The 126,443-nt window shown below is 35.4% G+C and overlaps 14 protein-coding genes and 2 long non-coding RNA genes across 24 annotated transcripts; 5 read left to right on the top strand and 11 right to left on the bottom strand.

The window, feature by feature from the left end:
• Positions 1-1,886: 1,886 nt before the first annotated feature.
• Positions 1,887-11,669, bottom strand: LOC124443506 (fibroblast growth factor receptor 4-like). The gene is made up of 17 exons (XM_046993959.1): positions 11,648-11,669; positions 11,275-11,352; positions 8,612-8,896; positions 7,830-7,859; positions 7,126-7,389; positions 6,283-6,479; positions 5,897-6,035; positions 5,512-5,792; positions 5,109-5,271; positions 4,921-5,031; positions 4,406-4,590; positions 4,115-4,237; positions 3,876-3,946; positions 3,563-3,603; positions 3,181-3,277; positions 2,943-3,048; positions 1,887-2,596 (listed from the first exon to the last, which is right to left on the bottom strand). The coding sequence occupies exons 1-17, from the start codon at positions 11,667-11,669 to the stop codon at positions 2,255-2,257; spliced, it is 2,535 nt and encodes an 844-aa protein (XP_046849915.1). The 3' UTR covers positions 1,887-2,254.
• A 2,000-nt stretch (positions 11,670-13,669) lies between these two features.
• LOC124444513 lies at positions 13,670-15,500 on the bottom strand. Its single transcript, XM_046995139.1, has 3 exons — positions 14,976-15,500; positions 14,059-14,170; positions 13,670-13,834 (listed from the first exon to the last, which is right to left on the bottom strand). The coding sequence occupies exons 1-2, from the start codon at positions 15,450-15,452 to the stop codon at positions 14,072-14,074; spliced, it is 576 nt and encodes a 191-aa protein (XP_046851095.1). The 5' UTR covers positions 15,453-15,500; the 3' UTR covers positions 13,670-13,834; positions 14,059-14,071.
• Positions 15,501-19,027: 3,527 nt separating this feature from the next.
• Positions 19,028-21,039, bottom strand: LOC124444516 (BTB/POZ domain-containing protein KCTD18-like). Of its 2 annotated transcripts, XM_046995140.1 has the most exons (3): positions 20,497-21,037; positions 19,848-19,876; positions 19,028-19,254 (listed from the first exon to the last, which is right to left on the bottom strand). In XM_046995140.1, the coding sequence occupies exons 1-3, from the start codon at positions 21,030-21,032 to the stop codon at positions 19,244-19,246; spliced, it is 576 nt and encodes a 191-aa protein (XP_046851096.1). In that variant the 5' UTR covers positions 21,033-21,037; the 3' UTR covers positions 19,028-19,243. The 2 variants fall into 2 exon arrangements, with proteins under 2 accessions (XP_046851096.1, XP_046851097.1); XM_046995141.1 differs by lacking the exons at positions 19,028-19,254; positions 19,848-19,876 and adding an exon at positions 19,957-20,362 and having other exon boundaries at positions 20,497-21,039.
• A 2,800-nt stretch (positions 21,040-23,839) lies between these two features.
• Positions 23,840-34,602, top strand: LOC124444212 (nematocyst expressed protein 6-like). Of its 4 annotated transcripts, none has more exons than XM_046994798.1 (10): positions 23,840-23,973; positions 26,258-26,372; positions 27,564-28,723; positions 28,860-28,936; positions 29,153-29,323; positions 29,456-29,644; positions 29,985-30,102; positions 30,490-30,674; positions 30,751-30,969; positions 33,777-34,602. In XM_046994798.1, exons 4-10 carry the CDS (start codon positions 28,879-28,881, stop codon positions 33,800-33,802), a joined length of 966 nt encoding a protein of 321 aa, XP_046850754.1. In that variant the 5' UTR covers positions 23,840-23,973; positions 26,258-26,372; positions 27,564-28,723; positions 28,860-28,878; the 3' UTR covers positions 33,803-34,602. The 4 variants fall into 4 exon arrangements, with proteins under 4 accessions (XP_046850754.1, XP_046850753.1, XP_046850756.1 ...); XM_046994797.1 differs by lacking the exon at positions 23,840-23,973 and adding an exon at positions 26,012-26,127; XM_046994800.1 differs by lacking the exon at positions 23,840-23,973 and adding an exon at positions 26,047-26,070.
• A 5,207-nt stretch (positions 34,603-39,809) lies between these two features.
• Positions 39,810-59,341, bottom strand: LOC124443505 (phosphatidylinositide phosphatase SAC2-like). Its single transcript, XM_046993958.1, has 31 exons — positions 59,040-59,341; positions 58,799-58,879; positions 58,176-58,312; positions 57,957-58,085; positions 57,661-57,723; positions 57,194-57,319; positions 56,873-56,935; positions 56,286-56,445; positions 56,109-56,176; positions 55,283-55,394; positions 54,778-54,788; positions 54,529-54,567; positions 54,230-54,315; positions 53,659-53,736; positions 53,346-53,466; positions 53,000-53,128; positions 52,652-52,722; positions 51,897-51,940; positions 51,441-51,639; positions 49,845-49,919; positions 49,410-49,483; positions 49,211-49,336; positions 48,972-49,059; positions 45,207-48,437; positions 44,880-44,979; positions 44,098-44,164; positions 43,823-43,994; positions 42,302-42,381; positions 41,781-41,842; positions 41,615-41,700; positions 39,810-40,632 (listed from the first exon to the last, which is right to left on the bottom strand). The coding sequence occupies exons 1-24, from the start codon at positions 59,134-59,136 to the stop codon at positions 47,108-47,110; spliced, it is 3,507 nt and encodes a 1,168-aa protein (XP_046849914.1). The 5' UTR covers positions 59,137-59,341; the 3' UTR covers positions 39,810-40,632; positions 41,615-41,700; positions 41,781-41,842; positions 42,302-42,381; positions 43,823-43,994; positions 44,098-44,164; positions 44,880-44,979; positions 45,207-47,107.
• On the top strand, positions 44,942-46,996 carry LOC124444919 (beta-2 adrenergic receptor-like). The gene has a single exon (XM_046995610.1). It carries the CDS (start codon positions 44,942-44,944, stop codon positions 46,148-46,150), a length of 1,209 nt encoding a protein of 402 aa, XP_046851566.1. The 3' UTR covers positions 46,151-46,996.
• Positions 59,342-60,715: 1,374 nt separating the features above from the next.
• On the bottom strand, positions 60,716-63,380 carry LOC124444673 (serine/threonine-protein phosphatase CPPED1-like). 2 transcript variants are annotated; one of them, XM_046995298.1, is made up of 3 exons: positions 62,894-63,380; positions 61,871-62,308; positions 60,716-61,329 (listed from the first exon to the last, which is right to left on the bottom strand). In XM_046995298.1, the coding sequence occupies exons 1-3, from the start codon at positions 63,339-63,341 to the stop codon at positions 61,304-61,306; spliced, it is 912 nt and encodes a 303-aa protein (XP_046851254.1). In that variant the 5' UTR covers positions 63,342-63,380; the 3' UTR covers positions 60,716-61,303. The 2 variants fall into 2 exon arrangements, with proteins under 2 accessions (XP_046851254.1, XP_046851255.1); XM_046995299.1 differs by having other exon boundaries at positions 60,716-62,308.
• A 1,736-nt stretch (positions 63,381-65,116) lies between these two features.
• On the bottom strand, positions 65,117-66,772 carry LOC124443606 (serine/threonine-protein phosphatase CPPED1-like). Its single transcript, XM_046994085.1, is given in 3 exon segments — positions 65,117-65,862; positions 65,864-66,017; positions 66,183-66,772. Coding segments are annotated over 3 exon segments (882 nt in total). The 5' UTR covers positions 66,631-66,772; the 3' UTR covers positions 65,117-65,582.
• A 655-nt stretch (positions 66,773-67,427) lies between these two features.
• Positions 67,428-74,372, bottom strand: LOC124443602 (transforming acidic coiled-coil-containing protein 3-like). 2 transcript variants are annotated; one of them, XM_046994079.1, is made up of 23 exons: positions 74,310-74,372; positions 74,059-74,218; positions 73,234-73,395; positions 73,029-73,069; positions 72,784-72,923; positions 72,337-72,405; positions 72,148-72,234; positions 71,927-71,983; positions 71,772-71,828; positions 71,589-71,651; positions 71,371-71,432; positions 70,814-70,895; positions 70,669-70,729; positions 70,405-70,573; positions 69,848-69,958; positions 68,914-68,982; positions 68,748-68,836; positions 68,572-68,615; positions 68,367-68,434; positions 68,205-68,297; positions 68,011-68,117; positions 67,802-67,922; positions 67,428-67,632 (listed from the first exon to the last, which is right to left on the bottom strand). In XM_046994079.1, exons 2-23 carry the CDS (start codon positions 74,215-74,217, stop codon positions 67,570-67,572), a joined length of 1,974 nt encoding a protein of 657 aa, XP_046850035.1. In that variant the 5' UTR covers position 74,218; positions 74,310-74,372; the 3' UTR covers positions 67,428-67,569. The 2 variants fall into 2 exon arrangements, with proteins under 2 accessions (XP_046850035.1, XP_046850036.1); XM_046994080.1 differs by lacking the exon at positions 74,310-74,372 and having other exon boundaries at positions 74,059-74,227.
• LOC124443604 (xaa-Pro aminopeptidase 1-like) lies at positions 74,301-82,633 on the top strand. 2 transcript variants are annotated; one of them, XM_046994082.1, is made up of 24 exons: positions 74,301-74,931; positions 75,134-75,197; positions 75,311-75,415; positions 75,494-75,534; positions 75,617-75,668; positions 75,779-75,801; positions 75,910-76,036; positions 76,271-76,366; positions 76,452-76,533; positions 77,154-77,313; positions 77,771-77,815; positions 78,364-78,450; positions 78,673-78,723; positions 78,799-78,857; positions 78,940-79,017; positions 79,473-79,544; positions 80,456-80,516; positions 80,683-80,752; positions 80,869-80,973; positions 81,039-81,104; positions 81,233-81,309; positions 81,420-81,467; positions 81,549-81,599; positions 81,957-82,633. In XM_046994082.1, the coding sequence occupies exons 1-24, from the start codon at positions 74,812-74,814 to the stop codon at positions 82,074-82,076; spliced, it is 1,860 nt and encodes a 619-aa protein (XP_046850038.1). In that variant the 5' UTR covers positions 74,301-74,811; the 3' UTR covers positions 82,077-82,633. The 2 variants fall into 2 exon arrangements, with proteins under 2 accessions (XP_046850038.1, XP_046850039.1); XM_046994083.1 differs by lacking the exon at positions 81,549-81,599.
• On the bottom strand, positions 81,802-88,381 carry LOC124443605 (protrudin-like). Its single transcript, XM_046994084.1, has 14 exons — positions 87,938-88,381; positions 87,259-87,326; positions 86,635-86,765; positions 86,471-86,529; positions 86,249-86,308; positions 85,659-85,694; positions 85,279-85,391; positions 85,046-85,155; positions 84,840-84,926; positions 84,578-84,599; positions 84,344-84,400; positions 84,215-84,264; positions 83,591-83,672; positions 81,802-82,799 (listed from the first exon to the last, which is right to left on the bottom strand). The coding sequence occupies exons 1-14, from the start codon at positions 88,063-88,065 to the stop codon at positions 82,717-82,719; spliced, it is 1,086 nt and encodes a 361-aa protein (XP_046850040.1). The 5' UTR covers positions 88,066-88,381; the 3' UTR covers positions 81,802-82,716.
• A 148-nt stretch (positions 88,382-88,529) lies between these two features.
• Positions 88,530-95,364, bottom strand: LOC124443601 (tudor domain-containing 6-like). Its single transcript, XM_046994078.1, has 9 exons — positions 95,031-95,364; positions 94,752-94,889; positions 94,564-94,654; positions 94,199-94,290; positions 93,810-94,031; positions 93,466-93,680; positions 92,989-93,386; positions 90,705-92,916; positions 88,530-90,572 (listed from the first exon to the last, which is right to left on the bottom strand). Exons 1-9 carry the CDS (start codon positions 95,231-95,233, stop codon positions 88,801-88,803), a joined length of 5,343 nt encoding a protein of 1,780 aa, XP_046850034.1. The 5' UTR covers positions 95,234-95,364; the 3' UTR covers positions 88,530-88,800.
• Positions 95,365-95,619: 255 nt separating this feature from the next.
• On the top strand, positions 95,620-97,777 carry LOC124443679. 2 transcript variants are annotated; one of them, XM_046994165.1, is made up of 2 exons: positions 95,620-96,052; positions 96,458-97,777. In XM_046994165.1, exons 1-2 carry the CDS (start codon positions 95,779-95,781, stop codon positions 97,636-97,638), a joined length of 1,455 nt encoding a protein of 484 aa, XP_046850121.1. In that variant the 5' UTR covers positions 95,620-95,778; the 3' UTR covers positions 97,639-97,777. The 2 variants fall into 2 exon arrangements, with proteins under 2 accessions (XP_046850121.1, XP_046850120.1); XM_046994164.1 differs by having other exon boundaries at positions 95,623-96,061.
• LOC124443678 (pre-mRNA-splicing factor SLU7-like) lies at positions 97,625-104,721 on the bottom strand. The gene is made up of 20 exons (XM_046994163.1): positions 104,600-104,721; positions 104,019-104,081; positions 103,482-103,569; positions 103,333-103,410; positions 102,743-102,843; positions 102,570-102,633; positions 102,095-102,163; positions 101,914-101,999; positions 101,264-101,309; positions 101,093-101,187; positions 100,777-100,847; positions 100,558-100,697; positions 100,315-100,371; positions 100,165-100,207; positions 100,011-100,072; positions 99,399-99,506; positions 99,139-99,195; positions 98,888-98,977; positions 98,670-98,740; positions 97,625-98,217 (listed from the first exon to the last, which is right to left on the bottom strand). Exons 1-20 carry the CDS (start codon positions 104,686-104,688, stop codon positions 98,109-98,111), a joined length of 1,587 nt encoding a protein of 528 aa, XP_046850119.1. The 5' UTR covers positions 104,689-104,721; the 3' UTR covers positions 97,625-98,108.
• Positions 104,722-109,447: 4,726 nt separating this feature from the next.
• LOC124443681 lies at positions 109,448-112,670 on the top strand. Its single transcript, XR_006947716.1, has 3 exons — positions 109,448-109,498; positions 109,599-109,691; positions 112,025-112,670. It is a non-coding gene; the product is annotated as an uncharacterized LOC124443681 (long non-coding RNA).
• A 3,875-nt stretch (positions 112,671-116,545) lies between these two features.
• LOC124443680 lies at positions 116,546-118,278 on the bottom strand. The gene is made up of 5 exons (XR_006947715.1): positions 118,216-118,278; positions 117,737-117,799; positions 117,263-117,301; positions 117,104-117,176; positions 116,546-116,760 (listed from the first exon to the last, which is right to left on the bottom strand). It is a non-coding gene; the product is annotated as an uncharacterized LOC124443680 (long non-coding RNA).
• Between the last annotated feature and the right edge of the window lie 8,165 nt (positions 118,279-126,443).

The following is a 126,443-nucleotide window of genomic DNA, read 5'->3' as shown; positions in this document are numbered from 1 at the left end:
TCGGTTATGTCGTCTTGATCGTTGGGTATTCTAAAGAAATCTACAAGCACGAGCGATACAGGAATGACACTTTTAAAAACGGAAAGCTTATCATATTTATCAGTTTGTTTTGTCAAGTGATTTTCGAGGAGACAATTCAATCAGTTGTGATTTTCTATTATATTATTCGATGTTCCGTCGTTTTCAGTTTCTGGAAAACAAGCTTGTTATTATGTACTCTAGTTAGTTTGGTCATAGCTGGCTCTACGTTCATGAAATCAGCGTACATGTGGTTCAAGAAAGAGGAGAGTTTACCAAGAAAATACCCATCATGCCTTGCACCTTGTTATAGCTTGTATGCATCACATGTCAGCTGCATGGTCTTGTGCATCTTTAGTGGCCTTTTGGCTTTTGGGCTTTTTATTTTGAACGCTATATCCGTTGCTGATGTTATCAAGTATTCTGAAGTGGATGTACCGCATCTTCTTGCAAATAACCAATATGGCAACCATACACCATTGTTTGTGATATCAATAAGAAAACTGGTTGTTTCGCCTGATGAAGATATCATTCAAAGGTTGCCGTGCACTCGGTCGAAAGCAAAACCTAGTCATTTTCTTGATGACAAGAATTCCTTGAATTGCACCACTGCAATTTTGAGTCTTTCTTTTGCAAAACCAATAAAGAAAGTCAGCTACCAACTGTCCTATTGTTTCCAAAATGACAGCAATTGCATGTCGGTAAAGGCAACAAATATTTCTTTGCACTACAGTCATGATCTTTGCTCCTTGGATCTGCCTATCTTTAAGTACATTGGTGACCCTAAACATTCCGTTCAAACAACACTAACTGGTAAACCATCACAAAAACCAACCAACAGCAGTGAAACTTGATAAGGCCCGGTTCAAACGCTGAATTTACATGTGCCGAATGCATTATAAACAAAAGATAATGAGATGAAATTCCTCATTACCTTTTGTTTTAAATGCATTCGGCTCATGTATACTTCGACGTTTAAACTTGGCCTAACTCTATATTTTCATCATAGAATTAATGTAATTGCTATCAACATCCATTGCATTTCAATATGTGAAATGGCTTCGTTAAAACTTCGAAAACTATCGTAAGAATATTCACATTGTGTTTGATTCTGTATTTATAACATATTTAAAGGAATCCTTTCATTTAACAATTAAAGTATGAAAAAATTCTCTCGGTCATTTAATTATTTGGTCATAAACCCTTGGTACTTTGACATTCTATAGTTCGTGCGTATAATTACACCTCACAAGACATTTTTTGTTTCGCAACGGTTATCATTATTCAAGTTTTATGCACGATTATTAACTTTCAGTGTTGTGCTAAATTTTTTTTTACTTTCTACGTCATCTGTTCAACGTTGGTGGTCTTAAAACATAGGTCGACGCGATTTTTTAAGACACAAGAAAGTGGAACTTTGGCACATGTTGTCTGAGCCATTTTCGTTTAGCGAAGTATGGTCAAAGAAAGTTATTCATACCAAAGTACGGTCAAAGAAAGTTATTCATACCAAAGTATGGTCAAAGAAAATTATTCACACCAAAGTATGGTCAAAGAAAGTTATTCATACCAAAGTATGGTCAAAGAAAATTATTCATACCAAAGTATGGTCAAAGAAAATTATTCATACCAAAGTATGGTCAAAGAAAGTTATTCACACCAAAGTATGGTCAAAGAAAGTTATTCATACCAAAGTATGGTCAAAGAAAGTTATTCATACCAAAGTATGGTCAAAGAAAATTATTCATACCAAAGTATGGTCAAAGAAAATTATTTATACCAAAGTATGGCAAAGAAAATTATTCTTACCAAACAGCCTTGAGCAGGTCGTCAATATCTTACACTCAGTGCATTTTAATTAATGCATCTTTTAGTGACCAACTACATAACATTTATTAGATAAAAAAAACCCCAGCAATTTGTCTGGATAAATGCTATTGGTAATTCGCTATTACTTTTATTGACGAAATACGAGATCTCCATTTTTTACTTTGTTCTCTCCTACCCATCCCTCCTCAGGTGTTCGAATATTTTAAAAAGCAGTAAATTCATACTGTCAACTGTATAAGTTACTATCTATGTACATTCTGATCGCCACATACGATTTAACGCCTTTCTGTAAATCTGTATACTTCCCCCCAGACGATTTTATGGAACAAAACATTGTTTATCTGAAGGATGCTGAAGGTACAAATCATCTCGAACTATATCCACCTGTTGACACTCCTCCCAAAATTTATACATCGCTTTCCATTGATTTTAATGCACGTGGATTTGATGACGGTTCAAAGTCCGTTTTTAGTAGCTCAGACTGTTCTCCGTCGACAACTGAAATACCATCTGAAAGAAGTTCGGATTCGATAAGTCCACTATCACTGCTTGTACGTTTCAGCGCTCTTTCATTATCACAGTCTTTCTCTAACAGTTCTTCCTCTTCGTCGATATCATTTTCTTCGCTTGTGAATACGTTATTACCGATGGCCGTGGGGACTGAACTCAAGCCATGGTTAGGTTCGGATTCAGATAAAGTCCTTGGAGTCATTGGGCTATGCATTGGTAGTTCAACATCAACGTACTCCTGAAAAATGATAATTATTACATTGAAAATGATTAAGTTCTACAGATTTTGTCAGGTAATGTTAAGATCCTGTAAGGCAAAGATTCCGTACGTATGGTTAAAATCCCGTGAAGTTATGGGATCCAGTGAGGTAAAGATCTTGTATATTAAACATCCTTAAAGGCGAAGTGTGTGAAGAAAAAGTCCTGCTAGACCAAAATGCCATGATACAAAGATCTTGCAACGCAAAGGCCAATGCCACGTAAATTCACTCATTTATTTTTACACTTGATAGTGAATCACAAATTCAATCCATTTAAAGGGTGCCTTGTATAATTGAAATTGCATAAGAAAATGAAGCACATACATCGGTTGTCATGTTGACCAATTCGTCGTTCAACTCTTTCACAATGTCTGAAAAATGAGGTCGTGATGCTGGTTCTTCTTGCCAACATCGTAGAAGGAGGTCATACCTATATGAGAGTTAGTCAATGAAGCCTAGTCAAATATTTAATGAATATTTTGGTGCTCTGTCCAGAAGATGATACTGAATTCACATAAACATTCAAAGAACAACGTTTGAACTGACCGCATATTTTACTTACAGTTCAGGTGGACAATTGGGTGGTCTTTCCATGCGATACCCGGATTTCAGAAGTTCGAAAAGTTTCTCCAACGGTACACTGGGGTATGGCGTTCCACCTGGGAATCCAAGGCAATTTAAAAAATCATGTTCATACACGAATTTCAAAAGCTTCGGATGCGCTCGACTTTAATAAAAATGAAATGGGATGAAGCCAAAAGAACTAAGTCCTTGAGAATTATTAGAGAGATTTAGCAAACACGACGTATCGTCTAAGACGCCGTGAAAATGGCGTAAATATGGCGTGGACCCAACTATCTATGGGAATATCACGCCATTTTTACGCCATTTTCACGACGTCTTAGACGATACGTCGTGTTTGCTAAATCTCACTATTTACTCACCGAACGTAAATATTTCCCAAGCCAGAACACCAAAGGCCCATCTATATCAAGTGAAATATTCATGTTTTATTTCGAGAGTAATGTTTACAATCGACTTGTTGATTCACTTAATCTCAATTAGATTTTTTGGTCAGTCTGTATCGAAGAAGAACAGACTGACCAAAAAATCTAACCAAATCGTTGTTTGCAGGAACGACAGCGAATGAAACTATTTGTTCAGCAGGAATGAATGAAAAAGTATAATCCTTATCGTACAAAGTGACATCGTGCTTATAAATGAATTGTCTTTAAAGTTCGTCTTTGAAACACTTACACGTCACTTTGTATAGTATAAACACGGTCAAACAACGCTTCCAATGCCATCCATTTTACTGGCAAGCGACCCTGTAACGATATTAAATAAGAAAATATTTCGTAATTATTCTTCATCATCTACATGGTGAAGTTCTAGAAGATCTAAATCTTTGAAGAGATTCGACAAGATGCGAAATAGTTAGGGTTATGTTAACTTATAGTTTTACAGACAACGTGTGAAAAGCGCGAAAAACTTACATCTGTTGTCTTTCTGTAATAGTCTATTTTATGGATGTCTCTTGCCAAACCAAAGTCTGCAATCTTCATCACTTTTTCATCCCAAACTAGTACATTTCGCGCGGCCAGATCACGATGAATGCACTGTTGAAGAGAGTAATTAGTTATCTTAACTGCGATGCATTCATTTGAATTGACTTTCAACTCAAGTTACATAAAGTAAGCTTAAATTCAAATGAGTTTGGGAGCACTGTTTGGTAGAGCTGCGCTTTAACTTCGCACCCAGGCTCTTTCTATTCGTCGTGGGCATACCTTCATCGAAGCTAAGTATTCCATACCCCTGGCCACTTGATAACTGAACGATATAAAATCTCTCAGTGACAGTATTTCGTCTATCAGTGGGCCAGCGACAACGCCTGGTCGTTGGGGTCGGCGATCACGTAAATACTCACGGAGATTTCCATGCGGTGCATACTCCACCACAACCAATGGTGGCCCTTGGTAAAGGAAGGGAAAATTCAGACATGTACGTTTGGTAATTGTAATACTTCTGAGCATGATTTTTAAGTGAAGATTTTTCAACTGAGGTAAAAGATTAGTGAGGTCGAAGTTTGATTAGGAAGTAAATGCCATGCCTTTCAAGCGCGATTTGATTTCGTTTCACGAGGACAACTCAATTGAGTAAGTATGAAAGCGCAGTTTTAAAAGTTGAGATTATTTCCACTCTGTTGAGCTTGTGGAGATAATTAATAAACTGCAAGGGTTACATTGTTAAAGTACGTAGCAAATGAAAGGTTAAAGGGGATGGTTATTTGATATATTTGTACCATTCTGAGTGCAGCATCCAATGAGATTGATGATATTTTTATGTCGGCCAATCTTCTTCATCACCTCTAACTCGGAAACTAAATCAGCAAACTCAACATCCGTTGCATCATCTGTAGGCAAGATCAAAGAAATTTATCGTGATGAGAGCTACGAACTTGTTCTGGCTGACTTACGAGATGCATCATACCTTTTAAAGTCTTTACTGCCACCGTCAGACGCATAGAACCCAGGCGAGGTACGTATGCCTCAGCTTTAAGTACCCGGCCAAAAGCTCCTTCCCCTATTGTTCCGAGGAGTCGAACATTTTCACGATTGATATCCCAGTCGTCGTCATATGGAATTTCGCTTGTCTGGAAAAAGAAAATGGAAGATGGTTTTAAGAAAATGGAAGATGTTTCGAAAGAAATGGAAGATGTTTCCTATGAAGAGGAAGCAGCAAAAAAATGCCATTTTTAGCGTGAAAGGTTTTGTAGATATCAAATTGCTTGAACATTATCTCGTTTTCATGCAAGTCAATAAATAACTGATGAGTCATGTCACGTGAACGTGGCAGTAACACGTGACATGGAATAATCGATGTTGATTATTACCTGTGACATATTTGAATGCAAGCGAAGACGTGTCTTACTCGGCCCAGCTTGATAACTTTGTATTGTGTTGGGGATGACCTCTTCAAGCGGATACCAATTGTTGTCAAAGCTCAACTTGCTCGTGCGTTTATGTCTGTAGCACATGGCTATCACGATCACCAGAAAAAGGATTGTTGCTCCTACGCTAATGCCGATGATCATGAGAATTTTAGTTGTCTTTGTTCGACGGGTAGTACTCGATGGAGTCACTTTCGGGTTGTGTGGAGCAGGTCTTTCTGGGACTGATAAAATGTGACGTTTTTCTTTAAATATAGTGTGATTTTCGTGCACGAGCCCTTACAACACCATTCCCCTTATCTTCAACGATAAGTTTGAAAATTTTTACCTTCGGAAATCACAAACAACCAAAAATTCTCTTTTTTTGTTCCTATTTCGTTCCTTGCTGCGCACGCGTATTTCTGTGCATCGGAAAGAGAAACATTCTCAAAGGTCCATTTTACAGTATGCCATGTTAGAGTAGTTTCCTAAAAGAGAGATTACTTTATGAATTTCTTAATTTTTGTAACACTTTGCGATTTGTAACATTTTGAAACTAATACGACGACTTATGAACTTAACGATCACTCAAGGATAACCAAAAATGACACTACAACTGCTTTTGCGGGCTTTGTCAAGGTAGTTCAGCAATCAGTTCATTTATATAAACAGCATTGTTCTTATGTTTCTCCATAGTGGAATTACTTTCGTTCGCCCTTCATGTATTTTTCATACCCTCGTTTTGCCACTGTCTATCATTGTCACTCTTCCTCCAATTTTTACAACTTCTTCAGTCCCGTTTGGCAGTACGCGAAGAAGTTGGAATTCTGGTTTATCACGATTTACGGCTTTGCATTCAACAGCAATCGTGTCTCCAAGTACAACCGTGTGGTTTTTAATGTCTTGCATAACCGGTGAAGAACGGGTTTTCTCTGAAACAACACACAAGAATGCTCAAAAATTGATTTGTACTCGATAAACGGAACGTCTTCCCGTGTTTTTAGCAATGCGTTTTGTTAGGATAGTTCAATACTCTAGTGGAAATTGTGTCCATTAACGTTTATTGTAACTCAGTTCAATACTCTAGTGGAAATTGTGTCCATTAACGTTTATTGTAACTCAGTTCAATACTCTAGTGGAAATTGTGTCCATTAACGTTTATTGTAACTCAGTTCAATACTCTAGTGGAAAATGTGTCCATTAACGTTTATTGTAACTCAGTTCAATACTCTAGTGGAAATTGTGTCCATTAACGTTTATTGTAACTCAGTTCAATACTCTAGTGGAAAATGTGTCCATTAACGTTTATTGTAACTCTTTCTTATTTTGAACTAATACATGGATGACTGTTACGTAAGCTGACGTTCCATTTAAATGATTTGCTTATGGCATTTTAACGTAGCTTCAACTTCCTTTTGAAAAGCGCCCATTCTTATGCTGGCTAAATGTTCTTATTTTTTTCACAGTTCTAGAATTTTATATAACAATCCATATCTGCATGCTATGTAATTTATTTCATAACTTAGTCATGCGTTTGATATTCATGACTTGTTTCTACTGTTTGCCGATTTTACTTACTTTCAATGGTGACTGTAAAAATTCGTTGAATTGCACCTTTCCCGTTTGACACTATACACTTGTACTTGGCGTTTGTTTTGGAATCAGGAGATTTAACTCTGAGTGTCGATCCGTCATTATTGCTGTTCTTCAACTGTTCACTTCCTTTGTACCAAATTATAGTTGGCTTTGGATAACCACCTGCCGTGCAGTCAAGTACAGGCGCTCTCTTGTCTTTTCTTTTGTAAGTTATGACCAAAGATACGTTTTTCGTGAAATATGGCTCTGGTGGTTGGAAACGTGCGTACTTAAAATAATTGCATCATTAACATAAAACCAACCAACTGTATACACAAGTTGTTTCTTATTGATGTTTGTTTTAAATTAATTGCATCATTAACATAAAACCAACCAACTGTATACACAAGTTGTTTCTAATTGATGTTTGTTTTAAATTAATTGCATCATTAACATAAAACCAACCAACTGTATACACAAGTTGTTTCTAATTGATGTTTGTTTTAAATTAATTGTATCATTAACATAAAATCAACTGGACGCAAATTGTTTTTGATTGCTTGTAATAAATGTTAAAGTTTTTCACCACGACAAAATCCTTATTTTTTAACTTACAAGCCACGTTCGCCAAGGTTCAATAATATGTCAAATAAATGGCGACATGTGCATATAGAAATTTGGTAATTTAGTATGGAAAATAGGCTTACTTTTATAAACACGAGAGTCGTTGACATGATCTATATAAATAAAAAATTGTATGGTTAGCTCATATAAGAGTGCGCACATAGCTTGCCACATAAGGCCCACCTTGCAGGATAATTGGAGGGGGATAATTTTCAAATATTCCTGTTTTGCTGTATTAAGTTTCTCTGAAATCAATTGTTTTCTGCTGTTTTTAAATATACATACATGAATAGTACCTCTCCCCTCCCCCCCTCAATAATATCGGGGTTGCTACGACACTGTTGCCACGTGCATAAGGCTGATAACATCATCTGTTTATGTATTTCAGGCGATGACCACATCAGAATTCCACACAACAACAGTTTACCAACATCTTTGTTTATGGATTTAAAATAAACGACAAAATTTTTTACGATAAACATGTTGCGACTTACATTAAGTCATCTTCAGTACGAGAGTGAGTTAAGTATTTACAATGCTTAATTTATAATAGATTCAGCATTGCAAATACTTAACTGAATTTATAATAGTTTCAGCATTGTAAATACTTAACTAAATTTATAATAGATTCAGTATTGTAAACACTTAACTAAATTTATAATAGATTCAGTATTGTAAACACTTAACTAAATTTATAATAGATTCAGTATTGTAAACACTTAACTCATTCTCATACCACGAAGATGACTTAATGTAAGTCGAAACCTGTGTATCGTAAAAAATTTTGTCGTTTATTTTAAATATCTGGTGCTTCTAAGATCATGCAGAAATACCTTTGTTTACATTCAAATGGTGAAAAAGATACCTGAGTAAACTGTTAGGTTTATGATTTTTTCCACGTGACCGTCGTCATTTGTCGCTTCACAACGATATTGTCCTTGATCCTGGAATCGGACGTTTTTGATTTTCAGATATTTAAATGGCTTAATTCTATATTTGCGTCCACTTTTGATTGGTACGTCATTTTTGAACCACTTGTAGTCCGCTGACGTCGCCTCAATTGAGCATCGCAGGCGTTCTTCTTTACTTCCGTTCTTTACTTTTTTGTTTTCTGGACTTCCGTTACCTGCTGTGAACTTCGGAGCTTCGGCTACAAGAAAATGAGATGATTAGCTCATGTCGTCGCCCTGTAAACTCTTTTTTTTTATTTTGGTTATTATATACATGTGATTTGGGAGATGTACCTAGCTATGAAATCTGAAAGATACAATTATGTGATTTGGAACATACAATTATGTGATTTGGAACATATAATCATGTAATTTGGACGGTATGATGAGACATCTGGAAGATGTAACAAGATGAAACCAGAGAAGGGATTCGGTTTTCGTTTCCCAAAAAGACAGCATTTCCTGAAGTGATATCTGGCAAAGTGTTGTTGTTGTAGCTATAGCTTTGAGATTGGAATTTGGCTTGAAAAGGCTTTGCTTTTTAAATATAAAAAACCTCTAAACATAAAAACATTCGCTTTTTCACCTTAATTCACACCTCACACCATGGCTCATGATGGTCATTTCGTCAATGTCAAAAGTCCGTTGATCAAATGTGAATTTCGACAATCCTCTTTTTGTCAAAAGTTCAATTTCTTAAGAAGTTTTTGTTTACCAAATCTTATTGCCATCTTGCAAGTGATGTGTATCATATGAAAGCTCTTGAAGTATCAGACGGTCATGTCATTAGAAATTCCTGCAATTTCAGCTATGCAAAGTCCACTTTTATAAATTGAAGATTTTAACCTGGTTCTGTTGATGACGATTGAAGTCAATCGAAAAGCATAAAATTTATTAAAGAAATTAAATTATTTGCTGGTTGAGATTTCATACGTGAGATGAGACAGCCGATGTACCACAAGTTTCGTATCAGGACCTGATATAAGGTTTTAAGAGCTGTCTGATAACAATAATTCTAATCCTTCCTCACACAGCTTCGCATGCATATTTTCGTCTCGACATTAAGGGATTAGCATTGGAATCAAATGACGACCATATTGTTTTGAAATTAAAAAAAAATTTCGCGTTTTTATCAACGTTTCTCTTAGCCATTAAGTCGAGATAAAGTTCTTAGAACAAACATTCATTCATTTTAGCATTGTTATCTCACAGATTTGTAGCCATAATATAGATTTTTGCTCCATAATAGTTAACAATAGTTTTTTTACTCAACCGGTGTTTTGCTGACTATATCCAGGTTATAACCTGCAATACATAGATAAACGAAGTGATTACCGAGAATTGTGCATGGGAATGTCTGTTGCCTATAATGTTGATGTTTTTATGTTTCGTATGACGTCTACGTTTTGTATCATGCTGATAAATTGATCGTGTAGCGAACAAAGCCAGATGGATGCAATAACTGCAATATTTATAGTGCTGTTTTTCTTTTGAAATTGTGATTTGTTGCCAAAAACTCTTTTAATCGTTGGAAAGAACAAAAATGCTTGAATCATAAAAATTAGTCAACTGCATTGTGGGTAAATATGCATTCACTTATATGATAATTGTATATAATCAACTGCATTGTGGGTGAATATAGATTCATTGACTATCGACAAATCACCTTATATATGAGATTTTATGTCTGTTAACATCACGTGAACACAAGTATGTGTCCTAAGACAATCAACATGCTTTTCCCATACAATTTGACTTTTGCGTCGTTTGCTATGTAAAATTTCAAACATCGTCATTTACTGCTTGTTATGACAACGGATATTTTGCTTCTTAAAAGTCTTTAGGCAATACTTTTCTTTACGTCGTTTTCCTTTCATCACTACGTCTGCATAAATGCAGGATTATCTTCAAATAATTGTAGAAAGCAGTGTAATTGGATTTTGATCCAAACTGAATTTTTCATAAAAGGATGTTCGAAAAATGTATTTAGGACAAATGTAAATAGGAAATGAGCAAACTTTTTCATCTGCAACAGCAATGCAACAACGACACTATAATGCATTGGGTTTGCCATTGGCAGTTGGGTATTGTAACATTGACTTTATAATGCAGGAGTACTACTCTTCCTGCTCAATCAACATGCCGTTATGTAAATTTTAAAGTACATCTTTCAATCGAGCTTGTTGTTTCATAGCCATAAATAGAACTTGTTTCTACATCTTTTATAAAACCCAAATACGTAGAATTACAATACAGATGGAGGGCCTTGCTGGGAATAATATTTCGTTTGAGGAGGTACTTAGTATCACATAATTATATAATTATAATTTACTTTCAAAAAACTTGTTGAATGTAACTGCAATTAGCAAAATAAAAGTTTTCCTATTCTGCTAATTCTTCAAACCCAATAGTGTTTTCTTCAATTGTTTAAAAGAAATGTGCTCACAATTAGTTTATAGTATTGTTCATTCTTCTTTGGTAGATACAAAGTTCCCGGCCCGGCAGGGTTTTGTCTCGAAACCGCTATAGTATCTTATTTATGTTGATATTTTCAAACGAGCATAAAAATTTAACCAACCTGAACAAGCACACCATAATGCAACGAGAGTGAGTAGCGTACAGGTATGGCGTTCGACTTTTAAAACGGAAACCGCATCTTAGCAAGTTGATTGACTCAATTCAAAGATAATTGAAACGATATACGTAATATACGGCGTGTTCATATGTCCACAGGCGTTTTTGATCATCTGTTGGCGTCTTCCAGCACTATATTAAAATGAATAACATATGTTCAGAGATACATTTTACAACCTTGTTATATGTTTCATCAATAACACGACATTTGAGGTATTAATTACGGCCACGGCGATAAATGCATAACTTCTCGCAAGTGTCTCTTTGAAATTGTATCCATATTGTTATTTTTGAAACACTTAAAACGAAGCGTTTACCCATACGTAGGTATTGTTCCATATTTCTCATGCAACATCTGTCCGCATGGTTCGTTCTTTTAACTTGTTCACAGTAAAACTGACGAGTGAACATTAATAAGTCATTTTCCGAAGTAAACACAAGTTTAGCAGGCGGTCTCTATTCTTTTACGCGCGATATTGACGACATGTTACCAGGCATTCCTTAAGACAAGTAGCCACTGAAAATGGTCATGTGTGCGTCTTGTATACAAGTACATAGATATATAACTAATACTTACAGTTACCCTTCCTTGCGGTGGTTATCGATAGAGGCCGAACTTTATCATGTCAAATTATCACCATGCTTTGATATTGTCATAATTTTCGTCGCTATTTTATCGTTTTTGTTCATTTAAGTTCAAGGTTATATGATACGCTGAATAATACCAATCAAGGATTAATTGCTTAGTCGTCTTATTTTTAGTGGCTGCGTAGACAAAAGACTTTTTTGTGATTTCCTGTGTCTTTGTTTCAGCCAATCGTTGCTTGACGGACACACGCTGTGTCGATCTTTCGAAAAAAAATTCTTTTATCTTTCGAATTATTGCTGCAGAGGCATTTTTGTCGAAAGCTCATGAATTTACGGTTGTGTTTGGTGGCGTTGGGTGGCGCAGAGTGGTTCGAGTCATTGCACTGAATAAACAAATGGATAATGAAAGGGTACCTTAGTGTAAACATGCTTCTACTTTTAAATTTGCCTTCTCAGTAGACACGCGTATCTCAAGACCTATATTTTACATTTTACTTTACTCTCGTAATGATCTCTTTTTTGACTGTGCGTGGAAACTGGAGCTGGTTAAAAATTTACTTGTAAATACTGCCATTTTCTTTGTAAAAAGTTACATTACTAAAAGGAAACATATAGTCCGAAGAAAAATTTTCATCTTGAACTCAATAATAGCGAGAATACAGACAAGACAATTTCTTGCAATCTTACTGCAAATTACGATATAGATCGATCCTGTGCAGCTGTGCTACAAGAAAATCTTCTACTCTTAAAATTATTGAAGCCTTAAACATCATCAAACTGTACTTAAAAAGCAAGGTCACCTCAATAATAGCGAGAATACAGACAAGACAATTTCTTGCAATCTTACTGCAAATTGCGATATAGATCGATCCTGTGCAGCTGTGCTACAAGAAAATATTCTACTCTTAAAATTATCGAAGCCTTAAACATCATCAAACTGTATTTAAAAAGCAAGTTCACCTCGTCAATACTATTTTTGTAGCAAACATATTTTATATTCAACTAAAGTTTTTGTCATTCTTTATCCTAATTTTTATGCCAATAATTCGTCCGAGTTTTTTCATGCGACGTTAAATGGTTGTATAACTCCAGGTGCGAATTTCGAACTCATTTACTCCTAAGTAATCGAGTAAGATGTTGTAATGATTGTTTTTCTCAGAGAGAGGATTTTGTTTCAGCTGTTCTAACGCTCTAGATGAGTGTATTTTCCTTGCTCAAAGATAATTCAAAATCATTTTGAAACATTCTGGATAACTCCCCCCTCTCCTCTCCCTCCAGGAGTACTGCTCTTAGCTTGCCTATTGCATGTTTCTTTTCTCAATGAAGAAGTCTTCTATTTGCCATAAGTTTGCTAGCATTCTAACTGTCGTTTAGTGCCCCCCTAGTGTTTCTTTTTCTTCCCTCTCTCACATTTCACTACTTTTGTAATTCGAATCAGGTGTTCATCGACGTGTTGAAACTTAACTGCAGTGTTTAGTTAAAAAAAAAGTAAAAGCTCTGAAATTTTGTTGAAGGTGTTCTGGGTTGGAAAAAAATGGTATCATATTGCCGAATTCTCTAATCCTCTTGGTTTATTTGACGTAGGGCTTAGTAATGTAAGTCAGTTCATTTCTTGATTAAATTTGTGAAAGTGTGAACGTTACAAGCCTGTACAATTAGACATCCGATCTAGACGGCAAAGGAGGTTAAGACTTACTTTGTCAATTACCTATAAACTTGAACTCGAATATGACTTTGAAAAGTTATAAACGTTTTTGTAGCCGCCAAATTTTATTGCAAAGAGATAAAAGAATACTAATGATTTTCTACTTTTTTCATTACAGTTAACGCAAACAGTACTTAAATCAAAATTAACGTCATTTAATTAAAACTTTCGTCTTTTTTCTTCGTGAAACTTGACCCCTTCATTCAGGGGCGGATACAGGATTTCATCGAGGGAGAGGGAAAGGTGCATTATATGGAAATGTGCAATAAAATTTAGTTTTCATGAACCCTCTTCTTGTATGGTTGTAGAGTTGTGCAAATTTCGTGAATGAAGTGACCAACATACAACGTGTTCCTTTCTCAATTTTTAGTGTTTTATTTTCGATATCGCTCTTTTCAGAATTCAAATGAGGGACATAAGAAATTTTTAGGTGGCACGTTCACCCCAGCTACCCTCCATAAGGAGGCTTCCGGCGACTTCTACGAGGACGTGTGTTGAACTCGTCTCCAAACCCCCTTTCAATACCGTCCCACTCAATTATCTTCTCCTATAGAGGGAGTAGAAGAAAGATGGTTAGTTTAGGCCGTTTTTTGGTCTGTGTGTGATATTTTAGCATGCAGAATACTTAAATCTTTCAAGGAGAAATTGGCAATTTGGATATGGTCTGATTCAAATCTACTTGTATGTCTAGGCATATTGTGGATGTTTTCGCCGTACTGGCGTTCAAGAAATCTGTTAAAAGTTTTTATCAAGCACTCGATTTATATAAATAGTAAATATATTTTTTGATTCATTTGCAATGTTTGTCACTTACGCGATCTCGGGTGACTTTCACGTGTGTAGGTCTTACAGGTCTTACACTTTGACAAGGTAGACAACTCTCAACACAAAATTACCGAACGTCAACTCAAACATTTTCACAAAACTGTAAATATCTCATAAATAAATAGAAAAACACAAAAAACAAAACATCTAATTAACAACGAATAATTTTACTATACCTTTGAAGGTTTTTAACATTAAAATGTATTTCTATGCACATGAAAAAAGCGAATGTTTTTAGGGTTTGTGGCAAATATTTTTTAAAACCTACGCTGGGGGACACTCATCTAAATATTCGTCATATTTTTCAATGCTCAAAAGCATCTCAGATTGGCTGAATTTATGTGAAAACAATTGAAAAAACTATAGTGACGCGCATTTTTATATTGTCCTTGATGATACTGGTCAACGCCAGTATCATTAAGATTGTTGTGCATTAATTACGAGTTACGTTGAATAGCAACATGACTTTGAATAAATTTTAAATCTATATTAAGCTGTTAATAATGGCTATAATCATTGTAGCATACCTTCTTTCCGATCGTTTTAGTAAATTCGTTTTCTAATCCTAAATAATTAATTAAGATCCAGTAATCATTATTTTTCTCTTGAGGAGGACTGGGTATTATCGCTTGGCGTTCACATGATTGCATTTTCTTCGCACGAAGATAATTTAAAATAAACTTGAAGCATTCAGGATCGTAATCCAAAAATACGTTTCCATCTTTATCTTTGGTCAAACGATCTTCCCATCTGCCGCTGAACATTGATGCAAGTAGAGAATTGTCAATTTGACACAATGTTGATCTCAGACACGTCATTGATTCGCCTCCGACATTCAAGGAAATAACATCGTCACTTTTGCTGTCGATTTGCATCATCTTGGTTTTCTCGTCTGTCAAACGTTTTTCTCGAGACTCCAGATCTTGACGTTGAGATTCTATACGTTGAAATTCATTTCGCAAGGCTGAGTTGAAATCTGTGAATCGTTGTTCAACATTTGCCATTTTGACAAATCGCACCTTCTGAATCAATGATATGTATATTACACTGGATAACGCATCCATGTATAAAATATAGTAAGATAATTGAAGCCGGAAGTTGGCTTATCTGATTATGACCTTCGTGGGGGCTATCGGTCCCACTTTACTATACTTTTGTATTACAAAAGCACAGTTTTTGCATTTTTATTCGTTCTACAAACTTTTGATTCAAGCAAAGTTTGTCTTTTTGGCTTTATAATGGCAGAAAATTGAGATGGTACAAGGTCGACCTGCATTGTTTTTAAACAAACTGGAGTTTATATGATGCTGCTGCTTCTTAAAAAATGTAGAAATATTACAGAATCCTACTACTGCTACCAAAATTTCATCTGCAATGACGTTTATGGAAGATTGCTACAAATTTACTTATTTAACAACACTTTGTTATTCACATCGCTAATATCATAATAATTTCAAATTATGTCTTTATTATATCAGTGAAGAAACAAAACAAATCGACATAGAAATATAATCAGAAAGACATTTTTATGAGCGATTGTAAGTTAAAAACGGTATCATCAAACTCTACGAGATGTACATCATTAAAATATGCGAATTAAAGTACCTCTGTTGTCATTAAGCGAAGCAAAGTTTTCAACCAGTTCCTATGTGAACAACTTTAATATCGACGGATATGTTAAAGATATGAATACCTTTGTTCTTACTTTGTTGTAAAATTGTAATTTAAGTATTCATCTTTTAAAAATGCCTCGCACGGCTGAAATTGTCCTCGTCACCTTCAACTTTCAAATTTCAATACAACTTGCCATCTTATTTTTCAGTCGTTACAAAGTCAAAAAAACAGATCTTCAGGGTTAAAACTCTCTACCGGTTTTCCTCTACATGTCATGAAAATTTTGCCTTAATCAGAAGTTTGTAAAAGGAATAAAAACGCGAAAACTGTGATTTTGTAATACAAAAGTATAGTTAAGTGGGACCGATACCCCCCATGAAGCCTGTAGCAATTGATCGATCTTCCGGCTTCAATTTTCGCAAGAGATGCGTTATCCAGTCTAATATACATATCAGTGGTCTTTTCTCTTATAACCATTTTAAACATTTCAAACATTTCAAACGTCACATGATTTGCATTTAGCTGCTTTAGTTTAGTAAAGGCAGATTGTACACTGTTGTTCAGAGAAGGATTGTTGGTATTGACGAACGTTTCGAAAACTTTAGCGTCACGATTGTCGAAACGTCAGTTATCATCAACAACAACATTCCTTCTCAGAACTCCACAAACCTGGACGATCTACGTCTACAAACATGTAACGATATTTCCAGATTCAAACCATTCACTTACATGTCTTCAGTTTGTTGCCTTTGTGGAAAATGTTTTAACCAATGAAATAAATCAAAAACTTATTGCATGAAAAAAACCATGACCAGCCGACCATTTGAAGAAATATAGTATAAAGCAAATTCCGAAAAAACAAGACTTCTTGAGATTACAAAATATGCATCAAAACAAGACGAGAAGTGAACTGTAAAGTTTCGACTTTATATCAAAGGCATCCTTAGAATAAATGACTTGTTTTTTCGGAATTTGCTTTATACTTTATTGCATGTATCCCGTCACTTTCCTTATGTAAAATGTTCCTAGCTTTGATGCATTTTACTGCGTGTCAGTTATTTAACAGCAAACTGATCACTGTATCTTAGAGTCTTCAATTTTTAAAATTGACATTTTTATACTGTTGTTTGTATATAGTTACCAAATGCTTACAAGAGCGTTTTCTCACGTCAATCATTGAGTGAGACTGATTTCTGTAGGGCAAACAAATAATTTACTTCTTGATTTTCTATTGCGTGTTCCGGCCGATCGTTGCTTGAAGGATACATCCAGTGTCATGTTTGAATAAATTTTATTTTATTATTCAAATCGTTAACGTACAGAAATTTTTGTTTCAAGCTCACATGATGTCAACTTTGCTTGGGGCTAAGTAGTTGAGTTCATCACTTTACTATGCTTTTATGTTGATCACGTGGTCTTGCATAGAATTACCACCTCCTTTTTCTGCTTTTTTTTTCTGAATTCCGTTATTAAAATGAACGCCGCAGTATTGCTTACGTTTGAATACTCGTTGTACAAAAGAATGAGCACTACAGTTTTGTATGAGATCATCAGTTAATGTTGAACATAACAATCTTCTCCTTGGCCTTTTTCCAAATAAAAAATCCAAGCAGCAAGTGATGGAGACATTTCTACCATAATTACGCAATGTGATCCTTGCAATATACTTTTCAATTCAAAAATTGTCTTAAAAAGAGCAAAAAATACCGTGGTGAATGGTCAAATACTAACGAAATAGTTCTTAAAAGAACTGTTTAAGCCAGAACACTAAACCAACAATTCTAAGAAAGAACACAAAACAAATTCTAAAAACAGCTCTTAGCAGTCATTAGCAATCCTCTAATGACTAAACAATCATTAGTAGTCCTCTTGCAAGCAGAGAACCATCTAATTTACACTTTGTTGATTTTAGAGAGGTAGTTATTTTGCCTTTAATATTCAACAAAATTGCTAATTTTTATCATCTTAATTTTCTCTTCCATCAAACCTTTCTTTCAAGACTTGATGAGAATATTAACGACGCACTTTAAGCTGAAGGTGTTCTTATAAAATTCATTAGCCAAATTTCATGAAACTCTGTACGCTTAAACAACATTTGCCATATTTGAACTCTATGCGTATTTCAATTACTTTTTAGCTTTGTCATTTTAGTGAGCAAGCTATTTCAAAAGTGCTTAGTCGGTAACACGATTCTCGTCATAAAAAGGGTCACTATTTGCATCAATTTACTGTCAGATGAACCATTAGAAGTCCAACCACCTATTCCCACCAAAGGTTTTTGCACACCCAGCGCGCACTGGGGAATTAAGCGATGTTTTCCCTACTGTTCAGATTTCTTTGACACATTCTGTATAGGTAGAAGTTTTAGCTTGTTATAAAATTTATGCATTGTGTTTCCATAAGTAATTATTTGTAACCAAGTTGAAATGTCCCACGATCGTTACTATGGAAATTTGAAGTATATAAATGGATACATCAATAATTGGACTTCATTCCATTATCACTTAGTGTACGAAAAGTTATTCAGTGTCTAAGAAGAAACAAGTTCTACTGAATTATGAGTCGAACACCAAAAATAAATATCGAATGTCGTGGAATGGTGTGGGCATTTTTGCAAGAACGGTACTCTCAAAGCAAAATTGTTTACGAAGTAGGTTAGAAAGTGCTAAGAATGAGCTGTGGGATAATGTTCACAATGCTTGAAGGAAATTCTCACCTGATGAACTTAAAACCATCATAGACAGCTAGCATGGTTAGAGTAAGACCTACCAAACACCAACCATTAAAACTCGTATCTTTTTCGTTTAGTTAATCGTTTTTATAAATTGATTTTACACAATCTTAGCTATAATTTCCTCTAATGATAATTTTTGAGCATTTCTTTCTTACTGCCTGTGGAGCACGCTTCCTTGTATGGTTTTAGAGTTTTCGAATTTCGTGAATGAAGTGACTAGCATACCACATGTTCCTTTCTCAATTTTAAATGTTTTATTTTCGATATTGCTCTTTTCAGAATTCAAATGAGGATATAAGAAATTTTTAGGTGGCACGTTCACCCCAGCTACCAACCCCCCCCCTCCTCCCCCCACAACGACGCCCCCAGTGATTTTTTCCACGATAGTTTCATTCAGTCTGATAATGTGTGTTGAAATCGTCTTCAAACTCGTCTTCAATACTGTCTTTACCAAGCGTCTACAAGAAAGATGGTTAATTTAGGCTTTGCTCTGTGTGTGATATTTTAGTATGCAGAAAACTTAAATGGCAATTTGGATATGGTCTGATTCAAATGTAGTTGTATGTCTAGGCATATTGTGGATGTTTTCGTAGTACTGGCGTTCAATTAATCTTAAATCCATAATGAGCATAAGCGTCCAAGAAATCTGTTAAAAGTTTTTTTCGTGCAATCGATTTATGTAAATAGTAAATATATTCCTTAATTCATTTGCAATGTTTGTCACTTACGCGATCTCGCGTGACTTCCACGTATGTAGGTCTTATAGGTCTTATACTTTGACAAGGTAGACAACTCTCAACACAAAATTACCGAACGTCAACTCAAACATTTTCACAAAACTGTAAATATCTCATAAATAAATAGAAAAACACAAAAATATAAATATAAATATTTTTTTAAAACCTATGCTGGGGACACTCATCTAAATATTCGTCATATTTTTGCAATGCTCGAAAGCATCGCAGATTGACTGAATTTATGTGAAAACAATTGAAAAAATAATAATAACTATAATAATATTGATTATAGTGTATAGCATATAGTAGCATACCTTGATGTCTTACGCCTGGTTTTCTCAACCTAAATAATTGATTAAGATCCAAAAATCATTATGGGTAAGTGTAAATATATTTCCTTGGTTTGAGTGCACGATATAATAATTTATCATATTGATCACAAAAGTTTTATTATGAGTATGAATAATATGAAAATTGTATCAAATGTTGTTTAATCGAATTTAAAGATATAACATTAATTTTTATCCTAATATTTGTTACCAAGCACAAACAAGACTGAAAACAATTGAAAGTCTAGGGACGGTGCTAGAACGGTAATTGGATGGTTGTGTTTATTCATATATTCAGTTGTGTCCGACCAATTTCTTTATATATTTAAATGGTTTAAAAAAAACTCAGTAGGGCGTTACTGAACATATGAATATTACAACTCCCCCTTCAAATAACGTTCTGACGCATGTACTGAGCAAGTTCTGCCTTTTGCGTCTACTATTCTTCTTGTTCCAACAATTCTCATCTTTTTTTTTTCTTCAACTCTCTTTTGCATGCCCTTATTAGAAGAATACGTAAAATATTAAGATTGTTGTGCATTAATTACGAGTTACGTTGAAAAGCAACATCACTTTGAATAAGTTTTAAATCTATATTGAGCTGTTAATAATGGCTATAATCATTGTAGCATACCTTCTTTCTGATCGTTTCAGAAATTCGTTTTCTAATCCTAAATAATTAATTAAGATCCAGTAATCATTATTTTTCTCTTGAGGAGGACTGGGTATTATCGCTTGGCGTTCAGGTGATTGCATTTTCTTCGCACGAAGATAATTTAAAATAAACTTGAAACATTCAGGATCGTAATCCAAAAATACGTTTCCATCTTTATCTTTGGTCAAACGATCTTCCCATCTGCCGCTGAACATTGATGCAAGTAGAGAACCGTCAATTTGACACAATGTTGATCTCAGACACGTCATTGATTCGCCTCCGATATTCAAGGAAATAACATCGTCGCTTTTGTTGTCGATTTGCATCATCTTGGTTTTCTCGTCTGTCAAACGTTTTTCTCGAGACTCCAGATCTTGACGTTGAGATTCTATACGTTGAAATTCATTTTGTAAAGCTGAGTTGAAATCTGTGAATCGTTGTTCAAAGTTTGCCATTTTGACAAATCGCAGCTTCTGAATCACTGATTTGTATATTACACTGGATAACGCATCCATGTATAAAATATATTAAGATAATTGAAGCCGGAAGTTGGCTCATCTGATTATGACCTTCGTGGGGGGTAACGGTCACACTTTACTATACTTTTGTATTACAAAATCAAAGTTTTTGCGTTTTTATTCGTTCTACAAACTTTTGATTCGAGCAAAGTTTGTCTTTTTGGCTTTCTAATGGCAGAAAATTGAGATGGTACAAGGTCGACCTGCATTGTTTTGAAACAAACTGGAGATTATATGATGCTGCTGCTTCTTAAAAAATGTAGAAATATTACAGAATCCCACTACTGCTACCGAAATTTCATCTGCAATGACGTTTATGGAAGATTGCCACAAATTTACTTATTTAACAACCCTTTTTTATTCACATCGCTAATATCATAATTTTAAATTACGTCTTTATTATATCAGTGAAGAAACAAAACAAATTTATATAGAAAAATAATCAGAAAGACATTTTGATGAGCAATAGTAAGTTGAAAACGGTATCATCAAACTCTACGAGATGTACATCATTAAAATATGCGAATTAAAGTACCTCTTGTTATTAAGCGAAGCAAGGTTTTCAACCAGTTCCAATGTGAACAACTTCAATATCAATGAATGTGTTGAAGATATGAATACCTTTGTTCTTACTTTGTTGAAAATTTGTAATTTAAGTATTCATCTTTTAAAAATGCCTCTCACGGCTGAAATTGTCCTCGTCACCTTCAACTTTCAAATTTCAATACAACTTGCCATCTTATTTTTCAGTCGTTGCAAAGCCAAAAAAACAGAGCTTCAAGGTTAAAACTCTCTACCGGTTTTCCTCTACATGTCATAAATTTTTGCCTTAGTTAGAAGTTTGTAAAAGGAATAAAAACGCGAAAACTGTGATTTTGTAATACAAAAGTATAGTAAAGTGGGACCGATACCACCAATGAAGCCAGTAGCAAATGATCGATCTTCCGGCTTCAATTTTCGCAAGAGATGCGTTATCCAGTCTAATATACATATCAGTGCTCATAACGAAACGAAACAAAAACTTATGACGTTACTGTAACTCAATCCCATGAATGGCTGTGACTTATTAACCCACAAGAACCTTTTATCAAGGTTCCTGGCCAGTATTGAAGAAGTACAGCAGATCGCATACTCTCACCCCTTACTTATGGGCGGAATGCGTTCCATTGCGTTTTGTTATTCTCATCTTATGGTTTAAACATGTCTTATGGCTAGACATAATGTCTTACGGCTCATTCAGTTGCCGAAACGTTATTCAAAACGAATACCAATAGTCCTTCTCGGCATACTTCAGGGCTTAAACCATTCATTTTACAAGTCATCGATTTGTTGCCTTTTGAAAAATCTTTGAACCAGTGAAATAATTCAAAACGTTTTATGTTGCATGCAGTTACATGAAGTTCTGCCACTTAATACCTTTCCTCATCTAAATGTTCCTAGCTTTGATGATTTTTACTGCGTTTAAGACATTTTCACTGTATCTTAGAGTCTTTCACTTTTAAAGCTGGCATTTTTGGGTCGTCTTTGTTTATGGTTACCAACAGTGCGACCATATATTAATAATTTCCGTTGATCCGTGCGGAATGCTTCTCCCTGTTTTACATTTTGCAATTAATTAAAACAGATATTGCTGTCCAAGCTTACGAGATCGAATCTGGTAATAAAAATTACCAAGTCTGGTCACACTGGTTACCAAATACTTGCAACAGCGATAACCTCTTGGTTATCGAGTGAGGCCGAACTCTGGCTATATGGGAAAACTAGTATTTATTTTGAGATTTTCTATTATCTGTTACAGCTAATCTTTGCTTCAAGAGCACACACACCATTTCGATGTTTGAAGAAAATTTTATATAATCAATCCAATCATGAACGTACAGAAATTTTTGTTTGAAGATCACAATGATGTCGACTGTGCTTGAATTCTTTACTTTACTATGTTTTTATGTTGATCACGTGGTCTTGCAGTCAGTTTACCTCCTCCTTTTTCTGCTTTTCCTCTGAATTACGTTATTAGAAAAAACACCGCAGAAATTGTGAGATTAATGTTTACATTCAAATACTTGCTGCACAAAAGTATGAGCATTACAGTTTTGTATATCATCATCTGTTGATGTTGAACATGACAATCTTCTTCTTGACCTCTTTTGAAATAAAGAATCCAAACAACAAGAGATGTAGATTGTTGTACCATAATAAAGAATTGTGATCGATGCATTATACTTTTCACTTGGTTTTAAATATATATGATGCTGTTAATAAGAATAGTAATTGTATTCATTCATGCTTTGAGAAAATTAATTTTTTATTTCTAAGTAATCGATTAGGATCCAGTTATCTTTAATTCGACTCATGTGGAGGTGCTATCGCTTAGGGTGCAGTTTTACTCCTCTCGCACAATTCAAAATAAACTTGAAGCAATTTGGATCAAAAATCAAAAAATACGTTTCCATCTTTCAACAATCTTTTCACCTTTCGTAGAACAATGATGCCTGCAGAAAACCGTCAATAAAATTGGCACAATGTTGATCTCTAACACGTCGTTAATTTGCTTCCGTAAGTCGAACATTCAAGGAAGTGACCTCTTCTAACCTGTACCGCCTTCCTTTCATCTTTTGCCAAATTACTTTTTCTAAGCTTCAGATCTTGGCGTGAGTATTCAAAAACGTGCGTCGATTTATAATTTGTGACTTCATTTTGAACGTTTGCCATCACGATGAGTCACAGCATCGAAATAACGAAGCAAAAATCAAACTAATGTCGTCACTATTTTCTTTTTCATAATAAAACAAAAGCATGTGAGCCTCACGTGACATAGTGTACATCTACATTTATGCAATAACCCACGAATGGCTTTAGATTTTATATTGAACGTCCTGCTATGCTAAATTAAAGAGAGCTTTATGCAGTTCATCCTTGGTAGTTAAGTTGGTTAGAGGTGAGGAAAGTTTAAATGTTGTATCACTGTTGTTTCTGTGTTAAACGTCATTCCACAAAATGATAAATAGAGGTTTAATAAACACAACAACGCTTCGATTCTTTGGGTGCATGGGTCCGAAAGAAAAAGGCGCGCAGCACAGGATCTTTCATTACTAAGAACTCGAGATGCTTGTTTTTTACTTTATTTTGTTTTAGCGTTCTGTTTGTTTAAATTTGCACAATGTAAAGATATTGAATTAATTATGTCACCATGCATGTCACAAAAACTGCTTACTTATAAATTTCTTCATCTAAATGTAATGGTTTTAATGCGATGGCCTAGAATATTCATTCTGTGAATTTTGATATCATTCCACAATTTCAATGAGTTTTCATAAAGCGCAGGATTTTACACACTAAGCTGTTTAAGCTCGTTTAATGAGATGATCAATTCCTTGATTATTTTCATCTGATTGTTCAACTTGTTGGTTTTGATTTTTTATTATATTGAATTTGACGCTCTATAAGTGAAATGCCAAATTCCATGCAGGCTCATTTCTGCGTAAATGAATTGGATACAAAGTTAGCTGTGGTAAAGTCCTCAAATGAAATCATGCTGTTCCACATGCTGTCATTTTCATTGGTGGATAACCATGAGTGTTTATGGATACCTAGTGAAGTCCCTTCTTGATGTATTTCTTATTTAAAAAGTCGTGATCCAATAAAGATTTCTTTTGAATGTAAGAAATGTAAAAAGATTCTGGCTTAATGCTCTCTACTCAGTGATGTTTGTGATGCACGAAATGTCACGCAATGATTTGATAAAAAAAGTTCTTAAAGTACCGACGGTTAAAATTTCACACGAATTCGACATTCCAAGGCCTGAGAACGTGATCCCCCGTGATGACGTCCACCTCCGCATTTTAAGATGATTAGATAAGAACATAATCTTAACTTCTCTCCGTTGCTACGGCTGGAGAAGTAATAACAGCTGATTCATCCTTTAATCGACACTTGATTTCGCTCTTATCTGACGTGAAACGATGCAAATGTGATCACGCGTAACGCGCATGCCTATTGAAACGATAAGACGATGAGATGTCTACTTCGGCGTTTAAAACTTTCATCATTTATTTGTGAAAGAAAACTGATACGATTTGCCTTTAGGTGAAAAGATGTTTTCGCTCATCGGTTCTTTTGAGTAATTGAGTTTACTCTTCTTCCTTATTGAAGAAGGTTTAGGAGCTTGAGTGTTTTCTCTGCAAACCCCAGCCGGATAGTTGCTCTCCATGCATCCGGCTGGGGTTTGTTGACCGCTTCTAATTCTTGGGGGCCATATTTTCGCTATTTATTGCTGTAGTTGTATGCATAAACAGTGGCATGTGTGTAATTGAAGCTTGATGTTTTCGCATACGGTGTCGTGAATAGAGGAGATATCAGTGAGACGTTATCGGAGGTGAGTTGACTGAGCATGCTCAGTGTGGCCAATTAAGTGTAAATTTATCAATTCTGCCATACTGAGTTAATGACAGCTCAATGAGATCGGCGATGAAAGAGAAAGAAACGCGTAACAACTGTTCCAAAAATGATTTCACTCGCCGTACGTGTTGTTCATTTTTTTTATTCGATTCTTTAAAAAAAACATTGAAACTTTATCAAAAATTCAATATTCGACGAAATTTACATTTTTTGAAACTTCGTTGACCTTTTGCTATTCCGTTTTGTTCGACTCCACTTCAAGATTTCGTAATTTCAACTGTCTTGTGAGATTGGTAAAGTTTTTGAATCGGCTACAAGAACTCAAAATTCTAAGAATTTATTTCAAACAACGATAAACGTTTTTGCCGGCATGACTGTCGCGTTAATGAATATTCTATCATCCACCTAGGAAAATTTTACTGAAGCGTTTTTTACCACACCCCAAATTTTCCTTAAACGCAGTTCAACATTCAAATCAAATGTTTAACAGCGTCGGTAGCCTATTTTGTACATAAGCACAACAGGGGCAATATTTCATTGTTTTATCAGAGAAAGTATTCAGTTACACCGAAAAGCTGCACGTCGTTTGTGTTATAAATGGGCTCTCCTGTATCATATACTTACCGACGTTAGATTGGTATGTCTTATTTGCGCATTGTCTGTGTCCTTGTCTGGGTCTATGACAGATAGCTAAGTATGTTTTAATTAACCTGTGTATGATTACTCTTTCTTTGGATTTGTAGTTGGTTTGTATTGCTAATTCGATGTGGTATTAATTTTGCTAAGCTACTCTGTTTTGAACTTTGTTTTTTTTTTGTCATTAGATTCAAGAAGTAACACATTGGCTTTGGTATTAGTGACTCCGTTGAAATTAATTGTCGTCTGCGCCTCTTCTTGTGAAAGAATTGAACCCCGTGCCATCAAAGTGAAACGCTAGCGGTAAGTAACATGCTAATTTTTGCCTTGGGGTAGGAAAGCGTTTTGCTTAGTTATTAAAATGTATGACATAAGCGTTCTTGTGTCACGAGTTTATCTCCTAGGTGGAAGCAAGCAGACTCCTATGTATATTAGCCAATTTATCATTTTCTACGCTTGATTCTGTCAATCCGTACGAGGCTACGTGTTAAACTTTTGAATTCTTTCCCTCAAAGTTTTGTTGCCTTTTTATTTCGCCAGCAGAAATGATTCTTGATCATCGCCTACTCATTTGCTGCCTGTTTGCAAATGGTGTCATTTAAATGTTTAAACCGACGGGATTTGGCATGTGGCGTAAAATTCTTGCAACTTAACATTCCTGTGAATTTTTCTAGAATGTTTTCACAAGTACTTTGAAACTTAATGTTAAATCAGCTCTTATGCTCAGTGGAGTTGGTCTGCATTATATTTTACTGTCTTTAAACGAAACCAACTGCAGAATTCAACTTCTTGTCGCTTATTTTCCCGTATCTGATTAGATACCTAACCTTGCTCATACTACTAAATGAAGATGAGTGATTGCTTGAAATGTGTTTGAGTATTTTGTTTGATAAATATTCTGCCTGCACACTGTACTTCGTGTTTTACCTCGCACATTGTGAGGAAGCATTTGAACTTTTTACGTCGTCTTTAATGTTATCTTGGCACTCTTTATTTCCGTGAAAGCGAGTATCTTCTCGCTCCAAAATTCCTCGCTTCAAGATCATTTGAATTACATGCGTGCATTTGAACAGGTCATCAATCGTAGGAAAACGCTGAATATTACAACTGAAAGCTTGGCAGGGGGGAGTTGTGAGTTTTCTCTTACAGAAATCATACTGTGAACAAATTTAGTGATGTGAACGGAAAGGCTGTGAAACTTTGCTATCACAGCATGCCCATGGAATTGACAGCAAAATGTAAACATTACTATTTATTTTGAGACCAAAACTCGCATACCAGGGCATACCAGGTCCTCGCCCGTCGTATGCAAAGGATTTCCTGCTGCGTTCCATCTATAGATAATGTTTAAATTTATACAGGCTCCGTTTTTAGTCGACATTACTTGCGCACAAACACATTAAGTTAGTGGGTTAAAGATAGATTTCGTACATTTATGATTGCGTCTATGAAATTAACGAAGTACGGGTGAAAATGTCCGTGTTTCTTTTTAAGGTGAAAATCATGTCCAGCTTTGTCGTATTCCTCCTTTTCATATGTGTTGTGGTTTTCACCACGTCTGGGACAGTTTTGAGTGCAGTATCGTCTTCCGATAGCCGCTGTAAATTGGTGAAGGTATTGCAGACGATCGATGAAAGAAAAACAGATCCTTCTTGCAAGCCTAAAAAAGTGTTGACTTCAGTATGCAAAGGTCTTTGTCCTTCAAACAGTATACCTTACTCCGGTGGTGGATTCAACGAAGAATGTTTGTGTTGTTCTGAAAAAAGTTTCGTTGACGAAAAAGTAACGTTCGATGGCTGTCAACACTACATCGTACGAAAAGAGATTAAATCCTGTGGTTGTTCAAAATGCTTGCGAAAGAAGACTTACAGCGGATAATTCTGAAGATGCCTAGAAATGATGGTAGCGTCTTCTGGCTTGTTGTGTGTGAGATGGCTACGGCAGAATGACTAAAACTTTTTGCTATTTGTCGCTATGATGAATTTGTAGATATCAATAGCCGTAATATAAGACATGGTCTTTTTTATGTAGTCCTTGCATAGTTATGTTCCTAGATTTAGTTAGTCCTTCCCGAAGCATATATGTAGTTTTTGTTTAGCCATTATCTTGGTGTTGTCTACTTTATGACTGTACATTTTTAACGATAGAACCTCTACTAGCTTTCTGCGAATGAATTGTAGTCGGGACATAGGTTTGACTGAAAGCTCGATCGCGCATCATATTTAAATTAAGCTTTCATACGCCTTGTGCAGTCAAACGTGAAGAAACTACATTGTCCTTTTAATAAAACTCTTCAGATGTTTTCATGTAGGAAACGAGTCTAAAATGATCACAGAATTACCATAGTTTCAAATCGAATTTTTATTCGACATTTATCAAAATACTGCTGTGTAAAAATCGCATTATACCTGGTCGTAGTTTCGTTTCATGATCATTGTCCACACTGCCGTATTACAGGTGTTATATTCCACACCTGCCAAAGTAGCAATAAAAGCAACTTGTAGTTTGGCTACTGATATCGAAAGGTTATTATGCTCTTATGAAGATGAATAGCTCTTGTTTCACAACTCGAAGAAGAGATTTGCTGTACAAAAATTAATTTGTTTTTGGTTAAGTTGCAGTTGTACTTTGTTATTGCAGCTCGACAGTTTATAGTAAGTAAATGCATGAGAAAAGAAATTATCGGTTGTATTTCTTTGTGGAAGAATTTGTGTTATACGTTGCTGTTGTCATTACACTCTTACAAGTCTGTTTATCTCGTTGTATAAATTGATTTTTTTATTGTTTCAGTTCTAACTGAGAGGAAAGAATGGCAATGAAATCCATGTATCTGTTTGTATTTCAACTCTTTCTTTGCTCAACACAAGGTAGACATGTTGTTTATTTAATGGATGAGGAGTTTGCACTTTGATCTGAAAAAATGGCGTATTATTTTTAATCATAGAACATCAAGTTATCTTTTTAAGACAAATGAAGTCTTTTGATTCTATAGCCATTTTATATATGTGTGCTGTTTTATTGCAGTTATAAGATTTAAAGTTTCTACAACATAGCTAGTATGCTTTTGATTTATTCCATTAAAGGTTGGAGAGTTGTGAATAAGTTATTATTGCGCGATTATGAAAATAACCATCTTCCAACGCCATTAAACATAAGCAGTAAAGCAAGCGAGGAAAATGGTGCTGTCGACACTTTTGATCATTATTTACCAATGTTGGATGAAACTGCGAAACTTAGGGAAACCGTCGCTAAAGGTATATTTTGATGCATTCATTTGTGCTTTTGAGTTTCTAGAAATCAGTTTCAAGTAAAAAAATCAGTTGACATGAATGATTCAATCCACATGATTCAAACTATAACGATATTTGTCTCGTTTTCATGTATAGCTGAAGAAAATTTGAAAGCGCATTATTTCGAAGGCGATATTATACTCACTCCTCGTCAGCAGAAAGTTTTACACAATGCCTTCAAATATGCTCACAAACGAAGTGATGCTGAAAACAGAGCATTGATAAAAGACGTGTCGAGATTGTGGCCAGACGGAAAGGTTCCATACGCTTATGCATCCGACATAGGTAACCATAGATACTAGTATGTTATCGCAGCTGTTCTTAGTGACGTAGCTAGCCCCCACTTTCTAGAAGTTCTTTATCATTTCCTAAACATTACCATCATTCATTTTTTTAGAAATCTTTTCTTTTGCTTAGAAACTATGAAAGTTTGCATAGAAGCATAAGCGTGCTATCTATGCCACTGGTTATTCCTGCATGTTCCTTTTATCCCAATTGATCCTGCCTGATCCATACATCTTTGTTCCCATGATTTTTATTTCATTAGAAACATTACAGTTTATACCCTCGTGGTTGTTACTTTACTAGACCAACTCATTTTCATTTCATTTTAAATGTATTTCAGATAGCGAAGGTAAAAGTATTACGAAAGATGCAATGGAGCATTGGATGCAGCACACTTGCGTTAAATTTATTCCACAAACGAACGAAACGGACTTTGTTGAATTCCAATTTGCAGATGCGTAAGTTTTTTGACGTCATGAATTTATGTTTTATCTACTTAGAAACACGAAATGATTTCGTGGGAATTGTGACCTCATAAATATGTAATGGTCAATATACTTATTGGTTGTATGTAGACGTGTACATTTAGCATCTAGTCTTCGCATATCCAAGGCCCAATTTGCTATAGCAGAAATATGCATTAAAAACAGAACTTAGTTTAACACTGAAAGAAAATCAATTTACTGGAGTCAAATTGTATCTTAACAAGCAAGGATCTTTGTTTGTGATACCAAAACGTCCCCTTAAAGTTAAACTTTATACTATCTCCTCAGATGCGCATACGGCGTAGAATGTCAACTTTAGCGCATCATGTGAAAGGTACCAACTTTATACTGTCTCCTCAGGTGTGCATCACGTGTTGGACGTCTTGGAATGGGTAGACAAGAAATTTTGATTGGTTCTGTTGAGGCAAAATGTAAAGTTGGCAACCTTATTCATGAGATAGGCCACACACTTGGTTTTTTTCATGAGCACTCCAGACCGGATAGAGATCAGTTTGTCAAGGTAAACCTTGATCTTGTAATGCAAGGTGAGTACAAGTCTGTATCTTATTCTTATTTTAGCGACCAAATGTAGATTTAAGTTCAACTTTTATCGATTTTCAGGTTTCGAAATCAACTTCAAGAAGCTTCCTGGTGATTGGATTGACTCGCGTGACGTAGCTTACGATTACGATTCTATAATGCACTACCCACGCACCATATTTGGTAAGATGCCCTGGGACCAAACAGTTGTTCCTTTGGACGCACGTGCTCAGATTGGTCAGCGCATAAAGTTGAGTGATTCAGATATTTTGCAAGCCAAGAAGTTATATAATTGTCCTGGTAAGCATTATGCATGTGACATTTCAGGTACAGCGCCAAAGGGGGGTGGGGGCGATTCTGGTTTGGGGACTTGAACCTCCTCATTTTTTCTCCAAGATAAAGTTTTGCTAATATTTATAAATTTTAGTATGAAGTTTACTAAGTTATTATGAAGTTTACTAAGTTATTATGAAGTTTACTAAGTTATTATGAAGTTAACTAAGTTATTATGAAGTTTACTAAGTTATTGTGAAGATTACTAAGTTATTATGAAGTTTACTAAGTTATTATGAAGTTTACTAAGTTATTATGAAGTTTACTAAGTTATTACGAAGGTTAGAAGTTAACTGTTATTATGAAGTTTACTAAGTTAAGTTAACCGTTATTATGAAGTTTACTTATGAAGTTTACTGTTATTAAGTTAACTAATTATGAAGTTTACTGTTATTATGAAGTTTACTAAGTTATTGTGAAGATTACTAAGTTATTATGAAGTTTACTAAGTTATTATGAAGTTTACTAAGTTATTGTGAAGTTTACTAAGTTATTACGAATTTTTCTAAGTTATTATGAAGTTAACTAAGTTATTATGAAGTTTACTAAGTTATGAAGTTAACTAAGTTATTATGAAGTTTACTAAGTTATTATGAAGTTTACTAAGTTATTATGAAGTTTACTAAGTTATTACGAATTTTTCTAAGTTATGAAGTTAACTAAGTTATTATGAAGTTTACTAAGTTATGAAGTTAACTAAGTTATTATGAAGTTTACTAAGTTATTATGAAGTTTACTAAGTTATTATGAAGTTAACTAAGTTATTATGAAGTTTACTAAGTTATTATGAAGTTTATTAAGTTATTTTGAAGTTTACTAAATTATTTTGAAGTTTACTGTTATTATGAAGTTTACTGTTATTGAAGTTAACTGTTATTATGAAGTTTACTAAGTTATGAATTTATTATGAAGTTTACTATTATGAAGTTAACTAATTATGAAGTTTACTGTTATTGTGAAGATTTACTAAGTTATTATGAAGTTTATTGTTATTTTGAGTTTACTATTATTTTAGTTTACTGTTATTATGAAGTTTACTAAGTTATTATGAAGTTAACTAAGTTATTATGAAGTTTACTAAGTTATGAAGTTAACTAAGTTATGAAGTTTACTGTTATTATGAAGTTAACTGTTATGAAGTTTACTGTTATTGAAGATTACTGTTATTATGAAGTTTATTAAGTTATTTTGAAGTTTACTAAATTATTTTGAAGTTTACTAAGTTATTATGAAGTTTACTAAGTTATTATGAAGTTAACTGTTATTAGTTTACTGTTATTATGAAGTTTACTGGTTATTAAAAGTTTATTTAGTTATTAAGAAGTTAACTAAGTTATTATGAAGTTTACTAAGTTATTATGAAGTTAACTAAGTTATTATGAAGTTTACTAAGTTATTATGAAGTTTACTAAGTTATTATGAAGTTTACTAAGTTATGAAGTTTACTAACTTATTATGAAGTTTACTGTTATTATGAAGTTAACTTGTTATTATGAAGTTAACTGTTATTAAGTTTACTAAGTTTTATGAAGTTAACTATTATGAAGTTTACTGTTATTGTGAAGATTACTGTTATTATGAAGTTTATTGGTTATTTTGGTTTGTTATTATGTTAACTTGTTATTATGAAGTTTACTGTTTTATTGTTAACTGTTATTATGAAGTTTACTGTTATTATGAAGTTAACTGTTATTATGAAGTTTACTGTTATTGTGAAGATTACTGTTATTATGAAGTTTATTAAGTTATTTTTTACTGTTATTATGAAGTTTACTAAGTTATTAGTTTACTGTTATTATGAAGTTTACTGTTATGAAGTTAACTGTTATTATGAAGTTAACTGTTATTATGAAGTTTACAAAGTTAGTTAACTGTTATTTACTGCTATTATGGTTAATTAAGTTATTATGAAGTTTACTTATTATGAAGTTTACTATTATGAGTTTACTGTTATGAAGATTACTATTATTGTGAAGTTAACTAAGTTATTATGAAGTTTACTATATTAATATGAAGTTTACTAAGTTATTATGAAGTTTACTAAGTTATTATGAAGTTTACTAAGTTATTATGAATTTTTCTAAGTTATTATGAAGTTAACTAAGTTATTATGAAGTTTACTAAGTTATGAAGTTAACTAAGTTATTATGAAGTTTACTAAGTTTTATGAAGTTAACTAAGTTATTATGAAGTTTACTAAATTATTGTGAAGATTACTAAGTTATTATGAAGTTTATTAAGTTATTTTGAAGTTTACTAAATTATTTTGAAGTTTACTAAGTTATTATGAAGTTTACTAAGTTATTATGAAGTTTACTAAGTTATGAAGATTACTAAGTTATTGTGAAGTTAACTAAGTTATTATGAAGTTTACTATATTAATATGAAGTTTACTAAGTTATTATGAAGTTTACTAAGTTATTATGAAGTTCACTAAGTTATTATGAATTTTTCTAAGTTATTGTGAAGTTTACTAAGTTAATATGAAGTTTACTAAGTTATTTTGAAGTTTACTAAGTTATTATGAAGTTTACTGTTATTATGAAGTTTACTATTATTATGAAGTTTACTAAGTTATATGAAGTTTACTAAGTTATTATGAAGTTTACTAAATTCTTGTGAAGTTTACTAAGTTATTATGAAGTTTACTAAGTTATGAAGTTTACTAAGTTATGAAGTTAGAAAAGAAAGTGTGAAATCTTTCCAATAGTTCATACTGTGTCAGTAAGATTATTTTATAAGATTATAATGTTTCGAAATTTTTTTCATGGCAGGGTATGAACAAAATATCCAAACATGAACACAAGATTATTGTAAAGTGGTAGAAATGGTCTCCATAACCATATACATGGCCGTGTATCTGAGGTCTTTTGTATCGTACGTTGGTTATGTACTCATAATTACCCCAATCGAGAATCTCACCGCATTCCTTAATGTGAGTTGAACGTATGAGTTGAATGTACAAGTTATGCTGAACATACTTAACTTGTTATCGACTATTAAGCCTTCATAGTTAAACGTAAGTTGAGCTTTATTTAGACATTTCTGAAAATTTTAATTTTATATATAGTGTGAAATTCTTCATTGACTGAGAGAAAAGTCAACGCCTGTAACTACTTATACAAATATTTCTCATTTAACACTTGAACTAGTTTGACTAAGTCTTCATTTAACAATTTTAAAGTGAATAGAAAGTTAACGGTCTTATTGATATCGTAGCTAAATTTTATTCACGATTTTCAGATTTACAGTAAATTAATACAACATTTATTACAACTACTTAATAACGGCCGTAATATGCCTTAAAAAGAATTCTCATTTTTTACCAACCAAATTTGTCTAGCTAATGTCGAATAAACATTTGTCGTCAATAAGTTTTCAGCATTTTGGGATGTTTTGGTGTTCGACGAAAGGTAACACTTATTCAGATATCTTTTGCATTATTCATATATTCTGCAGTCTACCGTAGAATGTTGGGATTTCCTGCAAGCACTATTTCTTAAAGTTCTCTTCCATCTTGAATTACAAACTCGTGTGAGTTACAAGCCAAAAAACTATTTCTACATGAAGTTCTTTGTTAATAAAAAGATTAAAGATCAACTGTTTTGTCAGTGCCTTGTCGTTTTTCCTCAATGGCGATATTTCGAGGGTCGTTTTGTGGAGAGAAGAGATGTAATATATTTTCAAAATGGGACTCTGTGATATATTTTAAATGAGCCAATGAACAAATAGAAAATTTAAAGTTGAGCATAATAATTTAACATACATATAACAACCGTTCAAATTTTCACATTTTTTCACAAAAAGACTATAATTCACGCATTTTCACAAATTTTCACATTTTTTCACAAAAAGACTATAATTCACGCATTTTCACAAATTTTCACATTTTTTCACAAAAAGACTATAATTCACGCATTTTCACAAATTTTCACATTTTTTCACAAAAAGACTATAATTCATTCATTTTCACAAATTTTCACATTTTTCACCAAAGACTATATTCACGCATTATAAATTTTCACATTTTTCACACCAAGACTATAATCCACTGAATTCAAAGCATGAATTGTAGTGTTTTTGTGAAAAAATGTGAAAATTTGTGAAAATAGATGAATAGAAAGAGAAAAAGATGTAATCGATTACATAAAAGAGAAAAAGCTGTCATTGCATAAAATACGATATCATAAAAGACGTTATTTCATAGGTTTCTTTGTCCTTGCTATTAAACTCTTGTCTGTGTGCAACCAAAACCAACGGTGAAAAAAATATGGTTGGTGCGTTATGATGATAAAAAATAGTTCAGTTAGTTCAAAAAAAAAATCAAACGATCTCAACGCCATTGTATCTGAAAAAATGACCTAAGATATGCTTGTCACTGCCCTGATTTACCACATGGCATCGCGTGAATTGACTACCTTCGATTACTTCGAATACTTTCGACTATGAACTAACTAATTTTTCAATTGTCGTGTTCAACAAAATGAGAACTTTGTCCTATGAAAAGGTAGACACAAAGGTAGACAAGAAGATAGACACAAATGTAGACTAAAACTGCATAGGCTATATTGATTACATTGACTATATTTTAAATGATGACGTTCAAGACATGGCAAGATTGTAAATAGACAAAAAGACTTGAATTAGTAAGTAGATACCGTTCTGTAGGAGCCATATGCTTTTGTACAAACCATTACAATACTATCATGCATGATGGTAAAAAATATTTTATTTAAGTTTAAACAAACAAGTTAGAAACTCCCAGCGCCATTAAAATGACTAGGAACATGCGCGTTGTTTTTCTGATTTACCACATGGCAATGTCTGACATTGTGCATACTTCAATGGTCTTCCTCCTTTCAGTTATATGATTTATTCTCCTGCAATGTTAGAGTTGAACAACTAAAATGGGTAGTAAGTCCCTTTCTTCATCTTTGCAATGATGGTGACGAAGAACAAAATAAACACAGTATTACATGTTAGCCTTAAGAGAAATGAAGGCAATGTTGTTTAGTCAGAAACACTTGACATGTTTTAATCGGAGTTTCAATTCACCCGTCTGGCTGAGTGGTAAAGATGTCGGTGCAGTGCTCTCACCTTCTCGGGTTCAAGACCATCTAAGGTTCAAGACCTTCTCCTTTTCTTTCGCTTCACATTGAAAAAATTTAACAAATACTCCAAAAAACATAAAGCTTTCGATGATGAGCGGTTAGCTCAACTGGCCGATGTTGGGCGTTTAGTTCGACATCAATGACCTCCGGTGCACAAGATCCTTGGTTCGCCCTCTGCCAACACACTTGGCAGGTGTACGCGGCGGATGTGGAAGACAGAAAGTCGAACTGAGGAACGAGTGCCTGGAAGTAAGAAAGGGATGATTAGGGCGTTCTGTTTGCTCTTGGGTTTCCTGACTTTTCAAAATTTAAAAAAAATAACTCCCTGATCACAGGGAGTCATAAAAAAATTTGAGCAAAAGACTTAGTTTTTTTAAGAGTGGTTTTTTGCATGGGATCCTATCTTTTTTTTTTCTTCGCTCTCCTTCTCATCGGAGAGCGTTTTTTTCTGAATTTATACTAAGTGTCGCATTCCATTCTCTAAAAACTCAGTAATAGAAATGCCCTTTTTTGTACTGTTAACCAGCATTATTTCCTCATTTCATAGCTCAATCTAGATTTAACTATACCTTATTACAGACAGGGTTTGAACCTCCACTTTGCAACCTCGAAAGGTTGTGTCTTGTAGTTGACCAGAGAGTTCGTTGGAGACTAATGCTCAATTTAATGTGCCATTCCTGCTTTGTAATAATTAATGCAAAAAAAATGACCTTTAAAGGTCTCAAATCAAAATAATAGCAGAACACTTCCAGAGTAAGATAAAGCAACAAACCAAAAATCATATTCGAAGTCGAGTGTTGATATAAAGAGTAAAAGAGTAGTACAAATATATACATTTATATTAATCTTAGTTTGGTAATACATCAGCAAAACATCTGTAGTTACTTATGTCTTCTTTTGAAAAAGATAGAGACTAAAGTCTTTCAAAAGCAGCACGTTTTTTTACGGCTAAGCAATGCAGGATTTCTTTTAGTGACTGCTGTCGATATTAGCTTTATTAATCGAATGGCACTTGTCGTAGTTAAATATGAGGATGACATATTTCTGGCTTGACGTTGGTGGAGGCTTTTAAGCAGCCGATAACTTGTCTTCTTTTAGCTTTTATATAATATACATTGAAAATGAATTTTCCTATCGTTCCAATTTTGGGGTGTATTCTTTAGATGTCGATTTCACGAGTCATATCCTACATTTCAATGGTTCATGACACTTATAACATATCACCGCATATTTGACAACGCAGCCATATTATCTCTAAACATTGTGTCGAGGAAATCGGATTCTGTAAGAAACCAATCTGCATAGTCTTCATAGCGTTCTTGTTTTTAGCGTTACGCTATCACTCAATTCCATAGCTTTTATACAAACTGTAGGCTTATCAAATGCTTAGATTTCGTCCGGTATATCCATTGACATTTGGTTTGTCTGGTAGACGTTGTTAACTCGTAGTAATTCCTTTTTGATAGTTAATAATTTACGTTCAACCCACGTGGAGAATCCCTTCCAGGACGGAATAATTCTCTCCCAACATAAACGTTAACGTTGTCTTGCCCTGTTATCCTTGCTATTGCACTTGTTCCTGCTGTTTCTGTTCAAATTCAGTCTCGGCAGATTTATAAGTGGATTTATGTTCTTACATGCAATATTATGCATGCATAAACGAAAACAGATTAATCCTACAGTACAAAAATTTATGTCTTTATTACAATGATTATTCTTGCACCTGACTGGTTTTTCATTCATTGCTATTGTTTTTGGGAAGTTTGATTGTTGATCTTAACGGCTGAAAGTGTCAAGCTCCACGACATGCATAATTAACCTAATATTTACATCATCTCATCGAGAAATGCTTCAAAACTATCCACAGATTTAAAAATCGATTCTTTTCTATACCGTTAATGACTTTACCACAATTTTCTAAATTATTTGGGTTCTCATGAGTTGCGGACGTCATAGAAATGCCTTCCTCCAGCGAATGGACATGGTCGTTTCCTGATAGTTTAAACAAATGCAGAATTCCATCAACTGACAGATTCGAAGAGCTCGAAGTTTTGCTGTATGAGAGCGTTCTTTTTGGTGGGCCGTGTTGCATCCATTACTTTAGTTTTGTAAAAGACATAAGATTACCTGTCAGGAACAAATTTTGCCTTGGATTGAAAAAGTTACATAAATATCAAAATATACAGATTTTAAAAACTTTACGACGTGCAGGAGTATTACAGTTTCTTGTGTGTACAACATACATCAAAACAAATTTTCTCATAACTTACCAGAATAGGTAGACAACATAAAAGTAGACTTAAAGGAAGACACAAAGGTAGACATAAAGGTAGACACAAACCGCATTGGCTATATTGATTACATTGACTATATTTGAAATGATGACACTCAAGACAAGGCAAGATTTTGAAATGACAAAAAGACTTGAATAGACAACTCCTATGAATTAGTAAGTAGATACCGTTCTGTAGGAGCCATATGCTTTGTACAAACCATTACAATACTATCATGCATGATGGTAAAAAATATGCTATTTAACTTTGAACAGACAAGTTAGAAACTCCCAGCGCCATTAAATTGACTACGAACATGCGCGTTGTTTTTCTGATTCACCACAAGGCAATGTCTGACATTGTGCATACTTCATTCGTCTTCCTCCTTTCTGTTATATCATTTATTACCCAACAATGTTAAAGTTGGACAGCTATAATGCGTAGTAAGTCCCTTTCTTCATCTTTGCAATGATGGTGACGAAGAACAAGATAAACACAGTATTAAATGTGAGCCTCAAGAGAAAAGAAGGCAATGTTGTTTAGTCAGAAACACTTGACATGTTTTAAACGGTTTTCCAATTCACCCGGCTGGCCGAGTGGTAAAGATGTCGGTGCAGTGCTCTCACCTTCTCCGGTTCAAGACCATCTAAGGTTCAAGACCTTCTCCTTTTCTTTCGCTTCACATTGAAAAAATTTAACAAATACTCCAAAAAACATAAAGCTTTCGATGATGAGCGGTTAGCTCAACTGGCCGATGTTGGGCGTTTAGTTCGACATCAATGACCTCCGGTGCACAAGATCCTTGGTTCGCCCCTCTGCCAACACACTTGGCAGGTGTACGCGGCGGATGTGGAAGACAGAAAGTAGAACTGAGGAACGAGTGCCTGGAAGTAAGAAAGGGATGATTAGGGCGTTCTGTTTGCTCTTGGGTTTCCTAACTTTTCAAAATTAAAAAAAAAAACTCCCTGATCACAGGGAGTCATAAAAAAATTTGAGCAAAAGACTTAGTTTTTTTAAGAGTGGTTTTTTGCATGGGATCCTATCTTTTTTTTTCTTCGCTCTCCTTCTCATCGGAGAGCGTTTTTTTCTGAATTTATACTAAGTGTCGCATTCCATTCTCTAAAAACTCAGTAATAGAAATGCCCTTTTTGCACTGTTAACCAGCATTATTTCCTCATTTCTTAGCTCAACCTAGATTTAACTATACCTTATTACAGACAGGGTTTGAACCTCCACTTTGCAACCTCGAAAGGTTGTGTCTTGTAGTAGACCAGAGAGTTCGTTGGAGACTAATGCTCAATTTAATGTGCCATTCCTGCTTTGTAATAATTAATGCAAAAAAAAAATGAACTTTAAAGGTCTCGAATCAAAATCATAGCAGATCACTTCCAGCAAAAGATAAAGCAACAAATCAAAAATCATATTCGTTGTCGAGTGTTGATAAAGAGTGAAAAAGTAGTACAAATATATACATTTATATTAATCTTAGTTTGGTAATACATTAGCAATACATTTATAGTTACTTATGTCGGCTTTTGAAAAAGATGGAGACAAGTAAGTCTTTCAAAAGCAGCACGTTTTCTTACGGCTAAGCAAGCAGCACGTTTTCTTACGGCTAAGCTTTATTAATCCAATAGCACTTGTCGTAGTTAAATATGAGGAAGACATATTTCTGGCTTGACGTTGGTGGAGGCTTTAAAGCAGCCGATAACTTGTCTTCTTTTAACTTTTATATAACATACATTGAAAATGAATTTTCCTATCGTTCCAATTTTGGGGTGTATTCTTTAGATGTCGATTTCACGAGTCATATCCTACATTTCAATGGATCATGACACTTATAACATATCACCGCATATTTGACAACGCAGCCATATTATCTCTAAACATTGTGTCGAGGAAATCGGATTCTGTAAAAAACAATCTGCATAGTCTTCATAGCGTTCTTGTTTTTAGCGTTACGCTATCACTCAATTCCATAGCTTTTATACAAACTGTAGGCTTATCAAATGCTTAGATTTCGTCTGATATATCCATTGACATTTGGTTTGTCTGGTAGACGTTGTTAACTCGTGGTAATTCCGCTTTGATAGTTAATAATTTATGTTCAATCCACGTTAAGAACCCCTTCCAGTGACAGAATAATTCTCTCTCAACATGGTCTCTCTCAACATAAACGTTAACGTGGTCTCTCCCTTGTATCCTTGCCATTGCACTTGTTCCTGCTGTTTCTGTTCCGATTTAGTCTAGGCAGATTTATAAGTGGAATTTATGTTCTTACATGCATTATTATGCATGCATTAACGAAAACAGATTAATCCTACAGTACAAAGTTTTCTGTCTTTATAACAATGATTATTCTTGCATCTTACGGGTTTTTCATTCATTGCTATTGTTGTTGTGAAGGTTTGAATTGTTTATCTGATTTATGTAATTAATTTTTGCTTCGTATCATTGATTTTCACTCATATATACTTACATGTAGCACAGGGTTATAAAAACACATCAAATAATATAATCGACCAATTGTTATAATTTCAATGCTTGATCACGATTAATCCTACGCGTGTACATTATTCCAAATATTTTGCTGTGAGAAATAATATCAAATTCTTAGGAACAGAAAAAATTTTTGTACTGGAAACAAAGATATGTAATATATGCTTGCATGTATAGCTGAAAGAAAACGATGAAGCATTGACGTTATAACAATAAGTGCATTTCTAAAGTTCGCCTTTTGCACACGCCCGGTATATTGTTCTTTCTGTTTACACATGTAATGTTGGCTGGGTTTAAATGATTTGCTCTTAACTAATCTAAACGTGACCAATCACAGAGTAACTAATGTAGACGTAACCAATCACAAAGTAACTAATGTAACGTGACCAATCACAGAGAATCTCGCATATGAGACATTTTCTATACCTTGGTACTAATGACGATTTCTTGTTGCTCATTACTGAGGTGAAAGATTGAACAGTTTATAAATACAACTGTCATTGTTTCGTCCCATTGATTTTCACTTCACGAAATATATGATAAGTGTTCTTTTGAAAGCACTTACAACTATCTTTCATCAATGAATCTTTACGGGAAAGCGAAGAGTTGACGAAATACATGATAAGTGTTCTTTTGAAAGCACTTACAACTATCTTTCATCAATGAATCTTTACGGGAAAGCGAAGAGTTGACGAAATATATGACAAGTGTTCTTTTGAAAGCACTTACAATTATCTTTCATCAATGAATCTTTACGGTAAAGCGAAAAGTTGGCATTGAATGTTATGCGGATAATAGAACATAGGGACGGATATCTTGTAAAAACAAAAATTAAAACGTTAGTCTTGAGAAAACAGTTAATCTATTATTCTTGATAGCTATTCTGTTGGTGTACCTTTTCTTTGGTGACTTTTCATTTCTCAAAACTTTCTTTTCTTCTTTTTCCCAGTGATAACCCTAAAAACACCAGTTTATTTGATTGAAGCAGTCAATATTTACGTACATCACGCTCCAAACTCTCTTCAGTAATTTCAGATTTGAAAAACTCCTATTCTCGGTTTCAACGTGTGACTATCAGCGCTTTCTTTGCATCTGCCATAACCGCTATTATCCATATATGTTCCTTGTGGTACGCGATCTGGTCTATCCCTTACAAATCTTCAAACTCATGCTATCCATTAACTATCTTTTAATTCTTTTCTCTCGTTATTTGAGATTGTTAGTTTAACTTTTTACCTCCTTCCATCTTTAAATCTGTTCTCCTAATAACGAACTAAAGGAGTGAGGTGTTAGCTAATAATGAACGCAAAATTATTCTTGCTTTAATCTGTCTTTCTCTTCTGACGACATTCCCATCTTTCCTATCTCCTCCAACTTTTCATCCCTTATTATCCCTGATTGTATCACATGTTTTACCTGTTTCATCATCGCGGGTAGTCCTCTCTCGTTTCTTGTCGAGATTTGTTGAATTTTCGCCGTATTTAACAAAACCCATTCTGAAAGAGAATGACGCGTATTTCAGGCTGGCATTAAAACTAGTCAAGCGAAGAAAATATTTGACGATTTTGCTGATTGGGAATATATATTATGAAAGGCCTGTAGAAAACTTTTAAAAGAACTACTAAACGCAATGTTATTTAAGACAATCTTAAATTTCAAGAAGTGGAGTATTTAAAATTTTAAATTATTATTATATAAATACTCATGACGATCATTTAAACTGGAAAATATAATTCAATATCAGCGATAGATACACAAATAGAGCACATCAAAACGTTTGTCGTCAATATGTATGATATTTTATAACAGAGCTGTTTGGTCCCTGCACTTTCTTGTAGCCAGATATAGTTTGAAAAGTCGACAAATTTCATACAAAAAACCCCCGTAAAGTCATTGCCTGAGCCTGCTTTACCTATAGCGCAATGATATAACATACATAGCTATGAACTATAGGGGGATCTCTAACAAAGGAAACGGAGATTGACAGAGCTTCAGATATTAGTAATTGACCAGAGAGAATCATGAAACATAACATACAACTGAATGTGAATTTTTTCACTAGAAATATTCGTTAAAGAGATCTTTTTATTAACTCGATGCGCAGTAAAGGCATTTGAAATAAACGACAATATTTCTCATAGTTTAAATGATTGCAATTAAAATTTACGTAATAACAATTAAAGCCATGAAAAGTGTCGTCGTTTATTTGAAATGTCAATACGAATCATCTGCAATAAAGGATCAATATAATTCTTAAAAGAAAGTATCAAGAAAGATCCAAATGAGGGCAAAAAGCACAAAAAAGGACCACATCGTTTCATCAACCCTCAACAAACTAAATATAAATATATAGGTCTTTATAATTTTGGAAATTATGATAATGTATTCCATGAGTCGCGTTCGTGTCACCAAAAAAAAGTGACAGGAAGTGTATATACAATGTGTCAATAACTACCTATCGAAATGAGCCGCATCGCCTTACCTAATGAATTGCATTGCGAGGTAAAACTACATAATATTTATGGCAATTTATAACACCTGTTTGTAAAGATTCATACTGGAAGAGGTGAGAAAATACATGTACTATGTTTTGCTATGGAAAATGCGACCGTCCGTGTTGTATATCTTTATTTGTGCAATAATACGTGATGTCGTGTCTGCGGCATAAATAGATATAATCCATATTAAATTTAGTCCACACTAAGACATGTACAATTGTCATGTCGATGTACAGTTCGGTAAACATTTTGATGTTATTTAGATTAAGATAGGTTCTTACGCCTGTATAGGGTCCACGTTTTATTTGGTAAATTTTATCCGGCCTTCTCTTAAAATTGACGATTAAATTATTTTCATTCGATTATCTATTACAAATGTAGCAAAATGTTCACTTCCTGTTTTCATATGATGATCAAGATGTGATCTAAATTAACTCACCGCACATTGTAGGCTATTATGACTTGTCACATTTGGCAGAAACTCTTTCTTCAGTTAATGATGGCGATTCAGACATTCGTGCCGTCAACGTCACTCGCACAACATATTGAATAATTTGATTCCGCTTGGAAAGGCTTCTTTTTGTAAACAACAGCCTTACAGCCATGTTTTGCTAGTTAGGGAAATGTTCCAGATAAAATAGTGTATAATAGGCGGAGTAATTCCTGTATAAGTGATACAAGCTGCTATTAATACAAAAAGATTATTATCAATACCAATCTATGAAAGAATCGCTGAACAGGTTGCTCGGTTCCAATGCTCGCTTTTAGCAATTCTTTAATTCTGAAATTTAATAAATTTTTATATTAAGGCATTTTATATATATTATTACGTTCTCTCATCGGGAAGTCCATTTCTTCATAAAGCTAGCATGCGTAAGCGTATTATTGTAGCCTTATCAAGCTGTGGATTTTACGTGGGCATATTTTGTGGGAGATATATGTTCAATCGTGCATCAAAATAAAGAAAATGTTTACTTTCTGATGGCAATTAACGAGTTCCAGAAATGTGTCTGAAAATGCCATCGTAAACTGTGAGGGATAGCTTACGCCAACAGCAACAAATATTGTGCATCAGGCAACCTCAAACATAGGAAAGATGGACTTGCATCTCACGTAACCTCACAAGAATATATGATTTTAGGGAATTTAACGCTTTACAAAAATCAAACGATTTGACCAAATTCAAAATTTTTTTCTCAAAGAGGCTTAAGTCATAGACAGATTTGATGTTGCTAAAAAATTTTTTTGTGGAAGGGGCACTTTACACCTTTTTGACAAGCAGGATTATTTTGGTGTAAATTCGTGTAATCGGATCAAATGCTTATTCAAGAATAGCATCGAAATGTTCCAGCGTTATATTGATGATTTTCTCTACGTGAATTTGCCAATGTGAAGATATATATTTTTTAGAATTACATGAACCAAATTACAGACATTACTTATTGTATGTTTTTTTCTTTCTGTGCTGAATAAGAAGATGTTAAAATAGTACAAACCTTCAATCGAAGGACACTTCCTAGAATCCCGTAGCGGCAGTCGATGGTAACCTTCCTTAACCATGAATTTCGAAGTCAACATCTCGGGATGTCTTGTCCCCTTTCGAAATTGCACCAAAAACAAAACGAGCACAATAAATTTCACACATTGGGGAGAAATCTGTCAGAAATATTTCTACGAATGTAATAATAATTCTGACAGAGAGAATTCAACTTTAATAAATATCACACATTGGGTAGAAATCTGTGAGAAATATTTCAACGAATGTAATAATGATTCTGACAGAGAAAATACAACTTTATCGGCGACGATAAACAGAAACTTACCTGCGTACGTTCTGGTTATCATAATACTCATCGCTTTCTCTAGTCTTTTGACCAATGGTTTCGTGTGTCTCGTCTACACGTTCTCGCTAGAAATACGGACTGCCAAGCACTATTTCATCGTCAATCTTGGAGTAGCAGATATTTTCATCGCTTTAGTAGGAATACCTTTTTATCTTACGGAGTACATGGATTGGGATGATAGAACTTTATGTCAGATTGGCGCCATGATTGACGTCATGTGCTCTACCAATTCCATCATGAGTTTCGTTTTGATAAGCGTAGAGCGATACACGGCGGTAAAATGGCCGCTAAGATACCAAACCATAGTAACCAGGAACCGTTGCTTGGCCGGGTTGATCTCAGTGTGGATTTACTCGCTTCTCGTAATGCTGGCGTCCCGGATACCAATTGGTAAATTCCACATGAATCACTGTAGCTTCTTCACAAAGGAATATCTCATCGCCACCAGCTTTACAAGTTTTCTCTTTCCACTTTTCGTAATGGTTCTCGTTTATGGCTGGATCTTCAAGGTCGCAAAGAGACATTCTCGGAAAATTAATTACACTCTCAAAAGTAAATTGGATCGAGTAAGACGCGAGTACAAGGCGGCAAAAACTTTTTCGATCATCATCGGCGCTTTTCTCATCTGCTATCTTCCGCTTTTCGTCTACATATGGTTGTTTCACGTGAGAAATGAAAAGGTTCCGTTCATCGAGTTGTTTTATATCGTCAATATACTGCGTTATCTCAATGGATTTATCAATCCATTGATATATGTTGGAATAAACAAAGAATTTCGACGAAGTGCGTTTAAAATACTCAACAAAATTGTACCACATCGGAAACCTAAGAAAAAGGAAACAGCGAACGATATTTCACAGACGTTGGAAGATGTAGCGGGCAGTAGATCGGGTACTGATTTCTTGGAAATGAAAAATATGTAGAGATTACAGTCATGGAAACAATCATTTAGATGGTACCAGATATCCATGTGAGCCACGCCGTTCGCTTCGTGGAATTCTCTTCGTCTATTTCATCTTCATAAAAATCTTTAAATCTGACGTGATCTTGGAAAATTGACGAGTTTTTCAATGTAGGATCCATGCAGCGTTGGTCAAAACAAATACTATTAGCTCGATTTTAAATTCGAAGTACCTTCAGAACAACACTATTGGTTACCCATGCCTTGAAAAAGGTTTTTATCAATGGATTTGCTTGCATCTGAAGTGTATGGAAATGTACTAGGCTTTACCGTCAAATATCAGCAATCATAGCAATGAAAACTAGACTTCTGAAAAAAATCAGTTTTTGCGGAAATGTACTAAGTTTTACCGTCAAGTATCAGCAATCATAGCAATGAAAACTAGACTTCTGAAAAAAATCAGTTTTTGCGGAAATGTACTAGGTTTTACCGTCAAGTATCAGCAATCATAGCAATGAAAACTAGACTTCTGAAAAAAATCAGTTTTTGCGGCTAACTGTTGCGTGAAAAGCAATGCTTCTGTGTGCAGCGGTGTAACAGTAATTTGTCCAATTTTTTTAAATACACAAAAGATTTAGATTTAGCTGTAAAATTAAATAATTGTTCGTTTTCTTTGTTCGTACATAACTACATATTAACAGCAGTTGAAATCTGTCCGTTCAAACTTTTCAAGCCGACCGTTGAACCGTTAATGAATGATGAAGTAATTATTCAAATAATTCCTAATTATATGTACAGCAGTAAATTTCTCGTGAAATATTTAAGGTTAAAAATGACTGTGTTAAATAAAAAATCATACTATAATCAATTCACTTGTGCATGTTTTATAAAAAGAGCCCGCGTTAGCTTTAGTGACGTTTGTGTTTATAAACACGTGATTTTCGATGATGTCATGTACAGTAAAGGTTTAACGACATCATCATATTTGAATAATTCTTGTTCGACATCCACTGCCTTCAATAACTTTCCTCCAATCTCTTTTCTGATCTGCTCGCTGGGCGCGGTTGGATAGTCCGGCGAATTTATTTTTCAATTCCGGAATGAGCGCCCTACGTTTTTCCTGGGCTGTTGCTAAAGTGTTGCGCTTTCCATCGGATTGCGTCGGTTCCGAAGTGCTTGCGGAACCTTCCGACTGCAATCTTATCTCGGGAGTGTTGACTTTCTCTTCATTCTTTCGGAATTTCATCGAAACAGTTGCAAGTCGATTTCTTATGTTCCTTTTAATGTCTGACCCCAAACCGGAAGCGATCTGCGTCTCCTCTGTCTCAATACTTTGAGCAACAGAACTATCTGCGCTATTGTCAATTTTATCGTCTGAACTTTGATTTTCAGATTGATCAGAACTAACAGTTTCATTGACGTGATTAATATCGCTCACGAGTTGACTTTTCTCGTTAGAAACATTTAACCCTAGTGAGACAGTATTTTCCACGTTCGGTGCTTTCGTTATTTTTCCAGAAATTTCGCGCTCAATGCTCTCTTCGCCAGAGCAAGCATTGTTCGAAATCGCTGAATTATCAGATTTTCCGAAATGATTTTCTTTTTCTAAATTCTCATTGTAATTATTCGGTGATACTGAGAGATCGTTCAAGACGTCCTCTTTCTTAGATAACTCAATCTGGGATACCTCAATCTGAGGTGAATCCATTTGAGATAAATCCGATGATTCGTTCATCGAAGAAGTAAAACTACTATGAAGATTACCTTTATCATCCTGCTTGGTATCCAGATTACCTTTATCATCCTGCTTAGAGTCCAGATTACCTTTATCATCCTGCTTGGTTTCCAGATTACCTTCATCATCTTGCTTTGTATCCAGATTACCTTTATCATCTTGCTTTGTATCCAGATTACCTTTATCATCCTGCTTCGTATCCAGATTACCTTTATCATCTTGCTTTGTATCCAGATTACCTTTATCATCCTGCTTAGAGTCCAGATTACCTTTATCATCCTGCTTGGTATCCAGATTACATTTATCATCTTGCTTTGTGTCCAGATTACCTTTATCATCCTGCTTTGTATCCAGACAATCTTTATCATCTTGCTCTACGTCTTTCTGTTCGGTACATCCAGAAGAGACTTCTTTAGAAGATGGAATATCCCCAAGATTTGCAGGGGCGGATGCCGAGTGGTGGATTTGGGGAGGTTTAATTGCAGAAGATTTTTTTCTGCGAAATGGACTACCAGGCACACATGGTCGAGATTTGTACGATAGTTGAATAACTTCATGAGGTTTGCTTTTCTTTCTGCGAGATACGTTTAAATCAATTCAAATGAACAAAAACCTTTGAAAAATTTCAAAGTACACTTGCAATAACGAGTATAGAATCTACTATAGCATTTTTCACCACACACAAAACAAGTACAATAGATTCTGTATTCGCAAGTTCTTGTGACAAATTTTCTAAAGACCGACAGAAAATACCTGTCTTTAAAGTGCGGATTGCTCGAAGGCCGAATAGCGCTATCCACTGGATAGCGATATTTTTCTCAAAGTTTAAAAAATCTCTTATAAGAGAAAAATATACGATTTGAAACGTGCAATCACTGAAATAAAATATTGTTTGGAAGATTAAAAAATTTCTTTGTCGTAAGAAAAATAAAAACACCTTTTTTACAAGTTTGAAAATTTTTGCTATCCAATGGATAACGCTATCCAGGCTTCGTGCAACCGACCTCTGGAGATTTCTAGCAAAATATCACACTAAAGCATCTCACATTTAGTTACAAGTTGTAGTAGCCGCGACAGGTAGCCATGGATTGATAAAATTTAAACTCACTTGTTTATCTTGCACTCTGTAATCTTAAACTTGACATTTGAAGCCTCTGCCGCTATTTTAAATTCGTCTATAATTTCATTTAGGACATCTAAACGAGCAAAAAGACTAATATTAACTCACGAAAATGACCGTTCACATGGAAATATCAGAATAATATGATTCTCCCGAAATATTTGTAAAGATTACATGTTGAATCGAGTCGTAGCTATTTGCGTAATAGAAAACTGTGAAAAACATACCTTTATCTTCGTCGATTGTTCGATTCTTTAAGAGTTTAAAAGTGTGGAAATATCCACTGTCGTTTTTGTTGCGATAATAAAGTCTTATGGCGGAATGAACTGAAGATTTATTGATCATATCGGGACCTGAATGAATGAAAAATAACGGCGATTTTCGATTGACATCGTGGAATAACGTCAAAAAAATTAATGATCGTACCTAGCTCAATTTTTTCCAAATTTTCCAAAAGTTGAAACTCATATTGATTAACACATTCTTCTTCTTCGTTGTAACTATTAAAATATTTTCAAAATGAAAACCACGGCAAACATTAGACTTGCCGTCTAATGTTTGTTTTTTTTTGATATGAACTGTACAAACTCAGAAGACCTCGTATCGCTTAAAAGTATCGCTCGCTGCATGCGATATGCTTGCCAAATCATAACAATTCTAATAACAAGCTGTTGATATAGCAAATGCAAAACATCTGTTGAAACTGTCCGGCATTCTATGTCTAACTTAGCTCTACAAAGTGATCTAGGAGCTTTGAAACTTTACAAGAAAATATGTTGGCTATATGCGTCAAGTTTTACACTAGATGGGAAAACAAGGTTTAAAATAACGATACACAAACTACACACACATAAAGAATACCTGGCTATATAGAATCCTCTTTTAGAAAGCAATAAAACTTTTTCTTGTTCATAATCATAACCATCTCCGTCCAATCTATGCGTAAAATAAAGAGTAGAATGCCATGCAGCAAAACTTCTAGTTAGTCGAAACTTCTAGTAAACACTACTTTATACGTACATGCTATTTGTATATCAAAAAACCCAGTCTAGAATGCTATGCAGTTAGTCGAAACTTCTAGTAAACACTACTTTATACGTAAATGCTATTTGTATATCAAAAAACCCAGTCTAGAATGCTATGCAGTTAGTCGAAACTTCTAGTAAACACTACTTTATACGTACATGCTATTTGTATATCAAAAAACCCAGTCTAGAATGCCACGCAGTTAGTCAAAACTTCTAGTAAACACTACTTTATACGTACATGCTATTTGTATATCAAAAAACCCAGTCTAGAATGCTATGCAGTTAGTCGAAACTTCTAGTAAACACTACTTTATACGTACATGCTATTTGTATATCAAAAAACCCAGTCTAGAATGCTATGCAGTTAGTCGAAACTTCTAGTAAACACTACTTTATACGTACATGCTATTTGTATATCAAAAAACCCAGTCTAGAATGCCATGCAGTTAGTCGAAACTTCTAGTAAACACTACTTTATACGTACATGCTATTTGTATATCAAAACCCAGTCTAGAATGCCACGCAGTTAGTCAAAACTTCTAGTAAACACTACTTTATACGTACATGCTATTTGTATATCAAAAAACCCAGTCTAGAATGCTATGCAGTTAGTCGAAACTTCTAGTAAACACTACTTTATACGTACATGCTATTTGTATATCAAAAAACCCAGTCTAGAATGCTATGCAGTCAGTCAAAACTTCTAGTAAACACTACTTTATACGTACATGCTATTTGTATATCAAAAAACCCAGTCTAGAATGCCATGCAGTCAGTCAAAACTTCTAGTAAACACTACTTTATACGTACATGCTATTTGTATATCAAAAAACCCAGTCTAGAATGCTATGCAGTTAGTCGAAACTTCTAGTAAACACTACTTTATACGTACATGCTATTTGTATATCAAAAAACCCAGTCTAGAATGCTATGCAGTCAGTCAAAACTTCTAGTAAACACTACTTTATACGTACATGCTATTTGTATAGCAAAAAACCCAGTCTAGAATGCCATGCAGTTAGTCGAAACTTCTAGTAAACACTACTTTATACGTACATGCTATTTGTATATCAAAAAACCCAGTCTAGAATGCCATGCAGTCAGTCAAAACTTCTAGTAAACACTACTTTATACGTACATGCTATTTGTATATCAAAAAACCCAGTCTAGAATGCCATGCAGTTAGTCGAAACTTCTAGTAAACACTACTTTATACGTACATGCTATTTGTATATCAAAAAACCCAGTCTAGCTACAATGATGGACTGAAGTTAAGATTCTCGCAGACTGTGCTAAGATTCTGTTTCGATCAAGTTTTAAATCTCTCACTTTGCAGTAAAATTTACGCACAACCTTTACCACGAGTGAAATCAAAATAAGTTTGAAAGAAAAATACAATATGTTTTAAGGAATGGTGGGTAATGCTTACTCGACAACGGGCTCAATCAACGCCCATCCGCCGATATAGGAATCACCTTCGTGAAGTAATAAAAGACGACACTGATTAACCAATTGGGCAATCCATTCTTCGCGCTGTAGCGTCCATTCTTCGCCAGTGTCTTCTGGCTGCTTCATTGCAGATATTAACAGAGAAATATCTTCAGAAGGTGGAATACCAAGCATGATGTCTTTAAAATGCACAAATACAAAAAATAAGATACACAAGGCTTTCTCTTCAAGAGTAATTTCGAAGCTATATAAGTTTAACTGGGACCAAGTTAGGCTAGGTAATCGGATGTGTGTTCCGTTATTAATGTTCAGTCTTCATTCGTCGGACAAGAAATAGTATAATATTAAACATTAGAAATCTACCTCTTCAAGGCGAAGTTCACGTACGAAGTTCGCGCATGAAAAAAATCAGAAAAAAACGCAGCAAAATTCTTACCTATGACTGTTTGTCTGTATGCTGCCGTAAAGCGGTTCAAATAACTGTAAACGAAAAACGAAATGTTAAGAAGAAAAAGTTTGCGCATAAAAATTTAATATCATCACGAACGGACGAACAGACAGAATGAATTCCAATACAAAAGAAGCAGATGTTTTCAGATTCATGGAATTGTGATGAGTCTGAGCGGAATTCGCCATACGTCTAAACGTTGGATAATTTTCATTGTAACTAAAAACTTAGACAAAACGAAATTGCAATTTTATAAATATTTTTTCGTTTCTTTGGTAGTCGCGAAAAGTCTGGCGATGAAATTTCCACTCCAATAGAAAATACATGCGACGTATCTTTCAACTGTTATATTTGAATAGGATAATGTTATCGCATTAAACCAATTCATCAAATCACTTCATAAAAATAATACCTGAAGCCAGTTAGATATGCAGTATAAAGCCAGCCGCACACTGGTGAACTTGCCGCGCACTTGTTATTCGTGACAAGTGTGATCGAAAAAATTTCCTAGTGCGCGCGTAAGTTTTAAACAACATTTGTCATTCGTGACAGATGAATCAAATATGAGTCGAACGCGTCTGATTCATCTGTCACGAATGACAAATGTTGTTCAAAACTTCCGCGCGCACTAGGAAATTTTGTTTATCACACTTGTCACGAATAACAAGTACGCGCGGCAAGTTTACCAGTGTGCGGCGGGCTTAAGGAAAAGGACACTCAGTTCGAGACCTTACCGAGCTTACCGATTGGCTGAATGGTATCCATCTTTCATCACACCAGTAAATCGCCTCTCGCCAGTCCTCGTAAAATCACCCTGAACAGTGAACAGAATTACTATGGCTATGAGAATTATGATGTTTGAGTTTTTTAATGCGAACTCAAAATCGGCCGTTTCATAACGAATGAAACAGGTTCCATGTGACAACATATGATAGAGCCGTTTTTGACCAATGTCAACCATTCTCAAACGTAGCTGCGTCGTTTCTACTACGAGCATTGCAGATCTCAAATATGTGATGAAAATTTTGTGGTCAGATTATAAAGATTTACAAATCCACAGTATACAACAGTTGGGTGTATATTTTGCTGACCTTCATTGCCGCTGTCCCAGCGTATTGTCTGCTGATGGCATCCCCGTTGTTTGCCCACATATCCTGATACACGTCCCTAATATCACCAGGTAGATCAATCTCAGGCATAATTCGACCGAGCCTACACAACTATGCATAAATAAATCGCACACTACAGTTGCTGGTTTGATCATTGAGGCAAAAATGAATTCTTAAGTTGTGAAAAAATTATGATTTGGAGCCACCGGCATGCTAAACCAAAATCGATGTGATTTTATAGTATGTAAAAGCCTTGAAACTATTTGCTTCGTTTAGTAATGGGGACACAATAAGTGACGTAACGTTGGGACGGAAATTTCAGAAATACCTGCGCTATTAATACACTTCTTGCTAAAGCAGCTTGAACAACGTTGGTACGGTCAAGACAGTCCATACAATTAACGCGAAACACGCCCAGTTGTTCCCAAATCACTCCTCGATTGTCAACCCTACATTACAGAAAATCTTTTAATGAACCGCGCATAAATTAACCCGTGAATATTGATGGCGTTGATGCAGCATCATTGCATGGTGGGTGTGGGTTGCACATAGATTATAGCAAGGTTCTTCTTATAACAATATGACACTTACGACATGTATGTACGGTTGATTATCTGGTTCAAATGCACCGCAAGACTCACCATGAAAATTTCATATCGCCTGTAATACCTTTGACTGCTTCGACCAGTTTCGAAACGTTTTCGAATTTCATGCCGCGACTAACAAGAAAACGCTTCATGTAAATAAACATTTGCAGGGGGTGGTGGTGAATATTTCTGATAATCTTACAGGAATTAAATTTATTTGAGAACAACATAATGACAATTGATAACTTTATAACACAGAACATCGGGCAACTATTAAACAGGTTGCAATTATGTAAGAATATAACAACAGCTTGCGACTAATTATCGAACAACTTGCAACTTTAAAACAAGTGCAACAATACAACAACTTGCAACTTTAAAACAACTGCTACAGTACAACAACTTGCAACTTTAAAACAACTGCAACAATACAACAACTTGCAAATTTAAGACAACTGCAAAAATACAACAACATCAAGTTCGAAACAGCTGAAAATGAAAAACAAATTGCAACTACATACAACATGAAATCGCTTGCATTTACGCAACAATTGCGACCATATAAAAGCTAACAATAGTACAACAAGTGTCGGCCGAGTAACAACTGTAGCAAGCTTCCACTTACCAATATTCGTGAAAATCAAAGGTTACATATGTCAAAAGCGGATTATCGTAGGTAATAATTTGTTCCATGAAAGCATCATAGAGAACCTGTATCGATAGTCAATAATTTGTTTTATATATTTATGAAGAGTATAAAGTTTTCAACTTTCTCAACTTTAAGTATGAAATTCAGAAATATCCACAATAACTTTAGAAGAAACGTGTATAATTTATTTAGGAAGGTACGTACACTTGTTACATGAAAAGGTGTTGACAAAAAATTACGAGCACAATTGTGTATTGTTTTAGGTTTAAATATACCTGCTCTCTACCATTCTGCTCGACCAAATTCACAACAGTCTACAACGAAAAAAAGATCACGCTCAAGCAAACATTTCATTTTGTATCATCATAAATTATCTTGTTACATTTTACAAAATATTTGGACCTAGTGGTATATCAAAAACACTTAAACACAAATAAATCGTGTTGAAATGGAATACGTGTTGCTTACGACATTTTTGTAAAAAGAAAGTTCTTTCTGAAAATGCTTTTTCATGGCGTCACAACTTTGCTTTTATCTATGTGGAATGAAAGGAAAATAAGTTTCATGACAAATCGCCCTCCCAGTTTGACTTGTAAATTTGATGTTATTTCTGAAAGTGCACACTAAACATTCCAGTGTTGGCGTTTTGGTCAAAATATTAAAAATAAGTCATCGTCACATGGCCAAGCGATTATTAACAAATAATATTTGACGTCATCATCTAACAATCTTAATAGACGTGCAAGAGCTAATTTTGCTATAATCAGCGATTTTATTTGACTCCTCTTGAACGATAACCGTTCAGTTCTATTCCAGTCCCTTTATATGAGCACGGTTGGCAGTCAGTCTTTTACACGAGGTTAACATGGCTATGACAAAATGATTACTGCGGCCATTTCATAAGAAGAGTTCCTTTTTGTCCCACATTTCTTTTACTTATTTTAGTAGAGATTGGATTGACAGTCCAGAATTGTTAATCAAATTGAGCTCAAAGGAAAATAAACATATATGAACTGAAATCAAACATACCTCTTTCTAATTTTGGTGGCGGTTTGTACTTCATACCCGTCTGACTCCAGTACAAAGGTATCGATCCCCGCGTTTGAACAAACGACAGACAATGATTGTTGGCATGGACAATCTATAAAAGTGAATGAAATTAATCAACAACAACTGAACAGCACCGTAAAATCTCAGATCCCAAAGACTTACACTAGCGGCACAGTATAGGAACATACAGTAGACCCACTCTACAGAAATTTTTTGTGTAGCGCATATCTTATTACGCATGCGATTAGCATGGTGGCAGCCAGTAAATTGCATTTTTTGACCAATAGGAGCGGAAAGATGGCAAACGGCAGCCAGTAATCTAAATATACAGCACCAAGTTGCGGAGAGAAGTAGGACTACTGTTTGTTTCTATACTGTGCTAGCGGCTTCAAAGCAGCAAATATACCTGTACTAAACTACAATAACATTCCTTATAAGAGTTGCTATATAGTGGATGTATAATAAAGCAAAAACTTTAAAAATTAAAGTACTGTGAAATTTCAATGCATGATCATTATGCTAAGCCCACTGGTGCATTCCAGAGCACGTTTAATACAGTGATGGGAAAAGAAATTATCACAAGTCAATTTCTGAAGCTCTTGTTTTTTAAATTTCTACACCCTGTACTAAGTGCCATATTTCCTCTTTTTTGCCTCAAGCCTCTTTTAACCCCCCCTTCTAATTACCCCCCTCTTGAAAAGCAGCAACACCCCCCGGGGGATGCTAAAAATTGAAGGCACCTAAATTGGGAAGTACGGTACTTTCAACAATATAGTCTAACATCTTATCAAATTAAGAGCAACACCTGTTCCGTTTCGACGTAATTAGCCACATTTCCGTTCTCATCGACACCCCGGCGCTTATACCGTGTTCCTGTTAAAAGAAACGATGACATCACCAACTGTCATTACCCGTTCAAATTTTCGAGACAATGTTAACGTGTCGTAATCAAGTATGATGAGGTTTCTACGCAAGTACGAACCAGCTCGAAAAACGCTACGACGTGAAATCAACAGCAAATCGAACTTCGCAATTTCCGCCATCTCGTCGTTCATGCCAGTGAAAAAATTATCACCATCAAACTTGGCTGACTGAACGTAACCCTGTACGATTGGCACAATCCAATCATTTGCACTGACATCCTACCAATAAGAACGATAAATTTAATTTTGACATGAGCTCCTCTTTTGAAATGCAGTAAAAATATTCGTCATTTTAAACATCACATGTGAAAAAAATTGTAATATTCAATTGTTTGTACATTATTTGAAGGTAGAGATGGATTCACAATGGTTTTCTAAGGGAGGGGGTGCACTAGCTTAGATTAGATTTTTGCGCTCCTTGTTGACGTAGTTACGTTGCACGTCATACTTTTGTTGTTGAATTTTTTGTGGATCTTTTCAACATGATTGGGAGATTTTTGGAAATGTGCTCAGTTAAACACTACCACAAAAGCTTTTGCTTTATTGTTTGGATTGATATTTTGCAGAGATATTGACATCCCTCCTACACCTAAATCCATCTCTACTTAAGCCAAAAGAACTCAGTCGAAATCCCACATTTTCTTACCGTCTCGGTGATCTTAATAATATCCTCGAGCATCGCTTTATTCCAAAAGAATCGTTCATCAGCCTTGAACATAAATCATTCATGTTCTTGTTTTATGGAAATAACAACTACCTGCGTTAGTAGTCGGTCAATGAAAAGTAAAAGCACAAACTTGTAAATTAGTGTGATAAATCTTCAAATGACTTATATAGATTATTCACCAAGCAATGCCAATAAAGTAACACCACTGAATGCCAACTTATGTTTATATAATATGTTAGTAAAATAGTACTACAAAAATGTGCTACTTTTCTGTTGTAATACTGTAGCTAGTAGAATTACCGTCTTCCAAAGAGGCAAGCCTTTGGTTTCCTCTTTTTTCTCAACGATTCGCTGTATGCTATTGGTGATATCACTTTCTTTGCTGTAGTAAAAGGACTGGGAGTCATTGAACATCTTTAAAAGTTCCTGTGACAAAAAGAACTCGAGCATTAGTTACATTGTTAATATGAAGAAGGGCAACTCATGAAATGTTTACATTTCATAGCATTTTACATAGCTTACAATAGTAAGTTGTTACAAGGCACATGTTTGGAAATCTAATCACAAAACTGACAAAACTATAAAATGAAATATAACTACAAAACCATAGGGTTGTATGGAACGGGGGGCTTGGGGAGTAGAGCCCAGTCCCTCATGTTAAAATTCTATGTCAAGGTTGAGAGACTCAGCAGTGGTTAAAAACCTCTGCATAACACCTTCATTTGCATGATTTGCAAGCATTCTTACACTTTCTATCAAAAAATTACCTCTTGGAGTCTTCGTTCTAGCTTTTCAAGTTTTTCTTTATTTGCTTCCTTGTCTGGTATTTTCTATAGCAGCATTGGTATTGTTTTTAACCAAATGATGATAAATTAATTTCCTCATAACAAAGAGTAAACATGTCATTGCATGCATAACCTAGCCAAGGAAATTATGGGACCAGACAAAACAAAAACAGAAAAAGTCATCAACTATACACAGGTAAATTAACACTTGCTAATTGTACAAATCTAATTCTAGATTGATGTTATTTATGTGTTGCATAAACTTGATAAAAATTTACCTGAGAACTGTTCTTGTTTGCCGTGGCTTTACTCCATAGTGATGCGAAATTGTTACTGAATGTTTGCGCTATTTTTGGCTGTGCAGCTGATGTTGGCATTGAACATTCGTCAGCATGTTCATCACCTAACTATGAATGCATGGAGCACAAACAACATCATATAGATAACTTTTTGATGATGGTACTCAAAATGAGCATCTAACCCATAAAAATACGTACTTGAAATTCAATGTCTGGACATTCTTCAGATGAAAGAGGGACAATTGCAACTTTGTCGATGCTATAAATTGGAGCTTCATCCAAAAAACAGCCAACTTCATGTTGCTTGATAATCAAAATCACCTTATCATCAGAACCTTAAATTATTCAATCAAATGTTAAAGCACAAACATGTGAAATTGAAGTACAAAACAACTGAGAAACCTAATAACATCAAAACCTAAAGCTTCCGTCCCAAATCACAGATAAACTAAAATACATGACAAAGATTTTAGCTTAAAATGAATGATTTGAACGCAAGAGTATCGTCATATGCTTTTAGATGTAGACAGCTTAGTGGAGTCCTGAGAAGAACTGTTTTTGTTGATATTGCAACATCCTCAAGATGAGGAAGTCAGAAAAAATTGTGCTAAATCATTACTCCTACATGTTGAAACATCAGTTAACACCAACATCAACAGTCCTTCTAAAGAGTACACACACCTGGACCATCTACATCTACAATCCTGACATATTTAGCTTACAAATGTAGGACATATCCTTCCTTCCTTTGATATAATTATGAAAGAATAAGGAACTTTAGTCAAGCTCCAATCGATGAATGAACAATCTAGCATTCAAACCTGGGAAGAACTTTATCTTTCCAACAATACCAAACACACAGCCCAGGAGTGTAGGTTGAGCAAGATCTCCAATACTTGAAGCTAAAATATTGAAAATGATCAATTTTTCGTCGAATATACAAACAATGATACCGGTAAGTGCCTTATTATTGTCAAACATTTATCAAAATTGGAAACAAACATTTCTTTAACATGACCAACATAAGCAATATTGATTTATTGGTAATAAATATCCTCAAACCTGGTCTGACTTGTATGTCACCGTTGTTTCTGCTACACCATAAACTAGACTGTTCCTTGCTAAGTACATAGAAGTCTTGAGTTTCGTAGAAATTCATCGAATCGAGAAAACGCGTTACTTTGCCTCGTGTAGCACCGAGAACTCAAGAGTCAAGTGCCACTCAATAAGGATGTATTCTAATTGTCAGAGATCGCTTTTGACAAATAATAAATCCTCAATAAGAAATATATAACAGTAACCTTCTCAACTACATACCACACCAAAGATAAACACCGACAATCTGTCAACACCCCTTGCACCCCCCCGTTTCAAAAATTAAAAGAATGCTCACGTCTTCACTCTTTATCAGTCCTGTCGACTGATGTGCCCACCCCAAATAGTTCACTAAAATTATTGAATAAAAAATCATTGTTACTTAATTGCCCTCCCCCCCCTAAATCTTTAATTGCTTTCTATAATGTAAGGAATGTTGTATAACAATGATGGTAATCTATTACGTCACATTTTAAAGCAAAGCAATTGTAAAACAAGTTAGCTTGTTGGATTTCAGTTGATTTCAGACAGCGCCGTTCATAAGAAAAATTTGTCTTTTGACAAATGGTAGTTGTCTGTTGAATGTTTTCATTGTTTTGTTGTCCATATATTTGCCTACCTTTTTCACTACTTTTTTGTCTATCTTCATGTTTATTCTTTATGCTTACCTTTATAACTACCTTTTCGGCTACTTTTCCTTTTTTACAAGCACACGAGCTCTTCTACTCCATGGGATTTAAGACAACTTCAAACAGCAAATTATTGCACCCAGTGAAATTAGCAAAGTGATTATATATAGGCATGAAAATTAATTGTAACAATTTGCTAATCTCCAATAGTATTCTTTTTTATACACTTTGAATTCGTAAAATGTAAATTGTAAGTGTAAGGTATTAGCTGGGTAAAATCAATAAACAATAAAATTCGTTCAGTCTCTCAAATAAAGTAGGTATAATCTTGTTCGCTTTGTCGTGCATTCTATGAGTCCGATGCACTAAGATGTTAGTGACGTGAAGTTTTTCTACGCGTTGCTAACCTGGAGACATGTTGGAACTTTAGAAATGACTGGAAATCACAAAGAAGTTAAAAATGATCATCAAGTGAGACAGGGTGAAATAGTTAAATATTTTGCGACTGCACAATTGTACGTAGCTAAACGAACACCATAAATTCATTGATCCTTTTCACTACATTGCCATGTTTGTGGTGTAAGCAGACGATGATGTGGTAAGATCTTTAAGACACATCCTACAATGGATTCTCAAAAATACGTTATGTTGAAAGACATGGCAAGAGAAATTATAAAAATAGAGAGCGACTCTGCACGCACTACAATCACTTTAATTTCCAAGGAAAGAGTCTTTTGCTTGATCAGAATAATGTAAAAGTGTGCCACAAACGTGACTCAAAAAATATATTTACAACACGTTGCACATTCTTTCATGAATCATCCACAAGTTCAAGTATAGTAACGAGACAAAAAAGATGTAAAAAGTTCCATCTTTTGTTATGCATTGTCGACGAGCAACAAAATTTTGGTGGCTACCGTCCATGCCTTCTTTACACGAGATGCAAAACTAGCAAATTTCACTGGTGTCAATGTGCAAGTAAGAAAAGCTTCCGAAAGATGAAAGACAGGGTAATAAAAAGGTGAAGTAACATATATTTTAATATATTTTTTTTGATAAATTACTTATATACTCGACAGAACTGTTTGCCAGTGCAACACGAATTTGAACACGAGCTAAGCATTCTCGAGAGTGGGTGGTTTTGCAGCTTCTAATTAGCCCTCACACTATCCACTGATGGCCATCCCGATTGGACTCCAGGTCAAGGGATTTTTCCAAAAAGAAATTAAGCCAATCGGGATGGTTCCTACTTTATGCTGATAAACATATATAAGGACAAATCTTACATAGACTAGACAGCATCGTCAAACAAATTCAAACTGACGATTTTTAAAATATTCACTGTTTCGTGATCTTTAGGTAACGTTTAATATAGAAATAGTAGTGGAATTTTTGGTTTATGCTCGTAGCCTACAAAATGCGTAGTTCCTTCGAAGAATGAACATCTTAAACATCTTAAATTGTTCACAGTTTTTTCGACTTTACATTGATCATTTTTTACCGCCAAAACCACCGAAGCACTTATTCACTTTAGCTGTGCAAAGAAAGAACATTTTAAACAAGTTTGTTCAACGTTATATAGATTTGATTTCCATTTCTTGTTTAACAATAGCACGTTCTAATACATCCTTCCCCGTTCTTTCGCTCCCCGCTTCCACACACGTCCGCTCCTTCATCATTAACCACATTAACCATGGAAATATGAGAGTTTTTAAGTAATTTGTATGAAAACATCACGCATGTCTTCTTTAAGTACAACAACGTACAAATGTCTTCTATTTCTCTATCAATTTTGTTTTGCTTGCGTTGCGAGTAAGTTTGTAGTGTTATATACGAAGGAAAGAGCTTCTGGCTGTGCAACTGATTTGAGTCCAATGCAAATTGTTGACCATGCAAACTGTCAACAAAGGTTGTCAATTTTTTGCCAGGTTCAAACAAATCGACATAGTTGCATCACATTATGATATTCACAGTGTCATGGCAAATTCGTTAATTTTGGGGGGGCACATAAATTCAAAAATGCATGTCTTCATCCATAGGAAACAATTGATTTCAAGGCAGAATGGGTAGATATGAATATGTGCCCACCCCCCCCTCCAAATGATATACATAATTTTGCTAAGCTACTGAATATCCAAAATAAAAGTAGCACTTAAAAGTTCACACTACCTTCCCAATCTTCAACACTTTTAGGAATTTCATTCAAACTAACAAATTCATGAGTAATCTTCTCCTCCATAACAGTGACAATACGGATACCATTTTCGTCATCTCCAAGAGGGAAACCAATTGCACTTGTAACAATCATTTCTAAATTGCCATGGAAGCCTCCTGCATTCCTGTGGTAATGTCCAGCAAAAACATACCTGACACCAGCATTTTTCAGTTTCTTTAACATTTTGGAGCGCTCCTCAGTTGGAAAATTACCATAATGTTCATCTTCATCCGCATGTTTAACAAACAATGGGATGTGTTGAAATATAACAACATGTTTTGCAATTGCTGCTAGTTCTAGTTGTTTATCCAACCATGTATCCTGTACGTCCCTCAATGATTTTAGGCTTGAATTATAATAGTACTGACTATTTACGGTAATGAACAATACACCTGTAAAAAACATAAATAAACATAAACTTACATGTAAGTTTTCACACGTTGTAAACTTATTTAAGAAATAGAAAATATTTTTCATGTTTCTATAAAGTAATAGAAACACGTGGGGAATGTTTGGGTAAAACAAAAAAAAATTCATGGCAAGCAAGAAGTGGAATGTTTTAAAGCAATTTCAAGTTACTCTCAAACTTACACGTGTTCCTATAACTCAATAGGAACAAGCATATATTTTTCTGTTCAAGTGATTTCTGTTTCTGTTCCAATGATTCTAAGGACATATTTTTCATATTTTTGCCATTAAAATTTCCCACACATATCACAAAACCTGCAAAATTTTTGCATGACTGTGTTTCCAGTATGCTATTCAGAGGCAAAGCCAACCTGTAAATTTGCTCATGCTATGAAAATTTTTTTCATTCTAAGTTGCTGCAAAAAAACAACATATTTCTAAACATAAGTATAAATGATAAACGTACTTTTTCGTTTCTGATGAGCAATATTGAAATGATTCATTGCTGGACAATTATGTAATTCTGTGAATTATCCAAAAAACAGCAGACTGTTTCGGAGATCACTTACCACCAACCCAAAAACTGTAATAATCATCTCCATAGCTGTTTCTATATTTAGAAATGCCCTCGACAGTTGGTTGATTTCCAATATCGTGATTTCCACAGACACATATCAACGGAATTTCATTATCTAATTCATCAAAAACTGTCTTAAAATCTCGATACTGCTCGTCGTAATTTCTCGTACCGGGAAAAGCATCGATCATGTCTCCACATACAACAAAAAATCTTGGCTTTGGACGCATCTCGTTTGCAGCCTTAACCGCAACTTTTGCCCAATCAATTTCATCCTTCCATGTTCGTTCGTGTTCAGCTATACCGCTGTAACTGTCCTTTAAGCCAAACTGAGTATCAGCGCCAAGAATAAATACGAAAGGTCCTTTCCATTTACCTTCTTCCTCTTGAGAAAGAGCTGGATATCGTCTCGCACGAGGCTTCCTTCTCAAGCCGGCCATATTTTTCTTGAAGGGGGGCCAGTGAACTCGACATTTGAATAACTGGAATGATAACCGAAGCCAAAAATTGAAGCCAAAAAAATATTTGTCGTCATCATTCGTCATCACACGTCAGGCTCTAGTCTCTCGCGTGTTCATTTCAATTTTTTTAAATCATTTGTCCCTTGGTAATGTTAGAGTTCGGATCTTGATCAGAGCGTAAAAATAACGAAATTTTTGGAATGAAAAGGTTCACGGAAAGTGAATCAAAGTGATAAATCGAGAAGCAGGGTGAGGTGAACTTAGTCGATCTGCTTTTACGCTGCGGTTTTCCTTTAAAACATATCAAAGTCTTTAAGGATATTCAATTACTGATATCGAGATGACAACCATTTAGTATTTCAAGCACTATCAAAATCGATGAAAGATACAATCGCTCTGTAAAAAGTAAAATGCGAGTTATCGACTCAACATTTTTATGAACCGGATATTCAAGTTTCTTTTTCTTCGGAAAACAGATCTTTAAATCCATTGAAACGACAAAAAAGACAAACACTGTCTGACACCGTTTGAAAATTTACCTTCCGACGAAAGAAAAATTTATTCTTGAATATTTTCTCGTCATATTTTCTTATTGTATTGCGTTTTTAGCATAAAGTGTAATTTTCAGTTGGCTTTTCCTCGTTACAAGTTGTAAGTAACAACGAACTCACTGTAGTAAAGTTTTAGCTGTAAAAATAACCTTTGCGAGGAGTTGGCCTAGTGTGTTGTTTGTCGTGATGTTGTTTATATGTTTATGCTTTTGCAGTTTGTATTCAAATTTATATTGGCCGTGTATGTTTGGCACTCAGGGGAATGAAACTGACGTACAAACCGCGTGAATATTCGACTTTGAAGGACTGGAACTGACGTACAAACCGCGCAAGAGACTAGGACTTTGGCTTCAATTTTATATCTATAAAATGTATTGTAGTTATCATTCCAGATATATATATATATGGAGTTCACTGAGGGGGGCCCAGCGTGGACATGAGGGGGTTTGGTACAGGTGTGGGGTGCCACCATTGGGGTCCCCACAGCTTTTGTAACATATTTAAATACGCCATAAGAACTGATTGAGCAAAGTTTGGCTAGCACATTGTAAGTCTGGAATTGGTGATTCTTCAATTCGTCAAGCCTAAATTTTTCATAAAAACCAAGTACAAACAAAAACAAACAAACAAACAACATTTGTATACCGGCCAGTATTAATCCCCGCCAGGGGGGTTGACCGGTCCATGAACTTTTCTACGCCAAATGTCTCTATCTCTCGCCATATCTCTCGTTATACCCATTGCCTTCATATCACTGTTCACAGCATCCATCCATCTCCTTCTCGGTCTACCTCGTTTGCAGACTCCATCAACATTCATATGCAACGTTCTACGAATTTCAGCACTTTCTTCCCTCCTTTCCACATGCCCAAACCACCTCAAACGCTGGCGCCTTACCCAATTCTCGATACGCTCAACACCAACTCTTTCTCTAATCTCTTCACTTCGAATCCTATCCATCAACATTACACCACACATCATCCTAAGCATTCTCCTTTCCGTCGACGCCAATCATGTCAGGTCCTCTGCTTTCGGCGCCCAACACTCTGCTCCATATCCCAAAACACTTCTAACACATGCCTTGTACAATTCTCCCAAGTACAACCAAGTACAACCAAAAACCAAGTACAACTTTGGAAATTCCTTGAAATAGCTTATTAACCACAATGGACTTTAACAACATTTGAAGACATCAGCCAAGACTTTACTCCAACCAAAGTATAATCTTTATAAATTGAAACATTCTCATACAGCAAGAACATGCAAAATCCTTATACACTTGTGAACTCCTTGCTTGATTTTTTAAGAGCATCAAAAAACTAAGAGAGTACATAGAAATCAATTGATAAATGTTTGTCTATCAAAATTAACTAGTTTGGCCTTTCAAATCTTATCAGCAAGAGCAAACTTAAGTAAGTTCTTCTAACCATTTGGCAATGGAAGAAAAAGTTAGTCTTAAAATTATGTTTAATTATGAGCAAAACAAAATACACCTTAACATTGCCTACCATTCATAAAAACAACATTACAGACCAACTGACCAAGGATCATTAATTTACCAAATTTAATGATTGACTTGCAAATGAAAACCTGACCTCCAGCATTAATTGACCTGCAGCATAAATTAGCAGTGTAGGCTGTAGCACACAAAGACAAGAGCTCTCCTACACTAAACATAAACATTTTTGGGAGCATCCTCCAATTTTAAAAAAGAATGGGTAATTTTGTCCTCTTGAACAGTGACAATACGTACTCCATTACTGTCATTACCAAGAGGATATCCAATGGCACTTGTAACTATCATTTCTAAATCACCATGAAAGCCGCCTGCATTTCTATGATAATGTCCAGCAAAAACATACTTTACACCAGCATTATGAAGTTTGTCAAGCAATTCACGACGTGCTTTCATTGGAAAATTAAAGTATTGATCATCTTCATCAGCATTTTAGAAACAATGGAATATGCACAAATACAACAGTGTGTTTAGCTGTTGGAGCTAGTTCTAGCTGTTTATCAAACCATGTATCATGTTTGTCTTTCAGAGACTCCACCAATGAGCTATCTCTGTAGTACTCGCTGTTGATGGTGATGAAGAAAACACCTAACATAAAGTTAAGAACAAACGAGTCAATATTGTTACAACATAAAAAGGAATGCCTTCTATCTTCCATCATGCTTTAGCCCTCCCCCCCCCCTAAACAATTTTGGCTACTGAGGATGGCCTTGGAGAATAATAGTTTGTGAGACTGAAATATAAATCACTTACCACCAACCCAAAAACTGTAATAATCATCTCCATAGCTGTTTCTATATTTAGAAATGCCCTCGACAGTTGGTTGATTTCCAATATCGTGATTTCCACAGACACATATCAACGGAATTTCATTATCTAATTCATCAAAAACTGTCTTAAAATCTCGATACTGCTCGTCGTAATTTCTCGTACCGGGAAAAGCATCGATCATGTCTCCACATACAACAAAAAATCTTGGCTTTGGACGCATCTCGTTTGCAGCCTTGACGGCAACTTTTGCCCATTCAATTTCATCCTTCCAACTTCGTTCGTGTTCAGCTATACCGTTGTAACTGTCCTTTAAGCCTAACTGCGTATCAGCGCCATGAATAAATACGAAAGGTCCTTTCCAAAAACCTTCCTCTTCTTGAGAAAGAGCGGGATATTTTCCTCCTTGTGGCTTGGTTGAGAGTCCAGTCATGGAGGTGTTGCGAGTATTGATTGAGGAATAAGTTGAATGTGGCAAATGACTTACGATTCTCACCCCTACCCCACCATAGAGATTGTAAACAAATTTTGTCCCCCCAAAAAACGCGTATCATATGTTGAACTATAGATTATATTACGACCCCACCCCAAGTACTATTTATGATCTCTGTGATGACCTCACCACCTGACAACAGCTGATAAAGATAGGTACGCAAGATGTACACTAACCAATGGCGATTATATGACAATTTGTGATGGGAAGGGTGTTTTTGTGGACATTACCGCAAAAAATACTACCCATGTGAAATGATATCAAGTTGAATAGACACCACTTTACATAAAAGCGTATGGTTCAGCACTCTTTACGATGCAAATGCGTCATTTGTCGATATTCAATTGAATGGACAAATTAGGAACGATTCATCTTATGAAATAATTTGATGCTTTTTTGATTCAACTAGTTTAACCTTCGTTGTTAATTGACAATTTGAAATAGCTTAACATGTTCACCTATAGATCACGCGTCCGTGACACGTTCACTTCAAACCAACTTTTAAACAAGGACCGCGAACTTGTAAGGAAATTTTCTTTCGATCGTAACATTTTACAACAAGCTTTAAGTTGTGACAACTGGAATATAACACAAAATTGCCTGAAAAGACAAACAGAATGTTTGCCTGTTGCTCACACTTCAAAGATTCTTCAACACAAAATTAATCTCCTAGCAATAAAACTGACCATAAATTGTCCCGATAGCGATAAAACTAGCAACAAAGCAACGATTACCAATTTAACTGACAATGCAATTGCATTATTTTTTGATTGAAAATACACTATTTTTGTAATAAATTGGTACAATTATTGTATTTATAGAAATATACATATGGGATTCAAATATCTAAATACTAATGACTATGTACAAGAGTTCCATCTATCGACCAACTTTGCTTATTAGTTCGTCACAAATGGCTGTCAACTCTTTGTTTTCGCTTGTCTAACAAAAAATGACACGAAGGCAATAATAATGGCATTTGAATGAAACTGGATACTAATAGACACCCAAAAGTACATCAGAAAGAGCTCCTCGCATCAAAATTGACGGCGTGTTGACTCTTTCAAAAAAGGAGTGTAAATCATAATTAGTAAGCTTGAAATTCACATACCTTTTGATCGAGATTTTGTTGCAAAGATGAAATTTTCGTTTTCTCTCGTTTTAGAGCTGCCTGAAGGCAGGCTACCTCTTTATTAAACGTCGTCTGAACCCGATTTATTTCAACATTTGCCCTGCACAATTCAAGAATATAAATTATCAAAATACATGCATAGTTGCTCAAGTTATGAGTGACAGTACTCATTATAACTGTACACTCACTCTTGCAATTTTTGCTCGGCATGACCTTTCAAAATTTGATATTTTTTATCAGCATTCTTGACATCTTCCTGTAAATCTTTAACCACCTTCTTCAAGACCTCTTCATTCTAGAAAATAACACAACAACTTTTTAACAAATATCTCCGGGACATGTATTTCACAAGTTCATAAAAAACATACAGTGTATTCCATACCTTTTGATATGACTCCACAGCCGTTTTGAGCTTTCCAAATTTTTCATGAAGATGAGCGAAAGACTTTTCTGTATTATTCAAGTCTCTTTGAAGCTGATATTAAAAGAATAAAACTGAGAAAAGTCCATGCGAGTTCGAAAAAGTGAATACATCAGTTTTTACTTGATCTCGTTCCTGTACAATTTCAGCGTTCGACTTTTCTTGTTTACTTTGTTCTGTTTCTCGGTCTTCTACAAGAAACGTCAGATTCTAGCATGAAATTCTTGTACGTCTCAATTCACATCCTTGTATTTTCCACTTGAGACTGGCTAGGCAAAACAATAACAAAAAAATTTTAATGAAATTGTTAAAGGAATTTGACTCTTACTTATCATTTGTGCCATCGTTTGTTCATACTCCATCATGAGGGTTCTAAAGAGAAAACAAATTCGTGAAAAGAAACTATAATTATAAAATCACATACTTGCTAAAATTCTACGTGAATTTGACAAAGAAACCAACGAAAGAAACAGAGGTCGAACATTGATTGCGTGAACACCTTACTTGATAACTTTATTTTCATCTAGCAGTTTCTTTCTTTCGTCGAGTAACTTTTCCAACTCAACTTCGTGTAAGTTGTTCTGAAGATTTAACTATACACAACGGTAGTTTTGGATTAGCAAAGTTCATTACATTCAAATGAGAGCGAGGCATTCATCCTAAGCCTCACCTCGCTTTGCATTCTTTCTTTCTCTTTATGTACAGCTCTGTCTAAATCTGTTTTCGAGAACTGCAATGGCTATAACAATACACATAAGATTATAAGAAATATAAAAGGCAGGAGTGACAACAGGACTATAATCCACGAGAATGCTGTTTTACGCTTCGCTATTCCGTTATAAAAATGCTTATCACAGATCCTCTAAAGCTTCCAGGTCACCAGAGGAGAATCAAGAAATAACACACACAACATCCGATTTTAAAAGGTTATGTTGACGAATTAGGATGGCAGCAAATTTGAATTAGAAAAAGATCGCATAATATAAACAGACATGAAACAACTTATACATGCCAATAATATCAATTTAACACCTAAACCCCATGGAAACAATGACAAAACGTTTGCAGTGCGTTGAACTCACTGCAACAGGTGATTGAGCTTGAAGATCTTTCGCCTGGTCGCGTTTTTTTCTATTGGCGGTGTCAAAACAAAAAATCCAATTAAGAAATTTTAGCATCATCTATTGGATTCGAATTTTACCACATTTTAAAAAAATATGACGATCTAGTATCTCTTATTGGCGAAAGGACAAAAGACATCGATGGTCAACAATTAAATGAAATCAAGAACACCAGTTGCCACCGCCAGTCAAAACAATCCTTAAATAATGGAATTCCAAAATATCACACAAACGCCAATTGGCGAGACGACAAAAGACATCGATGGTCAACAATAAAATCAAATCAAGAACACCAGTTGCCACCGCCGCTCAAAACAATCCTTAAATAATGGAATTTATCACACATACTCCAAGTAGTCGTGTAATAATTACATTACATGTTAATTAAAACAAACCGTGTGATAAACCATTTCGTGTTCTTTAACACAAACCGTGTGATATTTACGTAGATGTTTCCTAAAGTATAATGACCTCTATACATACCTGTACTAGAGAGGTATCGCTGCTCTGCTCGTTCATAGTAGATTCAACAACACTGTCTTCGTTTGAATTAGGACTTTCTTCATTTATGTTTTTATTTTCGCACACCTCTTCCTATTCAAACATAAAAATATGAATGTAGAAACTAAAACAAGAAAGTGGAAGACAACATGGAACATATCAACACGTCGCTACGATAACGCATCTCTTTCGTCGACGACTAATCATAATCATAGCCATAGACCTGTAATTCTCACTCCAGCCTAAACCCTCAACCTAGTCCTCCATAATCACAGCAAACCGAGGTCGGACGTTACGTATGCAAAGCCTATGTACTTTTCGAACAGTCGTCCGAGTCTTTCAGTTGTCTCTAGATCGCAAGCCTATAGGACGAAGATCCATCCACACCGCTGAAACTCAATTGAGACAACTCAAAACGACTTTTTGAGAACAAGCCTTAAGAGACATGAAGATAAAAGCTTGTTCGAGAAATTCACACAACAACAATCCTCGGTTCAACAAATTATAGATGCGTTTGGTAAAAAAAAAAAACAGAGAACCTCATTCTTATTGGGTGAAAAGGAAAATGGATCAACATGGACAACAGGGGATGTCATTGCGTTCTCCTCCGCATTTTCGACATTTTCAGATCGATCAAGCAAATCCCGGCGGGATACGACTGATTTGGCAGGTGGTGTATCCATTCCTAGCAACAGATCATCGCTGGACCTAAAAATTTCATGAAATTAGATATAATAAAAACAGAATCTTACAATGATTACGGAAACTATAGAATACGGTGTGATAAGTTTAGATTAACTTACAAAGCTGATGAACCTTGAAACAATAAGTCGGACGGTTTGATTGTCGGTGCGTCCAATGATTCTGCATCGAAAAAGAAGAACTTTAATCAGGAATAAAATACGTTACCTGAGTCTAATTTTGCATTGTAGAAGACCACGTACAAACCTTGATCACTCTGCTTGTTTGGTTTTCTAGCTTGTACAAGAGGATCGAACTTCACGTACAGAGACTGTCTTGCTAATTCACTCTACATCGCAGATTTCATTTTAATGTAAGATTTTTCACAATATATAAACGGCTTATCTTTCATAACAATCTACATGTACGTTGTTGACGAAAGTCGAAGTCAGCTATCGAAAGAATGTTGAAATAACACATGCATTTATGTATTTTTCACCACACAAAAAAAGCCTTCTGATTAGAAATTCTTAAACACGTACGCAACACATACAAAATATAGCATATACTGTACCTTCGGCGTCGCTCGAAGTTTAAAATCAAACGCAAGCGAAATTCATGAAACATTAATAATTAATGATGAACAAAAACCAAGAATATTAGTGCATAAAAAGTTAGCTAAATAATACAAGCACATCCCATAAATAATACATTGAATACGAAGTAAAAGTCATTTGTAGAAACGTCGTTCTATAGCTGTTTGAATCGATGCATCATTGATGAAAGCATGATATGGTGTTGGTGTACAGCGTTCATATTTTTACCTCGAATTCTTCACTGTTTATATTTCCACATTTCTCAAGAAAATCCAAATCCAAGCTGAATTCTACAAAAAAACAACAACAACATGCTCGTCATGTAAGTAATTGTTTATTTCAACGTATATTTTTAACGTCCTGCTGAACTGAATAAAATCCGTTATTCACGGAAAACGCGCTCTGACAAAACAAATAATTATGTTGGGCAAAAACAGCTGCTAAACCTGTAGCTTGTTTGAAAGAACTCTCATCCAAATTCACGCCATCATATTCGTGAACTTCAGAATCTATAAAAAATACAAAAATAAACGCAATTAAATTGGAAATCATCAAATAACCAGTCTCTTTTTTTGATAAAGATACTATCTCAAATTTCTAATAACACGTAGCAAGAAACTTCGAAATACCGGCCGCTTTCTCGTTTCCATCTGCGTCTGTCACCTCTTTCACAGTTTCATCTAATACTAAAAATATGTCGCCAATAAGTCGGCATTTTTTCATCATTTTCATCGTTTTAACACTTTAAACGTACGACAGTTTGTAAAAGACATGGCGCACTTACTAGAGTCTGAAAACTTTGATGAATCGACGACGGCTTCCTTCACTGTGACATTAAGATCTAAAAAACGAGAATTTCATGAGACATCCTTCATATTAAATTCTCAGTTTTATCGTGCCACTTTTCCAAGGATGTGAAGCAGTCTGTGAAACATTATGCTGAATGGTGCGGTGCTTCGTTGGTTATGAGCCAAAGCGATTGTAAAATGAAAATTTTTCGTATACCTTCGGAACTTTTATCAAATTCAGACAATGTATTTTCTAAGCATGATTCGTCATTGACAGATGTTTCTTTAATTGTAGTATCAAATTCTACGGTAAAAACGAAGATGAATGTTGCATCACACAAAGGCAAATTTAACAAAATATGCTCACACTTAATCAACACATCATTATGAAGATATTAATTTTTACCAGTACACGAGTTTATGAAATCATGATCTCCTTTAACTTCGCCATTTTCCACCATTTCGGACTCATCAACTGAACAGAAGAAACAATTGTCAAGAAAGCATTTAAAAAAGGCTACTGTGTTGCTTTATTTTAGAAACTCATATAGTCGGCTAAATGTCTTACATACAATTTGTAATATTTGCTATCCAGATGAACCTAAACATAGTTCAGTCTCTATTCATTATATAAGTTTTCATCACATTCTTTTTCTTTTTGTTTGCAAAAACAAAACTACATAGCACTTGATGAATAAATTTGTTAATTTCTACCCATGGTCTTCTCCCACGAGCAAAGTAACTTACTTTATTAAAATAAGTCGCTATGTTTTCATTTATTTATATCTAAAATTGTAGTCTTGTGGAAAAGCAGCAAAAGTAGATAGCCCCAAATTCAAAAGTAAATACATACTTTGTATATCATCCTTCCCATTGGCTATCACATCTTTTTCTTCTTCACAAACAACTTTTTGTCCTGAAAGACTGGTTTCAATATCATAGTTAACATCACGGTCTTTTACAATCCCATGATCCTCGGCAGTTTCATCCATCCTATAATTGCAAGCAACACGATCTAACACTGTAGCGTACAAGAGTGGACTTTTAACAAAACAATTCAGTAACAAGTCGGATGCATGTTGCTTGACGTTAACTTACGTGAAAATTGGAAGATTGTTGATGATCTTTGTCACAATTTCCTGTGGCAACAAAAACCAACATGATTAAAAAACAATTACAAAAATCATTCATGTATTGAACACCAAGAAATGATGAAAAGACATCAAAACATTCGGAAAAAGTCCACGACTACTGGTTATCAATTATCAAGCCTCATTAATGCATGGTTTTAAGTAGCAATCACCTTAGCAAATTCACCATACAAAATATGGTCTTCTTTGGTGAGAATTTGGGTACGTTCTATCCACAGTTCCTCTTCATCCAACTTACGAATTTCTTCCCACAAATCGCGATGCTTGTCGGTGACAGATGACTTCAGAAGTGGAGTACTTGGAAAAATGCCAACCTGTGTTAGAATTTAGAAAAGAAAAATCAAGTTTATATAAGTCGCATAAACCAATTTGAAATCACCTATTTCTTGATAATTTATTTAATTAAGCAAGTGCGATGTAATCAATCAATACAAATTCACAATAAAGTAAATGTTCATGTACAATACATAAATATTTTTGGTAAATAAACATGGCACTCCACAACTACTGAATAAGAGAAGGTACAACTTATGTATTATGGTATCATTCCAAAGAGTATGGTGATGGGTTGAATACACTTCATGAGAAAAACATTCTTCACACTTGACATAATAAACATTGGGAAATCTTTTACCAATGTCATTTTTTCAAACATACAATGACAAAATGTACTTCTAGAGAAGTTCTTTAAAGCGCGTTGATCGAAATAAACATCAATGTTAAATTACATTTCAATGACCTCTAACTTGTAATAAAAAATCTCACCATAAAACTAAGTATTTCGCTGTAAAACCTGACTAGATTTGCACCCATATTTTGTAAATCTTCTCTTACAAAGTGCACTAGTCAAAAACGTACTTGTCCAATTTTATACCGAGTTAAAATAAAACTGACAAAAACAAGAGTTCAGTTAGATATAATGGTAGAGAAGAACAGCAAAGTTCAATAAATCATTAACTATATATTGTACTTTTCACCTTAGATTCTAGACCCTTGCCCAGGCAAGTGAGGTTTCTCTCAGTCAGTGGTGAATGTGGACCTTTACTCTCGTCGTGTGAACTGCCACTTGACAAAATTGGCGAGCAAATAATTCCGTCAAATATATTTTCTTTCCCAGTCGGCTTTGGTTTTTCCATACTGCACAATAAAATGAACTGTTACGGAAAACTTTTCATAGAATTTTTAATGGGATTTTTCATTTGAAAGATAATAGAATTTTGAATCTTACCATTATATCTTCAACCGTCTTTCGCCATCGTTTCCAGACTCCGCCCAGGATCATCGCTCACGATGTGCTTCCACTTTTTATGAAAAATGAAAAAGAGTAACTGATGCATTTTATTCAATATTAGGTTAATGTATTATTTTTTGTATTTTACTCATATGACTTACGAAAAAATATTTACCTCTGAGAATAATTGAATGTATTGTATTTCATAATTCATTTCTACGTAAAACTTAGAATCGTGACTTTTAAGTTTAAGGGTCAACTTTTTTTGTTAAATACATAAACGCTTCAGTTAATTTATTGTTTCAGTCATCTGTCATGCAAACAACAAAATACTGCTTTCAATTCCGAGAAACGAAGAATATAATACAAGATGACATTATTTCCATACGAAGACGCGAAGCCGATTTCATTTTTCAAAATCTTTTCTTTTAAAGTTTTACGCACCCAGAGAGGGTAGTACTTTTTCATACTTCCCCAACAATCAAGCTTTTAACTTCCAATGCAAATGGCTAAATCGACGGGTGAAATATTGAAGAAACTGCGAGCAGTAATGAAGAACAAAGCATACGTTCCCGAAATCTTCTCAGCTTACATTGTACCGAGTGGAGACGCTCATCAGGTATGTAGAATATGTCCATGCAAGTTATGGAAGCTGTGTACATTTTCAATTTCAACAGTTGAGAGAGTTCAACAGGAATGATAACTACGATACATGAAAGAAGTGAAGCATTAGATTTTGTCTTCTTCACATTAAATACTGTTTCTAACAGTTTGAATACTCTATGAAACAATCTATGTGATGGACAATTTTATGTCTTCAGAGTGAGTACATTGCCCCATGTGACAGCAGAAGGGAATTTATTTCTGGATTCAGTGGCTCAGCAGGTAAAGAAACTGCTTCAGAAAGTTCTTAGGGATACTTTGTACAGTTGCACATTCCTTCATGTTCGTATCATGTATGAATCCAGTCAATCTACTTTAACTTTACCGACATATAGGAACAGCTGTAGTGACAGAAAACAAAGCCCTATTATGGACAGATGGTCGCTACTTTTTACAAGCTCAAAAACAGCTTGACAACAATTGGACTTTAATGAAAGACGGTAGTTATAATAATGGAAGCAAAAGCATACGCATGTCACCATTCTTAATCTTCCAATTCCCCTCGTCAAACATTTAAGGAATCAAAGACACTCCAGCTATAGAAGACTGGATTGTTAAGGTAAAGAAAAATAAAGTCAGCAAATTTAATAACTGCATATTTTCAATCCAGAGCATTCATTTACTATGTATAAATCACATAGGAACTCAAAGCTAATAGCTTTGTTGGAGCTGATCCATGGTTGATGTCATTTGGTACGTTGAAATTTTCATATACTTTCTAAAATGTTGTGAATGATACAGCAAAATTGCTGCTGTATCCTCAAATGTTTTAAGAATCACTAACTTGCATGTTTCATTTCTAGAAAAATGGGAAAACATAAGAAAGGTAAATTGGAGATTGGCTAATCAACTGAGGGCTGCAATGATACAGATGGCATTTATTTTAAAAACACATATATAAACATGCTGCTCACTAAATGTGCTGTGTCTCTAGAAACTGAAACATTACGGAATATATTTGGTGAAGTCAAATGAAAATTTGGTGGATATCGTCTGGCGAGAATATGGCAAACCAGAGATGCCTAATGATTGTGTGTTCATCCAACCTCTGAGCTATTCAGGTAAACTAATTTGCTGGCATTAAAGTTTGGACATCAAGCCAGTATTCGGTAAAGCTGACCTCATATTGCTTTTGCAATTCATTTGGTTTTAGAGACTACAGTCCAAAAATAATGAATATATGCTTATGTTCAACAAACTCTAAATTATTTTTCTCCTTAACTCCCCGATGATTAACTTAAAGTCGTAGTTTAACCGTAAATGATCCATGCAAGTCAACTAATTTCTGTGTTTAGGGCAAAAATGGAAAGAAAAAGTTTTGCGTGTTCAAAGGAAGATGAAGGAAAAGAGTGTCATCGCTGTTGTGTTGACAGCTTTAGATGAAATAGCATGTAGGTCAATGGAGAAGTTAGCGTGTTTATTTAAATTTCATGTATTTGGATACAGCGGAAAAAGTGGGCTTTTTTTGTTTCCTAGGGTTGTTTAATCTACGTGGATCAGACATCGCTTACAATCCGGTGTTTATGGCTTATGCAATTGTCACGTCTAAAGAGGCTTTGTACGTTTATTACTATGAGATCATTAACTTCGCTTAATGGAGCAACGCACTTATTTAGCTGAAAATGTCACTTGGAAATGACTGCATTTAGAAAAGAGTGCATGGGAAACATTGTGTATGCTGACTAAATAACTAAATACTTAATTTATGACAACAAAAAGCAAGAAAAAGATCCTTAAAAAATTAAGCAAAACAATGCAACAAAAGAGCATTGCATGGTAGCGAAAAGTATCAGTTAGATTGTTGTAAGGTTGACGATGATTCTGGGTTTAGAAGATAGCAGTGAAATGAAACTGTCATTGCAAAACAACGAGGTTCTGTTCCTTGAAAGTTCTTAGCTTAGCGCCAATTAAGTGAGACTTAGGCGGTCTTAAATAGTAAAAAAAAGTGACAGAGAAAAAGTGTTCATTCAAAAACATTCAAAAAGTGACAAAGAAAAAGTGTTCATTCATAAAGTTAAATGTTGGAACCCGGGATTATCGTTACCCCAACCTTAGCGATAGCCGTGCTAAAACATCAATCAACAACGACAGTAACATTGACTTTTCGTCATGACTTAAAACACCATTTATTATGTTTTAAATTTCGCTGGTTGAATTCCTCTTCCTGATTCGATATAGCTTGTTCATCGATGATTCAAAGCTTAGTGAGGATATCTATGAGCATTTGGGAATAGCAGGTGGTAATCGTCATTCGGAAGTGACCGTAAAACTAAAATCATACGGTGATCTTGCCCGAGCAGTCGATCAGTTGGTGAACTTGTCTGATGGAAAAATTTGGGTAGGAAGTTTTTTACGAATTAAGTGTTATAAAGTAAAAGGTTTGATCCCGGGGATAGCGTTAGCTACATGTTTGTACATGTATATCGTCCATGTCGGTAGAGTTCTGAGAAGGACTGTTAGTGTTGACTGACTTAGCGGTAGTCATCTTCAGAGCCAAGTCTTCATTACTCCACCAACCTGGACGATCTTCATTCACAAACATTTAAGTAGGTGTTTGTGGAACATGTTTCAAATTATATGAAACCAAAAATCATCCTATCAAATGTTTAAAACCTTAACCTTCAACAGTAACAGGATAAGGGCAAGGTCTACCACCGAAATGTCACTAACAAATAGTGTCTTACTACGTCTTTTAACCACGTATAGTTTGTCTTTGAAAGATGTTCAAGAAACACACAGGACTCGCTAAAGTTTTGACTTTCCTTAGCATGAACCTTACAAATTTATGTTTTTAGATAAGCCGATCATCTAGCGCTGCTTTGAACATGTTAGTTCCCAAGGTAAATTCCTTAATAGATCATCTATGTTTATAAAATAAAAACAATAAAACGCGTGCGGTGATTGGTCTAGACTCTAGAGCCGTGTTTGCATTAGGCTGTGCTGAAAACATCTGAGCTCAACCAATCAAATCAATCAAAACAATCAATCAGTCAAAGAGAATTTGCTAATCGATCATGAATACTTTTGAAATTTTTGTCTTTTTCCCATTATTGTTATTGTATAAAAGAAATAAAAGATGCTTTTCGTGTTTGCCCTGGCTTAACCTCGGACACGTTTGTGAGAACTCTCGAGCATGTGCAACCCTCGACCTTCGGTCTCGGGCTTGCACTGATCAGCTCTCGAGTTCTCCCAAAGGTCTCCTCGGTCAAGCATAAGCCTGTGCAAACACATTAAACATCTTTTATTTTTTAATTGTTCCCCAAGATAAGTTCCATAACTTTAATTCACATCGAAGTAATGCTTATAGTTTTGTGCTTGAATCCTACTGTTCTTACTTTTTACGTATATATTTCAATATGTAGGTTGCTTTTCTAATATACATGTTTAGAACAGAAGAGTAGCAGAAATGTCACCAGTTGCTAGACTCAAGGCGATCAAGAATCCTGTCGAAATTCGTGGAATGAAAAATGCTCATGTAAGTCAATTGGCACCATACAAATAAATATAACAATAGATACTATATGTTATATTCATTTCAATGATTGGCACAAAATGATCACAAAACCTGCGATTGGGCATCAGTATTGCTTTTCATTGCTCATTTGCGCAACTGCCAATTGATCTTCCGTGTAAAGTTATGTAACTTAGAAACACGTTGCTGGAATATGCACCGAAGTCGTTCTCTTGTTTACTGCAGATAAAAGACGCAACCGCTTTGTGTCAATTTTTTTGCTGGTTGGAAAAAGAGGTAAGCCATCTCGTCCACGTCTATAGGAAAGTTTTCAACTCTTTCGAAATGAAACGCATTTCTTGTACTCGCAAGGTACCAAAAGGAAAACAAACTGAGATAAGCGCGGCAGAAAAACTGGAAAGTTTTCGACGGTATGTTGCGATCATTGTCGTAAACGGTGACAGAAATGACGATTAAATAGCCATCACTGTGTGTTTTGTTGCCATTTTAAAGTGAGCTGGATGATTTTGTAAGTCTGAGCTTTGCAACTATATCGGCCTCAGGACCCAACGCAGCTATAATTCATTACAGGTATTTATACAATAAACAGAATAAAACACGTGTGGCGATTGGTCAATAGCCGTGTTCGCATTAGACTGGGCAAACCGATCTGAGCTCGACCAATCAAATCAATTAACCAATCAAAGAGAATTTGCAAATCAATCATGAATACATTTTATAGGAAAATCAAAACGTTTGTTTGAAATTTGTCCATTTCGCATTTTTTCTTATTTTATAAAAGAAATACAAGATGTTTTTCGTGTCTCAACCTTCGGTCTGGGGCTTGCACTGATCTGCTCTCGAGTTCTCCCAAAGGTCTCCTCGGTTTGCATAAGCCAGTGCGAACACAGTAAACATCGCTTATTGCTTAAATTACTATCGTAAACAAACACAATTCATAATGTATGTTTAGGTAAATCACAGCTATATGAAGTGTATTCTACATTGGATAAGAACATGCTAAAAGTCATTTTATATACATACAGGCCTTCTGATAGCACAAATCGCAGACTCACTGTTGACGAAATGTACTTATGTGATTCCGGTGCGCAATTCAGGTGCGTACCAACGAGTTGATTTGATTCGCGTAAACAATTTCATTGCATCCAATTATATTGATGCACGGCATGTGACCTCATCGAATTTCAACTTAACGTTCGTACGTAAGGAAGCCTTAACCATATAATTAATAAAACTCCATGTTGCAAGTTTTTCGAAGTTGATAAACCTTGGTAGTGCCGAGTGGAGTTTCAGATGTTAGTGTTGCCTGACGTTTCAACATCTAACTAGCGTTAGTCATCTACACTTAGAACCCGTTTACACGAGCCCGAGTTGACAGCCAGCACGGGTTGGTGTTACACCCCTGGTCAACCCGTCAATTAATAAGTTCCTATTAACGTTAACACGATAGCCGGGTCAATTTACCAACCCGGGCGCACCCTTGTCGAGACCTGGGTTTTCTTCATTTAAACCCGAGTTGGCTTGTCTTTGGCTGAGAATTGCTGACCCTGGTTGAAAATTCTGTTGTAGCCCGGATTCGTGTAAACATAAAAACCTATCGCAGTCTGACCCGGGTTAAATGTCCACCCCTGGCTCGTGTAAACATAACTCCTATTGTAGTCTGACCTGGGGCTCGTAAACATATCCAGTCTGACCCGGGTTAAATATCCACCTCTGGCTCGTGTAAACGGGACTTAATCCAATGACGATTGTGTTCTTTACACTGCATCGAGTTGACTCCGAAGATGATCACGGCTAAGAATGTCAAAACGTCTGTCGACATCAACATGAACAGTCCATCTTAGGACTGTATTGACCTGGTCAAACTACATTTCAAAAAAGATGCGATATAAACTAAATTTTATCTATTTTGCCATCCCTTGGATATATAAAACTATACCAATCTTATATCATAACCTGTAAACTGATATGACGAACTTTTATAACCACAATGACTTTTCGCATACAGAGATGGGACAACAGACGTTACTCGGACGTTTCATTTTGGAAAGCCAAGTGATCATCAAAAGGTCTGTTCGCGAAAATTTACACACACGTGAAAAAAAATACGAATCCACGCTATGGGCACGTGTATAGCAAATGATGTTCGACATGTAACATATTCGAGCGCTTGTTTGTTTTCCACAGAAAACGGGTCTGGGTAGAAAGGATCAATGCTGTTGTTTTTTGTTATAGAAATGTTTCACCCGTGTGCTGAAAGGCCATATAGCATTAGCAAAAGCTGTTTTTCCAAACAAAACAAAAGGTATAGTCAGTGACCGTTGTGGTTCAAAAAAATTATTCAATTTTCTATGAAATATTTTCTTAATCATGGTGAAATGAGGAACCAGCGTTCGCATTTATTATCAATTCATTGTTCAGGTTCTAGAATTGATTCATATGCAAGGTACAGTCTTTGGGAAGGCGGGTTGGATTACAGACACGGTACGGGACACGGAGTCGGAGCCTTTCTCAATGTACATGAAGGTACAATTATGTACAATTTAGGGTAGCGTTTAGTTTGCTAGTATTGACATGTTTTTTTGTTTAAGGACCTCAAGGGATTGGGACGCGAACTAATGACGAACCGCTGGAAGCTGGTGTTTTTGTTTCAGACGGTAACGAATCTGATGCATTGACTACAATAACAATATTATGATATTTTAGCATGTTAGAAAATGTCGAAACAGATGTCAAAATGCCAAAGTCGTACATGTTACAAGTTTAGCTTTTTTTATTTCCATAGAGCCAGGATATTATGAAGATGGCGCATTTGGCGTGAGAATCGAAAGCGTGATTTTAGTAATACCGGTGACTTTGGAGGTATTCAGCCTTCAAAATTATTTCAACCGAAACTTGATTGGTGTTGAAAATTTTCATAAACTTTTGCAATCTCCTTAAGTATAAAATAAAAACTGTATTTTTCGATACAGAATAACTTCATGGGAGGCGGATTCATTGGATTTGAGCCGGTAACTCTGGTAAGCGTCTTTACTTTATGCGCGTGCGCGAATATAAATAAATTGTTTCCGAATCTGTGTATTGCTATACGATTTATATAGTTTCCGATACAAACAAAAATGTTGGTTCCTTCAATGTTGACTCGTGATGAGGTAAACTGTGTAAAAAGCTCATGTTCATATAATGAAAACACATAGTTTTTGTACAATTACCTGTTTGATTTTCATATAACTATGGCAAAAAGTTTCGTAAAACTACCAGCATAATTTTCGTAAAATGGAAAATTAAAAATCGGCAACGAATTAATTTGATCTTATGATCACAGTTTACTACATTGTTAATAAACAAGCGATCTACGAAGCCAGATATTTATTAAAAAGACGAAATCATTTGTATTAGACTTGCATCAATAAATTAAATTACATAAATTATATTACATAACATTATATATGTTTGTCAAAATTGCTAAATTAGCGTACAAACAGGTTTTATTTAAATTATTCATTCAGGTTGATTGGTTAAATTACTACCACGAGAAATGCCGTGAAACTATTGGTCAAGTTCTGCTCGAGCAAGGCAAAATGGATGCGCACCGCTGGTTAGTGAAGGAAACTGAGCCTCTGGGTTAATTTATTTAAAACGATGCAATAAATAATGTTCATAACTAATTAATAAATATTTTTTACCACCTTTATAATTCTTTGCTTGCAAAAAGTCATTGATAAAACTAAAATGGTGGCAAGTTTAGACTTTTTAAGACTATAATCTGCAACGTTTCTCGTCATTTACAGCACTCGTACGAGAAAATCTCTCAAATGCAACAAACAATGCTTTCTTTTCGAAAACCTTGTCTTATGTACATTCACATCAATAACATCGATGTAATTTGCATTATAAAGTATCGACAATATCGATGTGATGTGCTTTAAGGTATTGATAGAATCGATGTAATTTGCATTATAAAGTATCGGTAAAATGGATGTGATATGCAATACCTAATCTGTAATATCGACAACCCAATAACGGATACCGATGATTCTCTTTCAATCCGCCAACATGGACGTATAAGAGAGAAGAATAATCTATAACCTTAAAAAGGTGTACTTACGGCTTGTGTTGATTGATCATTAATAAGTGTTATATCGATCTTGATGGAATAAAATGGATTTCACTACCTTTCCATTGACCATCGTTTGAACTGATATGTCAAGTGTCGCAGAAAGTAGTAAGAAATACATCTCCCCCCAAGTTTGTCCGCGTGGTTGTTCCTCAGTCGCCCGGTGCATTTTTAAGCCGCAGTTTTCCATAACAGCCATTACATACGAGCACGCGTTGATCACGTGATCCGGGAGCTAGGAAATTGAAGTTAATTTTTAATTTTACAATGCTGCATGTTTAAGTGTTCATAAAATCATACACTCGGTATTCTATAAAGTAAAATGGAACTGCACACATAACAATGATTATTATTATTATGTAAACATATTTTCAGAGAATGTAAAAAATTCAGTTAAAATACTGCTATTAACTTGTGTCCTCCACTAGAATTTAAATGAAATTACAAACGTTATTACACACGCAATCTAAAATAAAAATCTTAAATATGACAATCTGAAATTTAAAAACCAATCTAAATTCTAAAAAGAATGTAATACAAAATATTATTGACTTTAAGTGCAGTATAAAATTTTTTGAACTCTTCTTAATCCTCAACCGCGCGTATTTGTTTTGGAAGATCGTTGTACGTCTTTGCAGTGAAAAGTAAAAAGATTTCCTGTCATATTGGTGTTTAATGTTAGGAAGTTCGACTAAAATTGAATCGCTCCGAGTTCCTCTCCTATGACTGTTAGTTCTGAAATAGTCTCGAAAATTACTTGACCTTGTTGTCCGGACATTCTCTTACAGATTGAAAGATTTTCCGATGCATATTTTGACTCTGAAGATGACTACCGCTAAGGTTATCGAAACGTCAGTCAACAACAACAAAAACAGTCCTTCTCAGGACTTTACTAACCTGGACGATCATCATTTACAAACATGTAACGATACTCCCGGGTTCAAACCATTTACTTTATGCAAATTTTGTATTAATAAAGTCATATTCTCGGCACTCTATAAATTGTGGAATAGAAACTATACATACCTGTAACACCAAGGGCAGCCTTTTTAACACGATGCCTGCAGCATTTCGAGCAAAACTTATCACCGCATCTTCGACAGTACTTCTGTTAAAATAATCGAATAAATGCTGACACAAGACATAGCTGAGCGATATATCATATGGGACAATGCAGATTGGAAAAAAAGTGCGTTGACTTTATGGAAACCCTTATTGTTGAGCCCATTTTCACCAGACAACCTTACATGTTGCAGGGCCGCATTAAGGTTTTCTGCGCCTCTGGAAACTTATTGTGTTTGCCCCCTTCCCATATCACTGTTGTGCGCGTACGGATTTTATTTTTGGTCCATATTTTGCCGGCAGTTGCAGGTGTTTTTATCGTTGACTGATTATATTTATCTGAACAATATTCGTACTCGTATTGTGTAGTTGTTTTTTAAATTTCATCTCATTGTCGAAATAAAAATTTTCGGGCCCGAAAAATTCTGCAACAGTGAACCCGTTGGTTAATGGAACACCGACATAATCACAGAGCCTCGTGAAAATGGCAACCTTCAAAAGCGGACGAAATGTGACCACTTTTCTCATTAATACAAGTTGGCTATTCCCTTTTACACTATTTAAGTCGTTAAAGCAACTTTTGCTTACCCTTCTAGTCAGGATCGATGAAAAGGCAATATCGCATGCGACACAATTTCCTATTGAGTTAGACGCACATTTAAATTAAAGCAATTCTTTATTAATGAGGATATCTCAAGTCGAGAGAGTATAGCAAACCTTTTTTCAATTCTTGTCGTCGTTTTCTGTACTCGCTGATGTGAGACACGAAGGATTCTGAAAGTAAGATACAATGTCTTCCTTTAAATGGATGACACAAGTATTATTTATGCTTGAAATATAAATTGCAACGACGCAGTCAAGTTATGAACTGATTGCCATCAAAAAATCCATTTATTATTTGACAATTTGTGTGAGACAATCCCTTTGAGATAAATTGAAGACTAAACGTACTTGATTGTTTACCAGGATTGATCTGAAATAAAGAAGGCCATATTGTTTGAAATATTTTTGTCGTGTTCTTGATTCACTAAAATTTCCTAACGTACTGTAGTGATTATTACATGAAGTACACCCACCTTAGTAACCGCGCCTAGTTTGAGATAATTACTTATAAAGAGACATTTTGTAAATTTTAATTTAGTGTTGAGTAAAGCCTTATTTTGAAAGGTTATTCTTTGGTGTTTACTTGAATTCAAACTTCTACTTCACGTACATTATCTTCATCTTCAGTGTCTTCACCGCTTTGACTATCATCTTCATACGAACTAGTATCGCTGTCAATAGAACTGTTCGCATCGCACTGTATATAATAAAAAGATGAAATCTAAATTAAAATCATTTAAGTAACAAAATGTTCTTTTAATGCCCCTTTTAGCAATGTTCTCGTTAGCACAAAGGAAAAATACACGTTCTCTTTACCGAAATAGTTGGATTATCCACGCCATTTTCTTCTGAGCCCTTTTCCATTGCCTTACTCTCTTGCAAGGATTCCAATTGTGGCAAATCAATGTAAAGATTATCTGTGACTACTACAGAAAGAGTAGATATAATGAACGGACTACGCGCGTTTCAAAGCGTAAACTATTTCAATATGAAAATTATCGTTGGTAGAATTGAATGCACGGGAAAAATCTGAATTCGCAGGTACTTACCTTTTCTAAAGTCGTCGTTGTATAAAACAAAGTAGAGAAACGAAACGAGAAATATCAAAGAGAGTGGCACAACACTCGTCAATAGCATCAAAACGAATATGTAGCCAAGAAATCTGCAATTCATTCAATTAGTTAACTTATAATGGTGACAAAATACTGAAATACGTGGTATGCATGTAGAAAAATTAAATAGTAGATTGAAAAATGTGGAGCAAAGGAACAGAACCTGTCATGAATTCAATAAAAGAATTGTTAAAGTATGAAACTTAGAACGCCGTTTCTGACTCAAAAACAACATAGAAATCACAAAGTAAACTGTTCAGCAAGTTATTTTGATGGGAAAATCAAACAACGATTGCGGATCTTACGTTATTTTATACCTTGTTGTAAGCTTTGGATCTTTCCACAAAAAGACGCTAAAAAAGGATCGGAACACTGTGTATACTACGAAGTAAAGACTTAAGTTTTAAAATTTAACGATGCCTCCATTATAACTATAAACTAAAAATGTCAAATCCTTCCTACTTTTCAAGTAATAATTAAGTCAAATGATAAATACACAAAAGCCAACTAGATCTACTAGGACTGATGTCAAGGTAATTAGCTTGCTCAGTCCAATATTGGAAGCGAAATCATCTGAGCATGCGCAGTTGACTTGACCTTTTAGGTCAAGTTGACCAACTGTCTGAGTTCAAGGTCATTGCACCAACGAATTGTCTCTACTCTACTTGCACAACTTTCATAGTAATAAGCTCACTTAGTAACAAAGTGTTACATAAATCATCTGATTTGTACAGTCGAATGGACCTACTTTTTGAATTCATGGTCTTGGCAACAACCAAAGGTTTAATACAATGTAAGTAACAATACTTGCAACTTTGCAATAAAAACTGTTCATTTTGGGCTGAAAATGCTATGATAGAATAAGGCTTAAGACAGATTTCTTAAAATAACATTATCCAAACTATACCTTCGTATAACTGACATTTTTCTATGAGCAATGTCCATATAATATTGGATTTCACATAATCTACATAATCAAAACATGAGAAAGAATGAATGGCTTACTTTTTGCTCTCCCCCGTATGAAGTTTACAAATGATAAATAATATAAAAAAGTTACATGACAAATGATGTTTTGTTTGCAAAGTAACATGCTAATCAAGGCTGTTGGGTAAAAAAACCTCCTTACACTTTTATAAATCTCTTCAAATCTTTTCTTGATCTTTCAATTAGCTCTTGTTTACGTTTCTGCGATAGACAAATGAAAGGTCAGAAATTTTCAAGACTTCACAGTTACTTGATAACCATATTTTGAAACATACTGAACATCAGAGAATGAAATAACTAACTCACAAGATGTTGCTCTTCATTTTCAACTGCCATCACAATGATATGCCTGATTTGTTTCTGCTCTCCCAAACTTTTCATATAGGTACCAAGTAGTACAAGTGGAATGGGAAAGAGACCAAAAGCGAATAAAAACTCTAAAAACAATAACCAATTGAGTTAGCAGATCTCAAAAAAAGACCGAGAAAGAGATGGATGGATGCTGTGAACAGTGATATGAAGGCGATGGGTATAACGAGAGATATGGCGAGAGATAGAGACATTAGGCGTGGAAAAATTCATGGACCGGTCAACCCCCCTGGCGGGGATTAATACTGGCCGGTATACAAATGTTGTTTGTTTGTTTGTTTGTTAGCAGATCTCAAAAAAACCTGTGAAATGTATACTACAATGAAAGTTACTGGTCCAAAAGATGCATTAAGGTATATTGTAATAGTTAGGTTTTTCTATTCAAACAGATCTCTTTACATGATTACGCAACAACAAAACATAAAATGTCTCATCAAGTGCCTACACTACTATTGTGAAGAATAATTGTGCAAAATCTACCCACAAATTTTGGATGTTTTCACACTCAAAAGATACTGGTGTCATGACTTTGGTTATAAATCATTTATGCAACATACATACCTGGGAAATAGATGCACAGTGTCATTACAAAGACACAGAAAATGAATGAAACTGAAGGAACGTCCCATCTATATTAAATTATGAAAAAAATTTCACTCATTTTGAAGCAATAAAAGATGTAGAACATTGAATGTTATTTAAGGCAAATGCTCATTGCCTATTACAATTGTTTACTTATGTCACATATCAGGTTGAGTTTCCCATCTCAAAGTAAACACTATCTAAATTCTAAAATCTCATCATTTCCAAGAAGATGAATTAATTAACCAGAAATGGTAAATAAAATAGCAGCCAAGAATAAAACTCTAAGTACAGAGATTTTTGATGCCAATGAAATTGCTTTTTAAAATGCCATAACAGTTGAATAAAATATTGCCTTTTAAAAGAACTTTGTTGGCATAAGTCTTTATTCTAAGAATTCTTTAAGATGAACAATTGCAAACGTGTGACTAAACCCTCAAGTGCTTTATGTAAAAGCAGTCTTTTAAGGAGTTTTAATAGGTCCTTCGAAGTCATGAGTTAATATAATTTAACCAATTACAACAGTGAGAACGACGAAGTCAATTAATTGGAAATAGTGCAACAGTAAATCACTTCCACGTATGTTCAAAAAGTATGCACGTAACCTCCTGTCCTTCTACAATAAAGTATTTCGCAATTTATAATATAAACACCGTACCTTTTTAGTATTTTACTGGCTTCTAAAACGCTGTTCATGGCATTCAGATGTTCTTTTAACGTGTCATAAGAACTTAAAAACTGCCCAACATCAAACTCCGAGGATATTCGACTGGATCCCACAGTCATTTCTTTAGAAAAAGATATGAAGCAGGACGAGTGAGAAACTGTTTTTTCTTTCCGTATTCACATTCATTCATTCATTCATAGACGACTCAGTTTCATCTTTATTTATGAACTCGAAGTCTCGAACTCGAACCCATTCATTACAAGTAAACATTTATCATGCGGCAATCTCGTGACACAGCGTTCAAAAAGCGCAACTGATTGGCTGCTTTCACTATTCTGAGAAAAATTACTGAAACGCAGGGGAATGCTGGTGAAAAAAGGCGAATTTTCTCAGTTCTTTAGTGAAGTGTTGACGAAATCTGGCAAGTTTTCTCGAACTACCACGAAAATATAAAACGTCACGCTTAGACATGTTAATAGAAATTAAAAAGGATCATTAAAGTCAGGTGACCTGTGACCAGATCATTCATCTGTAATCACCACTGACGTTCTCCACAATTTGTAAATAAACAAAAACAACACAGTTCGCCATCCAGCGTTGAAAATAAACTACAGGCACACAAGTCGTTCATACATAGCTGATGAATGAATGAACGAAACATGCTTTGAATGCCCGAAGAATATTCCATGTGATACAATTAAATCCCCATTTGTACATTTGGAATTTACACAGATTTTGGTCATTACACTCGTTTTACAAGTCAAGGCGGGCCACAGACTATTTACCAGTCATAAAAATCTCTCTAGGTCTGTAAGAAAACGAAGCAAAACATAAGTCTATTTCGAAAAACATCGTCACGAAGCGAACTGTCTCATTAAAGACCTCACAGAAACATTTTGACTATCGTAAAGATCAACAAGAAGGACATCATTAGCACTTCCGGCAACTACGGCTCGAAAAGTCTTGTTCATTACATAAGTTCTGAACCAATGTGAAGTTTCCTCTCTCCAACCACCGACGCCTGCTTTCACACCAGCAAGACCACACTTAAAAGCTTGAGCCGACATGACTTTGAAATCTTTTGATAAAACCCTCAATGACCCTATGTCGACCGTCTCACGATTCCCAAAGTCAACATATAAAATGCGTGCGCATCCATTTTCATAAATAGCTTCAACTTTGCAACGACACCATTCACCATCAAAAAGAGAGGCATAGCATCCGCCAACTGCTACATCGCGCAACTTATCGTGTAAATTACGTAAATTGGCGTTTAATTGTTCACCCATTTTCGCATAGGCTTGAGCAATGTCCGAGACAGCCAACTGAGCCCAGAAACAGTTGGGGGAATCAACCCAGGAAACAAAAATGCGAATTTCATTTTCCGTTGGTAAAGAAACGCAAATTGTTGATGTATCTAAAGTGATAGCGCTGCCAGTGAGAGATTGATGTGACGTTGAACTTGTACCGTTGAAACACAGATGGGTTTCGTTCTTTGCAGCAGAAGTGGCCATACGTTTGTTATGGGAAAGGGTAAACACGGAAATTTCTTTCTTTTCGATGGATGTTGATCCCGAAACGCCGTTCTCGATAGCTAAATTATTGTTCATTATAGTCGTAAGCTTCTCATCGACATCACTATGATGCCCATTTTCAACTTTTGGTTGATGGAAATTTGTAACCTCTTTGTTTTTGGCCGTGATATTACAACGCTGACTTTCGTACAAATTGTTACCTATTGAGGACAATTGATGAGCAGAGGGAGAATTGCCATGTATGGGTGACACATTCGCTTTTGCAGGGTGCACATTACCTTGTGTAGGAGAGACCTTAGTTTGCGCAAGGGACACATAGGTTTCGTGACTTCCTGCAATGTCACAAGTCGCGCCTTCGGCTACCACAAATTCCTTCGCAAAACCAAACGAGACGAGTAATTTAGACAGCGCTACTTCATCACGTGACTCGCGATCGTAAACGTCCAAAAACAATCTGGTCTTGCTAATGTACACGAGACGAGCCTTCAAAATATTCCCAGTAACCTTCTTGCCGAAAAAAAGTTTAGCTTCATTCGACCAGACCATTCCGTAAAGTGGCGCCACTCTATCCAAACTACATAAAACAGCCCCAATGGCTTGAGAACGAAATTTTTCTTCCAGGGGACGGAAACTGTTTTCCTGAAGCAAAATCTGAAAACCAAAATCAACACTATGGACAACAAATCCTTCGGGCGTTTGTGACTTTACGTAAACTCGATAGACATTGTTGTTTGTGCCGTCGACAAAACAGCAAAATGAACCAACGGCCGGCTTGTATGAAGAACGGTTGCTATTCATGTAATGTTTCTTTAACTCGTCTTGAAGTACCTGGATGCGAGCAATATTTGTTGCGTTTTGCACCCAATAGGAATGAGGATGGCCTGAACAAGTAACTTTTATTTCGTACACTTGTCCAAGCTCCCTAATCCCAGAAGCAAGAATGGCAGGGCTCAAAATGTTTTCGTTAAAACGAGTTTTGATTTCTTGTGTTGTTTCTTGGCTTTTACAGGAAGAAGGCAAAGCACAGGAAAATAGATTGCTCGGATGTCTGGATGTCTGAGTTACCCACAAGGGAGGGCAACCGGCCATATCTGAAAGGCGATCAAAACAAAAACGTCTTAGCTGGTAATGGCAAATCATAATAACAAAATATTAATTCATAACGGCAAATCACAAAAACATTCTACGGGATGACAAAAAAAACATTACAAGAGATAAATTACCTTTGTTTAGCTCTTCGGCAATATCCACAACTTCACTATTGATGGCATACTGCAATTTTACATAAAACGTCGACTCGGACGAATCGGGCAACACAATACAGGAGAGCCGTTTTTCTAATGTTAACTTTTCCATAAATTCTCGACTGTGTTTTCCCCATATTTGATGCCTAGAGCCAAGGCGGCAACACAACGACAGCGGAGGAAACTGAAAAAAAGATTCTGCAATTTCAAGAAACTCGTTGGAAGACACAACTTGTGTGTTACCAAAGTCAATGAAGCGAATTGTGTAGCTTTCATTTTGGATCTGGATTATCTGTGCCCTGTACCAAATCTCATCCTCTTTAAATTTTGCACATCCCAAGTTGTTCGACGAAGCATTTTTAACCGGTTGCAGCTCCTTCATCGAGACATACTCGTTGAGGCTGCGCACGAGTTCATGCAGTCGACACAAGGAATCGTCATCAATTATCTGAACAAAAAATTCATCAGCCGACACAACTGAACTGACGACGACGTCAAATGGCAAGGATGATACGATCGGAGGCCGAAGCAAAGGCATAGAGTTAGTATTCTCTGCAAGAGGTTTCGTAATGATTTGTGTTTTTCTTGTAGCTAAACACAACTGTTTGCTTTGATCAGCTTGCTTTGGCCGATTAAGAGATGTGCAATCGTTCAAGTAAGTCAAAACTGATGCATCTGCAATGGGAGGACTTTCATTTCTGAGTCTGACACTACCATTTTCGAAAGCTGTTGATGGTGTAGATATTGAATCTGAAGGCATGACATGACACGATTGATCATTGAGCGGGATTTCTTTCTCTGTACAGCTCACATCTCGTCCATTGACGGTCAATTCATCGCGAGAGGCATATGTCGAATACGTTATTGGCCCATCGTTGCCATGGGTAACGAGGCTGTCACGAACAACAAATCCTGCTTTCATCATTTCCTCGTAAACCGAACACATTTCACCATTTACAACCATTTCTATATGAAGTATCAAAGCATCTTTGGAGCGTTCTTTGAAGGTAGCTAATGCGCTCTTATTTAACACCATGTTGCTGACAAATTGAACACATTCCTTGGAATAATTTGTCGAAGAGCTCGCAGCACCATACAGAGAGCATTTTGTGGCAAGTTTTGGAAAGGAAACCAGGGAGTCGGTGATCCGTCTAGTATCTCGAATCAAAACTGTCTCCGAGTTGCCAAAATCAATGAAAGTGACAAAAACTGTAGAATCTGCGTTGACAACGTCGACGCTGGCTCGATACCAAGTTTCATCAGTGAACTTTGCGGCGATGAGCTCGCCTGCAAACGGTATAAATTCAGTATATGACGAATCTTCATACGCAGCGCTAAGCATGGTAGATAACTGAGAAAACAAGCTTCTAGCGGTATCTATAAACCAAACCCAAAATAGAGAAGGATCGACAAAATGGCAAATAAATACATCAAAGGATTTTGAAGACGGCAGAACGTCAGGAAGAACTTCGGATGCCATTCGTTGTTGGTGGTCACTAATCTTCGAGACAACAGAGTTGGAGCTTTCATCCAAACTACCGTTTGAATTGCCAGCGCACTTATGTAGCTGAGAATCTACGGAGTATTGTTGTACAATGCTGTTGATCTTTTCGTTTACACTGACTCTGGACGTCGAGCCCCTTTCTTTCAAAATGACTTGAGGAATTGAGTTTGGTGAAGAGGAAACTAATTCGAAGAGAAATGTTTTCCCACAGATCAGATTTTCCAGCAATTTCTCGAGGTTATGCTCCATTCCCACGATAAGCGCGGGATCAACACCATACAGAGAAAATTGCTTTGCTTGTGGAGAAAGCTTGTTAAAGTCAGAAGGAAGTTCATACAAATCACCGACATCTTTCAACTCGACGTTCCCATAGTCAATAAAAATCACCCGTACTTTACCACCGCAGGTGTACTGGTCTATCCTTGCCCGATACCAGCAATTATCGACACTTAACCTGGTCAAACACAAATCACCAATGTCAAATACTTTGAGTTTCTCAAGGTTTCCTTCCGTAAGATTACTCGTCTTTGCAGTCAATTCACAAAAGTGTTGAGATTCGAGAGTTCGTGGAACAGCCCAAAAATTATTTGAAGAAAATGTAGCAGAAACGTAGGCAACAAATTCCTTATCCAAAAACGACTGCGAGATTTCGTCATTTGATAACTTGGAACTACTGTCACACATCACCTTAATATGAAACAGACAAAACACGATAAGAAAACAGCGCGACAAAATAACATGAACTAAACACCATATTACCCCTTCAGGAGAAGTTTTGGATTCTTCAAACCTTTCAAACAATACAGTCGCGCTATCTTCTTTTTCACTGGCGAGACTGTCAACTAATGTTTCACTCAAAAGCTCTTTGCCACTTTCCGAATCTTTGTCTGAAGTTACTCGCGCAGGCATGGTTGTTGCATCGATAGAAATGTCAATGCAGTCAAAATCGCTATCGGTTTTAAAGTTGTTGTAAGGTTCAACAGTTACTTGCTTTGGGAGTTCTGGTTTTTTGAATCCTGCATAGGTGCAGATCAATTTGTGTCTTGCTTTATCCTCCTTTTGACATTTTCGGCTGCAATATGGCGCCTTGCATTCGGAGCATCTCTTTGTGCACAACTTGTTGCAATTAGTGCAAGGATACTTGGGTAGTGTAGATCCTGAATGTCACAAAAAAAACATTTCATCAAGCATGTTTGAATGATCAATTGACTGTTGTTTTATTTTTTCTACACATACCAGACTGTTTCACTTTTGCTTCGTTCTTATGGGGCATTTCAGCAGTTCCAGAAGAATCTGAGGACACAATGTTGAGCACTTTGGACGATGGTTTTTCAAGATTTTCATGGTCAATACAGTTCAGAGAGTTTGGGACACAATCTTGATTCCTGCCCACAGTGACCAAAGATTTCTCAATCAACTCATGATTTTCGGAACTCCACGCTTCATCATCACTAGAAAACAGCAAACAAATTTATATCAAACATTACATTATATCATTTAAGAAAATTTTATGATTTTCATTGGTATATAATGTGAAGAAGCAATCTTGATGAATAATTTATGAGCATACCATGACATACAGTTTATTATTATCCTCATGTTGTAGATGATTGTTGGCTAACTGATCATCACCAGTTTCATCAGGCAAATTATTGTCAAAATCTTTATAATCAACGATTTCGTCAGTCTCATGTCTTCGATGAGCTACTCGAACGATCAGGTTTTTTTCACAACCAACATAAAAACCATCATACTCCTCAATTACTTTTATTGCCTCGCGCCATGTGGAAAATTTGACAAACCTAAAAAGTTGGGAGAAGCAATATAATTTCATTACAAAGATGAACGGGTAGCTATTTCAACACAGAAATTGATCACATAAAATGTTCACAAGTTTTTAAATGAAAGAGTTATGTATGAGCTAACTACTGCTAGATTATGTGACTTATGTAATACAATGCAAGCATACCCATATTTTGTGTCATAACTTGGATCTTTGGGTGGAAAAACTGCACAATGCTGAACAACACCAACATTAGAAAACAAATTTCTGATACCTTCCTGCAAAAAAATGTAAAGTTCCAAATTCCATGAAGAAGTACTTTCAAAAAATGCTACTTACAAATGACAACTATGGGCATGGAAAAACTATTTGCCCTATAACTTATGTTTTAAATACAAAGCTCATACTACTTGCCAAAAGCAAAGTTACAACATAACTGTGGACAAACTACCAATTCAACCACCCCCCCCCTCCACCACCAGCTAAACATCAACATTAATCATTAAAATAAGTTGGCTAGCTTTTTACAGATTTTCTGACACTTCACCTACATTAGTAATGCTTAGTGGAATATTTCCAATGTAAATTGAAACTTCCTCTTCACGATTGTCAGGGGACTGTCGAATGCTTTTCTCAGGGGATCTAAAACAAAATAACATTCAAGTCAACTAATTCGGTTTAAAGATTCCAAAGAAAAAAATTCATCAAAACTACATCAGGATGATAAAACATGGCTCACCGCTCACAAGGATCCTCCGCTTCGAGGATATTAAAGTTTTTGTAACAATTAAACTGAGGACTAGCAAAGTCTTCATCCATGGGATTCCAATCATCTATTCCTCCATCTGGAGGCTCAGGTAAAACATTCTGTTGCGAACTACGTGACAAAAGGTTAAACTGTAAAATTGATACTTCTACACTGCGGTCGTTAATGATTGAAAATGGTTTGAAACTCCAAAGTGGTCAATCAAAATTAACTTCGCAAGGTGAAGTGCCCATGTGCATGCAGCAATCTTACTTTAATGAATCAGCAAGGTTCTGGTCTAGATTTTCCATGTCGTTGTGTTGATCTTTTGTCAAGTGATTTTGTTGCCATGTTTGCGATGGTACATGAAATGCAATCGATTGTTTATTCGCATCACTCGCTGCCCAAGGCCGACCAAATTGCACTTGACTTAATCCTGAGCCAGAAGTCTCGAAGACTGTACTTTCTGCCATCATAAAGAGAGTTTAACAATGTCTATTTTCTCGGTGATTCATCTTCCAAGTTGCCACATTTGCACCCACATGGTTGGTCATAAACCAAAATGTTCTCTCATCATCACAGCCCACGTGGTTCTGATTGGTTCGTCAAATCCCCAAGGGCAAGGGGTCACTGTCACAGCAGTATTAATAGGGTATTTTTGGTAATACCATGTTATCATGAACAGTTTTCCAAAGGAAAAAAATTTTCCTCTTTATGTACAAATACCATGTCATTATGTGTAATATAAATATAAGCACATAGGGGTAGATTGTAGGTAGTCATGTGATTACGTTGTGATGATTTTCACCACAGCAGAAAGACGGGGGGAGGAGAACATTTGAATATTGAACAAAGCAATAGACAAAGCTCCGTGCTTGACTTGACCTCCGTCACTTCCGTCTTGTTTATCAACAAAAGATTCGTGAAAAAGAATAGTTTTGAAACTTAGGCTTCATAAAGTACAAGTTGAATTGTAAAGAATTAAAGTTGCTGTAGTCTATCGAATCGTCGCCTTAAGAATATGTTGCGCAGTGAGCGAAACGTAATCGACAAATTTGCTGTGGATTTGAAAAGCGATGTGCTTCCCATCGATCTTCTTCCGTTCTTAACTTGCCTCACTGAGGACGATCGTGAACAAATTCAGTGTAAGCAAGATAGAGAAGGACCCAGAAGTGCCGTGACTATTTTACTCGACAGACTGAAAAAAAGAGAGAAGGGTTTTGAGCAATTTCTAAGCGCACTGGAAGACAATGGTTGTAAACATCTTCAGAAAATGCTTTCTCAAGCTCTCCAAAGTGAGCTAGGTACCAACCATCTATATTTACGATGTAAAGATACAATTCTTCTCAATGCGAACAATATCTTTTTTCTGTGACGTGATTATTTGTTTTTGTAATTTGCTCAACTTTTTAGTGAGTTATATGTAATTATTGACGTGTGACTTTTGTTTAGTAAATTGGCGAGTGTCTCGCTTGAGTAGTTTAATCAAAACTCTTGCTGATACCTTCACAAGTTAGGAACACTATCGTTATTTATTTTGTTGTTATTGATTTTTATACTATTGTATTTGAACAGATTCCCAATACATTATCAACTATTAAAAGTACTTTAAAAAACTTACTGCTCTATATGTAACAAATTCTCACAGTCAAACACTGTAGTACGTGCCTATGTGGTTAAACATTTTCAAAATTTTATAGAAAGTAAAGTGGTTCCAGATGAAAAGCCAAAACTACCTCCAATGACCAGCAAAGACAAAACAAATTCAGATCCACAATCCAAGTCACTTAAGACACCAACAACAGAAACTTCTAAGCAATCCTTCAAGACAAGCTCTGTACCTAAAAAGTCTACAAAGAAAATGCTACCAAAGGAGAATACAACAAGTCCACCAAAGCCAAAGACCGATGCCAAAGTGCAAAATGAAGAACCTTTTGTAAAGTTGGTACGAAATACAGAAGATAAAAACATTCCAAAGGAAAAATCTGATGAAGAATCACATAACACTACTATGGGAAACAGTGATACTGATTCTATTTCAAAATATGACACATTTATTTGTTATGCAAAGAAAAATTCTGATGTTGCTGTAGAGTTAAAGACATTTCTTGAAAATGAATATCTAAAGGTTTGCATTGACTTTGAAAACTTTATTCCTGGTGCAACTGTATTAGACAACATTTGTGAGAGCATTAACTCTAGTGGCAGCACCATATTCTTACTCTCACCAGCATTTCACACAAAAAAATGGGCAAAGTTTGAACTGGAAAAAGCAATACTTGATTACAACAAATCTCGAGAGCTTGGAAAACTTAAGAAAATCATACCTGTCTTGCTTGAAGAATGTGAGGTACCAAGTGAATTGGAAATGTTTACAGAAATTGACATGAAAAGATTTGATTCTCGTCAAAAAGGTTGGCAAAAGTTGGCTGAAGCCATTGGACATAAGTCTTTACATAGTGATAACTTAATTGACAATGACGCAGTAGTGAATAATGTTGAGTCTGTTGATGAAGAAATTAGTGATGAGTTCACTCGTGTTCTTGATGTTGATGGCCAAGAAGGTGAGGAAAAATTACAGGATGACAATGTCTCTACTATAGAAAACGGTTGTCATAGTGAACTTGATGAAAATAAAACAAATGCTGCTACATCAGATGATCCATCTGAGAATGATGTTTATGATAACTTTGATGAAGAACCCTGCGCGGTTTGTGATGATGGTATTACGGAAAATGTTGATGATAATATTGAAAATGAAGGTAGAAGCAATGTTGAAGAAAGTGATCTCATTGAAAATGAGAACTCTGAACTTTCTCCTGCTTCCAATGAAGATGTGAAAACTAGGAACGTACACCAAAACAACATTGAAAGTTTATAAATTTTACGGGCTATAAACGAGTCAAAATTTCATTAAACATTTTTACAATCCTTTGAAGCAGTTGTTTCATATACCACTACTTCAAGGGCAAGGAAACATGGTTTCTAGCTCATCAATAAAGTGATCTTCTTTTTACAAATGTCTGTATCTATATTTACGTATTTTTCAACAATTACCTGTGTATTATAGTTAGAGTGAGATAAAGCAGAAGGAAAGACTTCACTGAATGCTAGAAGAACTATTCACGTATTAACTGCATTCAATTTGGAGGTAAAAGCTTTTTTGCGCATCTTCGTAGTCTTAATTGTTCAAATTGATGTGATCTGCGTTGGGTGAAATTCGTTGTTGGTTGCCACGACAGTCAACGTGTGAAGTAATAAAGCTTACATCACAACTCATTAACACATTTTGCTAAACAGCATCGTTAGCAAACGCTGCAGAAGTTTAAAAACATCATTTTGTTGTTACTGTTATCTGGAAAAGCTGCTCATCGGATCTTCGGTGTTCCGTCTCTTGATTCTGTATGCCTCTAATTCCTCAGCCGTTACTTCGTGATAGTCGCGTTTCAATGAGTTATAAGTGATAAAAGTTAAGCAAAATTATATTCATTTTACTACAAAAAAACATTGCATCAACCATCATTAGATGACGTTTTCGAGGTTTCGGGGAGTTAAAAAAAACGAGGTGTAGAAAAAGCTTGATTAATTCAAACTAAAGCAAATCAATTCAAATTAGCTTTAGCCCACATTTTTATTTAAGCAAGCTTGTTTTGTTTTAACACGAAAGAAGTGAAAATCTTTTATCTGCAGGTGACTTTATCCGCACGAAAATTTAAGCCTTCTTCATCCGATGCAGTTTTAGCTATATCAGCACAGGAAATGAAGACACGCCATCGACTTTTTAAACCAGGCACAATAGACGAGTCTCACTTCTTTGTGAAAACTGTTCTTGCTATGTCAAGACAAGGAGATCTTTCAGAATGACCTAAAAAACTTTCTTTACTGAAGTAAATGCTCGCAATTAAAGGATATGATCTTTTACGTTCGTCCATTTGTAGGAGCTTATTCGCTTCTTTTTGTTGGTTTTCCTCTTCGATCAAAGCCTGAAAAAAATTAAAAAATTTCTTGGCATTTCTCAAACTCATCTTAACTTAGGCCCAAAAATATTTCACTACGGTTCATGTTGCTCGTGTTCCACCAACGTTTTTGTTGTTTGATGCCGTTAGCAAAGAAATGTACAAACAATTTACCTTTTTCAATTTCTCTCGGTCTAGCTCATCCGAGTTTTCGCTTTTTCTGTCATTTTTCTTCCTTTCTTTAGATCGCTTTTCGTGATGTAACTTTAAAAATATATTTTTTAGACACAACTTTTTGTAAGGCAAGAAACGACTTAACTCAATAGACGAAGAATGTTCGTTACATGTATATTCTTCAAAAAATCCGTCAAAGACCAATCATCACGACATTTGGCTTTTAATAACATTGCATTTCGTCAACTTACCTCTGTTAAAGATTTAGGATCACCAACGTCGTTGTTTTCGATCGATGGGAATTCTTGCTGAAATGAAAAATAATTTCACCGTTCTTTGATTAAAGCCTAAACTTCGGATGAATATTGCTTGAACATTAACTTTATATTAAAAAGCTAAATATGCTTCGAAGGAAAGCACTACAAAAGCAAGCCTCATAGTCTATATGGATATCACGTGCTATGCACGACCTCAATGTTACATGCAAGTGGTTTTTAGCGTACGTACTTACCGCGTTCACCCTTTTCCCAGCTTCACCCGTACAGTATGAACCGCGTATAAGCGAATGACAACAACTGTAGCCCCATTTACCATCGACCCAATAAGAACCCCACACGGACTGAAATCATACAAAGGTGTATATTGCTAGTGTTAATGATAGGTAAAATTCTTCAAGTACATTTCGATCCCTTCTTATCCCTCGTGAGAATAACAATTTCAATGTAAGAATTTTGTACGCTAACTGTTTGCTGGCGGAGTATATGATATGGAGCATGAAATATCTGAGACTCCAAGCTCACCATCTACTCTATCACAATACATCCTTCAAAACTGTTGATATTGCCGAGCCGACATGTGTGATTATAAAGTAAATGGTTTGAACCCGGTAGTATCGTTACATGTTTGTAAATGATGATCGTCCAGGTTGGTATAGTCCTGAGAAGGACTGTTTTTGTTGTTGTTGACTGACGTTTCGATAACCTTAGTGGTAGTCATCTTCAGAGTCAAAAATGAAGACATTTTGACCTTCTCAGGACTATACCAACCTGGACGATCATCATTTACAAACATGTAATGTGTGATTATAGCTGGCAAATTCATCAGCATTAAAATATTAACTTACGGTATGATTATTAATGAACACATCTTCCTCGTACTTTGATTTTTGAATGGCTTTTTCTTGACCTGAAATGAACAGGAGAAGAGGAGAAAAAAAATGCCAAAGAGAAGAGTATCGCAACATAGACATCAATGGAGGTGTTTCATATCTTAGCTACCTTTCACTACTTCACCAGTTCTTGAGTATTCAACATAGTTTTCCTACAAGAAAACATAATAAAACAATTGAAGTCGAAGCAACAGTTACATATATGAACAGTCAATGGAAATATCTGGGTGTTTATACATTTTGACAAGTCGAATATTACCGTTTGCGCGAACAATAGTTCCTTCGGTGGTGCGTCCAAATGTTCTTCGCCACCATACTGAAAATTGGAAAAAATATAAATTGGGAATATAAATAGAAATGAAAACCGCGATGATATAATCGGTTGACGAAGAAAACCACAAAGGCGCTTGAATCAGAAAAAATCAACGCTTGAAGAAGAATAAGAACAAGGATTTTATGCAACATAAACTCCCCCTCCCCCCCCGCGATAAAACATCCATACCTTCTCCAGTATTCCACCTTTAAGATCTTTTTTATAATCACTTTTCTTAACTTTGTATTCACGATGCAAAAGTTCCAATTTGGTTGGATCGGCTTGAAGATGAACATCCGTGCCTTTTTCGTACGCCTCCCACGCGAACACTTCAAAGAGAAATTAGCGACGTGATTCACATTTATACCATTACGGAACTGCATGCATAGTCGATTTAGTAAGACTTACACTGAGTATTCGCCATGTTTTTCGTGTCACCTGAGTAGCGGACGAAGTTATCACCTTGATACGTCACTGCTCTAGAAAATACAACAATTTTAGGGATAAGTCGAATCACGTGACTTACACGTCATAAGACATTGCTCGGCGTTTGGGTGAGCTCTTTTCGACACATGAAATAGCAACTAAAGAATGCGCAAAAGAGCTCTGCGCACACCAAGCTATTCACTCAGCATAAAAATCACAAAAACTTGACAGGTTTTCTTAAAAGTTCTAAGTCATCAGATACCGTCCATAAGCGTGTATGGATAGTCATATTACTAACTTTCCCGCAATATCCTTTTGACCAAATGGATTGGATCTCATCGACCTCGTTTTCGGATCATAGTGAGCAGAATTCAAATCCAAGTTGTACAGGTACTGCATAAAAGAACGATCACGTGACCACGCTTCTTAATTCAAGTAAAGTTTGTATATTTTGCACTTCTCAACATACCTTCGCTGTATCTTCTCGAATACGCAGATTTCTTACTGTCGTCCTCCTATGGTGAAAAGAAAATGCTCAGCAGATAACTTTTTAAAAATATGAAAGCTCGCACTGATCTATGAAAGCCAACTTTTTTCTGAACAATAAACCAAATTTTACATTTAAATACAAAGATGGACAACATAGATGAACAGTTTTTGTAATGAAAACAGAAAATCATGAAGAGACAGTTCAACATTAACACCAAAGTCTGCTAAGCTGCAAGTGGATACTGGTGGATTGAAGGGGCAACTACATGACCTATCTCACCTCTCTGTGGATACTGGTGGATTGAAGGGGCAACTACTATGATCTATCTCACCTCTCTGTGGATACTGGTGGATTGAAGGCAACTACCATGATCTATCTCACCTCTCTGTGGATACTGGTGGATTGAAGGCAACTACATGATCTATCTCACCTCTCTGTGGATACTGGTGTATTGAAGGCAACTACATGATCTATCTCACCTCTCTGTGGATACTGGTGTATTGAAGGCAACTACCATGATCTATCTCACCTCTCTGTGGATACTGGTGTATTGAATGCAACTACCATGATCTATCTCACCTCTCTGTGGATACTGGTGTATTGAAAACAACTACCATGATCTATCTCACCTCTTACTGTCAAACTTCTGTCCCGGTATAATGACATCATCAGCATATTTATCCTCATCGTCATCGTCATCGTCACTTAATTTCTCCTACGGACATAAAATGTTATGCACGTAAGTGACAACTGAAACGTCATGATACTGGGTCAAAAGGGGGAAAGGGAATTCAAAATTCAAGAACGCACTTTCTCCTCAACTTTCTTTCCGTCCATTAAATCTTGATGCAGTTTATCCGACTTCAGCTGTTGTTTCGCCTACAAAGAAATATCAGTAAGCTTCGCTTTAGAAAACTTATAGATAAAGATGAGGTCCATACATAAGCGCACGGGAGCTATCATTTCTGGAGGGGGGAGTAAGAAATTTTCCCCAATTCACAAAGAAGGTCCCGCCGTAATTTCGCCCGACTAACGTTAAAAATTTGCCCAACTTTTCAATCTTAACTGGCCACCTGTCCCTTACGCCCATGGATCTATAAAGTACTCGTATCAATGATATATATAGATCAATCGGAGAGTAGAATATTTAGATGAATGAAAAAGAGAACTTTACTCCATGATGAGTACTCGCAGTGCTACTGGCCAAGAGGTTCATTAAGTGAGAATACGATGATAAGAACAATTTCGAAGTTCGGTTTCTTTGTTCACAAAAACTTTCGCTTACCATTTCCATTTTTTGATATTCTTCTAGCACCCTTTGGTGTTCTTCAGGATCATATCCAACCCATCTTAAAATAACGAACACCATGCAAAAATCAATGGCGAAGTTCTCGCTGTGTACATAGCTACAGCGACGTATTACTGAACAATCCCACTTCATATGTAAACCATGTATACCTGTCTCTTTTGCCATCGTAGTCAAAGCTATGTTGTTGCGGGACATATTCGTCGGGTTTTATATCTTCTCCGGTGAATTTAGCACCTACACGTCTAGGACGCTACCAAGTTAAGTGAAATAAATACTACAGATTGTAAAATAAGCAACGCGATATACGAATGCCATATTTTCATACTTTAAAGATCATTTTATTAAATTACAACATGCAGGGTGAAATCACAAGAGTCGTTTAAATGTTTCTTGTTGTGCGTAGATTACCGTGAAGCATTGACTTTAAACTTTAAGCCCTCTGAATATAACAACACGCCCATTGTATTAGCCCATCATATATCGCTCACGAAAGTAACACGTGCAGGTCTTACAGTCGAGAGTCTAAGGTAATCCTTTAATCATGCAAGTGATTGATTTAAAATGATAACCGGATCCGTATTTAGGCTCTACTATCCTCGATGTTCAGATAGGCAAAATTCCCATTAAAAAATTCATCATCTTTGACAGTTAAACAATGGATAACCGACGCCACTAATCAATCTCATCAGACAACAAAAGTTAAAAGAGATTTCAAATACATAATAATCATGAAAGAAACCTCAAGGCAGTCTTTTTTCTTGTGAGTAATCGCACCACAGTTTTCACAGGCTCCTTTTCGAAATTTTATCGCTGCAGTCTAAAGATTTAGACAGGTTACATTACATAATTTTCAAAACGATGAAAAATCACCAACGTGTAACTCACTACCTCTTTCACACCACGTTTATACGATGCATCAATTTTAGCAAACTGTTTTTGCCTTTCTTCCTGTGGCCTTTGATGCTTGAGAGTTGGTCTAAATATTGAGAAAAATCATTTACGGTCTGCATTTGTATTTTACACAGGACATGGTTTGAGTTAAAACAATCTTAAAACTTTTCATTGTGGAATAATATTCATTGCAATGTTATGTGGTGTTCAAGACTGTGAAAATTAACACTAAGTTTTTTTGGCCAAAGCTGTAGTTTTTTATCCCGACCAGATCCAGAACCTGAGGTGAAGGTGAAAACCCTTGAAAACTACTCTTTGCATCAGCAAGTTGCTTTGAAAGTTCAAGATGTTGATGTTGAACTTCCGATATTGATTGCTTTACACTGAAGTCAACAATTTTTGTTCTTCACATACTTTTATATTTCAGTAAACAAACAAGTTGAATATATGATTTTGCATCAAATTTAAAAATCCAAGCCAGCAACTTCAGCAACAAGCTATACGAAACAACACAATATAAACTACTTAACATACCCAGATGCTCCATAGTACCAAGGCGCATCAGAAATATATTGAGGAATATGAGGGTTGATGTCTCTAGATAAAGCAAAATATTGAACGTATCAGATATTATGAAAAGATTTACACAATTCATAAATAAAGTACTTTAAGCACTACTTTACAAGATCTTCAGTGGTTTAAAAAACCAAGTAATTTTAATTATCGCATAACAAGACAACACTTGGACATAGGATTTTATAAAGTGAATGGTTCAGACACACATGACATGTTTTCTCTCACAATATGTGTTATATTTATTCCACATACAATCTAGAATTATTATATAAACTTTAAAAATTTAAACAATAAACAAACTAGTATATTTTAAATTTATTTATATATAACGTGAATCATTTCTAAGTAATATATTTTTTAATTTGAAATGCTTCGCAAAATTCATAAATAATGAGATATAAATTGGTTGAACTTGAAATCGAATGTTTGAAGTAGAAGGAAACTGTTAAGTATTCGCAATCACAAAAATTACGAACATAAAAAGGCGCAAGATGGTTAGCCTTTTGACAAGTAAAAAGAAATTTAGACGGTACACATACTTTCCTGTTTCATCCTGCAAAGCTGGTGCAGTTCCTGCCTTTCTAGCTTCTTCTAATTCTTTTTCTTTCTTCCAATCTGTTCTTGTCATTTTTGCTGAGAACTTGCCGCAGAAAGCGCCATTTTGAATTATGAATTTTTCGTTTACCTCCCCCCGGATTTATTTCTAAATACATGTTTGTTGAATTTGTATTTTTTGTATATTCTTAGTTATTTTAACAATGTTATTTTGCGTTTTAAGTCATTTAATGTAAGCAAAAGAACACACAAAAATCAAGGTTATATGATATATGCTAGTATGTACATCAGTGAAAATGTAAGCTTAAATTATAAAATGGAAATGTAGAATATGAGGGCAGGAGATATTCCATTTTTGATTTTATAATTTCATAGGGCAATAGGCAATCCCATAAGGAAAACAGAAATCCATTTTTTTCTTTAAATGGGAAAAAGCAGTACATTTTTCTGTTTCCACATTCACAATGACCAGCTCAAGTGGGATTATCTTACCTGCTTCATGTATTTAGCCAGAGCTCATCAACGAAATCTGGCCACGTGACACGTCAATCATTTTGACATTTTCATAAATCACTGCCGTGGACAAAATGGACCGAAGTGCACAATGTTGGTACAGATTTAAAAATCAATGTTAAAGTAATAATATAAATTCACAAGTCAATGGAAACTAGGAAAAGACACTAAATTTATTGCTAATGTTATGCATCCATCATGTAAAAGATTCGGAGTTGAAATGTTCATATCTTACGAAGATGACTACAAGACTTCATGGCGTCCACATGGTAAATTATAATGAATATATTTGTTATATTTCAACATCTCTAGCCTTCTTCATCTTCCCTTTGCTTTAGGTGTCTTTCATAGACATTTGTCTGTTTTCATTGAACATTCTAGTCAGCGAATATAAGTCTAACTGTTATTTTTGTCGTACGAAGAATGTACACGCTTCGTTAACGTTTGAAAGATATTTTGAGTCTTTTGGTTGCTCCGTTTGTCGTAATTGAAAAGAATGCAGCTTTTTTCAATGGGCAGATGAGTTTCCAAGCTATATGTTTATTGAGGCACACCAAAAATCATAGACCCATCACGACCATCGATAAACATTTAGCAATTTTGCGATAAACTACAAAAGTTAGTCAAAACTCAAAGGTGTGATGACTATGAACGGGCATTCAGTCATACCTGTCATTTATTCTTTAATTCTTCCTAAAGAAATGAAGAAACATGTCAAACATGAAATATTATGTAATGTAACGAACAAAATGATCAAAAATGCAAGTCGTTTCTTAAAGCCAAATGAAAACAAGAAATCGCATGTCTTAAGTTTTCATGGTTTTTTTAAAGACATAGCATGTCTTGGCTGTATAAATAATGTTTTATTTTCTGTTTTAGAAAAATCTATTTAATGATGATGCAATTGAATTCTTTTTGAACGCTTTTCAAATTCATGGCTACAAGAAGATAATTTGTGTAGGTACTCCTAGGTATGTTCAAATTTCATCCAAACCATGTACCATGCTGTTCTAATGAATATTTATTTGGATATTCAGGTTTTCTTTTACTTTTATTTAAATATCTTTTGTTTTAATGTTTAATGTTCTCGTGTAGAATATATGAACTAGAAAAGCTGGTATGAATAACAATATCTTATTGGATATTATAGTCTGTAGATGTGTAAATTGTTGAAGAGTCACTTTGATGATACAGAGGGAATCATAACTTCAAACTTATAGCATAAGGGAAGAAGGGGTAACAAAATGCAAACAATTAATTTTCTTCCAGCTCCTTCATGTCGGAGAGTATGATGATCTATTAATATAATTACTCGAAAATAAAAATTCACTACAAATATTGCATGTTAACCAATAACATCACTTCAGATAAGCTTGACGCTGAAAAAGATCACGGTAGAAATGAAAATAGCTGTGATGATGGAGATGAGTATTTTGATTTGATGCCTAATCTTTCGGCTACGCTGCGAGAAATTCAAGAATTCGGAATGAATTTGAGGTGTTGCGAATGCTTGGAAAAAGGAGGGTTTGCTTCAGTTGTCAAGGTAACTTTTCATCACATACATCGTTTAAAGAGACGGTAATTTGGTCATGTGAATGAAAGTTTTTACGTGTTTTGAAAATGCCATATATACGCTTAGGTTCGTAATAAATTGTACGGCTGTCTTTATGCGATCAAAAGAATTCCTTTGAATCTGAAAATTATGCTTTTTAATCGCAAAATTACTAGAGAGGAGAAGTTACTTTCTAGATTGAATCATGAACATATTTTAAGGTGAAAAGAAATTTACAATCCAAAATTAATCAAAATTTTATAACATAAGGTTGAAAGGGATGTTCAATTTAGAAGATACAAATTGCTTGGCTTAATAAATGTTATCTTTTGTAGAAACTATTATAAATGTTTAGATAATCCCTTTTTCCATGAATCCCATGGATGCTTTCGTTCATGACGAGAGAGTTATATTGTATAAGGATCAAGGCTCTCTTTCATCACGAGAGAGTTATGAGAAAGTTACATTGTAAAACGTAACTAGTAAAAAGTATAAACTTGCTTAAAGTTGGTCTGAATTATAAGTCACAAAGGCAGAAGTTTTTTAAACCTTTGCAGTATCCATGGATGTTCTAGTTTCTTTTATGAGAAGAATTCTTGTAAAGAAAAAAGACAAATTTTGAAAACAAAAAATCCCGTGTTCGATCCATGCCTTCCGATACCCCGAGATAGTTTAGCTTTATATCTTTCTGATTTAATTCTCTCATAGTGTTAGTTAAGGGAAGCAGATAATCTTGTTTGCCATGAAGTCCACGGATGGGTTGCTTGTGATACATGAGAAACAGTAAATGAGAGAATTAAATCAGAAAGATATAAAGCAATAAAAGTTGTATAAAACATGTTTTAAGTTATCTTGAATTGTAAGTGTCATAAAAAGGAACAGTTTCAAAAGAATTTAATTTAAAGCATTATTTGGTTTATTTTATTTTAAAAAGATAAAATTCGAAAGCAAAAAACCCCGTTTTCGGTCCATGCTTCCCGATACCTTCTTAAGCCGAGGCACTAGAACGCCGCATGTTAACGTTTCGGTAGGAGATTTCGGCCCCTCCACGCTATCCTACTTGGGAGATGCAATAGCAAGCTTCCGCCCATCAGACCCCGAGATCACCTGCGATAGGCTTTGCTCGGGGTACGCAGGGAGAGTGCGGTCGCGACCCGAAACGTCTGGGCCCCTAAGCCACTGCATACATATCGCACCCGGCTTCCACTGCTAGTTGACATCTACTATATGAAGTTTTAGCTTTATATATATATACAAAATTTTTAAGGCTTACGAAAGTTGTGGTATTATCAAAGTCACTAGTGCGCATGCTCAGATTATTTCTTTGATATTTTGCGACAAAGTGAGCTAATTGCCCCACATGTAGTGCAAGTACTTATAGTTAGTCGTTGCCATGACTATGAACAATTAGTCGAGTAGACTGCGCATGCTCGAGCGCATGCGCAGATGATTTCTCTATTAAATTGTTATTAAACATGCTATTTACTTTAAAATCGGTGCCAATAGATGCAGTTGGTCGTTGCCATGACCATGAACTTGGACAGCTGGTCCCGTCGACTTCGCATGCTCGAGCTAACTGCGCATGCGCAAAAGATTTCTCTATTAAATTGTTATTAAACATGTTATTTATATTAAAATTGGTGCCGATAGATGCAATAGGTCGTTGCCATGACTATGAACTTTGGCAGTTCGTCCAGTCGACTGCGCATACTCGAGCAGACTGCGCATGCGCAGATGATTTATCTGAAAATTTGTGAGTGAGCGAGCTAATTACTCTATAATCGGTACTAGTACATACAGTTTGTCGTTGCAATGACCGTAAATTTGGAGATTAGGTGGAGTTGATTACGCATTCTCAGATTGATTCTCAGTTAATTTGTAACGGAGCGAGCGCTGAATTTGCTGCTTGTCTATATGCCCTTAGCAAATTTTTAATCATATATTTTTGGCATGTTCTTTGTTTTTTAAGTCTGGTTTGACAAATGCATATCAAACTCATCAACATTTTGTTAGACCACTCGTAATAGCTGTGACAATGTTAGAGATGTTTTTATTTTTGTCTATAACTTTCTATCTGCATATTTTATGCATAAACAATGCTCTAATTTTTTGCGACAGATATTATAATTTATGGATTGAGGTAGTAGAAATACTTGAAAATGAAACTTCCAACAGTGAAACAAAATCGAAACTAGACAGAGGATAAACAACGACGCCAGGTTTAAGATAGCTTGATGAAATCCAACGTAGTTAAAGCACCTTGCTCACATTAGAGAGTTTTTGATGAGGACTCGTTGACCAATGAAAATGTCAATGTGCAATCAAGCTAGAAAGAGAATCTGAAAGATGAAGATAAGTGATGTATGGATGGAAGTGAAATATATTTATTTTTGTCACAATTAATTAATTAAAAGTTTGGGAAACCTTTTACCACCTCTCTTGATGCTTATAAAGCACATAGTGAACACAAGAATACCCCGAGTCTATGTAGGTGTTGACAGTTTGTTGAGTTCATTGGGTTTCACATAGGCTTACGGTTATACTGTGGAGTGAGGATGAAAAGTTGAGCAGTAAGGATAGAAAGTCGAGGCTGAAGTTAAAAAGTAAAGGTTGAGAACACAATCTGTATTTTTGTTTCCTTTTTGTCAAGCCTTCGCTTATCTCATTCACTTCAACCAAGTAGTCAACCCCTTCAAAATTGTAATTGCTCTAAAGGAACACGTGACTTTTTTGACCAATTAAATTTGATAATTGGCACTAACTTTGCCGATCCTTCACGCGCATGTTTACAAGGATTTTTCCTAATACAGTCTTTATCGTAAGTATTATGTGAAATATTGCATTATTTGTCCAATAAATAAGATTTATAGCATCACAGTGTGTTTAACTTGTCAAATACACGACTATTTGTCTTGAAGGTATTGAAAAAAATCTTCCACGAACTCAGCAAACCTGTTGTCGACATGTCCAAGCAAAGAGACTTTCTCACGGCTTGCTTTCTTTGGTACAAGGTACGATGGTTTTCATGATTATAAGAAATAAATACTAACGGTTTGTTTACCATTTCCTGAAAATATTGCTGAATATTTGTATTTTAGTAGAAGAAATCTTAGACAAGTATGATGTCTCACTAGTACATTTCATATAGTTTCATATTCATTTGCCTACACGTGACAAGTGAATCAAAACATCTACAAAAACTGTAGACGTTTTGGTTAGAAAGTTATGAGTCTCAGGAGTTTAGATAGCATGGTTGGATATATGTTTATTTATAATTATTAACTACTTATTCGCTTTGCAATATGGTTTAGTGTGTATATTATTGTGTATTTTTATACACTTAAAGCTAAAACTAATTATTGTTCTTTGACTTCAACTACCCCCAATAACTTCCTAAACTTTTGAAATTGAACTTTCGAGAGTCCCTTGGTCATAATGTCACATAACAATACTTGATAGAAACGATGTTACTTTCGACTTGTTCTCAAATATAATGATACCACACATCTATATGTTTAGCTCTATTATGGAACTTGTAGGATTTCTGGTGAGGTTAATAAAGTGGTTAGGTGATAGGTTCCTTTTGCATAAGCCAATATGACACGATCATCCCAAGATTAGCTTTAGTTGGCTGTAGTCACATTCAAACGTCATGTGCTGAGTTGCACCAGAATGGATTATCCAGTCACATCTACTTTCATTTCCATTTGTAATTAACGCTACTCATCAGTATCTTCTTGACAATTTTCACCTTGTTCATTTTCATCTTCTTTGGCACAATGTGCAGACCCTTTCCTTTGTTGTGGAAATTATGCTTAAATCATTCTTTCTTTTGGGACAGTCTCGTGCAAAATGTCCTCTTTTTTTACATGAGTGAATAATTGCTTTAAAAGAATGCTGATGTTCATTTTCATTCTTGTTGTAGTCCTTTTTCTTGGTGCTATTCACAGGCTTGGTATTAGTCTTAGTACTGGTTTGTTCTTAGCCTTGCTATCAGTGATAGTGTTAATCTAAGTGCTGGTGTTGCTCTTATAGATGGTGATAGTATTAGTCATAGTGTGTAGTGTTAGAGATAAACTTTAAGTGGGCATTAGTCTCAATCTTGGTGTTAGTGTAGTGTTTATCTTCATGCAGATGTTAGTGTTAGACTTGGTTTTATTGATAGTATTAGTTATAGTGATTGTATTAGTCATTTAGTGGTTTTAATACTGATGTTTGTCTTGGTGTTTATGATGGTGATAGTGATAGTATTAGTCATAGTGTGATGTTGGTCTAATCCTTGCTGTTTGTGATTGTGTTAGTCTTAGTGTGGTGTAGGTCTTAATACTGATGTTAGTCTTGCTTTTGATGTTTGTGATAGTGATAGTATTAGTCATAGTGTGATGTTGGTCTAATCCTTGCTGTTTGTGATATTGTTAGTCTTAGTGTGGTGTAGGTCTTAATACTGATGTTGGTCTTGGTTTTGGTGTTTGTGATGGTGATAGTGATAGTATTAGTCATAGTGTGATGTTGCTCTAATCCTTGCTGTTTGTGATTGTGTTAGTCTTAGTGTGGTGTAGGTCTTAATACTGATGTTAGTCTTGGTGTTTGTGATGGTGATGGTGATAGTGATAGTATTAGTCATAGTGTGATGTTGCTTTAATCCTTGCTGTTTGTAATTGTGTTAGTCTTAGTGTGGTGTAGGTCTTAATACTGATGTTGGTCTTGGTCTTGGTGTTTGTGATGGTGATAGTGATAGTATTAGTCATAGTGTGATGTTGCTTTAATCCTTGCTGTTTGTGATTGTGTTAGTCTTAGTGTGGTGTAGGTCTTAATACTGATGTTAGTCTTGGTGTTTGTGATGGTGATGGTGATAGTGATAGTATTAGTCATAGTGTGATGTTGGTCTAATCCTTGCTGTTTGTGATTGTGTTAGTCTTAGTGTGGTGTAGGTCTTAATACTGATGTTGGTCTTGGTCTTGGTGTTTGTGATGGTGATAGTGATAGTATTAGTCATAGTGTGATGTTGCTTTAATCCTTGCTGTTTGTGATTGTGTTAGTCTTAGTGTGGTGTAGGTCTTAATACTGATGTAGGTCTTAATACTGATGTTAGTCTTGCTTTTGATGTTTGTGATGGTGATAGTATCATTCATAGTGTGATGTTGGTCTAATCCTTGCTGTTTGTGATTGTGTTAGTCTTAGTGTGGTGTAGGTCTTAATACTGATGTTGGTCTTGGTGTTTGTGATGGTGATAATGATAGTATTAGTCATAGTGTGATGTTGCTTTAATCCTTGCTGTTTGTGATTGTGTTAGTCTTACGTTAAAAAAAGTAATTTTGTTTTGTGTATTTCTTTTTATAATTAGGTGTTTTTGGTGGTGTTAGTCGTATATCGAGTCGCAAGAAAGAATCGTTTTGAAGAACTCTTTGGAATCACCTGTGTACGATACATACATAATAAAGCATGTTACATCTAAACAGCCCGACTAAAAGGTGAACAGGAAACAACGACAGCAAGTGCAATGGCAGAACAACGATGAAATTGAATTTAACAAAGTGAGCATTTTTCGAGAAGAATTTGGGTATACAAACCGATCAACAGCTAGAAATTTAGATAAACGTCAACGTTGATGTTGGGAAAGAATTTGCTGTTGACTGAACGATATTCTCAGCGTGGATTGCACGCAAATTATTAACTGTCAAAGCGGAATTATTACGAATTAAATTACTACGAGTGAACTACGACAAGTGCCATTGGGTTGATAAAGCTAATATCGACAGCAGCCGCTAAAAGAAATCTGCATTGCTTAGCCGTAAGAAAACGTGCTGCTTTTGAAACACTTGTCTCTTTGATTTTCTAAAGAAGACATAAGTAACTATAGATGTTTTACTAATGTATTATTAAACTAACATTAATATAAATGTATATATTTGTGCAACTCTTTCACTCTATATATGTACACTCCTTCTTCGTGTAATTTTTATGAATGTGATTTTTGGTTTGTTGCTTTATCTTTAGCTGGAAGTGTTCTGCTATAATTTTTATTCGAGTCCTTCAATGGTCTATTTTTTGCAAGGTATGGCAATACCAGAAAACTAGGGAAAATTTCGAAAATAGTGCTGGTTAATAAAACAAAAATGGGATTTCTATTACTAAACTTTTCAAGAATGGAATGCGACACTTATAAATTCAGAAAAAACCGCTCTCCGACGAGGAGAGCGAAGAAAAAAAAAACATAGGATCCCATGCAAAAAACCACTCTTAAAAAAACTAAGTCTTTTGCTCAAATTTTTTTATGACTCCCTGTGATCAGGGAGTTATTTTTTTAAATTTTGAAAAGTCAGGAAACCCAAGAGCACACAGAACGCCCTAATCATCCCTTTCTTACTTCCAGGCACTCGTTCCTCAGTTCGACTTTCTGTCTTCCACATCCGCCGCGTACACCTGCCAAGTGTGTTGGCAGAGGGGCGAACCAAGGATCTTGTGCACCGGAGGTCGTTGATGTCGAACTAAACGCCCAACATCGGCCAGTTGAGCTAAGCGCTCATCATCGAAAGCTCTATGTTTTTTGGAGTATTTGTTAATTTTTTTCAATGTGAAGCGAAAGAAAAGGAGAAGGTCTTGCACCTTAGATGGTCTTGAACCCGAGAAGGTGAGAGCACTGCACCGACATCTTTACCACTCAGCCAGACGGGTGAGTTGGAAAACCGTTTAAAACATGTCAAGTGTTTCTGACTAAACAACACTGCCTTCATTTCTCTTGAGGCTCACATTTAATACTGTGTTTGTTTTGTTCTTCGTCACCATCATTGCAAAGATGAAGAAAGAGACTTACTACGCATTTTAGTTGTTCAACTCTAACATTGCAGGAGAATAAATGATATAACCGAAAGGAGGAAGACGAATGAAGTATGCACAATGTCAGACATTGCCATGTGGTAAATCAGAAAAACAACGCGCATGTTCGTAGTCAATTTAATGGCGCTGGGAGTTTCTAACTTGTCTGTTCAAAGTTAAATAACATATTTTTTACCATCATGCATGATAATATTGTAATGGTTTGTACAAAAGCATATGGTTCCTACAGAGCCGTATCCACTTACTAATTCAAGTCTTTTGTCAATTTACAATCTTGCCATGTCTTGAGTTTCATCATTTCAACTATAGTCAATGTAATCAATATAGCCAATGCGGTTTTTGTCGACATTTGTGTCTATCTTCTTGTCTACCTTTGTGTCTACCTTCTTGTCCACCTTTGTGTCTACCTTTGAAATGACTAAGTGAAAATTAGTCATTTCATAGTCGAAAGTATTCCAAGTAATCGAAGGTAGTCAATTCACGCGATGCCATGTTGTAAATCAGGGCAGTGACGAGCATGTCTTAGGTCATATTTTCCGATGCAATGGCGTCGAGATCATTTGACTTTATGTTTGAACTAACTGAACTATTTTTTATCATCATAACGCACCAACCATATTCTTTTCATCGTTGGTTTTGGTTGCGCACAAACAAAAGTTAAATAGCAAGGACAAAGAAACCTATGAAATGGCGTCTTTTATGATATCGTCTTTTATACAATGACAACTTTTTCTCTTTTATGTAATCGATTTTATCTTTTTCTCTTTCTATTCATGCATTTTCACATATTTTAACATTTTTCCCCACAAAGACTATAATTCATGCATTTTCACAAATTTTAACATTTTTCCCCACAAAGACTATAATTCATGCATTTTCACAAATCTTAACATTTTTTCCCCACAAAGACTATAATTCATGCATTTTCACAAATCTTAACATTTTTTCCCCACAAAGACTATAATTCATGCATTTTCACAAATCTTAACATTTTTTCACAAAAAGGCTATAATCCAGTGAATTCAATGCTTTGAAATTTATGAAAGTGCATGAATTATAGTCTTTGTGGGGAAAAAGTGAAAAAATGTGAAAATGAATGAATGAATGTTTGATATCTTCATATCTTCATTTAATTTAAAATGAATGAATTATAGCCTTTTTTGTGAAAAAGTGTGAAAATTTGTGTGAAAATTATGGTCTTTGTGGGGAAAAATGTTAAAATATGTGAAAATGCATGAATAGAAAGAGAAAAAGATGTAATCGATTACATAAATGAGAAAAAGTTGTCATTGTATAAAAGACGATATCATAAAAGACGCCATTTCATAGGTTTCTTTGTCCTTGCTATTTAACTTTAAACCAAACCAAAACCAACGATGAAAATATGGTTGGTGCGTTATGATGATAAAAATAGTTCAGTTAGTTCAAACATAAAGTCAAATGATCTCGACGCCATTGCATCGGAAAAATGACCTAAGACATGCTCGTCACTGCCCTGATTTACCACATGGCATCGCGTGAATTGACTACCTTCGATTACTTGAATACTTTCGACTATGAAATGACTAATTTTCAATTAGTCATTTCAAAGGTAGACAAAGGTGGACAAGAAGGTAGACACAAAGGTAGACAAGAAGATAGACACAAATGTCGACAAAAACCGCATTGGCTATATTGATTACATTGACTATAGTTGAAATGATGACACTCAAGACATGGCAAGATTGTAAATTGACAAAAGACTTGAATTAGTAAGTGGATACTGTTCTGTAGGAACCATATGCTTTTGTACAAACCATTACAATATTATCATGCATGATGGTAGAAAATATGTCATTTAACTTTGAACAGACAAGTTAGAAACTCCCAGCGCCATTAAATTGACTACGAACATGCGCGTTGTTTTTCTGATTCACCACATGGCAATGTCTGACATTGTGCATACTTCATTCGTCTTCCTCCTTTCGGTTATATCATTTATTCTCCTGCAATGTTAGAGTTGAGCAACTAAAATGCGTAGTAAGTCTCTTTCTTCATCTTTGCAATGATGGTGACGAAGAACAAAACAAACACAGTATTAAATGTGAGCCTCAAGAGAAATGTGTTGTTTAGTCAGAAACACTTGACATGTTTTAAACGGTTTTCCAATTCACCCGTCTGGCTGAGTGGTAAAGATGTCGGTGCAGTGCTCTCACCTTCTCGGGTTCAAGACCATCTAAGGTTCAAGACCTTCTCTTTTCTTCACATTGAAAAATTTAACAAATACTCCAAAAACATAGAGCTTTCGATGATGAGCGGTTAGCTCAACTGGCCGATGTTGGGCGACATCAATGACCTCCGGTGCACAAGATCCTTGGTTCGCCCTCTGCCAACACACTTGGCAGGTGTACGCGGTGGATGTGGAAGACAGAAAGTCGAACTGAGGAACAGTGCCTGGATGTAAGAAAGGGATGATTAGGGCGTTCTGTTTGCTCTTGGGTTTCCTGACTTTTCAAAATTTAAAAATAACTCCCTGATCACAGGGAGTCATAAAAATTTGAGCAAAAGACTTAGTTTTTAAGAGTGGTTTTTTGCATGGGATCCTATCTTTTTTTTTTCTTCGCTCTCCTTCTCATCGGAGAGCGTTTTTTTTCTGAATTTATACTAAGTGTCGCATTCCATTCTCGAAAAGTTTAGTAATAGAAATCCCATTTTTGTTTTATTAACCAGCACTATTTCCTTATTTTCCTATTTCTTATTCATCCTTAGCATAGTTACATCTTATTCCAGACAGGGTTTGAACCTCCACTTTGCAACCTTGAAACGTTGTGTCTATCCACTAGACCAGAGAGTTCGTTGAAGACACTTGGTCATTTTAAAGTGCCATTCCTACCTTGAAGTATTTAATGCAAAAAAAAAATAGACCATTGAAGGTCTCGAATCAAAATTATAGCAGAACACTTCCAGGTAAAGATAAAACAACAAACCAAAAATCATATTCGTAAAATTAGACGAAGAAGGATTGTTGATATAAAGAGTGAAAGAGTAGTACAAATATATAAATTTATATTAATGTTAGTTTGGTAATACATTAGCAATACATTTATAGTTACTTATGTCTTCTCTTAAAAAAGATAGAGACAAGCATGTCTGTAATGTACAAATCTTTAAATTTATTATTTACAACTAAAGTACAGTACGTGAAAAATATTTTTAAATATAGGTTCATCTATATAAACATAATCTTGCATGTTGATGATGTATCTGTTTGGAATGAAAAAAAAATATTAATCAATTTTTGAGATAGAAAAATAATACGTCATTCAAATTATTAAACTTTATCCACTCAAAGCATGCAGTTTAAAGCTGCATCACATGCACTGCATGACTTGATGTCAGTTATTTATCGTTGTTAGAAATATTGTCTCATTTTAAGCTGTTGAAAGACCTTCATGTAAAGATATTGTTGCAATACAAGTTGTCTAGCCTGCCGTATCTCATCACCATTATTCATTTTATGTACAGTTAGGTTTCGACTATGTATTTGAAACACAAACATGACCAATAATCCTCTAAACATTTTCTTCAAAAGTAACGTAATATTTACCTATATGGGAATTTTTTGTAAATTGCACGGACCCTGAATTCTTGTACATCGATTTACGTTTCTGACGACGATACTACAGAATGTATTAAGGTAGATTTGGTACTGAAAAATATGAAATTTCAAAAATATCCATTTGAAAACGCAGGAAAGTGGTCTTACTTGTTGTCTATAATTGGGTCGAACCTTGTCGTCTTTCATCTATGGAAAAATAATTGTAACAAAATCACTATAAATTCATCATCAGAGTACTGACGTTTCCTAAACCTTTCAGGTAGTCATCTTCAGAGTCAACCTGAGAAGGACTGTCGGTGTTGATGATGACTGACGTTTTGACAACCTTAGAGGTAGTCATCTTCAGAGTCAACCTGAGAAGGACTGTTTGTCTGGTTCGAAGTATTTTTTTTTCCGCCTCATAGTATATGTCGTAGAGAAAATGTGCGGGCGTCAATTGTGTTTTGTAGGTTAGTCTAAAAAAGTGTTTAATTTTTTGCTTGTTTCTTCGTTTGTTTCTAAAAACATGTAAGTGCGTCATTTTTAGTCATATTCAAATACGATGGCGAATAATAAATGCCTACAGCTTTCTAACTCTGCAAAACAAGTTGTATCATTACTTCGTATAAACAGTTAACTTACCTGCTCATATTGACCAAAGACGAGCCGCTCTTCAACCAGATGGCATTGTACCTCTGATGAAGACTATAAATTGTGAGAGAAATAATGTCAATCCCTTGTGTGGTTAATAGCAGTGCTGAAGAAAGTAGGGGGGGTGGCGCTCGGGGGAGGAGCCCCCTTCTACCTTTGAAATGGGTAATTTTTCATAATTTCATGACTTCAGCTACGTCAAGAGAGCCCCCATCTGATAAATTTAGTTCTACAGCACTGGTTAATAGTATCTGCGTTTCAGCCAAAATTTCTAGAACTTTTTAGCCGAAATCAAAGCTAAGAAAGTAAAAGTAACACTTCTAACATGGTGCTTTCCTCTAAGACGTTAGACATTTTTTGAATAAATAAAGAGCTATGATTTTTTTGGTTAATCAAATATTGAACTTCAATCAACAACTTTTTTTGTAAAGTTTACTTTGAACAAAATTTACGTTTTCTCTTTGCCATACCTTGGAGTTGGGATTTTTGTTCACAAAGCATAAAGAACAACCTGAACATTGCTCGTTCTCTTGCAATCTGGTTGTCGTTGTATTCTTCTTGCTGTAAAATTTTTTACACATTATAACATTTACTATACTTGCATCAAGATGAGGCTATTGAAGGATTTGTGAAGTTCACAGTTTGCGTACTACAAAATATCAAGTTCGTAGCGAGCAAAATCTCAGTTACGGCTCTTACGTAAAAATCTTTCACGCTCATTCATCCAAACTATTCATAAACACATTTATCAAATTATGTTTCTATCTTAAGATTCCAACTTACGTTTTGGCAAACTGAATTATACCATTGACTAAGCAACAGCTGCTGTTCAGTATTGGTACTGTGCCATTGATTGGGGAGATGTTGATGACCATTGCCATTTTCCCGTTCGCTGGGAATTTCATGTTGATGAGCATGGACATTTTCTTGTTGGTTGGGAATTTCATGTTGATGAGCATGGACATTTTCTTGTTGGTTGGGAATTTCATGTTGATGAGCATGGACATCCTCCCGGATCCTAACCCTCTTAGCTCGAACAACATCAGTTCTTCGTTTAAGGTGTGCTTCGGACGTTTGTAATTGCTCCAACTCTTGCTGCAATCTTTGTATCTTTGTTTCCATCTTTGTCTTCTTTATCACAATTTCCACATTGTCATCCTCCCGTTCGTTGGATATTTCATGTTGATGACCATTGTCATTTTCCCGCTGGTTGGGAATTTCATGTTGATGAGCATGGACATTTTCTTGTTGGTTGGGAATTTCCTGTTGATGAGCATTGTCATCCTCCCGTTGGTTGGGAATTTCATGTTGATGAGCATTGTCATTTTCCTGTTGGTTGGGAATTTCATGTTGATGAGCATTGTCATCCTCGCTTTGGTTGGGAATTTCATGTTGATGAGCATGGACATTTTCTTGTTGGTTGGAAATTTCATGTTGATGAGCATGTCATTTCCCGTTGGTTGGGAATTTCATGTTGATGAGCATTGTCATTTTCTGTTGGTTGGGAATTTCATGTTGATGAGCATTGTCATCCTCCGTTGGTTGGGAATTTCCTGTTGATGAGCATTGTCATCCTCCCGTTTGTTGGGAATTTCATGTTGATGAGCATGGACATTTTCCTGTCGGTTGGGAATTTCATGTTGATGAGCATTGTCATCCTCCCGTTGGTTGGGAATTTCCTGTTGATGAGCATTGTCATTTTCCTGTTGGTTGGGAATTTCATGTTGATGAGCATGGACATTTTCTTGTTGGTTGGGAATTTCCTGTTGATGAGCATTGTCATCCTCCCGTTGGTTGGGAATTTCATGTTGATGAGCATTGTCATTTTCCTTGGTTGGGAATTTCATGTTGATGAGCATTGTCATCCTCCGTTGGTTGGGAATTTCCTGTTGATGAGCATTGTCATTTTCCTGTTGGTTGGGAATTTCATGTTGATGAGCATGGACATTTTCCTGTTGGTTGGGAATTTCATGTTGATGAGCATTGTCATTTTCCCGTTGGTTGGGAATTTCATGTTGATGAGCATTGTCATTTTCCTGTTGGTTGGGAATTTCATGTTGATGAGCATGGACATTTTCTTGTTGGTTGGGAATTTCCTGTTGATGAGCATTGTCATCCTCCGTTGGTTGGGAATTTCATGTTGATGAGCATTGTCATTTTCCTGTTGGTTGGGAATTTCATGTTGATGAGCATTGTCATCCTCGCTTTGGTTGGGAATTTCATGTTGATGAGCATGGACATTTTCTTGTTGGTTGGGAATTTCATGTTGATGAGCATTGTCATTTTCCTGTTGGTTGGGAATTTCATGTTGATGAGCATTGTCATTTCCTGTTGGTTGGGAATTTCATGTTGATGAGCATTGTCATCCTCCGTTGGTTGGGAATTTCATGTTGATGAGCATTGTCATTTTCCGTTGGTTGGGAATTTCATGTTGATGAGCATGGACATTTTCCTGTTGGTTGGGAATTTCATGTTGATGAGCATTGTCATCCTCCGTTGGTTGGGAATTTCATGTTGATGAGCATTGTCATTTTCCTGTTGGTTGGGAATTTCATGTTGATGAGCATGGACATTTTCTTGTTGGTTGAGAATTTCCTGTTGATGAGCATTGTCATCCTCCGTTGTTGGGAATTTCATGTTGATGAGCATTGTCATCCTCCGTTGGTTGGGAATTTCATGTTGATGAGCATTGTCATCCTCGCGTTGGTTGGGAATTTCCTGTTGATAAGCATGGACATTTTCTTGTTGGACATTTTCTTGATGAGCATTGTCATCCTCCCGTTGGTTGGGAATTTCATATTGATGAGCATGGACATTTTCTTGTTGGTTGGGAATTTCCTGTTGATGAGCATTGTCATCCTCCCGTTGGTTGGGAATTTCATATTCATGAGCATGGACATTTTCTTGTTGGACATTTTCTTGATGAGCATTGTCATCCTCTCGTTGGTTGGGAATTTCATGTTGATGAGCATTGTCATTCTCGCGTTGGTTGGGAATTTCCTGTTGATGAGCATGGACATTTTCTTGTTGGTTGGGAATTTCCTGTTGATGAGCATTGTCATCCTCCGTTGGTTGGGAATTTCATGTTGATGAGCATGGACATTTTCTTGTTGGTTGGGAATTTCATGTTGATGAGCATTGTCATCCTCCGTTGGTTGGGAATTTCATGTTGATGAGCATTGTCATTTTCCTGTTGGTTGGGAATTTCATGTTGATGAGCATTGTCATTTCCGTTGGTTGGGAATTTCATGTTGATGAGCATTGTCATTTTCCTGTTGGTTGGGAATTTCATGTTGATGAGCATTGTCATTTTCCTGTTGGTTGGGAATTTCATGTTGATGAGCATTGTCATTTTCCTGTTGGTTGGGAATTTCATGTTGATGAGCATTGTCATTTTCCTGTTGGTTGGGAATTTCATGTTGATGAGCATTGTCATTTTCCTGTTGGTTGGGAATTTCATGTTGATGAGCATTGTCATTTTCCTGTTGGTTGGGAATTTCATGTTGATGAGCATTGTCATTTTCCTGTTGGTTGGGAATTTCCTGTTGATGAGCATTGTCATTTCCTGTTGGTTGGGAATTTCCTGTTGATGAGCATTGACATCCTCCATTGGTTGGGAATTTCCTGTTGATGAGCATTGACATCCTGCCATTGGTTGGGAATTTCATGTTGATGAGCATGGACATTGTGCCATTGATTGGGAATTTCATGTTGATGAGCATGGACATTGTGCCATTGATTGGGAATTTCATGTTGATGAGCATGGACATTGTGCCATTGATTGGGAATTTCATGTTGATGAGCATGGACATTGTGCCATTGATTGGGAATTTCATGTTGATGAGCATGGACATTGTGCCATTGATTGGGAATTTCATGTTGATGAGCATGGACATTGTGCCATTGATTGGGAATTTCATGTTGATGAGCATGGACATTGTGCCATTGATTGGGAATTTCATGTTGATGAGCATGGACATTGTGCCATTGATTGGGAATTTCATGTTGATGAGCATGGACATTGTGCCATTGATTGGGAATTTCATGTTGATGAGCATGGACATTGTGCCATTGATTGGGAATTTCCTGTTGATGAGCATGGACATTGTGCCATTGATTGGGAATTTCTTGTTGATGAGCATGGACATTGTGCCATTGATTGGGAATTTCATGTTGATGAGCATGGACATTGTGCCATTGATTGGGAATTTCATGTTGATGAGCATGGACATTGTGCCATTGATTGGGAATTTCATGTTGATGAGCATGGACAAAGTGCCATTGATTGGGAATTTCCTGTTGATGAGCATGGACATTGTGCCATTGATTGGGAATTTCATGTTGATGAGCATGGACATTGTGCCATTGATTGGGAATCCATGTTGGTGAGCATGGACATTGTGCCATTGATTGGGAATTTCATGTTGATGAGCATGGACATTGTGCCATTGATTGGGAATTTCCTGTTGATGAGCATGGACATTGTGCCATTGATTGGGAATCCCATGTTGATGAGCATGGACATTGTGCCATTGATTGGGAATTTCCTGTTGATGAGCATGGACATTGTGCCATTGATTGGGAATTTCATGTTGATGAGCATGGACATTGTGCCATTGATTGGGAATTTCCTGTTGATGAGCATGGACATTGTGCCATTGATTGGGAATTTCATGTTGATGAGCATGGACATTGTGCCATTGATTGGGAATTCCATGTTGATGAGCATGGACATTGTGCCATTGATTGGGAATTCCATGTTGATGAGCATGGACATTGTGCCATTGATTGGGAATTTCATGTTGATGAGCATTGACAAATGCCAATGATTGGGAATTCCATGTTGATGAGCATGGACATTGTGCCATTGATTAGGAATCCCATGTTGATGAGCATGGACATTGTGCCATTGATTGGGAATTTCATGTTGATGAGCATTGACATTGTGCCATTGATTGGGAATTTCATGTTGATGAGCATGGACATTGTGCCATTGATTGGGAATTTCATGTTGATGAGCATGGACATTGTGCCATTGATTGGGAATATGATAGTGATCACCATTCCCATTAGACCATTCATTTGGAGCTTCCTGCTGTTCAACATTAGCAAACTAAAAATATTCAGAAAGCAGACATTTGAGGAAACGAATGAATAAACGTGTTTAAATCTCATCCATTTTGAAATTCAAAATTACTTTTTCATCAACGGGATTGTGCCCATGCTCATTCATATTTTGTTTGTCAACTTTGTCATCCTAAAATAATTGTAAAAAAGAGAAATAATAAAAAATCTTTCCTTTAATTCGTCCTTGTTAAGTTTTTCGATTCTACAATTTCAACTAACTCTATTCTTGGATGACGGTGGAGTATATCCTTGATCTTTTGTGGTTTCATCACCACAATTCGATTCCTAAAAACATTACTAGAATATGCATCTTGGCTTTATGGTTACTTTGAAAGTTTCACGCAAGAAAATACGTGAACGTGAAAATGCCAGAAAATTATACAAATCCCAAACACCGTTGCGAGGAAATTCAAACGTACATCGTCATCAATGACATCTTTGACAACATCAGCCACAACGCTTGCTGCTTCTTTTGCAGCTTCTTCATCCTGTGACTCTGGCTGAAAAATATCATATGTCCGTGTAAAAGTCAAGAAAAAACGCATCATTCAACATTTTTATGCTTTATTTTGATGATATGAAAATATGTCTTTTTCTATAGAAAAAAAGCATATTTTCACCAGAGTTATATGACGGACGTATTTTGGCAAATAGAGACTTTTCAAAGATTTCGAGACTTACCTCTTTAAACAGACAATCCGATTGAGATGTATCTTCGGACGAGTCCTGCAAATAGCCATTAACGCATGATTTCGTAAATTCCTTTGTAATCTGCGTTATTCTATTTCAACTCACTTGATTTTGTCATCTGATTACCTTATTTCTAGCCTGATAAATTTCTGTTATGCTATAAACGTTTTACAACTTGTGTCCTAACATGCTTTTTTTATCGTGCACCAGTCCTAATGCATGCTAGCTCTCTCTCTTATATGATAAAGGTTATTTACCATGCACCCAAACAACGTTTTTTACTAAAGAATTGAGGATACACAGGCGTGGATATGCATTCAGAATGTTAAATTGTTGAAGAAAATATTTTGCAGTTGATTATACACTGTAAATAAACTTTGTTTTACTGTTTTACTTTGGTTTTTAGATAACTTTTGGTATTTTATGTAACTTACCGTATCATCCTCATCAAGATCATCGGGACAATGTCCTTCATTCATATAACTCGGCTGAGGTAAAAAGAAGAATGGAACATGTTAGAGATATTCAGGAGGCTATTTTGTTTGAACAAACGTCAACAAATTGCAGCAAATAATGAAGCACAGATGAAATTGCTCCACGTACCACATCAATCAGTTCAAACAAATCGTTTTTTCCAACGTAATTGTATTCCTGCAGTTTTTTGTAAATCTACAAACGGGAAAACCATAACATATTAACATTTCGCAAATGAACAACCCACTTGTTTTTGTGGATTGATCATTCGCGAAAAACAAACAATAAAATCGTATAGTTTATACCTGATACAACAGTGATATAAAATTCCTGGATCCCATTACTCCGACCAATGACTGCAAAGTAAATAAATTTCCAAATATAAACAATATCTTTTCAAGTATGTCTTCGTTATTAATGATCACGTGTTTTACACGATAGAAGAATCTCACCGTGTCGGGATGAACATTGAGAAGTCCAAGTTGTTTGGCTGTTTTCTGTGATAAAAGGTAACAAGTCAGTAAAAACTACCCACAACTTAATGAATTTGAAAAACGCCATTTGCAAGTCTCGTCTTGAGAAGACTAAGATGACTAAGTAATATAAATTTTCTACTTACTACGATAGTCGGTTGATACATCAGAACGTTTATCTTCAAGTACAGAACCTGGAGATATTAAAGAAAATTATGAATTACGTAATGTTTACGTCACAGACTATATACATGAAGATGACGTATACATTCTTAATGTAATGACAGCTGTCTAACTGTACAGGAGACAGTTGTATAAAGTCACGATAAGTCTTCAAGAAAATGAATTTTTAAGGTTAGAATGTTTGTTGATTTTTTCTGATCAATTTCTGGATTAACTAACCCAACAAAAACCATGGGTTCCTTTAAAAAACGGCAATATTTGAAAAATATATAAATGCTGAAATTATTTTGTTTTTTACTTACAATGTTGAGATTATTAAATAACGTCTGGCTCATGTAGGCTGCTGTCAAAGGCTGCAAAAATAAAATCGAACAGTTTTCACAAGCTCAATAAAATCCTTATTCGATCTCGCAAGTTGTTTACCGTTCTTGTAAACAAATATGACTTTACCTCCGAAAGATCTATAGACACACGTGGCTCAGATTTGTTCTTTTCCTTTTCCGAATGGCATGAATCGTCTTCAGAATCATCCCAAAGGTCGTCACGCTCCAATATTTCAATGTCGTCCAACTCATCTTCTTGGGTATCCTTTGATCCCACGATGTCATCATTGTCAATGTCATCTTCTTCCTTCATATTCTGAAAGATGTGATGTTCGTCATGCTCCTGCACTACAAAGTCATCCAACTCATCTTCTTGGGAATTCTGAGATTCCAAGATGTCGTCATTATCGACGTCATCTTCCTTGATGATCTGAAAAATGAAACGTCCATATTTACTTTAAGTTAAATTTTGAGCATTCCATGCGAACGGTGGACTTATTCAGATTGCAATATCTTTATTATAGTAACTTTTTGGTAATCATAGATATAAAGGCTTCTTATTCAGGAAAGGTGCGAAATTTTTTGGATGCAAGGTGTAAATCCAGCTTTCAAAATTGTAACAAGATGCTCGAATTTAAAGTTTGTCTACCTACAGACATATTGCAGAGCAGAAGATTTTCCAAAGTTTATATAACGCACGAAAAGAAACTGAAGGACGACTATAACCATATCGTCCTTCATTTCTTTCTATACATCTGAAATTTCACTGAAACATACTTGAATTAAAGGGATGATGAATGTGAAGCTATAGAGATGGTTAGGTTTTAAAGATATTTAAAGATGAGCATACGTGTTTTGATGACATGTCGACACAAGGCAATAAAGCCAAATGTTTCTGCTCTTGGACATCAAGTACCTATAAAAGTTAAAGTTACTTGAATAAACTAAATTCCACTTTACATTGGTTTAATGTGAAGACGAATAGAAAATATCTTTTTAGCAAATTATATAATTATCAACGAAAAAATTACTCACGCTCTTTGGAATGTTTTCAACATACAGATTATAAAGCAGCATTAGTTTCGTTTCCAACACGAAACTAATGCTGGTTTATAATCTGTATGTTGAAATTATCAATAAGTGTGATATTATCAATAAGTGTGATGGTAAAAAGCAAATAGTCTTTATGTAAAGATGATTATCGTGTTTTAAAGATCTTTTAATAATCGATGAAATTACAAGTTTTGATGTCATATCAATGTATGGTATTATAGATAACTCTTTCTGCTTTGGAACAAGTTGGATCTCAAATTCATGGCAACATATGACAAATCAATATTTACTGGTTTATCAGATTGGATGTTCTTTACCATTTATATGTAACTGGCATTAACTTGAACTCACGCTCTTTTCTATATGCAAGACGAT

The sequence above is a fragment of the Xenia sp. Carnegie-2017 genome, unplaced genomic scaffold, assembly GCF_021976095.1.
Source record: "Xenia sp. Carnegie-2017 unplaced genomic scaffold, XeniaSp_v1 HiC_scaffold_21, whole genome shotgun sequence".
Classification (NCBI taxonomy): Eukaryota; Metazoa; Cnidaria; class Anthozoa; order Malacalcyonacea; family Xeniidae; genus Xenia; species Xenia sp. Carnegie-2017.
The sequence above is the reverse complement of the archived record's forward strand: the minus strand, read 5'-3'. Positions and strand labels throughout refer to the sequence as shown.

Bases quoted from the DNA above. Each gene is read 5' to 3' on its own strand.
- LOC124443506 (XM_046993959.1), bottom strand. From the start codon at position 11,669: ATGGAACAATACCTACGTATGG. The intron at 11,353-11,647 runs GTAAACGCTTCG...CAACTTGCTAAG, and splicing joins GGAACAATACCTACGTATGG to ATGCGGTTTCCGTTTTAAAA. The intron at 5,272-5,511 runs GTAATAATCAAC...TTCTTTTTCCAG, and splicing joins TGCATTCAAATATGTCACAG to ACAAGCGAAATTCCATATGA.
- LOC124444513 (XM_046995139.1), bottom strand. From the start codon at position 15,452: ATGGCAAATGTTGAACAACGATTCACAGATTTCAACTCAGCCTTGCGA. The intron at 14,171-14,975 runs GTATGCTACAAT...CTCCCTCTATAG, and splicing joins CTAAAACGATCGGAAAGAAG to GAGAAGATAATTGAGTGGGA.
- LOC124444516 (XM_046995140.1), bottom strand. From the start codon at position 21,032: ATGGATGCGTTATCCAGTGTAATATACAAATCAGTGATTCAGAAGCTG. The intron at 19,877-20,496 runs GTATGCTACAAT...TCAATTATTTAG, and splicing joins CTGAAACGATCAGAAAGAAG to GTTGAGAAAACCAGGCGTAA.
- LOC124444212 (XM_046994798.1), top strand. From the start codon at position 28,879: ATGGCAATGAAATCCATGTATCTGTTTGTATTTCAACTCTTTCTTTGC. The intron at 29,324-29,455 runs GTATATTTTGAT...TTTCATGTATAG, and splicing joins TAGGGAAACCGTCGCTAAAG to CTGAAGAAAATTTGAAAGCG. The intron at 30,103-30,489 runs GTAAGTTTTTTG...CTGTCTCCTCAG, and splicing joins GAATTCCAATTTGCAGATGC to GTGTGCATCACGTGTTGGAC.
- LOC124444919 (XM_046995610.1), top strand. From the start codon at position 44,942: ATGAATTTCGAAGTCAACATCTCGGGATGTCTTGTCCCCTTTCGAAAT.
- LOC124443505 (XM_046993958.1), bottom strand. From the start codon at position 59,136: ATGAATTTCTACGAAACTCAAGACTTCTATGTACTTAGCAAGGAACAG. The intron at 57,724-57,956 runs GTAAATTTTTAT...ATGCTGCTATAG, and splicing joins CAAACAAGAACAGTTCTCAG to AAAATACCAGACAAGGAAGC. The intron at 53,737-54,229 runs GTAAGTGGAAGC...TTTTCTTGTTAG, and splicing joins TTTGATTTTCACGAATATTG to TCGCGGCATGAAATTCGAAA.
- LOC124444673 (XM_046995298.1), bottom strand. From the start codon at position 63,341: ATGGCCGGCTTGAGAAGGAAGCCTCGTGCGAGACGATATCCAGCTCTT. The intron at 62,309-62,893 runs GTAAGTGATCTC...TGTTTTTTACAG, and splicing joins TTACAGTTTTTGGGTTGGTG to GTGTATTGTTCATTACCGTA. The intron at 61,330-61,870 runs GTAGTGTGAACT...AGAACGGGGAAG, and splicing joins AAGTGTTGAAGATTGGGAAG to GATGTATTAGAACGTGCTAT.
- LOC124443602 (XM_046994079.1), bottom strand. From the start codon at position 74,217: ATGGAAAAACCAAAGCCGACTGGGAAAGAAAATATATTTGACGGAATT. The intron at 71,652-71,771 runs GTATTTCGAAGT...TATTTTTTATAG, and splicing joins TGGAAACGAGAAAGCGGCCG to ATTCTGAAGTTCACGAATAT. The intron at 70,896-71,370 runs GTAAAAATATGA...TCTGCGATGTAG, and splicing joins TAAACAGTGAAGAATTCGAG to AGTGAATTAGCAAGACAGTC.
- LOC124443604 (XM_046994082.1), top strand. From the start codon at position 74,812: ATGCAAATGGCTAAATCGACGGGTGAAATATTGAAGAAACTGCGAGCA. The intron at 77,816-78,363 runs GTAAATTCCTTA...ATACATGTTTAG, and splicing joins TGAACATGTTAGTTCCCAAG to AACAGAAGAGTAGCAGAAAT. The intron at 80,974-81,038 runs GTACAATTATGT...TTTTTGTTTAAG, and splicing joins CTTTCTCAATGTACATGAAG to GACCTCAAGGGATTGGGACG.
- LOC124443605 (XM_046994084.1), bottom strand. From the start codon at position 88,065: ATGACTGTGGGATCCAGTCGAATATCCTCGGAGTTTGATGTTGGGCAG. The intron at 87,327-87,937 runs GTACGGTGTTTA...AATTTAATATAG, and splicing joins GCCAGTAAAATACTAAAAAG to ATGGGACGTTCCTTCAGTTT. The intron at 84,265-84,343 runs GTTTGCTATACT...CTAACTCAATAG, and splicing joins ACGACAAGAATTGAAAAAAG to GAAATTGTGTCGCATGCGAT.
- LOC124443601 (XM_046994078.1), bottom strand. From the start codon at position 95,233: ATGATGGCAGAAAGTACAGTCTTCGAGACTTCTGGCTCAGGATTAAGT. The intron at 94,655-94,751 runs GTGAGCCATGTT...ATTTTGTTTTAG, and splicing joins GCGGAGGATCCTTGTGAGCG to ATCCCCTGAGAAAAGCATTC. The intron at 94,032-94,198 runs GTATGCTTGCAT...CCAACTTTTTAG, and splicing joins AGTTATGACACAAAATATGG to GTTTGTCAAATTTTCCACAT.
- LOC124443679 (XM_046994164.1), top strand. From the start codon at position 95,779: ATGTTGCGCAGTGAGCGAAACGTAATCGACAAATTTGCTGTGGATTTG. The intron at 96,062-96,457 runs GTACCAACCATC...AAAATTTTATAG, and splicing joins AGCTCTCCAAAGTGAGCTAG to AAAGTAAAGTGGTTCCAGAT.
- LOC124443678 (XM_046994163.1), bottom strand. From the start codon at position 104,688: ATGACAAGAACAGATTGGAAGAAAGAAAAAGAATTAGAAGAAGCTAGA. The intron at 102,164-102,569 runs GTAAGCGAAAGT...ATTTCTTTGTAG, and splicing joins AATATCAAAAAATGGAAATG to GCGAAACAACAGCTGAAGTC. The intron at 98,978-99,138 runs GTAAGTTGACGA...ATATTTTTAAAG, and splicing joins ATCCTAAATCTTTAACAGAG to TTACATCACGAAAAGCGATC.